The sequence below is a fragment of the Corvus moneduloides genome, chromosome 8 (assembly GCF_009650955.1).
Source record: "Corvus moneduloides isolate bCorMon1 chromosome 8, bCorMon1.pri, whole genome shotgun sequence".
Classification (NCBI taxonomy): Eukaryota; Metazoa; Chordata; class Aves; order Passeriformes; family Corvidae; genus Corvus; species Corvus moneduloides.
The window spans coordinates 26,801,841-26,909,919 of NC_045483.1; the positions used below are offsets into that span (position 1 = coordinate 26,801,841).

At 43.1% G+C, this 108,079-nt stretch overlaps 4 protein-coding genes across 4 annotated transcripts; 2 read left to right on the forward strand and 2 right to left on the reverse strand.

The window, feature by feature from the left end:
* The first annotated feature begins 740 nt into the window (after positions 1-740).
* CDHR1 (cadherin related family member 1) lies at positions 741-46,305 on the forward strand. The gene is given in 19 exon segments (XM_032115637.1): positions 741-1,060; positions 1,344-1,346; positions 1,844-1,939; positions 10,091-10,236; positions 11,069-11,119; positions 11,938-12,027; positions 12,520-12,606; positions 14,295-14,411; positions 15,998-16,141; positions 18,467-18,545; positions 21,388-21,488; positions 23,218-23,421; positions 26,440-26,592; positions 30,726-30,890; positions 32,976-33,043; positions 35,544-35,772; positions 36,690-36,944; positions 43,532-43,891; positions 43,893-46,305. Coding segments are annotated over 19 exon segments (2,631 nt in total). The 5' UTR covers positions 741-969; the 3' UTR covers positions 44,085-46,305.
* A 1,363-nt stretch (positions 46,306-47,668) lies between these two features.
* LRIT2 (leucine rich repeat, Ig-like and transmembrane domains 2) lies at positions 47,669-52,663 on the reverse strand. The gene is made up of 3 exons (XM_032116955.1): positions 52,413-52,663; positions 51,241-52,022; positions 47,669-49,808 (listed from the first exon to the last, which is right to left on the reverse strand). Exons 1-3 carry the CDS (start codon positions 52,520-52,522, stop codon positions 49,000-49,002), a joined length of 1,701 nt encoding a protein of 566 aa, XP_031972846.1. The 5' UTR covers positions 52,523-52,663; the 3' UTR covers positions 47,669-48,999.
* A 5,101-nt stretch (positions 52,664-57,764) lies between these two features.
* Positions 57,765-70,640, reverse strand: LRIT1 (leucine rich repeat, Ig-like and transmembrane domains 1). The gene is made up of 4 exons (XM_032116813.1): positions 70,116-70,640; positions 67,152-67,618; positions 63,517-63,822; positions 57,765-61,171 (listed from the first exon to the last, which is right to left on the reverse strand). The coding sequence occupies exons 1-4, from the start codon at positions 70,235-70,237 to the stop codon at positions 60,186-60,188; spliced, it is 1,881 nt and encodes a 626-aa protein (XP_031972704.1). The 5' UTR covers positions 70,238-70,640; the 3' UTR covers positions 57,765-60,185.
* Positions 70,641-80,287: 9,647 nt separating this feature from the next.
* RGR (retinal G protein coupled receptor) lies at positions 80,288-94,767 on the forward strand. The gene is made up of 7 exons (XM_032116765.1): positions 80,288-80,500; positions 83,310-83,466; positions 84,185-84,306; positions 90,332-90,485; positions 91,048-91,165; positions 92,609-92,722; positions 93,629-94,767. Exons 1-7 carry the CDS (start codon positions 80,422-80,424, stop codon positions 93,770-93,772), a joined length of 888 nt encoding a protein of 295 aa, XP_031972656.1. The 5' UTR covers positions 80,288-80,421; the 3' UTR covers positions 93,773-94,767.
* The last annotated feature ends 13,312 nt before the right edge of the window (positions 94,768-108,079 follow it).

The following is a 108,079-nucleotide window of genomic DNA, read 5'->3' on the forward strand; positions in this document are numbered from 1 at the left end:
GCAGGTCAGGTTTAAACAGCTCAGCTCCAACGTAGACATCTCCGCGCTTGGCAGCCAAGTACTGCAGAATCACAGAATTGTCTGAGCTGGAAGGGACCACAAGGGTCATTGAGTCACATTTTGTCACTGATGGAGCTCCTTTCAAGCAGGTTTATCTGTGAACTTCCTCCCAGAGTGCCTGATTTTCAACCATATCGTGTATTGCATGATGTATATTTTAAGTTAGTGGAAACACCTTCTAAATGTCAAAACAAGCAATTAAAAAAAGCCACTCTGTTAACTTTTTCGATGTGTTGATGGTTAAACACACTTTTTAGTATGTTGAAAATTGCCTGCTGAAAGTAAAAGATGCTTTCAGCAATTCATGCAGTTTAAGAATTAAATGATCAGGCCAACTCATAAAAAGAACACTTTCACTTGTGCATTTTTAACATGCAATGTTGTGTATTTTTTTGCTATCATAAGTGTTTTCTTCGAAATGGTAACACTCATTTCTATTGTTTTTGCTAATATTAGATTTTCTTCTGTTGTAGTTTCTTGAGATTACCAAAGCTAAAATAAAAATAAACTTCCTTTAGCTCTCATAAACAGAGAACTGGCTTAGAGAATTAAAGATAGAGTTCAGAAAGAAAACAAATTTCTACTTTACCTTCTCCCTGACTTGTGAGTTTGGACAGCAGAAATACAGTACCAACAGCAAAACATGAGAGTTACACTGATTCCTCCAAATCTTGTCTCAGAGATGAGTCCCACAGCTCCCTGCAAAGTAATTGGTCTAATTAGGTGGTAGGAAGGAGCTTCTTTAAATTCCTCAGAAATTAAGACGTGTCATCCGCTTAACATCTTAGCATCTGTTACTGCCTCTTCCACATTTCTCTGCTACATCAGTCTGAAGGGCACTTTCCTGCACATTTGAGAGAGATTAAAAAAAAAAAAAAATAAAACCAACAAAAGCCAAGCCCTTAAAACATGGAAGAAGTTGGCTCTTTCTTCAGTGGGATGAAGCATGTAAGGCATTTCACCCCCTCCTTATTTCTCAGTTTGGTGCATGTTTGCCTGGGTGAGTACAATAATCACTTTGTTAAGTAAAAATATAGGAGAGTACAAGCATAACCTTGAATCCTGTAGTTATCCTTACTGATGTGGTAATGTTGTTCTGAAATATTTTCCTTGGCAACTGGTCCTTGTGTAAGTGTTATCCTCTGTGTTTAGGTACTTGCAGTTTTGCTTCAAGTGGGCTATTTTGAACCTCTAACAGTCAGTCAGTAGAATGACAACTAATTTGTTGTTTCTTGTTTTGTTTTTGTTTTTGTTTTTTTTTTAACTTTGCTGTTGTCTGGCAGCAAGTAAGTAACTATTTAATTATGGCTAATTGCTCATATAGTAGGCATAATTTTACAGCGGGATGTGCTTAGAACACTGGGTAAGAATACTGGGTAAGGTACTGACGCACTGGGCAAGTTTCAGACCTGTATGTGTAGAGTAGGGGAGAGGTGTTCCATCACTGTGAGCTGAAAAGGTTAATTTTTCAGTGAAGCTGTCTGGAACTGGTTGAGATTTTTTAGGGAGATCTTGCTACTTGTTTTGTTTCTGTTGGTTTGGAGGTTTTTTATATACTCTCTCTATTTCCTGCAGTGTGAATACTGGCACAGTGGCAAGTAATTTTATTAAAAATATCCATATAGATACAGTTCTGAGGGTCCATTGCAGCAACTGGGTGTGTTATGTACTCATAGTATTCCCAAAACAGCTCCTGTTTACTGAGAGTCAGGTAACTGAGCCAGCCAAATAACTGCCACCTACAAAATGCTTTTGTTTGGCTTCTGTTTTGTTTTAATTGCAGTTCAGGCAAATTATGCCCCCTATTTCTTTGATAATGGAGCCAGAAGCACAAACGGAAACATGGCACTTCTCAGCCTTTCGGAGGACACGCCTGTTGGTCAGTATTAAAATTTGTATGTTTAAACTGTGAAACTGAAGTTGCTTGCTCTTATGATTAACATATATATTTGCTTGTAGATTGTTGCTATATACTGTGATCTTACATGTTTTTCTCTCTAGCTTCTAATTGGCCTCAATTTAAAATGACATGTTTGAATTGTAGCTGCAATTTAAAACATCAATTCTAGCTCCCTTTATTTTTGGCCCACCAATCTATTCACAGCTTCAGAGCACAGACCTTTGGGGTCAGAAATAAATTCATGGTGAGAGGCTTCTTACCAATTCTGTAAATTCTTATGAGAAGAAAGCCTAGTTGCCAGTAATTCTATCAGCTTTGATAAAAGCAAGCTGTACATTGAAAAGTAAGAGGCATGATTTTCTTTGAACACATTTTTAATGTTTACGTTAAACTAGTAGAAAATGTTTTTCCACTTGCAGTGAAAATTGCTTTGTCTAAATAAGTGATGCTTTTTAAAAAGGTTTAGTTTTGTTTTATTGAAAATCCAAAAATTAATACAGTTTTCAGATCTCAGCACTCTGAGGCAGGTCTATTTATGCTTCTTTTAACTGTAGTCACACTAAGAAAAGTTAAATAAGAACAAAAGGTGATTTATAATCAATATTGTCTGTGGGGGAGAAATAATCTAACACCTAAACAATTATATAAAATATATATTAAGTGATGAACATCACCTTTTCTTTGAACTTGGCACTGAGATTTTATTTAGGATTTTCTTCTGTTCATCTGTAGCTTTCACAGGCTAAATCAGAAAAATATTTGATGCAAACTGGGTACTGAAGCACCCCTTTACTCATGCCTCATGCAGAGAGGAGCGATATGGCTGCACAGGGGGTGCACCCAAACACCCCCACCAGAGCTTAGACAGATGGAGAAGGCCAGGATGAGGGAGGGAGCAGAGGGCACAGCCTAACATTGCCACCCACGACTTCTTAAACCTGACCAAGGTCACTCTGCTCTGGGAAGCAGCTGCCTGGGTTTGCTCAAAATCTCCATTCCTGACCCAGTGGTGTTAATGTCATCCAAGACCCATGCTGGGCCTGCCAGAGGGCGGGGAGAGGAGTATTTGGAAGCAGCAAATTCTCCTTTACCTGCTCAGCATGAGAAGAGGAGGGGGAGAAGGCAGCACATAGTGTAGAAGTGACACATCTCGACAACAAAAGGAGTTTGCTTGTGATGCAGCAGGAATTTGCTATAAGTTTGGTCATGCTGAAGTGGAAACCTCAGTTTGAAGGCCAACAGTAATGTAGGAATGTAGTGGCACTTGCAAAAGCCAGTGGCAGACCTAGGAGCTGTAATTTTTGCTGTACTTCTCCCTGGATTCTCATGGAAACTACATTTAGTTCAGTCTTGGCAATCCCTACCGTTCTGCTGATTGCTGGAGTTAGATTAGCCAGTGGAATCACTTGTCCAAGTGTAGATAAGGCTTGTAATGCCAGACAGCCACAAAATGGGACCCCAACTCCGTTTGTTTGGGGTGGTGCTTGCCAACTCCACCAGTGACACCGCAGGCAGTACAACTCACTTGCCGTCCAACTCCCACTCCCTGGTGTGGTGCCAGCCCGCAGACATTTCCAGAGAACCAGCCTCTCCTTGCCACCACTGGGAGCCTCCAGGCACCTGCATGGGGATGAGGAGCTAAAGATGGCACAGAGCCACAACATGGGCAAAAACATCCTTCCTGTCAGGGCTGCAGCACCACATGGTCTCTCCTCATATGACAGCACACCCTGCAGCAGTGAAGTACAGCAGCAATTTCCACTGCATCTGATCTGGTGCTCCAGCAGCCAAAAAAAGGACAGTGTGCCTCAACAGCAAAATAGCAGTGTGAGGGATCAGAACCTGTGTTAGTGCTCTCCTAATTAGCCTGAGTAAGAATAATGAGACATATGTGATGGGCTTACATATGTGCTTTTGTAACATTAGCAACCAGACTAGGTACACAGAGGTCTCTGGAGAGTTTGTGCTTTGCTTGCAGCAGTGATAAAGCTCAGGCTGCTCTGTCTTGAGTGCTGCTGTGCCTCCTGCCTACTAGCTTCATCCAGAATGTGCTTACATGTGTTGAAATTGGCTGGCTTGTATTTCTAATTTGATGTGTAAGTGTGGTTTAAAAGACAAGAGAGAAGCAGCCTCTCTCTGAAAGCTCCAAAAGACCTGTAGAAACCCTTGGGAAAGAGAGAGAAGACCTTACTTTTGAGAAGTCCAAATGTGGTTGCTTTGTCACACAGCTTCCAGTGCTCCTTTGTGCTAATTCCCAGAACACCTTGACAAACAGCTGTAAGTACTGCAAGGTCCTGTCTTCTGAAAGCACTTTTTTAAGTTCCATTGGAACATGGTTGCTTGGGATTTGCTTAATGCAAGCTGCTGCTGCCCATGTCAGCACAGCCACTCCTCGGGGAGGCTTTGGCACAGACTCACAGAGAAGGGCACAAGCAGCGCTGACACTTCAGTGCTGGGTGTGCTTTCAGCTTTGTACAGGGCAAGAGGACCAGAGTTCCCATCAGACCACATCAAGAACTTTGTGCCAGAGCTCAGTGCTAAATGGCTGCCAGGCTGGCCCTTTTCTGTGGCCCCAGTGATGGGTGCTGCACTGCAGAGGAGGCTGTTGTTCTTCATCACTTGCTCTGATCTCCTCCAGAAGCAGGAGCAGGAATCTGGTCTCCTATGTCCATGTGCAGTCCCAAGCATCCACACTCCAGCAGTCGTCTCTCAGGTTGAGCAGGATGATCAGTGACAAAACAGGGGAACCAAAACTTCCATATGTTTGATTCTGGATGGCTTCACTCAGGCTTATGTGCTGCAAAAATGGGCAGGTTGCTATTAGGTCTTCCCTGTCCTTACATAAAATTTGGAGTCATGGGCAGGATGCTTTTCTTGGCAGCAGCTGGTGTTTGATCTGTGCAATGCCACGGACAGCAGCTTTAATAAACCTCCAGAAATTTTACAGTTTTTGGCCCTGCTGAGATTGCAAGTGGTTGGCAGAGTAGTATGTGTTAGTTATGTTCCCAGGCATCTGTAGGCAAGGGACATGCAACATTTGGGAACGCTGAAAGGAGGTGATGGATTCTCTGTGTGGCTGTAGAAAGAGAAATTGCAGTGCTGCAGCTGTGAGAACACATCAAATTCATTGCCATTCTCCTATCATCCTTAACTTGATCTTCTTTTCCCTTGACCAGTTTTGCTTATTTATGGATAGTTGTAACTTGTCTACCAAGTTGCATACATTGTACCATAAGTTACCATAAAACCAGCAAATACTTTTTCTGTGTGAATGCTTCAAAGTATCTGCAGATTCCCAGATGCTATTTATTGCTGCAGGGCATGAGACCCCTCAAGGTAAGAGGGGCCAGAACAGCAGCCCCTTTCAGTGCCAGATTTAAGAAGAATGGGTGAAGTTATAAACTGAAATAGCAGTTGGGGTTTGTGGTTTTGCAGGGCAGGTGGGTAATTAGCTCTTTGCATGTGTACATACAAAATGTGCATGTGCTCCTAATCAAGGTCTTAAGGCTGGAGTGGGGTGCTATTTCAGGTTGTTTGTTTCATCTTACCTCATAATCCCTATAAGCCTCATAGTGGGGACACAGTGGGGCTGGGAACAGCTGCAGAGCAGGGGATTGAAGCATACTTAGAAGGCCTAAGTTCATTACTCTTTCAAAGCCCAAATATCATCAGTGCTCTGGAGATCTCTGCATCTTGCATTTTTCTTTCTGGTTTTTCACTTGCCCCCAAATAGGCACTCCTCCCATTAAAAGTCAGTTTGCAGTGGCAATTCTTTGATCAAAGCTACAGCTGCCAGCTACCCACCTGGTGACTAACCCCATTCAGATCCCTCCATCCTTCAAGCTTCCCCTGTTCCTACACACTCCGGGTCTCATTTCTTCCCATCATTCACAGGTGACTGTGGAGAACCTTCTTGTCTCCTGTGGTACCCATCATTCTTGCCTTGTTTCTGTCACCCTGGTCCACCTCTAGGAAAGCTGGGAGCTATCAGAAGCTGTGTTAAACACAGCTTGCCTTCTGCACCCCTGCAGCAGTGCCAGCAGTGCACAGAACAAAGCTCCCTGCAAAGCCAAGCACTGCACAGAGATGCTTTGAGGACTCACAGGTGTCACAGCCTTCAATTAATTTTTAATTTAATTCTTTAATTCTTCTGACAGAAACTGCAGATACATCAGAAAATTGCACTCAGATGGCTTCTCCTTGGAGTTGGTTGCTGTGGGTGCTGCTGTCCAAGGGGTGATGGTCCAGGCCCCGTGCTGAGCACTTGCTGCCGTATCCCGCCTCTCCACAACAGGCACTGGCAGCTGCAGGGCTTGTTTCGGCTGCTGCTGTAGCAGCCATGGCTTTTGGGCTGCTGATCCTGCCATGCCTGTGTTTTGCCAGCCAGCTGGTGCACCAGGGAGCAGGGAGGGAGCAGGAGTCGCCTGGGCATGGTCTGGAAGGAGCAGTAGCCAACAGTGAATGGGAAAGGAGCTGGCTTTGGGGCAGTCATGGTATGTGATCCATGTCCCCCAGGAGCCTGAGCTCCCCTGTGCTTGGGGTGAGCTTGGAGTGAAAACAGCCATCTGTAGGCTTTGTGTTAACTGTCCATCTCCTTTTCTGCTTGGGAAATGGGCCCTTGGCTGAGACAGGTGGAGAGCAGGCACGTGACCCTGGGCAAGATAGCATTTGCTGTGACATTAGGAACAGAGGTGTCTCATCCTGGGAGCGTGGCCATGCATGGCTCTCTCAGCATCTTGTTAACGGATGCCAGCTGTTGGTGGCAAAGGGCAACGGCGGGACTGAGCATGAATCCAAAATGTGCTTGGCTTGTTTAAGTGACAGGGAAGGGATCTGATTGCTGAGTGTTGCACAGCAGAGAGGGAGAGCGTGTCTTCAATGAGAAAGCAAAACCAGCCCCAGAGCCCAGGGCAGAGACTGGCTGGGATTAAATTTGAGTCAAAAATGAAGTAAAATGGAGCAATGGCATCATGAGGCAGCCATCAGCCCAAGTGTCAGGAGCCAAGAGCAAATGATTTTTAAGATGGAATAGGAAAACAGAGTGAAAAAGCCTGGCATGGCTCCTGGGAGGAAGCCATAGCAGGAAGCAGCAAGAAGCTCCCTAGGACTCCCCTGTCCCAGCCTGCTTCGTCATCCCCTGGGTACTCAGAGTATCCAGGTCTTCTAACTATGGCATTTGCCATATCCTCAAGTAAAGACTCTTCTATTCCCATACTTTTATGACAGGGAGAGGCTGTTTACTTGGTATCCTCTGATAAGATTTTAGCTGTCTTTTTCATTTATTTCCTTTTCAGCAAGTAGAGGCAGCACACTGAGAACAGATTTTTAATTGGCATTAACACTGTGCTGAGAAGTGTTCCTGGGGGTGTTAATGATATGGAGAGTACTGTGCAGTGAAATTACAGTTTGGAAAAAATAAGGAATTATAATGATTTAGAAAATAAATTTTGATCCACAATCTAATTTAAAAGGCATGCAAATGTTCTGTATTATGAAAAATGAAGTATCAGCTTTAGCTAAAAAGCAAACAGTCCAGTGTAAAGATCAATGAAGTCTGTCATTACTTGCTCAGAAAGCTCAGTAATCTCAGCCTGTACCAATATCAATGTTTCTTCTCACATTTAGCAGCGAGAAAGTTCCGGTCTTCCTTATAAGAAAATTCTAAGAAAATGTAGGAAAGAAAACTGTGAGCTTGAAAAAACAAGCCCAGGTTCAAATGGGTTCACATAAACTTTGCCAGTCTGCTCTTCTCCAGCCCTGTGCCCCTGAGGAGTGGTTTGCATTTGTGTACTGCTGGTATTGGTATTTCAGGGCAGCCACAGCCACAGCAGAGACCTTGTGCCTGGTGGTTGCTCTCAGGCTCCAAGAGAGCCCAGATATGGTGTCCATCCTGTTTCTCCATGGCACATGAGCACCGCTCAGCAGCTGCTGCAGACATCCACACAAGCTAGAAACAGGCAGGACAGCCAGCAGTATGGCAAGTGCAAGGGACAGGAAAAGTTAGTAAGAAGGGCAGAAAAGCAACTGAGAAGTAGAAACAACTAATGACCAAAAAAAGCAGTATATTTATAACGATGTCAGTGAAATGCTGACAATTTACACCTTAAGTCTCCAATTGGACCCAGCTGTGATATTAAGACAAAGCTTTTGAAAAACAAGAATAAATGAGTCAGTGCTGGTGCTGCAGAACCCTCCACAGTTTTCAGATTTCTGTCTCTTATATGGATAGTTGTATCAGGAAGCAGGTGTCCTCTCAGGATACTATTTTATATCAGTCCTAGTTAATCCCTCTCCTTTCATTTCCTTGTACTTAGAGAGTTGTTACAGTGTCTCATCATACCCTCATTGTCTTTCCCTAATAATTTTTGGGGTCACAGTTATAGATATGTTGTTATTTTCCACTCTGTTTTGTGGGAAAAGTGCAATAAAAATGTGGAAAATGTTTTGTAGTTTTGTGAACTGTTTTGCAAGTCTTGATTATCTGTTGGCTGGCTGAACCAGCTCGTAACAAGGTCTCTTGTTTGTGCTCTTGTGGGTGCATTGGTTTTTGCAACGTGAACATTTTTCTGAACAAAGTTGCCCAAATATTGCCCTGGTAATTATCATAAGAGAGTTTACTCGTAAGTGAGCACAGATTCCACATGGTTTGGTATAATCTCTTGCTATGACAAGAAGACAGCCATGCTTTGCAAGTATCACCACTGATGGCTGGATGTCCCATGTCCATTAAGGCCCCTGAGCAGCTTCACAGTTGGCATGACACGGAAGAAGTAAATGAGGTCCAAAAGGTTGCCCTGCAAAACTGAGGAAACCTTCGATAAGCTGACCTGTCAACGGTGTGGGCAAAGCTCTAGAATTAAACACAAACTTATAGATCTGGTCAGTGATCTCTGCTACTGAAGAGAGGAGATGAGAAAAACATTATCACTTTTGAGTACTGAATTAAAAATCTCTCAAACTCGGGGCCAGAGTAGTTCAAAACTGAGCGTCTTAGTGTTCTTTCTTAACTATATGCTAACTTTCTTAGCAGGGATCCTTCCATCCTGTATTTGGGTTGCGTGCACAAGCAAAACTCACTAGTAACTAGTGAGTCACTTAGCTACAGTATTTTCAGTGCAGAAGGCTTTAGATGTAAAGCACAGTTTCTGTCCTTAACCTCTGCAGCTTGAATATCTCAGGTAACTTACCCAAGGCACAGCGGATTGGAAAGAAACAACCACAGTGGTTTATATTTCAGGCTCAGTTAACTGGTGTTTGTGAACTGCTTGAAGTTTTTTGGATTAAGGTATTGAAGCAGAATGACATGTAAGTTTAAAAAATAATACTAATAAACACTCTCACCATGCTTTGAAAATATGGGTGTTATAACTCCCCCAGGAATTATCATTTATAGTACACGAAGTCAGTTTACTGGAAAAACTGACACCAACTTCTCAATGTTTAAAAATAGAAATAACAGTCTTTCTCCAGCTTCTGAAGGAAATACATTGATGAATTTGAAAAATTTATTAATTGGTATGAGCATGAGTGGGTGTGTCAAGTAAGGAATTTAATGAGAGCGAGCTAATGAGTGGGAGTGAAGTAGGAAAGAAGATTTTGCATCGATTAATTCTGAAAGTGAGAAAGTATGAAAATGTCCTTGCACATCCTGAGTTCCAGAGCTTGGGTCCCATCCTGTGGGAGCTCTCCCTGAAGGGAGATTGCCAGATTCTCTGCCTGCTAGTTTGCAATTCTGTTGTTCCCACAAAGAAGAGGTCTGTGAGGGCCTTTTGGTACTGCTGAGATTGTCATGCAGTTGTACAACAGCATCACTTCTTGGCTGAGAGCTGGCCAGGAGCTAGTCACCTATGTAAACCCTTGGATATGAACAGTACTGACCTGGGTGCAGCTCCACTGCAAAGGGCCTGAAGTGACAGAAACCAGCACTGATAAACTCAATTTAAACAGTTGGCTAAAAATTTGCCATCAGGACTGTTGAACTATCTGCTTATCCTTATTCCCCAGTAAGTGGGTTTGATTGACAAAACCTTTTCCTGCTGCAGGGTAGCCAAGTTCCTAAGGAACAGACCAGTGAAATACTCACTGATTGAAGTAACCACAGGGAAATGGTGTTGAATATCAATTTTTCAGGTACCCATGTGTACACTCTGAATGGAACTGATCCAGAAGGAGATCCCGTAACATATGACCTGACCTATGAAGCTGGATCAAGACGCTACTTTTCTGTTGACAAGAATCTTGGAAATGTTACTCTGATCCAGGAGCTCGACAGAGAGGTACAATCAAATGGCACCACGCCAGGTGTTTGTGGAATTTATTCCAGTTTAATTTGATCTGAGGCTTTGAGGGACAATGCCAGTTTATTTGCTCCTGAAGCATGTAATATACTTTAGAACTCTAAGACATTATACTTCACTTGTCATGTTGAATTCCAGTTGACTCGTGCCACTAACATTGCTATCAAATTTTTCAGCTGCTGTCTATCCAGCTTTTTGCAAAAGATAAGTTTATTCTTTATTTCTATCTTTCCCACCCACACCCCATCAAGAGCTTAGGGGCAGCTACAGTCATCAAATCCTCAGACAGGGGACTCTCCTATCATTAGGAAGAAGCAGAGATATGTGTAAGCAGTGTTCCAGGACACTCCTCCAGTGCGTCACAGCCCTTTAGCCAATGTAACCATGTTGGTTAAAGATGCCTAAAGGCAGCCTTATTCTGGCAACACAGGCATTGAACCCTTCATATCTCCTCACAGAGAAGCTTACACAATATTTGGTAAACTCTTTAAAATTCTGTATACTGAGACAGAAGAATTTTGTATCAAAGTGCCACTTTAGGGAACATGTCTTGAAAAAGGTGACTGATTTTTATTAGCACTTTTAGAAGCAACAGGGATTACTAGAGCAACCATCTCCTGACAGTAGCCACAGAAGGTTCAAGGAGCCTGTGGCTGGAGCTTCTGAGGAGTCTTCCTGGCCTCTGCTGGGATTGCTTTGTGGTATTAGTTGTTGCTTTCATCTGCCTGCCTAGACATGTTTAAATCTGCAGCCCCTTTTCCAGTCAGGACAAACACCATCTCTCTAACAAAAGAATTTTCTTCATTTACAGAAGGAAGATGAGATTGAAGTTATTGTCAGTATTTCAGATGGCCTAAGTACAGTAAGTATTTAATTATGGTGTAGCTTGTCAAACTGTCTGTCCTCACATACCTACTCCTATTAAATTACCTTAAAGGGACCATCTCATTTGATCAGAAAACATAATCTCATTACTTCCTGTCCCAAGAGCCACTGAACTCACAGTTACTCAAGTCTCACTTCATCTCCTTGCTCAGCTATTTGAGGATAATTACAATGTAGTGTGAGCTGAAATAGTGACTTAGCAGCCTGCAGAATTACAGCAGCTTCCTATGAAGTTTCACTGCCAGCACAGTAGGATTCGTGCCTAAGATCTGGAGGCTTTTTGGAGAAATGTGTGACATTATAGGAACTAGTGCTGGGCACCCAAGAGCTGCCTGTCCCCCACCCCCACTGTTTCTCTAGCATGACGTTAAGAAGATCTTCTTAGGCTAATGTGGTGGGGGTTTTCTTGTCTGCTTCTAGATAAAGCTTTGTTCACATCTAATCATTAAGGACTTATCTGAGGCACTGAGCATCCAGTCCTACTTCCACAGATTTTCTTGGCATTTTCAATTTACAGACTGATGCTGTCACAGCCAGGATAGCAGTCTTCCAGTAGGAGGATATGGGCTTCCTCACTAGAGATACCACAAAAGTGGGACCCTCTTCTTATCCACAAGACTGGATAAATCTAGAGCTCTTCCTCATCTCAAACAAATTAATTGAGATTATTACAAGAAATGTTTGGGAGGTTCCCGCATCCTACCGGCACAACTGCCCTAGAAACCTCTGTAAACAGGAAATAATGGGATTCATAAATAATGGGACTCATAATATGTTCTTCATATTCTACTCCAGGTTTCTGAAAAAGTCAGGATCCTTGTCATGGATGCCAATGATGAGAGCCCAGAGTTCATCAATACACCTTACATAGTCGAAGTCCCAGAGGTTGGTGAAGTTCCTTTGCATACTAGAAATACACTTCTGTGGGATGTAAGGAGGGGCTAATATGTTTTCAATAAAATAAAAAATAAATAAATAAAAAGTTAGGCAGGATAAACTTGCATTTTTTTGGTTTAGGGTTTGGGTAGATATATAATATTCACTGCAAACTTGGGGAACAAGTCTGTAGGTACTTAAGGCGTGCTATTTTTGGGGTAAGTTCCAAGATGTGAGTTGTCGTGAGTTTTTAGAATTGACTACAGTGGGAATAGGATACACCCTGTCTCAGCTAAAATTTTCTGTTACTTTTATTTCACAAAGTGTTTCTTTCTTCTTGTTTTCCAGTTTTAACCTCTTCCCTCTTTCCTTTCTGTTCTTCAGTTCCGTCTTTCTACCATCACTCTCTTTTTCTGCCTCCCTGCATGCTCATTTTTCACTTCTTTTAACTCACCTGGTTTTCTGCTTCTTTGTGACTCTGGTAACTCTTTCTGGTCACAGAACACTCCCTCCAGCAGCAGTATCTTTAAGATTGAAGCAATAGATAAAGACACGGGTTCTGGAGGAAGCATCACCTACTTCTTGCAGGTAAGGTATTTTCTGTACCTTCACAAATTGTCTCTCACTAAATGAGACTTCACAAAGCAGATTTTAAAAAGATTTGGGGGGTTGAGACTGCTGCTAGTGCCTATAGGACCAATTTTTTACCATGCACAAGAAACTAAGTATTGGCTGAAGGGATGTTGTCTGATTGCAAGCAGCCAGGAGTGGTCCAGCAGGCAGGAACGGGAACTGGAGTTGCTACTGACACTCCTGTGATTGCCAGCAGGACCCCTCATGGCAGGGCTCTTACTGGCCCTTCCTTTGGAATGATGGGGAGAGCAAGGTTAGCTCATAATCTTGTATGCTTATGGGATTTCTAACGCATGAAATAGCTTTCTTTAGGAAGCAAAACACACTGGAAATCTATATGTGGTCTTTAGTGTAGCAGGCTGGTGCATAATTGATACCTGGATCACAGTATGAAATGAGAGGTACTAAATCTTCTCCCAGACAAAGCAGTGACTGCCTGGAACCAGCCTTTCAGTTGCTGCCCACTGGTGAAGAACTGAAAGGGCTCCAGATTTAAAGCTGAACTTCTGTATTACAGATCTTCTGTATGCCACAAGGGCAATTTTTTGCATTATGTCCTTCAAATTCCTTCTTCCTGCGGGCAGTTTCATCCAGATTATCTGCAGTTCCCCTTATTCAAGAGGAAGCATGAAAAAAAGCAAGCAAATTTGTTGCAATATTTAATTTTGGATACAAATATGGAGACAAGTTAGAAGATATTTACATAGCACTAAAGCTAATCCTGTTAAGAGCTTGGGCATACCATGAAAGAACACTTGAGTGCCTTGTTTAGCTTTGTTTTCACAAATTGTGATCCATGTGCAGGATTCAATTTTGCACAGGGCTTTTTCCAGAGGGCTGATAGTCTATGAACCAAGGGACAGAAATTTCAAAATTCTATGTCTAGTTTGTAATATATTTGTGTGGCAAAAAGGATATAAAGTATGTGTACTGGTTGAAAAAATCTTGCCATGTCTTTGGGCACAGTCTCTGAGAATTCTCAAGTTGCACAGAAAAAAACCTCTCCACAAGTCTGATGTAGGCAGGTGGTGATGTCTTCTGGAATGGCCAAGATTATCTGACAGTGGCCATTGTTTCTGGATACAGGAACATAGGTGTTTGTACAGATCTCTCCAGTTCAGAAAATGGAGGGAGGCATTTTTTAGGCCTCTTTTAAAATCAGATGTATTTTAGATTTTGTTTGTACGTTACAAAAATCACCAGACCACTACTGTGTTTGACAATAAGCTATACATGCAAATTTCCTGCTTTTTTTTAAACCAGTAAAACTTTGAAAAACTAAGGGGTAACACCTTTTCTTTTTTTCTTCCTTTTCACTTCATCTTTTTTTCTGTTAAGTCTCCCTATCTCTTTCCATGCAATTAACTGAGTTAACCAAAGTTTAAGTTTTCACAATGAAATATAAAAGATTAAAAATAACTACATTACAAGTTCATTACATTCTGCATAATGAGAGACTTGTGGTTGGTTCATGAATTGTTCATAAACACACAGAGGTGAAATTCATCAAATACATTATTCACCCAAACCGTATCATTATTCTAGTCTTCTCCCTTAGCAGATGAAATAAAAGATGAATTCCTATGGCAATCTTATTTCCATACCTGTAATCTCTGGCTGTTTCTTCTTTTCTTTTCTTCTAGAACATCCATGCTAATAAGTTTACAATAGACCGTCACAGTGGTGTCCTGCGCATCAAAACAGGGGTCACCCTGGACTATGAGAAATCAAGAACACATTTTGTTGTCGTCGTAGCCAAGGTAAAAGCCTTTTATGTGACACTAGAGGAGGTGGGGTGTTGTGTTTGAGTGGGACCAATTAGTTCAAATACAAGTGCTGCTGAAACATGAAGGCAGCAGAGTAACTCCTGCTGTAACATCTGGAGGCATGGGGGGCAACATGGAAAAGTGAGGGAGGAAAGGTAGCTGGTGTCTGCTGCTGAGCAACATCTGCTCAGCAGATTTGGAGGATTTGGAATGGGGTTTCTTACATTTTGTTCATGTCAGCTGTGTCATGAGACTCACCTAGAAGTGAAGGGTTGGTGTATCCAGGCCTGGCTTCAAGAAGCATCAGCCTGTGAGCTCAGGGCTCCTCATGGTGCCCAGGGCACAGCCCTACCCCCACAAGGAAAAACCCCTGGCAGGCAGACGGGCCACAGTCATTACCCACAGTAAGGCACAGGGCACAGCTAGACCCAGCACAGCACAAGTGATGGATTTCTTTTCTGGAAATATCTGTGGATGTTTCTTTCTTTCACTTCTCTGCTGCCTCATGGCAGTAGCTTATGTAAATCCTGCAAATATTGCTGCACATCCCTTCTTGCCTGACGTTCCCAGCAGTGCTGTGCCTGTGACTTGGCTGAGGATTCATAACAGGCATTAAAAGTTTAGAGATTCTGAAGTCTCTCACAATCCTGTGGGGACCTGTCACTCAGACGGACTCACGTGGGTGGAAAGAGGGCAATTTTGCTGTAACTTATGGGGACTTCGAGTTTCTCATATTTTTTGCAAAATGTACTGACCTTTTCATGTATTTTTTAGCCAAGGTTCATTTGAGAAGTAACAAAATTTGGCTTAAATTCTGTCTTTGGGGCAGTAAGGAAGAAAAAAAATAAGTGTATCTTTTCAAAAAAATTGGCATTTTTAGAATTGGTACTGCAGGCGTGTTGAACAATTCACACTCTTACACACCAGCATGACTGCTGACCTACAGCTGGTGCTCTGAGACTGAGCGTGTCTGAAATAGCGAGTCATCTTCCTACTTGGCTCTGCTGTATCAGTCATGCAGAGCTGGTTGTAGCCAAGTCCCCAGACTGTTTACACACACAGTGTGACTGTCTCGCAGGTTTTGGCTGCACAGCTCCTCTGTGCTTGCGCTTTATCACATAGGAGTTCCCAGGAGACTATGAGCATGTACACTGTTTATTTCCCCCTAGAGATGCACTACCATGCTGCTGGGCACTGTCTTGTGTTCATGACAAGACTATATGTGGCATGAAAAGGTCGCTAACATTTTGCATCAGTTTCTAGTGTTCTTTTTTCCCAAAAAAAACCCCTTGAATTCCCTGTCCCCTCTCTAAAGATCATTTATGGCTGCATATATTGGCTCAATCACTTTTAATATAAGAAATTACTTATGAGGCACTGCAAGCTGTCTTCCTAATCAGAGAGAGAGCAGGAAAAATGGAAAAGAGAAGGGAATAGGGCAGCACAGATTAATCGGTGTGTTGAGAGAGAGAAAGAATTCCTGGAATTGTGCTTCTGAAGGCTCATGAGGTCCATGCAATGCCTAAGCTGATTGGCAGGCATGCTTCAGCAGAGGCATCTGACGATGACTTCTTTTTTAGGATGGTGGTGGGAAGCTCAGGGGAGACAACAAAGTGTTTTCAGCCACAACAACAGTTACTATCAATGTGGAGGATGTTCAGGACACTCCTCCTATGTTCATCGGGACTCCCTACTATGGATATGTCTATGAGGACACGCTCGCAGTAAGTTCTGGTTTTCATCTATGGGAGAACAAGTGCAGCCTTTCCCCTCTCAGTCAGGGTGGTCCGAAGGTTTCTAGCACAGGCTTTACTGGAAATGGGACCTAAACTCTGATTTGACTCCTAGGTGAAATGAGCTGACCAAATCTCAGACTTGTTCTTACTTATGTCCACTGTGAATTTGCCATAGAAGGCCTCCTGTTGTTTTCATTAAAATCAAAAAGGATTCTGCCCATTTACATTGGTCTAAGCCCAGACAGTGCCTAAGAGCTCTTCTGTAGCTCAGACTTCCAGAGGCACTTGGCTGAAGGCTTAAGCAGGCTGCCAGTCACCTCACCCGAACACGTTATGGTAGAAGCCTTCATGTGTTTGTCTGCTGAGTGGTCTCACAGTGCTTCTATTTTCTAGCTCTGGTCAGTCTGGTACCAACAGTTGGTTGTACAAGGTGTGGATAGAATTTATGCCCAAATACTTCAGACTCTCTGTGTTGTCCCATGGACATCACCTGGGGACAAACAACCCTGACATCCCCAAAATGCAGGACGCTTTCTGCTAAGTGATGGCCGGTTAGGCAGAATGGGCCAGGAAGACCTCCTAGGCCTAAACACCAACCACATTATCAGTCAAGCAGGGACATGGTTAGGAGAACTGGTTATTTTCAGCCACATATTGTTGAAGCTGCAAACTAGTAAGTTTTCTCTGTATCTAGGCAGTGACATGATTGTGTATGGATCAGCTTTCGCCCTGATATATAAGATTTAATTAAAATTTTCTTCATATATTGGACAAGAAATGGTATCTACCCATGAAATTACCCAACATTAGGCTATTGATCAGTTTAGCAGTGTGATTGCACTCTGTTCATCTGACCTTCCCTTGAGTTTCAGGAAAGATTGCGTCTTACCTTTCTGTCCAGAAATGTACACTGCAGTCTGTGCATGAGTATGTACTGCAGTTCACTGCAGAGGCTGTTACATTTCAGCAGGGCAGAGAAATAATGCTCATGTACTTTGCAGGTGTTTCGAATGAATGATATTACGTATATTGATTTATTCTGCATCGTTACATATAGATCTTGAAATAACTATCAGGTGCACACAGGAGTTAGTGTTTACTATGGAAATGAGAATCAATAAATGTTAATTACATCCAGCTTGAGCTCATAACTTACACCATTATGATATAATGATGGAAGCACGAATCAGTCCTTCCCAGTGTGGGTTGTGCCATTAGAATGAACTCCACAGAGAAAGAGGCAATAGCTGATTTTAGTGGTGTTTGAGAATTTGGTGTTAATTTTGTAAACTTGCTTCTTTTCTCCTTGGTGGAGTTGTCAGGATTTACAAGTACTCTGTCACCTTCAAAGGGGCTGCACTGCGTTTTGCCCAGTAGGCAGATTTTATTGCTGCTTCCAGCATAAACGATAATAAATACAGTTCTGTATTTTCTGTTGCTCTAACAGACCCTTGCTCTTGTTTGAAAAATTCACTCAAGGGTTGTCATGAAAATGTTCCTTGTTGCCATTTGTGATTCACTGACAGTTACTTCAGTGTTCCCTGGTTTTGCAGCCCCAAACAGTAACATTTTAGTTCAGAGGCCTGAATTGCACAGCTCACTGCCACTTGAGTGAGCATTTTAATGTGACACTCATCATCCCTCTGAGCTGATAGGAGCAGTCACATGAGCAAATGGTCCCCAGTACACGAATTCTGTACGTATGGCCCACAGCCACGTAACTTGTGCAGAAAGACAAACAGCGAAGGTTTAAGGGCAGCTAAATCACCACCATTTTCATCACAATTTTATGCCCTAAATGTTCTGTGGGCCAAGTTGCTTTGTGATCTCTGTTTGCTTCTACTGCCTGTCTGAATTTCATTAGGAAGGACCAGAGTGACCCAACGACTCCTTGGCAGCTGCCTGTGTCTCAGCACACTGTGTGGCCATGGGGCACAGAAGCCTACACAGAAGCAACCAGAGGGAATCTTGGTACTGCCCCAAACTAAACCTTGGGTTTCAGATTGGCTGCTCCAAATCCTCTGTCCATATCTGTGGCTCCAGGCAGGTGTCCTTTGCTACAACTTCCAACTATTCCTGCAACCAGTCAGCCCCCAGGGCTGAGGCACCCTTGGCCATGCAGGTCTGCAGCTATTTCACACCCAGAGCAGTGGGCACCAGCCCTTTTTGTGTTCCCCATACAGCACAAGCACAAGTACCCACTCTGCCCCCAGCACTTCACTGCAGAAAGACTTACAGGAGTTCAGTTTATTAATGTGCAATTTCACTGCTCTGATCTCAGCACACACACTGTGATTTCCCATTTCTCCCCAGGGCTCTGAGGTCCTTACTGTTGTTGCTCTTGATGGAGACAGAGGAAAGCCTAACAGTATTCATTACTGCATCGTGAATGGTGAGTAGGCTTGTCTTATATGAAATTTGAAGGGCACTCAAAACTAGATCTGGCATTAAATTAGAATAGAATATGCTAGAGTTTAATAAACCTGAGGCAAAACCTCAGGAATCTCAGGAAATAATGCCAGGTACCTCAAACAACTTCAGGGCCCTGTCTACCAGAGAATAGCCAAGATTCAATGCAGTGAGTTTTAGTATCTTCTTCACAGAACTGCGCTTGGAGCTGTTAGTGCTGCTGATTTGTTAGGCATCAGTAGCCTGCTTGTCATTTCAGAAAACATGAAGGGAGACGCATTCACTCTTCTGAGCATCTCTAGCACTTAATCTGGGAGGTGAGATAATTCATTGGGAGACCCAGACATGGCATTTGGAGGGATATTTTTATTAATACAGTGGTTAAAGTGGCTAAACAGTCAAACCTCTGATTTCTTGGAAGAAATTATATTTACCAGTGAAGAGACACTGGCTGTACACTGAAGTGGAAGAAAACAGATGTTATCAGAAGATTAATGCTTTCCGTCAGCTATTCTGAGAGTGTCTGTTGCACGTCTTTTAACAGCATAAATGTGGAACTTAGCTGAATTGATGATTCATTAGGTGGTGAAGACAACAACTTAGAGCAACTAAACTCCAGGCTACAACTTAGGTTTTATGGTTTTTATACTCTCTTCCTCCAAAACAAGGCTTCCTAACTGGGCACCCCAGCTCACAGGTGTGAAAGCTCCCAAAACTTCCTAAGAGAAATCTGAGGTGTAGCTGCAGAGCTATGGAGTAAGTGCTTCATTGTGTTACATGATCTAAACAGCCAGAACAGAGAGATACTCACAGCTGAGTTTTTGTGTTGGTGTAGGATGAGATCCATGCTGAGCTTCCTTCTTAATGTGAGGGAACAGACAGGTAAAAGAAAGGTAGAAATATTGAGGAAAAAAGGGTTGCAGAAGACAAGAGATAGAAAATGAGAAGAGGTAAAAAGAAAGGTGTAAAATGAGCAGCAAAAGCAAGTAAGTGGGATAAAAATATGCTAAACAAGGGAGAAATTAAGTAAGGAGAATAAGTGAAGACAAAAGAACCACGGAAAATGTCAAAGGGAAGTAAGATTAATGAGGTAAGATATTGGATTTCCAAAGAAAATAGAGAAGGACCAAAAGGGCTCTCTGGGATAAAAAAAGGGTATGTTTTAGGAAAGACTGGGAAAGGAAGATGGAAGGGGATGACAGGTAAGTAGAACAAAATATGGCTTAATGGGGAGTAGGCCTTTCTCATGCACATTAACAAAGGGTTTTGTTTGTGTGAAATGGAAAAGACAGGGAAGGAATATGCTTCTAATGCACAGAAAGTTGAAAAACAGAGAACAAAAGATTGCAACAGGTTTCTGCCCCTGCACCTCAGACACTGGCATTAATTTTGACAAGCCATTATTCCAATAACTGCAGGCTGGGATTTCAAAGGACAAGAAAACACTTAACAGCAAATAGGAAATTGTTCTTAATAAGCATTTCTTATCCAGGGAGTGTAGGATAATAATAGGAAATGCTCCAATCCTCTGAGTGTGCTGTATGGAGGAACACATGTACTGCTACACATACTCCAGGTTACCAATTTACCTAGGATAACTAGACAATAACATGAAGTATAGTGGTTTGCAAACACTGTTGACTTAAACTTCTTCTCAGGCAGAACATACCTTGCAGGCCAATGTATCTTAATAATTGGGTATTGTGAGTCAATATCTGTTCAATGTTGTGTCTAGAGTGCTTTAATGAAGTTGCAGTTATTGTGGGTATTAGCAAAAGAGGATATTTAAAAATCAGTATTGGAAATGAGTTTGAGAAAAAGAAAAACAACTGGGCTTTCAGGTCATCATCCTTTATTTCTGAAGGCTTGATCTCCTACATTTAAAAGGATTTCCTCTCTTTTCCTTTCAATGGTAGACTCTGCCACGAAGCACAGGTTGTAGCCAATACTGTACATGAGGCAGCGTGCAGGGCTGCCCTTCCTGGGTACCAGCCTGCCCTTTGGTGTGATGTGAGATGGTTCCTGACATCCTGGTGAGATGCTGCTGCCTCTCTGCAAGCTGCCATTTGCTTCAGCACAAATTTGCCAATCTCAAGCAACTGCTGCCTGGAACTGGTATTCTTTCCAGACCAGTGGAAGTTGGGTGGTGGTAGCAAAGTCAGCCTGCAGCCCTGTCCTGCCTGTGTCAGACTCCGCCTCAGTGCAGAAACCTTGGGGTTTACCCCAGATACTCCAAAAAACCCTTTTTGTTCAGGACAACCTTACAACAGGCAAAAAGCTTTTTTTAACAACTGAATGTTTAAGACCAGAAGACGCTTCTCTAGAGAAGTGACTATGTTTCTTTGAGGCAGATTGTCAGACTTCTCACCTTAGCTGATACTAGTGAGAGAAATGTTCTTGTTTCTCAGAGACCTAATTATGCATTTGCTAATTACAATTACAAATGTCTATTTTTGTCTAAACCAGCATATAAAGAAGACAGCATAATAAAAATTAATACCAAATTTACATGCCTGGATGCTGAGGCTTTAGGGGAGCCTGACCAGGATCGGAAGAGGAAAATGGTGATAGTTGCCCATAAGGGCAGAACTCCACTGAGGTGTTCCTAGGGGAGGAAACCCTTTTTGGCCCTCATCTGTGTTTTCATCTCACTGTGACCAGCCACAGAAATGCTTCATTTTTGAAGAGTGGCTTCAGATCTACTGATAGATATGGATACACATATGGGCAAGGACGTGCTTAATGAAGCGTATCGTTGATTTGCTCATGCTTGTTCAGAGAAAGAAAGTGTGGCATGTAACCAGAGCATCTTGGTTTTATTGCAGGAAGTGAAGGTTCCTTTGAAATCAGCAACACAACTGGAGCCATTTCTGTGATAAAGAGCCCAAATCAGCTCAAGAAAGAAGTGTATGAACTAAAAGTTAAGGTAGGTACTGTGGCCACTTTAAGATTATTGGTCTAAAATGCCATGAATAGGCATGATTGTCTAAAATTGTTCAATTTATAGCTGATTTTACCTGTTTCAGAAACTACCTCCTATATTTGAGCAGAGTATCAGATAGTATAAATCAGAACTAATTGCTTTTGTTGGGATGTTGGGGTATTGTTGTTGGGATATTTAGTATCTCAAATTACTTCTTTCAAATGAGATCATCTTGTCCTAATTTCATCTCTGAGACTAGAGAATCAATAGATACCTGTTCTCTATGTTTCCAGATTTTATTGCTAGGCTGGGAATGAATGTCTTGAAACCTCCATGTTATGAGATAGGTAACAGTCAATCTATGATTAGTAATAGGACTGGGACAGATCATGCAGTGGCATATCAGCATCCACTCCTGAGGCACTGATCAGCCATGTACAAATACATGCTTACACCTTGATGAGCTAACACCTCGATGAGCCAGTACTCATATGACAGGCTGCATTATTTCAAGCAGTTTATAAAGAAAAAGTTTTTTAAAATGTAGAATTAAATTCTGAAGACGGTATCAGTTTTCTTCAGCATATTGGAAATGCATATTATTGTTGTGGTAAGGACAATACCAGCTAAAGGCAGCTTTGAGGAATTGCACACTGCCAGAACCAGTGTGTAGCATCCCCAAGGGCACTTGCTCCTCCTGGGCTCAAGCAGTGTGCTGTACCTGGGAGAACATGGAGCTCTCATGGGCTGAGTTAAACTCAGGCACCATTTCTCCCTCTATCAGCTCTGCTTCACTGCAGTCTGCTACCGCTCCCCAGATGCAGAATGGGTTAAAGCCTTGCAAGTTTTCCTGATCTCCTCACTATGTATGTGGTGACCCAGAGCTCATGCAGGCTGAAAAATGTGCTAGAGGCACCAAAAGGGTGTTATATTACCCAGCGTACGTAGTGACAGGCACCTCAGTTGCCAGACTAGCATCTTCAGAGAAAGTGCCTTTGGTTTTGAGCCCTTTGAGCAAAAAGGCATGTTAGATATAGCTGTTGTTACCAGCCAGTTTCTGTCCTGGCAGAGGAAATGTCTTAGGTTCAATCCAGTGAATCAGGCTGCATGTTGCAGTTGTTGAAATCCAGACAGATCTGTTCTTTCGGTTCAGAAAAATACCAGCTAGGTTTGCCTGTCTGTCTAAACTATATCCACTTTAAATTAAGCTTATCTAAACATCACAGCAGAACTGTGAATCAGAGACTAAATCTCAAAAAAAAAATGTACCTTTTCGAATATTTACCTAAATGCCACAAGTACATTTTTTCTCACAGTATTCAAGGCTGCAGTCCTTGCAGCAATGAGACAATGAACTGCTTGTGGTACCACAGCAAATTTAAACATTGTCTTCCTTTTCTGTTCTATCAACACTTTAGGCAAGCAATTACCTTGCCTCTATTGGATTATTTGTTTTTAGAGAACTGTTTTCACCTAGAGTGAGTAACTAGGATCACAAAATTAGAAGGAGAATCAACTGGGGTTTTGTTGGGACTGGTTTATTACCATAATTTTCTAATCATCATAAACTTCGGTGTGAAATGGACTGAGGTTTTAGGGAAATATAAGTCTGTGAATCTTCCTACAAGTTAGTGGGTTAGAGTGCTTTTTAAGTGTGGAATAATACCTGAACACAAATTCGAAGAAAGAGAAAACACCCTCATCATTCTTTTCTTCCTCCTGCCTGCTGCAGGCATCGGAAATCAGCCAGGAAGGTGACACCTCCGACCATGTATTTGCCATGGTGGTCATACGGGTGGTGGACCTCAACAACCATCCACCAACATTCTATGGAGAAAATGGTCCCCAGAACAGGTTTGAACTGACCATGTACGAGCATCCCCCGGAGGGTGAAATCTTAAGAGGATTGAAGATTACAGTCAATGATTCAGATCAGGTAAATGGAAACTATGAGGACTTTCAGTATTCCTGTCCTATTTTCCCAAAGACTAGAAAGAGCTGTCCAATGGGGAAATGTCCTTTTAGAAACTCACCTGTTTCACCTGCATTCCCTAAAAGCCTAGGGCAGACAAAGTAGTTGCAGGGTCCAATACCACAGAGAGCCTGGACCCAGGAGTACAGTTAGTCTGTCATATACTGTTATGTCAATGGGAAGGGTGGTCCTAAACCTGCAGCCCAGTTCTTTTGGCAACTGAAGTTGAACAGTCCTTATGAAATTCCCTAACTAAAGGTTGTGTTCATTTGTTACCAGTGTATTGTCCAAGAACATACTCCCTTTGAAGATTTTCTTGGAGATTCCAAGCCCTGTAGTAATTTCAGGTGCAATTGCTGTCTGTATCTTCTTCTGGCCCTTATGTTACAGTCAGGGTCTGCAGTGCATGCTTTGATAAGTCATTCCCACTGGAGTGATATTTTTAGGAAGCCTTAAAAATTATGCCAGAGCCAAACTAAGTCTAACCAGATAAAGGAAAAGGAAAGAAGACTCCATCCATCTCAGCCTGCTGTCTAACTGACCTGTGATGCCTGTAGGTACTATGGCAATGGTTGCTATAGGGACCCCTAAGCTAAATACTGTATGAATGACATCCATCTGAGTTAGCCTCAGGTTAGGTAGTGACAAGAAAAAAACTTAATGCATCTGAGAATTGTATTACTATTGGAAAGAGCTCTCTTCAGTAACTGTGCTCAGTATTGTGCTGGTTTCATGGTATTGTACTTTATCAAACCCACTGGCTTCTTCCCCCTCCCTCCTGCTGCTCTGCAGCAAGCAGATAAATGACTGCTTTCAAAGCAGTGCTACGTCTATCCTGCTATTGTCACAGGGGATGGTGCTGCAGAAGGGGAGAAACAAAACCCATCTCTTCCCTTTAGAGACAAAATATATATCTAGGCTGACAAAATATTCAGGCTGCAAGTTAGGCTATAAAATAAGCAGAAAACACTGATAAATACACTGTATAGATTTCTCAAGAAGCTTTCTAGTACAGTGTAAGGCATCACTCTAGGGGGGATGGGTTGCTTTTCTTTTAAGGCAAAGAATGCAATGTTTTCCCTTCCATGCAAGATGACTATGTAGAGAAGAAAATTAAACATGTCTCTGTCACAGCTACTAGAGACTCTTTCTTCTGGGGGAGTAGATGATACAAGTGAGGAGGAGGAAGCTGTGGTGAAGGTCTGGTTTAGGCCTACAGTTCGACGGAAATGCCATGCTTACTTGCAAGAAAATTATACAGAAACTTCTTCCCCAGACCTTTTTGACAGGGCTTAGGGCTCAGTGCTGCTGTTCCTCCAGCCATTCCTGTGTCCCATGGCTGTCTGCTTGGAGACAGGTTCAATGGGCATCACTGGCAGCAATCACTCAGCTGTTGGAGGGAGGCAGTTCTCTCTCTATCCCATGCCACCCTTCTAGTCATGTACAGTCCCATGTGCAGAGGACTTTATATTGTCAGATTGTCCACTCTTCCCATCAGCACTATTTTCCACAGTCCAGCAGCTCTGGCTTTGTGTGTTTGGCTTTACTATCCAGCAAAAGAGAGCCTGTTATCATCTCTGTGGCTGGGGGGTGGGTTCATGTGACCAGACAACACAGACCACTGAGTTTGGATCCAAGGTCATTCTGTTTTCCTTAAGGGACTACTGCTGTAAACTTTTTCTCTTGACATGAGCTAGGGCTGCTCAAGAACTGCTCATAACAAGCTCTCCAGGGATACAGCTGAAAGTAAAGTTGTCCTGTTTGAAAGTTATTATTAGAAATTCATCATCTCAAGATTCATGCTACAGGGAGAATGTGGCACCAGGCAGGCAGTGAATCTGGCTTTTTGTCACAGTGTAAACATGACACTGAGAAATTAGTGAACCCAGAGAGTTTGGTGAGGTAGGCTCAGCTCATTTTCACATCTTCCCTGTAAGGCAGAAATATGAGAATCCCCCTTTCATCTTTTCTCTCACATGCTCTAGTTTGGTTTAAAATAATTAGCCTTGGCCAGTTGGCTCTGGCTCACTCTTCCCCACCTGCACACAAGTGGTGGTAACCTTTTAGATACTGCTGCTTCCCATGTACTCTCTGGCTAGAAGGTTTATCTGTGTAATTGGGATTTGCCTTCTCACTTCACCTGGAGCTGTCAAGTGTGTGTCGGATTTTATTCTCCACAAGTGGAGCTCCTCTCTTTCCACAAGTGCATCAACTTCCAAAAGATTTAGTATTTGCATCTCTGGGCTGGTTTAATCTAGTCAGTGCAAAATGTGGAGTACCACCTCTGTTTGGAAATTGCATATCTTTGCAATTCTGCATCTTCATCATGCAGAATGCACGAAGAACAACTTACACAGCATTTGAGTTCTTAGAACACAAGCTGGACACTGGAAGTGTTCGAGGCCAGGCTGGATGGGGCTCTGAGCAACCTGGTCTAGCGGAAGGTGTCCCTGCCTGTGGCAGGGGGATTGAAATGTGGTGATCTTAAAGGTCCCTTCCAAGCAAACCATTCTGTGAGACGGGGTTTGTGAGTGTTGCATTGTCCTTACTCGAGCAGTTAAGTTGTCTTTCTTTGGTAGGAAGCAGGAAGAGGCAGGACTTCGCTGCCAATATGCACGTGGTGTCATCTCTGTCTAGTTCCCAGTGTGTGGCACGAAGCCCAAGGCTGCTTGCCACAAGATTCCTCTCTTAGCCAGGCCTGCTGCAGGGTTTTTCCATTATGACTGAAAGAATAACCAAGCTTGTCAATCTATTTCAAGAAAAGCTGTGTCTGTCTTGTGACTAGGGCTGGAGGGATTATACAGCTAAGCTTCTTAGCAGTCTCCTGTCCAGGGGATGGAGAGCAGAGGGCTCTCAGTAAGACTCATTCTCATTTTATATAGTTTGAAAAAACAGAGCAATCTAGGCTGTAAGATGGCTGAAAACAATTCATGAAAACCATTCACTGAAAACAATCAGTGCCATATCTGCTTTTATTCACAGGGAGCCAATGCTAAATTCAACCTCCGTCTTGTTGGACCTGGTGGCATCTTCCGAGTGGTTCCTCAAACTGTCCTGAATGAGGCTCAGGTTACAATAATAGTGGAAAATTCTGCTGCTATTGACTACGAAAGCTCCAAGGTGTTAACCTTCAAGGTACTTCTGCTTTCCAGGTTCTCTTTTTCAGTGTATTCACTATGTGTACGATGGCTTTTGTATCTGATCTGATTTAGCTTCTTAATCCACCTGGAGCTGCCTGATGCAGTATCAGTGACATGATATTCCATGTAAGGAAAACTCATTTCTGCCTCTGGTTCACCACCTTCAAAAAAGGTTTAATGGATGCATCAGTGGACTGATTTAGTCCAGTCAGTGCAAAATGTTGATTTTTATCTCCCTCTGGAAACTGTACATGTTGGTGGCTCTGAATCATCCTAGACTGAACCCTGAGGGTTATTTCTGCACTCACAATGATAAATTCACAGGACTAAATCCTAATTTCTCTGCAGCTAGAACTTTACCTGCTTAGTGCTAAGTAATTTCATTCATGATCATGCTTTTGAATGTTGGCAGCCTGAAGACCCCAGCTGACTGGAAGATAATTCCCCAAAATTGCTCACTGCCTTTGTCAGAGTCTATCTATCTATATGGCCATTTGCAGGCTGACCTGAGGCTCACCCATGCTCTAAGCCAGCCGTGCAAGAACCAGTTTCATCCAAAAGCTGGAATTTTGCATTATCACCTTCTCTGATGGATTCTTTGGCTCATCAACAAGATAATTAAGTAGTCTGGTTTTCTGTCAGCTGCCTCTGAACATGAGTGTAGATGTTTCAGTTCTGCAAAGAATTGCATAGACAATCTCTGTAATCGTTTTAAAAAAATTTGCCAAAACTGTCAAGCTAAGTATTAACATATGCTAGTTTTGTAATGTACAGAGAGTGGCAATTTTTGCACAGTCCAAAAGCCACAATTCCAGAGTTTTGTTCTCCCCCTTGCCAGATGGTTTGCTTTGTGTCTTTAGCAAGTTTCACTTCAGTATGTTTCAGGTCTCTTCTTGTAATGTTCCTAACACATTTTGAGCTTTATAGGTTATAGATGCTACAAAAATATGAGGCATCATTACTGTATTAAACTGGAAGATTCTGAAAGGGCCATAAAGTGCTACTGAAACTAATTCTAATAAGCGCACATTTATTCAGGTTAAACTACCAAAAGACCAGTAAAGGAGTTACACATCGGCTTCTCATGAATACCAATAGAAATCAAAGTAGTTAATGTGATTGCCATGAATACCAAAAGAATTAATTACCAGGAAAAAGGGTATATATTTTTATAGCTTAAGGAGTTATTCGCCTTTTTTTTTTCTTTTTGAAATTATTTCTACTGAAGAAAGACTTTCCAAAATTATTTCTACTGGAGACCATAAGACTTTGCTTTAAAAGTGCAGCCTTTGTCTGGATTCCAAATGGAGAAGGTGCAGCTGCATGATATGGTAGCAATATATGGCAGCAAATACTTTATAAAGACCTCATTGCTGGCTGCATTTCCCTGCAAAGTTCAAATTACTTCCTATCCAGTTTTAGTTGTCAGTATAGTCATTCTGGTTAGAATTTTGGACGAAATATATTTCTATTTAATGTGTATCTCACAGCAGTTTTGAGAGGTTATTTTCAGGTTTTTGGGGCTTTTTCTGTAAGCAATGATCCCTCTCCTCTAGTTTGTGTTTAAAGAGTAAAATGCCAAAGAGCAATTAAAGCTAATTTGACTGGCTGATGCACTGGAAAACTTTCTGAAGCAAAGGCTACTAGAGAAACCTATCTTCCATTTAGTGCTGGCTCTTAAATGTAGTTGGTAGTCAGGACTTCCTTCATTTTCAGCTGTCCACGAGCTCAAATGGGTTTCCCAAAGTATGGCAGCTATGGTAATTCACACATCTCCAGTGGCCAATTGAGAGATTGGCCAGATATTACTGTCCCACCTTGTTATGGGCTGCCATGCTTTGGGGGCAAACCTCCTGCCTCCATCTCCTTCGGCTCAGAGCACATCGTGCCCTGACAGGAGCCTGGACATGCTGCAGACGCTCACAGACTGGGACCAGGTGAGGCTGCAACTATCTTCAGTTGTCAAAATCTAACTCTACTTTAAAAATTTACCTACCACTTTTAAGATTACATGTCAGTTTGCTCTTCTGGCACTTAAGTATTAGTTGTTGATATGTAATCCTGTGAAGTAATAGTTTTATGATATTTTTTTTCTCTCTGCATAAAACAAAAATACAGGTCTGCATAAGACACTGCAGGCAAGTAAGCTGACGAAATTTCCTCCCTGAAGGAAGACATTGTCAGTAGATGTTGTTGACATAGCAGGACTATGGCTGCTAAAAGGAGAGGGAATAAAAAATGAGTGTAGAAAACAAAGTAAAAATACTAAGCTTTCATAAGATATACTAAGATGGGCTGATTGCAGCAGCAAAGGCAATTTAACTGCAAATGTTATAATTTAATTATAGCTCCATGTGTACAATCAGCACTAAGATTTTTACCTCTGTACTGCCTTAGGAGCTGAGATTTCTCATGAGGAGGTTTTTGCTGATGTCTGTATGGCTGTCCCTTCAAAAATTTCTTTTGCTGTAACACCACCTCAGACTCCCAAACACAAAAGTTAGCACAGCGATGTGGTGACCAGGCTCCCCTTTTAGAGCAGACGTGTCGTGCAGTAATTGCAAGCAATCCTTCGAGGTTCATTTCTTCTCTTTATTTGCAACCATTATAAACGTTTACACAGCCGGAGCAGCTCCAGGAGACAGCACTGAGATAGCCTTTTCCCTGTCTACTTGAACAGCTCCCCACCCTCCCCTTTCACCTCGAGGTGCTACAAATGTGCCCAAATCTGGCAGAGCAGAGGCTCGAGCACAGCCTGTGTCCCCCAGCCAGAGGGCAGTGCCACTGCTGATGAGCATCACCCCGCTGCCCCGCGGGACCTGCGGCACGGAACGAGGAGCTCCCACAGCCGCGGCACCAGGGCAGCAGGGCGTGCTGTGGCAGCCCTGCTTCTCCTTCCGAAGTTCACTTAGGCACTCCCCCTCTTTGGGGGAGCTCCTGGAACACGTCTCCTGCGAATTAAAACCCACAGCCTGATTTTTCAGCTGAGCCTCTTATATCTCAGTTCACGTCCTGCTCGCTAGTCTGTTAGTGATGTGTTGTCTTCCTAGAGCCCTCCTGCTTTGTGTTAACTAGGTTTCTGCCCAAGCATGAAAACCAAACATTATACCACTGTTAGCCATTTGGGCTCAGCCCCTACAGAGCCCAAGAATGATGTCTTAGTGCTGATCCTGTGTGATGCAGCCACCCGTGGAACAGACACCCAGGACAGACACTGTGAAGGTGCCACTGTCTCTCAGCACCCATCGCTGAAATTGGTCTCTCTTGCTCAGCCACACACCACCTGAGCTTGCTGCTCTACCAGCTGAGGCATCCTACTGATGCTCCCCAAATCCAATGGATTTTGCTCAGTAAGGAGCAAGTAGATACCATACTCAGTTTGCTCTATGGGATTGCCTGTCCTTTCAGATGAGCAGTTACAAGAATGTGTGATGTCAGAGAGCTCTGTTCTCATCAGAGACAGTGAGGCAATTCAAAAGCCCCCATGAGTATCTGATAAAGTCCTAATCAGCATGAGGCAATGAGGATAGAAGTCCCACGAAGTCAGTGGTAGGAGTCCTCACAATCTTTGGGAAATGGGATTCTGCTGTACATTCCTGATGCCTGACCATCCAGCATTTGGGGTGGGGTAATGCTGCTTAAAAACAACTGGTTCTCTCATCTTTTTACTGATGGTGTAAAAGTTTGGTGCACATTATTGCTCCTGGCTTCTTTCCTGATAAAGAACCTCCTCTACAAAAGATCACGATTAAATTTGTGTGGTTATTCCAAATAATTCAGTGCTTATGTTTCCCAAAGTTCTGGGAGCTGCCCAGGGATGATTGTTTGTAGGCTTCTATTATGGCTTTTGGATGTGTGTTGGTTAATTATGACTAGTCACATCTGTCACATGAAGTCTAATATGAATACACAGGTCTGAAGGCCTCTTCCCACAGCTTGATTGCCCATCACAACAAGCACGCACAAACAAGCCAAGGCCGCATGCTGACCTGGCTCTTCATCTCCCTGGTTCTGAGCTGCCTGGTCCAACCAGGCTAAAATGCACCAATGTGCCATGGGTGGTGGAGGAAGCTCCTTTAAGAAAACTAATAGCTGCTTTGTAGTGATCTCCTGTTTTTCTGTTCTTAGCTTCTTGCAATAGAGGTGAACACACCAGAGAAATTCAGCTCAACGGCTGACGTAGTGATTCACTTGCTGGATACCAATGACAATGTCCCGAAGTTCTCCTCAGACTACTACATTGCCAGGATCCCAGAGAACTCCCCAGGGGGCTCAAATGTAGTTGCTGTTACAGTAAGTTTCATTCACCTCTTAAGAAATGTTCTTTTTGCTGGGTGTCTGTGGAAACAGTTCAAGTACCTTAAAAATAGTGGACGGGGGCAAGTAGCAAATCTTCCTCTGCCATTTGACTTCCGGACCAAACTCCAATTCCTTTCCAGAATTAACAGCAAAAAAAAATCACTTGGGGGAAAAAAAAAAGTTTTAGACTTGTTAAAAATATAATTTAAATATTATTTAGAACAACAAGGGCCATCTGCTTTTAAGACAAATCACATGGCCTTTGAGTATTAAGAAAGCCCCAGCCAAATCAGTGTCCAGCGGGAAGATTCAGTTATAGCTAAGTGGAATTGGATTTACTGGATTTGCTTGCTTAAGTAGGAGTGAAAAGAAAACAAGACGGCTGCTTAGTCTCCTCCTCTTGGGAGGAACCTGGCTGCTAAAGGCATAATTAAAGAGTCAGTGAAGGCCAGGATATAAAATTAAAATGCTTAGGGCTGGGAAAAAGAAATCCCTATGTATATATCTTCTCACAGTGGGACAAGTATCCCTATAGATTTTCCAGTATCTCGCATTTTCATAGAAAGACACTCAAGGTATTAGATGGGCCCTGAGTGCTGGAGGGGCATTTCCAGCTGTCTCCCTCTAATGCAACTGCTGGGACTGGAAACAGCCCTCATGTCACAAAGCCAAGAAAGCTCCTGGCTACCTGGGGCTCAGTGGGTGATGCAAGTCACCTTGCAGAGGCCCCACAGGTAAGGATGATGGAGGCAGGTTGCCAGAGATCTCCAGCACAAGCTGGCAACAAGTAAGAAAGAAAATTAAATAATCAGAATAATAAAGTGCTGAAGGCAAATTTTAGCGATGGAAGAATCAAAGAAGTGAAGCATAAAAAATAGAGGAAAGGTTATTACATGAAACTACTAGGAAAGCTATTAGAGGCTCTTAAACATTAGTATATTTGAGGTAATAGAAATTTAAAAATTCTAGGAGGTGAACAGCATAAAAAAAAGAGATTCAAAAAATGTTTGCAGAAGCAACAAGACTTCTGAGCCAAAGTGCACAGGACCGTGTAGCTGAGGAGCCCATGTAAAATTTAGTCATGTGCTGTCAACTCAGTACTTGACCCAGATTCACAACTATATGTGAGAAACTAAGATGTTTCAAGTACTCAGAATGGCAATTCTGGAGGAAGTCCCAGGTATGCAAATGTTTTAAGTAAAGTTAGACAGTAGTAAAGTAGGCTGTGGTCAAAATCATGGGGTGAGAGAATCTGACAAGCTCATGCCAAAGAACAAAACAACACCTATCAGTAGGGCTGCAGGTGTGTTATGTTAATCATGCAGTAATCAAAAACATTGTTCCAGTTCTCAAATATTTAAACAGGAAGATGAATGAATCAACCAGTGCCACCATGAATTTTGATAGCCAGATGTAACAGTATAACACTCCTCAGAGCTATCAGAGAAGCAGGAGCTTATGGAAATAACTGCTACCAAATCAATAGCTTTCCTAATCCGTAGCTAAGAAAGGAAGCCAACAAGAGTATGAAACAAAGATATCATCTGGTGTAGTATTTGCATTATTAAAAGTCACACAGGCACAAGAGTGATTAAAATATAAACAAAGCTGAAATACAACGTATAGATTGAAACATTTGTTATTTATTACTTTAAATTGAATCAATTAAACAAGCAGAAGCTTAAAAATACTCTATATAAAGTAAATAATTTTGTCTAGGGAATATTCATTAATGTTTAACTGATAATTAGGAAGGTTTGAGAGCTGGCAGTGTTTTCATGTCATTGAGATTATCTCCATCTCTATCAAAGGAGCATGAGGTAACTGTGGATGGATGGGGCCATCTAGCGTCACTCTCCCTGCCAGAGCCTCCGGGCAGGGACAGCATGCCTGGGGCTGGAAGTGACACTTCCTGCTGATAGGCTGTGCACTTTGTAGGTTCATATTTGCTCATGCAGTTTCCCACTAAAAATGTGACAGCAAAGGGAGTGAAAAGCATTTGGGCCTGTTGTTAAAAGAAAAATGAAACCTTTCTTTTTGCATTTTAGGAAAGTAAAACTCCTTTTTTCTTTTCTTAAGGCTACAGATCCAGATTCAGGGCTTTGGGGAGAAATCAAGTACTCTATCTATGGAACAGGAGCAGATCTGTAAGTAACAAGTAAATAAATAAAACTACATTACCTCTAAGCAGAGCTCTACAAGAATTTCAAAAGAAAGCTGGCAGGGTCACTCTTGATCTGCTCATTTCCAAGAGCATTCATGCCATGTTCTTTGTGAGTTCTGTGAACAGTAAAGCTAGTGTCATCATTAAACATCTGCTTCATGAACCCAAGGAATTCTACCCACAAACCCCCAAAGAGATATAAGGCAGCTGAAGTATCAATACACAGGATTTGTTCAATCAACATTTGAAAAGCACTTGTTAGAGAAAGAGAGGCTTTGGTCTAGTTGTGAAAAGCCAGTTCTATAGAAAAAGAATCTCTTGTTCTTTCCCCTTCCCTTTCCACATGGCTGTACAAATAGCTCTTGTCAAAATAAATCAAGGAAGACAAGATATTCAAGGATATAAACTTCAGCTTTGGAGGTCAGCTGCGTTGGGTGTTAAAAGCCTTTCATATATTTAAACATCATAGTCCTGCATCAGGAAAGAAGGGAATCCGATGCTTACTTGATTTGGTAATAATCCCTCCCTCCCTTTCCCTCTCTTTGGGGACAGTGCTGGGGGTAGAACATCTTGAAACACTGGTTCCTTCACACCATGTGCATCCCAGCTCCCAAACATGGCTGGGATCAGTGACACGGCTGCCACAGATATTCCTGCTGAAACCTGCAGCTGCTGGATGTGGCAGGGCTGCAGGGCAGAACGCTGGAAATGAATGAGTTTTTCGGGCACTCATCCCCAGAATCTGTTTTTCTCTGTACATTATCCACCTGGAGCTAAAGCTGAACTCTTCTTGTTAAGGTGAAAGCCGTTTAGGAGGCACAATCAAAGTCCAAAATCCAAGATGTTAAGGGTGAACCTCTTCTGTAGCCAGAAGGACACACATATTTCCACTATGGATTATTTTGAGCTCTTCACTAAGTCTTTAAGCTAGCTGCTAACTGCACGGAGAGAAGCAAGCAAAGGTCATGTCATGCAGGCAGACCTCTTAGGTTTAGAATGTAGCAGCTGGTGGAAAGAAACTTGAGAAGGTTGTTGACAAAGGATTTAGGGGAAAAAAAATGTAAGCACAACTTTATTCTGATTGGTATTATGGGGATGCTCAGACTCACTGTTCTTACACTGTTGAATGAAAAAATTATGATGTGAACCTTTTCCTTCTTAAGTATTTTTGTTTGTTTTCCTCGTGCCAGAATGGCATAGCTCTGCAAGGCTGGATTGATTTTCTAGCCCTGGCACCTCCAGATCTGCTGAACACGCAGTTCAATGCAGATAGGAGAACTTCAATTAGAGGCACAATGATTCTGTCTTGCATATTACATCAGTGGGTGTGCAGTTGCATGGGCAGAAAGATGAGTTATACTGGAGTAAGAGAAATAGTGTTAACAGTTGAAGATGAAACCAATACGATGGTAATCCTCCTTTGGTAATCCAAGCTGCCAGTGGGAGCGCTTCTATTTTTCCATGAAAATGGGAATGATGAGAGTGCTGTTTGCATGGTTAGGCTGGGCTGTGTGTTGAGGGGACACTTAGCACGGGCACTGTCTCCTACACAGCTATTTCCACCTCCACATCTTGGATTTCATCAAAACTTTGTATTTAACAGGCTTATGAGAACAATTGAAGATTCTGGATTGCTAAATGCCTCTTTTATAATCACTCTCAATTGCATTCACAGTTGGAACACAGACAATATTTTGCTACCCTGTACATTGATCAAAGGGTATATAAAAACTTTCATCTGTTAAATGCTCCACTGCTTGGAGCCTACACCAGCAGTCCATTTTAAAGACGCTGTGTTGGTATCTTCTCTATAAATCCAGACTTTGAGCTGACACTTTTGACAGTGTCTCTGTAATTACAAATGTGTAAAATTGAACTTGCAACAGATAAATCTGAACACCCACTCTATCCCAGTGTCAGTCTATGAAAAAATGATTATTTTTGGAGAAGATAATTTGCCCTGTAGTTTGGGAGGTTTGAGAGCAGATTTTTTCCTACCCATTCTGAGAAGTGAAGAGCCTAAATATGATACATATCACACTTCTTTTAGCTATTTAGGTGATATTAATCAATCTTAATTTATGCAGGACATAATCTATTACACTGTACTTTTAAACTGAAAAAAAAGTAAAAATAGGTTCAATGTTTTTCCTTTTCATGCAAGGAAATCACTCTGGGCGAAGGCCATCCCACTGAGCATTTACTGAGGACAAAGACTTTTAATGGAAAATGCAGCTAAAATGGCTAAGGCACAAGAGAGAGAAAACTATGAGACACTAATAGTTCTCTGGTTTTCAAGCCTAAAGGAACTAGACAAAAACTAGGTAGAGTGAAGGATTTGGAAACAGCCAGAGAGGAATTAGGTGGAGAGTACCAGTGTCTGGGCACAGGATTTCAGTGTTCACAGCCTGGAGCAAAGGTGGGCTCTAAACATACATTAAGTGACCGAAAAACCCAAAAGTCTTATCATGCTTCTTTTCCAGGTTCCTAATCCACCCATCAACAGGTATAATTTACACCCAGCCCTGGGCGGTACTAGATGCTGAAGTGAACTCAAAGTATAATTTCTATGTGAAAGCAGAGGACACAGACGGGAAATACAGCTTGGCTGAAGTGTTTATCACCGTGCTGGATGTCAATGACCACTCTCCAGAGTTCAATGAAAACATCCAGGAAAAGACGATGATCATTGGGTCACCAGTGAAGATAGAGGTGAGAGATGGCACCGTGTGTCACAAAGCAGGGGCACTGTGGGTCACAAAGCAGAGTGCTTTGGAAAAGCCCTGGCTCTGCTGTTTACTCTCAGGGGTCATGATGAATGTCTGAAAGATGCCTTTTCCTGCAGCGTTATTTTGCACATCCATTTGGATGTACCAAATGGATTAAAGTGTGAATTATAGTATTTACTGACTGCTGAGAAGGAGAAATAAATTCTATAGACAGAATATAAAGACCTGTTACAATATTTGAATGATCAGCTGATGGATGATCCTGGATTATACAGTGATCACAAGAAGCCCAAATAAGTGAATGAAAGTACAGGGTTTTGGACACTTAACCTTCTTGACACCCCTTTGTGTTCAATCACACAACTTAGTTCCCTTCATTTTGTAGAACTGTATTCATTGAGCCAGTGTGGAACAGGAGGTGAAAAAATGCAGTAACAATTCCCAGGCAAACGAGCAGAACATCCTATGTTACACGCATTTGAATGCATATCATGAAGTCTGATCACACAGCACCTAATGTTAGTAGAATTAATACCACAGCACAAAAATTGAAGCAGCAATAGTTTATGGCATGGAGCTAATCCCATTGTTCTTTATCACTTCACATTTGTCCCCCACTCTGTGTGAGAAGCTCCCCAGCTGAGGACCATTTGCATTCTACAGATAGGTTACAGTTCAGTTTTTCCTCTGATTTTATTTCATTTCAAATAGAAATCACTTATAAAGAAAGAAGCCTAGTCCTGCTGTTTTTCACTAAAAAATGTAGCATCGCTTCCAAGATCAAATGAAAGCAGCCCAGTCATGGCACAGATACTATCACAAGTGAACACTCAGAAGGTTTCTGTCCTCAGGCAAAGATATAAACAGTAACACCTTTGTTTTTTACACTTCCTCTGCCAGGCTATAGACCAAGATGCAGAAGAACCCAACAACATTGTGGATTATTCCATCATGCAAGCAGATCCAGCCAACGTGTTTGACATAGACCAAAGCACTGGGGAAATCAAGCTGAAATCCTATATCCGTTCTCTGGACATCATCCACAACATCACAAAAAACAAAGACTGCATATGGTCATTGGTGGTCCAGGCCAAAGACCGAGGCTCCCCGTCCTTCAGTACCACGGCAGTTCTGAAGATTGATATCACAGAAGAGGTAAGCAAGTGTTTTAGAAAAATCCTTATGGGAGACAATCCCTGAGAGGCACAAAGGAGTAGACATTGCTTGCTCCATTTCCGAGACTTTCTCGCCAGCTCTGTTTTGTAGAGTGTTTCTAGAGCCTTGTGGTGAAGTTGGATTCTACAGCCACAAATGTGAAAGATAGTTTGATCAGAAATATTGCAAAGATAGAAAGGTAGGCGCATAATGTAATTGGGAGATGAGTTTTTTGTTAGAGATTGTTAGACATGAATTAAGGTCTATAGACTTCTGAGAGTAAAGGTAAATCCCAACTGCTAAATTTCTGCTTTTTTATTTTCATCCAGGAGAAGGAAAAAAATATTTTTCCCTTACTAAAAATGGTGGAAAGTAGCTGGGGTCAGAGTGAAATAAATCAGATAAATCAACCTAAGTGACATAAGAAAAGTGAGAAAAAACTTTACAGAAATGCTTTAAAGTACATAGAACTTTGGATGTGAGTTTAATAATTGCAGTATTATTAGCAGATGAAACAAGAAGACTATAAAAGAGTCTTGCACAACACATAAAAGGTTGAGATTTTCCTTAGTCCAGCTTTTACATCAGCTGAAGAACAAGCAGCGATTTATGGTGCGCAGCGCATGCTTGCATGATTCTTATTTATTGTAACTGCCTTGCCATGCCTTTAAGTAGGTACCAGCAGGGAGGAAATGGACTTTAAAGTAGATGAGAAACACATCATTAGCCTGACAGTCTCTGGACCACACACATACTGGGCAAAGATGTAAATCTCATCCTACAGACAGCAGCTGGCCTTCTCTTTGTTTGGTCACAATGCTCCCACTGCTCTTTTGTTTGTTATAATCTTTCTCTGTTTTCTCCGTTCCCTCTTATTCCACTGATACTCCTTATGAGGCATATTCGTATGATAGTTTTTGTACACAGTTCAGAGCCTGCTGGACTGCCAGGGCACTTGGGTCCGCCCTAGCAGGGCAGTGCCTGGCATGGGGCTGCCTGTGGGGGCCAGCCAGCCATGTGGGCGTGGGCTGGGCTTGCTGCTGCAAGGCTCTGACATGTGGAATGGGGGACTTTGCATGCTGGGTGTCTGTGGTAAGTGTAGAGATTTAGCCATTCTTACAGATACAAAGGAAATTAACTGCTTAACACTTGGATTTCTCATGGAAACAAAGTTTTGGTGGGTTTTACACAAAAAACAAGAATTGCTGCCTGCAGCCAACAGTGGGAGTACTTGCCCTTCCTGCCTTGCTTCCATGCTTCTCAGAGGCTGCACGTTTCAGGAGTGTGTGGCACTGGGTGGACGCAGGCACTGTCCTCAGGCACTGTCCCTGCTGGTGGCTGCCAGCCTTTCCTTCCCTCCCAGGTGAGCTGGAAACCTCTCTGTCAGCGTGTGGGGCTGATGGGTGTGAGTGGCAGAGGGTGCCCCACACCTCCTCTGCTGGGGGACAACATGTCCCTGAACCAGCTGATGAAGGACAAGTGGAAGGAAAACAAAAGTAGCTGATACTTTGGGATAAGGAGTTTCCTGAATTTCCTTCTAGTTCTTGAAGCAATAGCAGTACCTGGTGAAAGATGGTGTCTTGTAGGAAGTCACCTGTCTGCCTCCTTTTCTCCCCCTCCAGGGGTACCTATTTGGCACAAAGTGAGGGAGAGCCCTCCTCATAAAGTGTAAAGGGGAAGCAGAGAGGGCTGTGATGACACGGATTTATTTCCTTGCACACAGATTTTTCCTTCTTCCTCTTCTTGATGCCAAGTCCCAACAGAGAGTCTGAGATAGCAGAAGAGTAGGTCTCTTCAGCAAGATCTGGGCTACTAATCTGGTGTCACATCCTCTGTAACCTTTTGTACATCTCCATTACTTCTTCCATTGCTTGCAACAATTTGGGTTGGTTAGGTTGGGGTTTTTTATCCCATAGCACCACATCTTTTTTGCAGAAACAGATTTTAGTTTGCATGTATGTGAGATGCAGTGCCAGTGTCCAAAACCCTTGGTCACTCCCTGTGTCCCAGGACAGCACAGTCACTGCTAACACTTTGTGAATATCCCTACCTCTTCATGTAGGGATATTGCATACACACACCTTCTCTCTTTCTCTGAGGCTGCTACAAATGTGCATTTCATCCCTCTGTGCTCCAGCTGTACAAAGGCTCTTATTTCGCTGTTTGGTGGACATTCATGTATTACTGATTTTGATAAGGAGGATATTTTTGAATGCATCCTCTAGAGGTTTCCTGCAGTGTTAATCACAGTAAGTAATTAAACAGGCATATTTTCTGATTAAGGTTTACCATTGCAATTAGCACAAGTCTGTGCTCTTCAAGATGGATGGCTTGTGGCTAAGTTCAGCAGTATTGCACATCAAAAGGGCCTTCTTCTCTTGGAATAATACAGTGCTAAAAAAATCCAAAGGCCTTTTAATTTAACCGAGTCGGATTTTATGGAAATTGGTATTGAGGGGCATCTGTTAATATCCTATCCTTTCACAATAAATAAAACATATCTTTTCACAGAATAAAAAACATATGCTGGAAAAGCCAGTCTTTTCCATCCATATGTCTCACTCAGAAATCTATTCCTGCTGCCTGAGATTTTCAGAGAAGGCTGATTCCCACTTCTGACCCTGAAGGTTGGCCTGATGGGGGCATCCCTCGGCCTCTTGATGACTCCATTGAGGTTCTGCAAATGTAAAGGGGGGGGTTATTTACACCTCTTCATGGACTGAGGCTTAGGTCCATATTTAGACAGCATAATCTGTAGTTCTTGATAGCTTTGGCCACTCATTTAGACTTCTAAATATAGCTGGTGAGTCTCAGTTTTAGATTCTCCTAACTGAAAGGTTCAACAAAAACCTTTGAAGTAACATGGAGATCTTCTCCTCTCTCGTACTAACTGCAACCATGGGAACTGTTGTTGATGGTACTGAACAGCCCTTGCCACATTTGCAGAGCAGTAAGCCTCTTCTTTCCACAGTTCCATGGACTTAAAAAAAAGATGGGTTTGATTTGAGAACTCTTGCCTCGTGCTGGTGCCTGTATTGCAAAGTGATGCAAACACAGCCTTCATGTACAGTGATAGCACTGAGCTTTGGAACAAGCACTCCAGGGGCAGCTTGTGTTCTACCTCGGATCAGGAGTCACTTCTGCAGCAAATCTCCTCATCACCCCCACATACACATGTGGGATGGCCTGTGCCTCACATAGCTCCAAGCACACAAGGTGGACTTCTTTCAGAAGAAAATGTGTTTGGGGAGCACACCTGGTGTGCCTGCGCACTAACAGGCAGTCCCTCCCTGCAACCAGGCTAGAACAAAACCCCAGGGACACTGAATGTGGGGAAGTGGGCTCTTCAGAACCAGCTGGTTTATTTTACAGATGCACTTCCTCAAGTCCACGTAGCCCAAGTTGTCTGTGACACAACCATTGAATCATTTAAGATCGAGTCCAACTGTTAACCCAGCACTGCCAAGTCCATTACAAAACCATGTCCCTTAAGTGCCACATCTACAAATAATCTGCAATAGCTTGGGCTCTTAACAGGTTTGCCTAGGTAAACCTTAACAGGTTTACTTAGACTCCTAAATATAGCTGGTGAGCCTTAGCTGCTCTTGTGGTTGAACAGCTCAACCACATTCCTGTTGGGTCCAGCTTCTGGGTATTTGGCCCACGTGCTCTGCTCACTGCAGCCCATGCATTAGGAATGGCTCTTGAGAAGCTGCCAGAGCAAAAAAAAAAACAAAAAACAGCAGAGCATTATCTTCTGTGAGCAGTGGTATTTTAACTCCTTTGATGGCTGTTAAGAAAGAGAATGTTTCTTCCAGGTCCTGGCCTACAGAGATAGAACAGCTCTCATCATGTATCTGCTTTTATTTTATGTTTACCAGAAAAACCAGTACTCTTCAAAATGCAGCATGCCTTTTAGGAAAAAACAACAGCTTCAGCAATTGCAAAGTGGCACTATTTGTTGAGGCGCCTCTGTGGCACTGCTGGTAATCAACACAAGGACTTGAAGATGTTTTAAATGTGCACTTCCCTTAAGTCCCTCTGCAGCCTGGCTAAGATGATGACATTCCTGGCTTGTATTGCAAGTTATTCCTCCTATTTATCCTGTCAGTGTCATGGCCATGACAAACAGAAACTCCCGCTGTGTGCTTACCAAATGCCTGATGTTTTTATGCAGAACAGTTGCTGTCCAAGGCTAGTTCCAGGTAAAGCTTTGTATAGTAGAGGTCAAGTAACTAGAATAGAGGCTGAACCAGCTGTTAATGGGTTTAGTTTTGGTATTAATCATCTCTTCAGCATTGAAATCTCTGAACAGATGCCAGACTTGCTGAGACCATGGGATTGAACAAAGCCAAATGCCAAAACTCTCCATACAATTTTCATCTGTTCTTACCTCTGCAGCCATAGCACACGGATAACATGTACTTCTGTCTAATCTCATTTCTTCAAGGTTTTCAAATACCTAGTCAAATACTCCTCAGCCATCAGTGCCTTCCTATAAAATAGATTTTGACAAAACTCGTAGCAGGTGGACTCAGGTCATGTACTACTTAGCAGGGTTTATCTGACACTTAATTCATCTGACTTTCACATGAAGTTAAGTAAGCCAGGTTAGAATTTCTATCATCTGATGGGATTTAAGTACAAAAAAATCCATGTAATGCAGAACAGCAAAGCTGATGTGGATCTAAGCTCCACCAGCATTATGGGCTGCTTTGCTTTTGGTTTCTAGTTCAGGTCCACTCCTAATTAAATACTGGAAGAACTCTCTGCACAGCAAAATTATGAAAATTCATCCCTACCTGCCCGATGACAAGGTCTGTGAGTTTCACTAACATTTCTTTGCCCCTTTCTTGTTAGCAATGGGACACATTCAGGGTAGGAGAAGAGTGGGCTTGATAATGTGTTTGAGATAGGTTGTGAAAACACAGAAATGAAGACAAGGAGGTGTTTATTAGTTAATTTACATGCCCCAAGTTTATGGATGTGACATTAATGACAAGAGGTACTCTAAAGCACACTCAGGGATACTTTCAGTCATCTTCCTCCAGAGACTGGGGAGGGCAAAGAGATGGGTGTCCTAGTTTAGAGTCATACAGGGAAATCCATCTGATCTACAAGTCAGAGGTTCAAGTTCAAGCTAGTCACAAGGCTCTCCTTATACACACTGTCTTTGATATCTATTTTAACATATGGTGACTACTGCTCCAGAGGTGTCCTTTTCTCCACATTGACCAAAAGCTTGGAGCTTAGACCTCTCACTAAAACACAGATCACCTGTTACTAGACATGCAAAGTTTGGGTGAGGATTCCCCCATGGAGCACAGTGGGTAGCCCTGTCTTTCTGCAGCCACACGTCACTTTATGACCAACCCTCAGTAAACAAACCTGCATGTGAATGTGCCATTTCTGAAGGATCTCCTGGCCTTGCATAGCACTACTGTCTCTTCAGATACCACCTGTATTCACAATGAACTTCTCTTGGAAATGTAGTCCAAGGATGGACTACCACGCCCTGAATAAGGGTGATCTATGTGCCATGCCTCTACCCTTTATTCCCCAATCAGCCAGGTGCTTATATGTGCTTCCTAACTTCCTTTTACTGTTTCTGGATTCAGTTCAACATCATTGCAGCTGCCTCCTCTCCTGTGCCTAGTTCAACACGTAGCTCCCTTTATTTTATAGGCTCTCTATCCTGTACACATTTCAGCCTAGTTCCCCAGCTGTACTTATAACAGATACTGGCCTCTTTCAAATATAACCACGTGAGGGTTGACCATTTCTCTTATTTTTGATATTTCCAGATCAAGTCCAGGGTAAAATCCTATATTTTAGGCCTCAAGAAGCGTCCATGGACAATATATGGAATATGCATGAGTGGCGTCCTTTCCACCATTTCTGTTACAATGGTGATCTCCACCATCATGTACTGGAAAAGTGTGAAAAGATCCAAGCTCCATCCGCAGGGCAAAATCCGCAAAATTATACGGGGACCTCCAAGACGCACAGTGTGCTAAGCTGGGAAGTGAACTGGCCATTCATTTGTCCTTAATATGCCATATGTAGCTTATGTCATTGCTGATTTCTTTTCTTTCTACAAACAAAGCTCTTTAGCTCCACTTATCTCCCCTACCTCAAAGAGTTTTGTTATGTCTGTAAAAGAGTACTGGAAAACAGAATGCAGCACGTATCTGCTAACTACTCATTTGTACACTGACATTTTATAAACAGAAGTTTTCCCCTAATCCTTTTCAATGCCATGCTCAGTAATTGAGCCAATTATTTTCTTGCTCCATTCTTGCAAGTTAAACACTATGGTGACATGCAGGAATCTGTCCTAATTTGGTGGCAATACTTCTGTAAGCTTTTGTGTTCAAGTCATCTACCTCACAGTACTATAATATTTGCCCAGTCTCCAGCCCCATCTAAATTCTCCACCCCTGCACTGGCTCTGTGACTCTCATATTTTTTTAGAGACAACTTCCATCCATCAGTTCTGCTTGTAACATATTTTGGACAAATGAAATTTCTGGGTCACTGTCTGTCCCTTAGAGTAAGTCATGTGTTTTCTTTGTACTCCTTTACAGACTCTTCACAAAGGGCCTATGGCCGCCTTTTTGATGCAAACTAAAGATAACCCCATGAAAGCCTTAGGAGTGCTAGCTGGTGTCATGGGCATAATGGTGCTGATAACTATCATGATCTCTACTGCCATGTTCTGGCGCAACAAGCGGTCCAACAAAGTCATGCCAGTGAGAAGGATCATAAAAAAGAGGCAGATGCCGCCATCCCGGACAGTCAGGATGGAGTGGCTGAAGTTCAAGAGGCCCAGCAATGCTGCAGAGAAGTTTGTCATTGAAGAGGAGGTCAAGAGCCTACACAATGAGAACAGCAACAACAACATCCAGGTTGTCCCCGTGCCACCGGCATCCCCCCTGCCCCCGCCACCCCCCCGCCCTGGCTCCCAGGAGCGATGCCCCAGGGTGGCGGGTGCCAACTGTGTCTGGCTCCCTCACTCCCAAGCATGTAATCAAGCCACAGAAGAACAAATGTCACGGCAGCACCCACAATGCCCTCGTGTCAGAGCTCAAAATGAGATTTGAGAAGAGAAATGCAGCTTTTGGGGAGCCCCACATCTAGGTGCTCTCTACAGCCCCCAGAGACTGCAGACTGTGGCTAGGCATGGATGTTTTTACGTGCTGTCTCTTTCCCATGTGTGTCAGCACCCCGTGAACCAGAGCAGCTTCTCGCTGTGATAGCCACCCCTCACCCTCTGCAAGTACCACGTGCTGCAGAGTCACCCCACCTGCAGAAGCGCTGCAGTCCGGGTCCAGTCGCGACTGCATTTCCTTCAGCCGTGCAGCTGTGCCTGACCACAGTGCTGAGTGCGCCAGCCACAGTCTCCCCAAGTGAACAGGGCTCCAAGTTGCCCCTGGTTTGGAGGTGTCTACCCAGAGTTTGGGTTTTCAAACAAGATGCTCTGCAGCCAAGGCCCTGGGGGATGCTGCTTCTGACGTGGTCTGGCAGGTGGGTTTGAGGTGTCCGAAAATCCATCACTTTAAACCCCAGGCCCACTTTTGAAGACATTGGCCTGGCTGTGGCAGTAGCACTGACTCGAGGTGCAGGTCTCCTACAGCAGTGACACTCTCCTGTCCCCAGAGCACAGTGTGCTTTGCAGCAGCTGGCGGAGCGATGTGCTCGTGGCCTGAGTACCTTCATTCCCAAAAGGTAAGCGGGCAGGCTTGGAGAAGTTCTTCATTTTCCTGCAGCTTATGCTGGGTTTTGCCAGAGCACATCGACATGATGCTGTGCTTTGCTTCTGCCCTGGACTGGCCTGCTGAGGAGGGACAGGAGGGACACTTCAGCCTTCCCTGGACCAGCGGGGGCAAGATTTGAGCACAGAAGTTCAATAGCAGCGCTCACTCAGCACTGCCTCCTTCTGACACGGCGCCCCAAAAAAGCGGGAGCCCAGCAGGAGAAGGACATGAATAAAAACACAGGGAAGACAAGGTAAAACTGAGAGGCAAATGATAACTGGAACGTAGAGACAAGTGCTAGAAAGTTGCATATGTTGGTCAGGGAAGTGTCTGGAAAGATCATGTGGTGTTGTACACTGCTAGCAGAAGGTGTCAAGGAATATATTCCATCACCTCTCCTGGCTTGTTTCAGGAACTGGTGTGTGCAAAAGGAGGTTTCCATAAAATATTCTGTTTTTCCTTATCAGTATTTTTGAGTGAATTACGCAACAGTTAATGGGACGGGATTGGGAGGGCAGCTGACAGGTTTTTTTCCTGTTACGTGACAGTAAAAAGGCACCGAGAGCAGAGCACTTTTTTCACTGGATCTATCCCACAGATTCCCCCTCATGTTTGTTTCTGAGGGGATGTTTTTCAGCTGGGCCTGGCTGTTTGCCATCCCCTGGGGAGAAGGCAGCACCGAACACGCTGGCTGGGGAGCAGCACCCTCTCTCTGAGCCCCGGCCCTGCAGAGAAGCTGTGCTGTCGTGGTACCAGGAACATCAAGATGAGGAGCAAACCTGACAGGACACACCGTGTTGATTCAAGGGGTTCATGAGACCTCTCCAGCTGTCATTTCAGTTGAACAGCAGACCTGGCCCTCAGGATCTCCTCTCCAGTAGCTGAAATAATTCCCTTTTTTGCACCAGGACTTCATCAGTTTAGGGGATAGCTGGTTGAACAAGAAATTACCCACTTACAAGGAAAATCTTGTCTTTTTTAACTTCAGTTCAATCTGCCTAGAAGCCAGAGGGCTCATGGCTCATGTCACCCGTGAGCTGAGCCAGCAGCTGTAGCCAAGAGGTGCAGCAGAGTCCCAGCTGGGGGCCGTGGTAGCAGCACTGCTCCCAGAGCCTCTCCTGTCACACCTCTCTTTTTCTCCACTGTTCTCTTGCTTATCCTTCCCCCTGAGGCACTGTGGTGGGAGGCCCAGCTTCTCACCTGTCCAATCACCTCATCTTTGTCCCGTGGCCATAAGTTGGCCGGAGGGAGGGGACATGCAGCCCCTGATCCCACTCCTGCTGCCCTGTGCAAGGACCCACCTTCTGCTGGCAGAGTGTCCGCAGGTTCTGCAATGTTCCCCAAAGATTCATTCCCTGTACCACTGTCTTCCCAGTGTTGTGTTATTGCTGGTATTCAGTTTTCATTCTCTAATGAGGAAAGCCTATAAAGACCATTCAATTAAGTGAGATTTAACAGGAATTACAAGCTTATAGTTTTAGAGATTATATTTAAAAGGCAATAAAGATGTTTTATTACTATGTTGTGAGACTCTTTCCCAGTTACTCTGTATTTCAACTTCAAGGAGTTTTTTTAATAAATAAATTTTTTAAAAATCTGCAAAAGGTGCTTCTGTGCATGGTGTGCTTCTGCTGGCAACGATGCCTTGTCATTGCCTGTTACGTGACCAGACAGGCACAGGCAGCCTGGCGGCTTTATAGGATGACCAAATGGACCCTTCTGCAGGCTGCAGGTCAGCAGAGGGGCTGTGTGGATTTTGGACACCACCAGGCTGGAAGGAGAGGAGGTGAGAAGCGGGATGCCATTGGCACAGGCCATGGGCAGGGTCACAGAGAGCCTCTGGCCAAGCTCCCGTCATGCAGCCCACTGCAGCACAGCCCCGGGGGCAGGAAGGAGCAGGTTCAGTCTGATGCCAGTGTCCAGAGTCCGCGATTTGTTATGAACTACCTCCACGTGGTCCTCCAGGGGATGTTTTGTCTTTCCCTGGCTGTTTCCTCACAGTGATTCAGCAGCTCTCTCTGGTCTCTACAGTGTGCTGTTGTCCCTCCCTATTGACTAGGGTGGAAGAAGGTCAGTCATTACTGATGGTGCTTTGTTTTTTCCGCCCCCTCACCCACGGCCCCACACTGGTCTTCAAGCAGCATCAGCTCTTGCTTCACTGTTCACACTGCTTAACTGTGTCTGTGGGTGGCTTTCCCAGGACAAGGTTTTCCTGCTTGGCCAGCTGCTTCTGCCCCTTCCTCACCACTCTAGACCGCCGTGACCTGTGCTGTAGCTACCCGGCCCCCTCCATCCCTGCAGCCAAACCCCGGAGCTCCTTGGAATCCAGGTGTCCTGGGGTGACGTTATGAAGCCGCTTTATTCCTTACCCGTCCGCTCCGTGCCCAAGGCCGCTGTGCCTTTAAGCTGGGCCCGGGGCCGGGCGGAGCCAGGGCCGGGTGCGGGGCCTTTGAACGGCTCAGCCCAGCGGCTCGGGGGCTCCGGGGCTCGGCACGGAGTGCCCGGGAGCGCTGTGCTGCTTTTCTGGGATTCCTTTGTGTTCCAGCCAGCTGGGAAAAGGTTCTGTTGGTTTTCTTCTTGTTCTTTTTTCCCTTTCCTTCCCCTTGCCTCACTGCCTCCCTTCCCTCCTCGCCGGTCCGGGGAGCCTGCAGGGGCGGCCCCAGCGGGCCCGCGGGATGGCCCCGGCTGGTCCGAGCCCGCGTGTCTGTTCCCTCTCTGGGAATTTCCTGTATTTTGTGGGGGTTTTTTATCCTGTTCTACTCTGTTTTGTTCGTGTGTTAATAAACAGTTTGGTTTCTTTTTCCCACTTTCACTCCTTGTGACCCATTTGTCTCATTGATGGAGAAAAAGGGGAGGAACACTCAGTCCGGAGTGTTTCCTCCTGAAGTTTTGTCTCAAAAACCGAGACACCAGGTTTCTTTGCAATTTGTAAGTGTAAAAGGCCAGAGATAAAGCAGAGGACCTCTGTGTATTCTGAAAATCTGTCATGTTTATTGCTTTGACACTAAAAGACTGACAAGACTAGGAAGTCCTGTAAAGTATTAACAGCAAGAGTCAGCAGTGACAAAACAAAGCTCTGTTCAAAAGCTGGGCAGTACGGTACAGCAGAAGGAGGCGCTGGGGGAGGAATCATAGCCCCTGAGGAGAGACAGCATGGAAAACACACACCAAAACCCAAAATACAATTAGAAAGCCAAGCTACTACAGCATGAAGCTCACAATAGGCTCTATCTCTGCTTACAGCTGGGGTGTCTACTCTAGATTTTTCTTTTAAAAACAAGAGCTGTGGATCTATGGGCCACATGCTTTGGTTGTGCTGGAAAGCATGAGGTCAAAAAAAGAAAAATAGTAAGTCACATGTCCTCAGACCCCTGAGAATCACAGCACTGAGCTGCTCCACAAGCAGGAGGCAGTCACTTTTACATGTGTCTTTGGGCTTTTTTGCCTCTGGCAAAGAGGAGAGCTTTGGTTTCAAAGCAGCAGGATGGGCAGGCACTTGTCTGCTTTTAGGGAATGTGCCTGGCTTGCATCTTCAGCTCCCAACCGCCTGCTCCACTGTGTTCTCTGCCTCTGCCCACTTGTCCCACCAGACTGCTTCAAGCACTTGCGCTTTTCCTGTTTGTGGTACAACCAAAGCCGTCAATCTCTTAGGGCTGCGTAAACCTTATGGAGGAGTAAGAAAAAAAAAAAAAAAAAGAAAGAAAATGCAAAACAAACAAAAAAACCCACCCCAACACCTCTGGTCAAAATAATTTTTTCTCCAAGTAAAATAAAATCTCTCCATCATGTTGACCCAATCCTCCCCACCACTTGTTGTTGCTGGGCTGTGACCACAGCCGTGCCCAGCTCCCCTGTCCGTTCCCTGGAGCTGGCACACAGAGAAGCTGGCACCTGGCAGAGCTGCACACACACATAAACAGCTAAAGACACACCTGTGTGGGTGAGGGGACACCTCTGGCCTTTGGCCACAAGCATTAGTATTGGTTCGGGGGTTGTTTTTTTGTCAGTGCTGGTTTGCTTGGTGTGTCAGTGTGCGTTGCTCCACGACAGTCCTGCGGGGGAAGCCCGGGGCTACGGAGGCGCAGCTCCACACCTGTGGCCGGACAGCCCGGGCACCTCCATTCCCAGGGCTCCCCAAGCCTGCCGCAAATACTGGCGGTGCGCCCGCCGTGCCCCGAGCCCTCGCAGCCCAGAGCCGCCCAGGCGCGGCCCTTCGACAACAGCACCACCCGCTGCGACCCGAGCGGGCGTATGGAAGGTGCCGCGGCGGCCGCGCCCTCAGGGCGGGCAGGGCCGGGCTAGTAGAGGTCGGCGCTGTTCCTGTGGGGCGGCCGCGCCTTGTCGGGCTCCTCGCGGGCCGGAGGCCGTCGTGCGCCGCGGCCGCCGTCGGGGCGGCAGAGCCCGTCCTCGCTGCCGGCGGGCAGGCTGTCCAGCGTGCTCTCCTTGCTGCCCGCGGCCTGCGCCGAGCCCCCGCGGCGGCGGCGCGGGCAGGCGCTGGGGCAGCGGGCTAGGCAGCCGGGCAGCGCCTCGGCCGTGCAGGCGTACATGCCGGCCGGCACGGCCAGCACCATGGCGCACACGATGACCACGATGTGGATGAGCTTCTCTCGCTGCTCCATCTGGCTGACGTCGCTGCCCGTGACGAAGACGACGCACTGGCCCTTGCGGGGAGCCTGGTTGCGCACGGCCACGCACACCTCGTACTTGGTGGCGGGCAGCAGGTCGGTCACCGAGTAGGTGTTGACCCCGGGCCCGATGTAGATGGTGTCCTTCTGGGCGGCGTCGTAGCGGCCCACCAGGAGGGTGTACCAGGTCTCCCCCGGCTCCGCCGCCGCCGCCGCCGCGAACCACTCCAGGGTGATGCCGTAGACCGTCTGCTTGGCGATGCGCACTTCCACGTGAGCACCCGGCTCCGCGGGGGCCATGGGCGCCCAGCCGCGGGGGGTGGTGGACGCCCACGGGGCCACCACGCGGAGGTTGATGGCCACCGAGGCGTTGCCCAGGAAGTTTGCGGCGGTGCAGGTGTAGTTGCCGGCGTCTGCTGGCCGTGCGGCCGGGATCAGCAGCTCCGAGCGCAAGGTGTCCTCGCTGATGGGCTCCATGGTCACTGCGGGCAGAGGTGAGGGGGTCAGCAGGGGGCCACCGTGCCCTGGGGCAGCCCCAAGGCCGGTGTGGGATGGGGCCCCCTCAGGACCCGCCCTGCCCAGGGAGAAAGGAAGAGGGGCACAGGAATGTGCCAGACCCCACTGAGATGGCAGCGAAGTGTTGGCTTGTTGGCTGTCTGAAAGGCAAGAAACGCATTGGGACACCCAAGCATGGGAGACATGGAGTGTGTCTGACCTGTGTCCCAGTACAAGCAGCTGGGGAAGCTGCTGTGGGCAGAGGCCGAGCTGCCCATCTGCCCATCAGCATTCTTAGGTCAGGGCAAACCAGGAGAGGCATTGAGGAGATACAGCTACATTTTGGGCACACGTTCCATCCTCTGTTAGGATTAAAAATGTCAGTCTCAAGAGGCTCTGCCCAACATAGGTGTATGAAGACAGGAAGTGTTGGGCTGGAAGTGAAACACAGTTTTAAGAACAGTATGAAACCCGGTCATCTACCCAAACAGAGGTGTGTGGCTGTGGTTGAGAAAAACTTGTATGTAATTAATCAGCATGTGCCTGTAGAAAGACACACAAGTGCTGCTACAGCGCTGCAACTGAAGCAAATATCAGCCCAGGATTAAGGGCTAATGCTATCCTAGTTAGCTTATTAGGAACACACAGAACCTGTGTGCTGGCTGCCTGTATGCCTTATTACCTTACCTGATGAAAATAGCAACTTGTCCTATTGAAGGCTCTTAGTAAAAATAAATGTGAGGGAGAACAGATTGGGAGGAAGAGGAAAAGGTGTCATATTACAACGCCTTTGCTAAAGTATATAAATAAGCGAGACTTCAGGAAAACAACCACCTCAGTTTCAGTTGGTAGAACATGAGTGGACACACAGGAAACAGGTCTGCACAGTTTTGTGTTTTGGGTGGTATTTCTTGAGGGAATACATGGGAATAGTATAGGAACATACAAGTCTGTGTTTATGTGTGTGGGCTCATACAAACCCACTTTAATGCAAATATAATTATACAGAGTGTTTCATATATATATGTAGAATATATACTACATATACATGCATATTTAGATAACTATGTATTTATTAAATATGTACAACTAATACAGGATTCGTAGCTCCTACATCATGTGTCATGAGGAAAGAGCTGCTACTTAAAATCCACAAGTAACATAATTGGGTAAAAATGAGGCCACGCTCCTTTCATCTTTGACTGATATCCTGCATGAAGCAGCTCTTCTTACGCTGGTCAGATGTGCTTAGATGCACAGGATGATTAAGATCACTTGGATTATTGCAACCACAATAACTGGTACTCTAAAGGGGCTGGGTTGCTGTGGTGACTGTGATGGCCTGCAGACCTACATAAGTAGAATAGCACAGCATAAATTTTTAATTTAAAAAAAAAGAAGAAAAAAAGCTTTGCTTACCATTAAATGCCCTTAAAAGTTTGAGTGCATAGGTCCACCAGACAGCTGGGGAAGGGCTGGCTCGCACAAAGCAGGTCAGGGTGATGTTTAACCCTGCTGGGACTGTCAGGTTGGTATCAAGGGCTGAGGTCAGAGGCTTTGTGCAGCTGTTAAGCTCCACTTCATGAAAAAACTTCCCTGACCTGAATTTCGGGCCTGAGCAAGTTAAATAGGAATTCATCAGAATAATAGGTGGGCCCACAGACTTGATAAACTGGACAAATCCCCGCAGGCGACAGTCACAAATCCAGGGGTTGTCATGGAGGGCCAGGACGGCATTGGAAATAGCTTCTAGCAGCCCCTCTGTCCTCTGGCTTCTCTGGTAGACGGGCCAGTTGTAGAAGACATCCCTGGATATGATGGTAAGCTGATTTGAAGATAGATCTAAGTAGGTCAGGTTGGGCAGATAGCGGAGTGCGTGTTCGGGAAGGACGTCCAGCCGGTTGTGCTTCAGATCCAGGATTTTCAGAGTCGGGGTGTCTTGAAATGCTGTCCATGGCACCGAACTTAATTTGTTCCCTTGCAAGCGCAGCTCCTTCAGAGCTGGCAGATATTCCAGGCTCTTGATGTGCATCACTGTGATGTTGTTAAAATTGAGCCAGAGATACTCCAAGGCACTAACGTTCTCAAAAGACCCCCGAGGCAATTCTGTTAGGTGAGAATTCTCTATTCTAATTCTCCGGATGTCCTGAGGGATGTTTGCAGGGATCTGCCTGAGCAGTGCAGACATGCAGAGCAAACTCCTAGGGAGGAAACCAGAAAATTTTCCAGGTCACACACCACATTTGAGGCCAATAAACCAGTTCCCCATGCAGGTCTACAGGCACTTGAATAATTATAAGGTATTGTATATAGGGCATGCATAAGCCGTCCGTCCATCCTTCCCTGGGGTTTACACCAATTTTTCCATAAAGAATGCAATTAAGTCATAAAAATGGCTATGTGTGTAACTACATATGTCAGGGAAATAAGAGAAATCTCATTCTATGGTCAAGATAGTACAATTCAAGTATTAGAGGTGGCACTCCATGCATCAGTCTGCTTGGTTTTGGTGCTCACAGCATCCGCAAGCTCCTGTTGGGGCTGTCTGAGCCTCTTCACTGGTGCTACAACAGGGGTAACAGTGTTCTTACCTTCCAAAGCTGTCCTGAGAACAAGAACATCCTGTGATGCAAGATGAAACAGATGGGTTTATCTTGTGGAAGGCCAGAAGAAGAAGAAAAATATGACAGATAGGGTCCATATTCTCCTTTAAGAAAGCACTGTGCGGGGGTTTGCACCAAACACACCAACAGCCTCTAAGAAGCAAATCCTATTAGCTATAATCTTCCTTGACGCAGAAATAAATCCTGCTGGGGACCCAGCCCTAAGGAAGACATGTACTGGGGCTCTCAGTCTGTGTCCAAGTGCTAAAAATCACCCCCAGGACCACTCTTGGCGTTTATCCTCCAGCTGAGGGGATTGTGACAGACATATTTATTTGGTTGGGAATATGAAGATGGAGCCGAAACCACTTCTTTTGCCAAGCCCTTGCAAGTAATTAACCAGGCCAAGTTGGTTTTTTTTTTCCTTTTTAATTACAAGGGATCTGTCTCTATCTCCTGTATTTTAATGGCATTTATCAAGGCAGAAAGCCACAGTAAGGGCCAGATTTCACAGCTGTAATTTGCCATCGTGCCTAATGGCACAATCCATCCTCCTCCCAAATCCTGCCCGCAGCACTGTGCAGGGTGTGTTCTGCTCGTGGTGAGCACAAAACCTGCTCTCCAGTCTAGGATGTTACGGCATGGAAGCATAATTATGATGCCTTTTTCCTCTGAAATGAGCTCAGTTCTTACACATTGGTAGTGAAAATGGCACCATAGCTGTGGCCAGTCCATGGGTTTCTCTGAGAAGAGTATCTCGGAAGCCAACCTCGTCCGTATAAATATAAAATTTCAGTGCTATTCTCTGGCTTCCCTCATAAGACACGTGCCAGCTGCCTTTCAGTCCTCTTGAAAATTTAAGCTGTTCTGAGAAGGGGTTTTGGGTAACCAAATTTACTGATCTCTTTTAATCCAAAATAGCAGGTTTCAGCTATGCTTTCCAAGGAGTTTTGTGTTCTCCTGGGGCCATCTAGTGTGGATGGGCTTCACTACAGCCTGCACGGGAGCATGCCTGGGAAAAGGGCTGCACCTCACTGCCCGTGTGTGTGACACTGGGTCACAAAGCAAGATTAGCCTGAACCTACTTAACCTCCAACCTATGGGACCAGGATAGAAAAATATTTATAGTGTGGGGGCTTAGAGCTATATGTGGCTCTCAGGGTTGTGCTGCTGTCAGCCTGCAGAAGACATAGGCTAGATTCTGCAGTGTTTAAATTGACAGGAGCTTTTATTTCATGGCAGATCAGCGAAATGAACTGGTAGGGAAGCTTCTGGGGACTGGTACAGTGCTCTGTTTCTGTCCCCCATGTACAGGGAGCAGACCACAAGGACTGGGCCTGTGGGGATGCTGTTGCTGGCAGTGCCTCACATCTAACCAGAGGCATACGGGATTTTTATGGTTTGGGTTTTTTAACTGAAATATTCCTTATTTGTCCATGGTGCAATATTTGATTTTTCAACAACTGCCCTACATTTAAACGTGTCAGTGAGCCGGGAGTGAAGGAAAGGCTGCTGCTGGTCTGTAGCACAGCAGATGCAGCGGCTGTAAATCCCCCAGTAGGAGGGTGGTGGCTGCTGAGGAGTTTCTTGGTGAAGCTGCTGCTCTTGCACTACAGCTCCTGTCACCTGGGACACTCACTCCTGCACTTTCCACGTAACCAAAGCAGTAGAGGGGACACCCATTAGCAGGGCTGGCTGGCTAAACTGAGGGTGTTGCAGGAGCAACAGTGGCAGCTGCCATGGGAGGGTGAGTCCTTCCCTGTCATCCATCAGCCACTGAAGCACTCAGGGCCCCCCCCCACTCCCACCCAGCAAATGCCACAGACCAGTGCCTTCTTCTGTGGTTTGCCATGAAAATATTCCCTAATAAAACAATTTTTTTATTATTTTATTATAATAATTTAATATTTTTACAGTTTACAATAATAATATAATTTTACAATGGCAAGATAATATAAAATAAAATAATATAAAACAAAATAATAAGTAACATAGTTCAGTATAATATATACTAGTATAAGTTAATAATAATACAATGAAGTAAATAATACAAAATAATTTTACTATAATAAAGGTATGTAATTTTACCCATTACGATAGGCAATAACAGTAACAAACCATTTATGGTGTAGTTAGTTAGAAAATTCCTGGGTGACAGGAGCAAATGCTGGAGTTTGCCCATGCTTGAGCTGCAGGGCCTGGGAGAAGAAAGTTTTCAGCAGAGGCAGAAGAAAATCAGTGCCTTGGTGTGTTTGGCTTTAGAGGTGATGGGACACCTCCTCGTGATGGGGGCTGAAGTCCCCCCAGATCGTTGGCTTGTTCAGTCATGCTGGACCAGTGGGATGGATCCACAAGGGATGGAGACACCCATCAATGCCTGGGATTTGAGGCAGATGGGATCGCAAACTGCACCCATGGCACCAGGGAGGCCCTGGGTTGGGATGCTTTGGCTGTCCCAGTGGCACCAGAAGGCGCAGCAGAAGGGATTCACCACCTTTAAGGTCCAAAACCTCCTTTGCTTGAAAGGAAGGGGGCCTTCTTTGCCGCCTTCACACCCCTCCTCCATGGCCCACAGGAAGGGTCTTAAAATAGATGGCAGCTGAGTCACATGTTCAAAAAATCTTTCATGAAAAGTGAAGTGTTATTTATTTACAGGTTTATGTGCAGAGTAAAAACTACTGGAGTTTCCCTCCATATACATCTTCAGGCACAGAATAGGTGCACAATGCCTCATGTCCTTTAAATAATTGATTTGCTTAGCATAAAAAATAATAAAAAAGAATTGCAGTTGTATTCTCACATGAGAATTCCTGCCAATCCCACCTATCTTCTATAGAGCTGGAAAACAGCCTTCAAAGAGTGATGTTAGTCAGTACCATGAGCCAATGCTTTGGCTGTTTTACAGCTGATACTTACTTGCTGCTTGAGAGGGCATTTATCTAAATATATCCAAACTCCAAGTGTACTCAGAAGGTTCAGTATTAACCTGAGAGTTCAGTGGTGAATTACTTATCAAAGTCGGAAGAATTAGGGTAGAGAGAAGGGGGAGGAGAAGGGAGGAGGCGGAAGTAAGGGAAATAAATCCCCCAGTGTTTGCCACAGGCATTATGCTTATGTTCCCTACTGGAGTGGGATTTTGCTGCCTTTTTAATTCAGCCTAGTTTCTGCCTGCTTGTAAATTTAATGGTCACTATTGTGACAGCAGATGTCCCCTCAGTTCAGCTGCTCTTTAACATCATGTGGCATCCTGGCTGAAGCCAAAATGCAGAACAAGCTGTCTGAAACTCAAGCTGTCGAAATAAATCTCCACAGAGACAGTGTCTGCTAGTCTATGGGAAGTGCAGTTTCAGAGACTGCACTGATTGCCAAAGCACATGCCAAGAGATCACCCACTGTGTGCTCCCAGCTACGGCCAGAGTCAAACTCCATCTTGAAATGACATTTCTTCTTGTAAGAAATCAAGTCTGGGCTGATGCTTTTCAATTAGTCCCTTGGCCATGGCTTTCAGTGTTAGGAATCACTGCTGGGCAGGTGTCATAGGTTAGCAAGCATAGTCCCGGAAGGGACGTCCTTGCTAAGGGGTGCTTACAGTTTCCTCTGGGAACTGATAGAACCTATCAGCTGGCCAGTTTGAATATGGACAATTCTCTAAGCCACTTAAAGTTGTGATCACCTCTGTGATCCACATTTAAGAATAGGCAAACTCCCCCCCCAAGCTCTCTCTCGTTTCCGGCGCTGGGACAGGTGGCTGCGGGCCCCGTGTGGGGGCCAGCGGGCCCGGCCAGGCCCTGCTTGGGCCAGGCCAGGCCAGGCCACGGCCATCCTGAAGCCATGGACCTGTTCCAGCCATGGAACCCCCCCCCCCCCACTGCCTTGCCGTGGGCAGCCGGAGCGGCTCGGCTCTCCCCCCTCTCCACTGCGATAAGAAAAATTCAACATTCCAGCTGCAAAGCTGCAAGGCCAAGGTGAGATTAACCCTTTTTATTGCTGTGAAGAGCTGAAAACCTGAGGGAAGAGAGAGAGGAGATGCTTAAAGCTGAAATTCTGTTGTGAAGCTATGATATATCAGAGTATCCTGCTGTAATTTCATGAAGAGCTGGGGGGTGGAGTGTTCAGCTCGTGAGCAAAAGCACCTGCGCTGAGATAGGCAGATGCTGATGCAGCTGTAATTTCATGAGAAGTTTGGACAGGGAGAGATGAACCAGATGAGGACTTTTGCTCCAAACGGGAAAGGAGAAAACCTCAGTCCCTAGAGATGCTCCCTGAGATAGTCCTAACGATGAAGATGATGAAGACCCTTTGCTCCCAGGGAAGGAGAAGGGCCTCTGTTTTTGTTTCTGAACGGCTCGACCTTAAAATTGTACCCCAAAAAACTTCAAGAGTGGACCCTCGAAAGCAGTTGCGGGAAAAGCTGCAAGTCGGGGGAAGGGACTCACACGCAGGCAGAGAGACTCCTCTTCCTAAATGGACTGAACAATATTTGGAAGTGGGCGGCTGTCTCGTTGTGATACTGTTTTCATAGCATGAGCAAGAAGAGACTTCTCTTTCTAAATGGACTGAACAAGGTTATTATGGAAGTGGTAAACAGACTGAACATCTTAAGGGTTGTCTTTTCACATTGTCAGTGGGAGAAGGGAGGAAGGTGGGGGGAGGAGGAGAGTTCTGAAGGTGGTATAATTTTTTTTCCTTCTTCTTTTAGGTCTGTTAATAAACTTCTTTATATTCTTTCAAGTTTGGTGCCTGTTTTGCATTTCTCCTAATTCTTATCTCACAGCAGATAAACAGTAATGAGTATTTTGGACCAAACCACTACAGCAGGACATAAGTGTTGAAGGCTGCAGTTGGATGTTTCAGAAAGTGCATGTATCAAAGTGTTTAAAAATGAGTTGATGGTTTAGTGGGTGTGGTGATATCAGTCCAAGCTTGTTAAAAGGGAGTGCAATAGCAGATGTTGGCTTTGGTTCTTACAGCACATCTTGAGAATTGACTTTAACCAAGAAAGGAATTGTTGGCAGGGATAAATATTCTCCTTACCCTGCTAGGTGCCTAACAGCCCTGCCATGACAAGAAAACAGAAAATCCAGTGAGATATTTATCTTTACATGTCTGATACCACTGAAAATCTGACCCAGAGCTTTGAAGTCACATCAGCTTCCTTAATGGTTTGAAATTTCACTCACAGTTTAGCAAGTACACCAGATGAGACAGAGCTTGTACAGGTTTGTACCTATTGCCTACCCTGTATGAACCACCATTTCACAGAGAAAGACTTTTCTTGAACAGCAGCAGCTGATAAACTGCGATGCCTCATCTATGAGACAGTGAGAGCGGACACAGGAATAAGAAAAGAAGAATCACGTTTATTCTATTTGGGATTACCATTCAAAGTACAAAAAATACCCAGTAGAGTCTGTAAAATTGAACCCATTCACAGTGGATGTCCCAGGATGATCCCTCCATCCTTCCCTCCTCACAAGCAAAGAGTGCCAGTGCTGGCCCAGCTGGTGCCTTTTCCACAGCCAACTCACAGACCGAGGGTCTCAGCGGGTGAGAGCTGCTCCTCACCAGCGCTGGGTGCAGCAAATCACCCAGCTCATGTCTCCAGTCAGCTGAAAAGTGACTATTTCTGGTTCCCAGTCAGCTCCTGCAAGACATGACTTACAGGAAAGTCCTCGAGCAGTAGGTGCCCTCCGTTCACCACAGGAAAACATCAGGACAGCCTTGGTTCTTAGGGGCTTATCCATCCAGGGCCATGGCAGGCTGAGTTCTGCACAGCCCAGTGTTCCTGCTGCACATGTAGGCAGGACCCAGGCTTACATACAGCAATCCTTGCAACTCAGCACAAAAACTGCTACGGGAAGGACAGTTTTTTCCTGACTCTAGTAATCAGGCTGGGACAAATGAACTTTATAAATAAGGAACAGATGTATTATGTACCACATGTTTCATGAGTTAATTTGTTACATTAAAATACATAATTTTACAAAACTTTATTTGTAAACCTAAAAATCTACACAGTCCAGTGATAGCAGTAGCATGAATTATGGGGATAATTCAGGGATTGACAAATTCTCCCAATACAAGAGAATTTCCTTATCATTAATGTAAGGAATACAGGGAGTGCTTTCAGAAGCTATTGTGATGTACCCCCTGTTGCTGGTATTTATGTTGAGATCAGATGACTTGCTTTTTCCATCAGGCCAAGTAATCTGACATAACTGAAACCCTGCTGTACAAGGAAGACTTGCAGAACCCATACAGAGCTCCATTCCAACCAGTGAATTTTCTTAACCTATACTGTACATACACATCCAGAATGTGAGTGGAAGTCTTTCCAATAAATTTACAAACACACATTTCAGAACAATTCAGCAAGCTTTATCCGTTACCATTTCAACTTGGCTGGATCTTTCCCATTCAACATTTGGCAGAATATATATAATTTTCTTCATTAATAATGTTTATTACAAAGAGAAAAATGTTATTTACTACTACATGAGGACTTGAGTGGAAAATTACACGTCTGGGAATTACTTTGTGATAAGCACTCAGATCCAAATTCCAGTGAAGCTGCAGAACTTAAATGACATTTAGATTAATATTAGACAGGTTTTTTCCAGGGTGCTTGAACTTGTAAAATGTTTGAAACCCAAAAGTCTGTACTGAGCCACTGCCACCACTGAGACCATAATCAGGAATGGCTGATGTGTGCATGGCCAGTGGTCAGACACCACTTTCTGCTGCTCTGCACAGAGCAACTCCTTTCTGTGACCAAGTCACAAGTGCCTGGCTGATGGTGTGGGTCTTCACCATCAGTTTTGCCAGGAGCACAGGCAGCAATGACAGGGCTGGTTTGGGAGATTTTTACAAAACTGTAATGTAGGTTGTCCAGTATGGTTACAAAGCATTACACCACCACACACCATGTGCAAAGTAGGCTATTGTATGATTTTTATCTAGCACAGCTAGTATAAAACATACTCTACGAACTACAGTACAAAATGCCAGCTAGGACTGATATTTAAAGACCTTTGCTCTTGTTCAATACTATTTTAAGAATAGAGTTTAGGACCAAAATGCAATCAGAAAATGTTCTCTATTATGCATTCTTAGGAGCGGATTGGGTTTTGGTTCTTGATTTCTATCTCCTTTGCACATTTCTCTGAATTCAGAGCATAGAGTTGTGATTATGTTGGACGTATTAGAAAGGGTTTCTGCACATCTGTATTTAGTGATTTATTAAGCATCAAGCTGCACATTTCATGCAAACCTGGGGGATGTAAAAGGTGAGACTCTCAATATTCACCTTCTCAGATATTTGTATCAAAATTACTAAACCCTCCCATTTGTCAACCAAAAAAACCATAAAAAGAGCTGAGAATAATGTACTTTGCATATTTCAGAGCAGGTCCTAAACAACACCAAGCAGAGCACACTCAGAAATGCTGCTTAATGTCCTCACACACAGTGTGCACACTTCATTTTACAGGAAAAAAAAAAAAAAAAAAAAAGAAGTGGTCCAGGAGAATGAGGCCATTATCACAGAAGCTTTGACTGGGTACAAAGCAGCAAACCCCAAGTGGTGTGAGCAACATGTTTCTGTAAAGCTTGGGCACCATCTACCCTCTTGCATCCTGTTCCAGAACAAGTCAGAGACAGAAGCATGGACGGGGTGGCCTGCAGTGCTGGAGCAGAGTCACAGAGCCACAGATACAGCCACGTGTTTTCCACTGGGTGAGCTGGCAGTCAGCCTCGGTACTGTCAGCAGAAGTATTCATTAGGCTGTCCCTCAGTCTTTGGTATGGCTTCCGAGTCCACGCTGGAGCGGGCAGACAGCAGCCTGTTCGACTCGTCGGGGGTGTGCCTGGTCAAGTATTCTCCTTCCACGCCTTTTGCCTTGGCCCCAGGAGACAGGCTTTCAAAGGTGACGTAGGATTCCTGAATTTCCTTGGGTTTTCGCACAAAGCATTTTTTGCAGCGCCGTTTCAGTGCTCCACAGCAGACCACCAGTGTCAGAGGAACAGCAATGACACAGGCCACGCTGATGACAACCACATTGATGAGCTTCTGCGTCCCTCCCGCACTGAAAACTTCATCTGTGGAAAATATGATGCACTGCTCCTTCCTGGGGATCAGCCCTTTCACACAGACACACACGATGTATTTGGTCTTTGGAAGCAGCCCATAGACAGTGACCTTGGTCTTCCCTGGCTCCACGTTGATCCGCCGCATGTCCCTCTCTCCAAAGACAGCATAAAGGACACTGAACACCGTGGTGTTCTTTGCCATAGGTGCCTTCCAGGCCAGGGTGATGCCCTGGTCGGTGTCCCCTATCACCCTGACAGACCTCACCATCCTCTCTGGCTCCTGCTGGCCCATGGTGGGGCTCACCAGCAGATTCTGGGGATTGCTGTCTTGTGCCATGTCCGGGAGGAGAAGCCCGTCTCCAGTGCCCGCTCCAGCCCCCAGGGTGGGCACAGTGGAGGTGGTGATGATGTACCTTGCCACCAGTTCGTCATTGTAGGCAGCTGCCTGCATCCCACTCGCCTTCCCATTCCACGTGCCTTTGCCGTTAGAGGTAGGGTCATCCGTGCTTTCTGAGTCTGTGATGATGAGTGAGATGAACGCCTCTGTTGCCCCCAGGAAATTCTTTGCTTTACAGATGTACTCTCCAGAGTCAAGGTAAGAGACTACAGGCAGGCCCAGGATAGACCAGCTCATCCCATCACTGGAAATCTCTTGGTGAACTGCAAGGCAGGAGAAATGTTAAATAAATAGGCAATAATAAATGGAATTAATACCATGTTTGTAAAATATTAAGACTCCGTCACCAAATATCTGCTCAATAAAGTATATGATAAAGAGTCATCATTTCTGCTTGCCACCAAGAACATTACAAAATCAAAGTGAATCTAAGAAAAGGACAGTAACACTATAATTAGATTATGTCAGGATTTAAACTGCTTCCAAATGAACGTGAAATATTTGATACTATTTCCTCCAAATGGATATACAGCTTGAAAATAAAACAGGAAAGGATCTTCCATTAAAAATAAAAGCTTGAAAATTCTTACGTAGGTACAATACTTAAAAGAGTGGAAGGAGCAGGCAGTAACATGATCTATTGGAGCATTAGATGCAGACCTTGGAGGCAAAGAAAATACAAACAGTGGAGATTTTATTGTAATAAACACACATGGACTGACCAAGAGTATATGGAAAAATAGTTGGAAGATAATATCCTTGTCTACTGCTTAATTATTGCAGGTGTTTATCTTTACACAGGTGTGATCACTTACCACCAAATGATATGTACACAGCTGAGTGTTGATTTGCTCACTTGATTCACTTGGAGGCTAAAACTAGGGGGCTTTTTGTCTTTTTCTATTGGTGCAGAGAAAAAAAAACAGAAGAGTTGGGATCTTGTGGAAGGGTAAAGCACCCTCTTCATTATTTAACCAACCTCCTTAGGGTGGGCATACAGTGTCCCAGCCCTTTCCCACTGAAAGGTAAACCAGAGAGATATCTGAAAGGCAAAGGTAAGAGGATGCAGACTTCTCCCAAGCCCTCCTGGGGTCAGGATCCAGCCTTGGCTACCGGGACCCCTTCCAGTGGCAGCGAAATCAAGGTAGCAGAAGTTACTTTTGCAGTTTAAGTATTTACTGAATGTGTATATTAAAAAACATAAATCCATGGGTCTACCTATGGCAATTACCTGCACATACAGATTGTGGGCTATTTCTCACTCCTTTCTGTTCAGAACACCAGCATTTCAAATAGTCACATTATAGCATTGGCACAGAAGCTGCCATTGTTGAGAAATAACCTATCTTTTCAGCCAACTTTTTTCTGAAAGGTGCTAGCATCTGATTTAATGGGGCACAAAATACATCATTCTCAGTTGTAGCTCAAAGTAAACTCAACATAGGCTTTCAGGAAATCATCCCTTGTTGTATGTTTTGTGGTGGCTCTTTCAAGTGTATGAGGGATGTTTGCAGCATGGTGGGTGCACGTTATCATTATGAGGAGCAGCTCTGCTACATCCTGCACATCGTGTACAACAGAGCAGTAACTTGTCCAGGTCTCAAAAAATTACATTTATTCCAAATGGTTCTACTGCTGTGAAAGAAAATTGCTCTCTTCCCTCTTCTGTGCACTGACGAGCCCTGTAACCCTTTGAAGATCAGACTCCATACTTGGCAATTTATCTGCTGAGTTTAGATCCTCTATGAAAGTCAGGGCAGGACTAGGATGCAGGAGTATTCAGGGCAGGTTGGAAGTAAGAAGGTTCAGATCCTGACTGAAAACTTGTAGGACAAAAAGCTAAGGACAACTGTCTTCAGTAGAGCAAAGGTTTCTTCCCTAAATTCCCCACACATTAAAGGACCAACATTGCAATTATAGCTCCAAACATTCTTGTGAATGGAAATGAAAACATGATCAGTCACAAAACCAGTGTCTGTTTGAAAGCTTCCCCCACAGGAGGGTTTAGCTCAGAAGAGGTGCTGAGACCAGGTGGTCAGGGTTTCTTCCACAGAGCATTTTCCCCAGGAGACCTTGTCAGTCTGTCAGAAGGGGATGATTCCTTGGGGACATTCCCACTGAAGTGTTGTATCCTTCAGCAGTTTAGTGGCTTTTTGGTCTTAATATCAGTCGTGTTGTATGTTTGCAACCTTTTCTTGCTTCTACAGCAGATCAACTCCCAGGTGAATTCACATCAGACATCTCTCTGCCAGACATGTTTGCTAATTGATTAGCAATAGAATAGATTAATAGAATATAGAATAATTTAGTGGGAAGCCTTCTCAGTGACTGAATAACTAACTGGAAACAGCTTATTGCTACAGTTGGAAATATTTCATTTCTTTAGTTCCAACAGATTTGCAGAAAATCCCTTGACTTATCTCACCACCACAACTGCTATGAAACAAAGCAAAACCAACTTCTTACACATGATAATATACATTTATCTGATAATATTTAGATCAGCATGTAAGTAGTTTTATAGTCTATAGAAAATCACAATGCGAGAGTGGATTACACCTGCTACAGGTCTGCCTCACTCATTCCACGTGTGCAGAACCAAACCCACCTGTGCCGTTCAGCTGAGCCCCATCAGCTCTCCTCCAGCTGAGCTCGGGGATGGGCACGCCCGTGGTCCCGCACCGCAGCAGCACCGTGCTGCCCAGGATGGTCTTCACCTTGGCTACAGACGTGTGCACAACGGGGCTCTGACACTTCCTCAGCTCCACCTGGCTGAAGAAGACTCCTGCGAGGCTCCGGGGGGTGAAGCATTTCAGCCTGGGCTCAATGAAGGCTATGTTAGGAGACTGGAAATTTAGGAAATGGACCATTTCATACAGACTGCAGTCACACACCCAAGGATTGTCTTGCAAGCCTGTCAAAAAGAAATCGGGGCACTAAGTCACTCCAACAGCACCTTTTGTTTCTGTTTTTCAGCAAGACAAAGTGTGATAGGCTCCCAGTCTGCTCTGCAAGAGCTGCCTGTACAGGAATATGTGGGGTGGGGGTGTTCTCCCCCCACTGCTGTTGGCTGAGCCTGATGGATCCCACAGTTGCCAAAATGGAATAAATATAGCTTGCTAAAGTATCTCAAAATCTGGATCTGAAATAATATTCTTTCAAGTTCAAAGCAGGATTATTAATGTCATGAAAACATTGTGATTCGTGCATACAAAGAACCAAAACAAGTTGTTATTATAAACACATTTAGTTCCAGGATGAAAAAAACAAGTACTCATGGGAGAAGGGGTGTGGATTCTTTTGGCATGAGGAGACTATAAACTCCCTTTCTTAGACATGCCAGAAAATTATTCTCACTGGACATTCTTAAAATATTAGCCAGATTGTCATGCCACTTTCACACCTGCAATAGCTGTAGCTGATTTTACTTGCCTGCCATAGTTCTCTTCCAGCCCTGTTATTCTAAGTTATTTTCATTGTTTTGGTAATCAATTGTTTTTCCTGAAATGCTAATTTATGCTGGATAAAATGAAAGAACTGTTTTAAGAATTAAACTGAAGAGTATGCCTGTTATGGTATATAAAAAGACATAGACCATAACTATATTAAGGCTATACACACAGAACAAGGTATATTGAAAAACACACTCCTGTTTAAGAGTCTTGGAATGTTTCTCTTCTTCTTTATTCTACTCTCCCAGTTTGCACCTATTGAATTCCAATTCTGAAAAAATTAGACATTATTAAAAATAGATCTGTGAAGATAGTACTGAAAAAGCAAACTTGGAACTAGAGTAATGCATACCCATGAACAGAAGTTGCTGTATTCTGATTAAATCTGTGTCATCCTACTTACAAGTGTTCGCATCCAGCTGTGCTGTGGACAGGTTGTGGTCTCTAATGATTTTAGCTAGCAGAACTGGCACTAGGGATATTAATGCCATCTAACCCCAGGCACACATTTGAAGCCTAAGCCAGGAGCATGGCTCCCAGGCCTCCTGCCTGCCACAGGAGTGAGCTCTGCTCCCTCCAAGGGGGCTTTGCCTGCTCTGTTCCATGCACAGCCCAAGGACGTGCCTTGGGGCTGGCACCTGCCTGAAAGTGAAGAGTACTAATATTCCCTCAAACTGTTTTAAAGATGCTGCTGAAAAATTTCTTCTGAGTGCATTCCATATCTTCTTCCCTGGGCTTAGAAGAGGATCTGAAAATGATGAGTCTTGGCAGGAGGTCAATTCTTATCAATTAATATGTTAAAGTGAAGGGGACTAAGTAAATAATGAACGTTCAGCTTGGCTTTGTTGTTTTATGGCATTTTTGCTAGCAGCTCACTTCTAGTTCATGCACTAGATAACCAATGATCCCAGATTCCTGGCAGGTGCCCCAGCTCCAGCTGAAGCTGCAGCACCCACAAAGCCCCAGTGAGGCTTTTGCTGCCCTGCACAGCACAGTTCTGTGGGCTCACATGGGCAGTTCTCACATGGAAAAGCTTGCACCCTCGGCACAGACTATTAGCCAGCAACTCAGCAGAGAATTACTTCTTCTTGAAGGAGTTTGCAAGCAGGGGCTCTGAAGAGGAGTCACAGTGATGCATTGCAGACAAAGGAATGGATTGGGCTGACTCTTTTTATTTTTCATGATTTTTTTATGCCTCCATGAGAAACAGTCATGAGCAGAGTGAAGCAGAAACACGCAGCTGTGTTTCCCAACTTGCTCCTTTGAGAGACATGCATTTTATCTACCTGGTTCCTATGGGTGTCCACAGGATAGGACCTAGAAGCTGTTGTGTCTATACATTACTGAGTTAATTTTAGCATTATACTCGTATGCCTACATGAATTTTTTAGGATCCTGACACAATCAACCTGTGCACAGCTGGATACTACTCAGTTTGGCCACGTGCATCAAGGCATGATCTGTTCTTCTTGATAAAATGGTCTCCTAATCTATATTGGATGGAATAACGTTTTTACATGTAACTTGACTCTAAAAATAAAAAGGGAAAAGTAAGATCTAGGCAGTCTTGCCACGAATGAAATGGGCAATCCCAAACTGCCAGTTTTGGCTTAAAGAACTTGTTACTATGTCTGGCAAAATGGGATAATGAAACACCTGCTCCTTTCTCTCCTGATGCTAGTGAAACCTTCAGCAACATCTGCTAAGGACACTAAAAGCTTTGTAGGTGGCATTTTGTATCTTTTTAAAGTCTTCTTTCTCTTTCCACTGCAATCTGGTTTTAAAAACATTACCTCCCTAAATTTTTCAAGGGAACAAAGAGCAGCAGGTACTTGCCAGAGTGAGAGGAAACTTGCAGTGCCTCTGCTGAGATTATCAGCAGGTGGCTGAACTCGCACCCTTGGCTGCAGAGGCCGTACATGGAGATGCCCACACCTCAGTGACCAAACACAGTCAGTGGGGCTGGGTCAGCACATGGCAAGTGAAGATGGCAGATAGCAACAACTCTGAGCCATCATCAGCCTGCCATGGATTTGAACAGTGAACAATGGCTAAAAGACCGTGTAGTAACCCCCTGAACTAGGAAATGTGCTCAAAACCTCACCTGGGCATCCTACAGCTGAGAGTCATCTGTGAAATATTCCCTGACACAAAAATGGATAATTGCCCCAAAGCCATACCTCTGAGGAGCCTACAACTGCCACAAAAAAGGGTATTCTTGGAGCTTCATAGCTGCCCTTCAAGGCAGCACTATCTTGGTGGGTTTGGGTAGACTAGGGTTTAATTCTGTGTGAACAGTTAAACAAGGCTGTGGGAAGAGAGAAACTGGCAGCTCTGACCCAGATTTTATGCTCAGCTATGGCATTATTCCTCTTTAATTCGGGCATAATAAATTATCCATCCTTTTATTTAGTTCTGCTTAAAATGGGTCAATTCCATACACTGTTATTAGAAAAGAGCACACAAATGATGAAGAGCTGTAAACATATTTGTATTTCTATCCAAAATGGTGGTGGCAATAACTAAAAAAGCCTTGACCAAGAGTCACCCATTTTGTGCTACAAAGATTCAAGAAATGATCGAATTTTTGGCATAATAAGCTGGGTGTGATGAGCCTGAGGTGAGATTGTTAATATGCAAATAAATTTACACACATTATTTGGGGTATTAAATTGTATACATATAATAGCAGTGTACTTGCTGTGGTAACCACAGTGGGTGAAAATGCTGCAATAAGATGAGGAACTCTTGACATTTGTGCCCCCTGAAAATTGGCAGGCACTTCTCTTACCTAGGATGATCTTGGAGTTATCATTGGGGAAGTAGGGAACAGCCTGGAGGTTGGCCCAGGTGGCAATGAGAGCCTGAGGAAGAGTCATCAGCTTGTTGCTAGACAGATCCAGGTATGTGATATTCTTGACATAACGAGCAGCATCTGGAGGGATTGAGGTGAGTTCGTTATTGTGTAAATCCAGAAGCCTCAGCTGTGGCATGCCAGCCAGGCTTTCCCAGGGGAATGATACTAAGTTGTTCCCATCCAGCCTCAGCTCCTGCAGACGACGAAGGCCCTTGAAGGGGATGCCACTGAGGCTGGCCAAGGAGTTATAGGGCATCCAGAGGTACTCGAGGTTGTGAAGCAGGTGGAAAGCCTCTCCTGGCACCCTGCGGATGGCTGTCTTTTCTATCCGAAGCTTGGTTGTATCGACAGGGATGTTCACAGGAGGGAGGGTCATCTCTGGATCATTACACAGCACTGTCCTGGTGGGGAAGGACACAGATAAGCAAAGATGTGATTTTCTTTTATTTTGAAAAGGTTTTGAAACCTTATTTTAATGCAAGATTTTGATCTGCCTTTCTTTTTTCCCAAGACTTACTGTCATTTCTTACTTGCTGCTGAACATCATCACCATAAATACATAAACCTGCAGTAATTCTGTACCTTCTGACTGCAGAGATCACAGTGTTTTGCCTCTCCTGGAGTGGTGTGTCTGAATCTGGTGTTCCTGTTGGTTTTTGCTTTCAGTTTTTTAGAGTCCTTATGATAGGCAGCAGTGACAACATTCATGCACGACAGAGGATTCTAGTGCAAGTTAAACAAAGGGATCCATAAATTGAACTATAAAAGCCATACAAAAAGAAGCCTTACTGACATGAGGGAGAGCAAGAAGTTACACAGATTAAATATGACATGGGAACTCTGGTTTGAGAAATGAGGATAAGAAAGCCAGCTAACAACTCGTTGGAAATACTCTGGAGTAAGCTTTGCTTTACTATGGAAGGTGTGTAGAGATGGTAGCAGTCACTGCACCACAGGCACACATAGTCATGAGAGTGAAAGCACGGAAAATTAACTCTTTGGAAAATGCTATACTGAAAGCAAGGCAGATTTATGTGTTTTAATCATTTCTCCCTATTTCTAATCTCTAGAGGTCAAAACATGAAAAGCCTTTGCTGTGTTTTTGCAGCCTCCATACAAGAAATTGTGACTTGGGATCGTAGAGAGCCATGAGAAATGAAGGGAGACAAAACAGATCTCTCTGACTGAATTTTAATTTGCCTATCAGCAAGTAGGGGAAGGCAAGTTCTTAACAAAAGACCAAGCCACCTGCAAAAGGTGTCAGGTTAGATAGGCGTGTTCTGCTCCACATGCTGAACAAGACACCACAAGAAATGTAATGTGATCAGTCAAGTAACATTTTCTTATCACACTGCCTCTATAAACGGAATATTAAAAAGCTGTCAAAACCAGATTGGTTTTGGCAGAAAGCAATTATTCCTCCACTATCAACCAAAACATACAACATTGCTGAACTGCTCAGGCAGACTTCCCAGATTTAAATGCTATTTGAGCCTACAGTTAAATTGTTAATTTATAATCAAAAACCAGTACATTACTCTCACCAAACACTTTCATTGTGGCATTAAATCTTGCCCACCCTCTGCTGAAAGTTGAGATTTTGAGGAAGATAAAAATCTCTCAAATAAGGAAAATCCAGAAATCCTCTTTCAATAAAACTATTTTTTTTTTTGTGTAGTCATGTCACAAAATGTTTACTAACAGAAACATCATGGCAGTAAAGCAGAATGCTTCTCATAGCGTCCCTAAGCTCTGTCAGTGAGCACTAAACAATCTATGGGATAATCTCCTTCTAGTGAGAAATATGAATCATAATGCAGAAAAAAGGTGGCATTATGCTCCTTAAGGGACTAATGGATATTTGCTTTATTATGTATCTTACTGAAATGCACAACAGCTTTTTCCAGTCACTGAGAGGAAATTCCCCTGGGAACCGTGACATTTATGGAGCAATAATTGGCTCTCATGCTATTGCACTCCCTTTTAAGAATTGCAGGCTACTTGTGTCTCTAGCATGCTTCTTCTTACTGGGAAAGTTTCTAGTATTAAATCTATAGCACCATAAAAGAGATAAGAAAGTAGAGATATTTCATGGGGTTCCAAAATATTTCATTTCAGTAATGAAAAAATATTTCAGTCTAGGAAAGTTTATTACAAAGGATTTTGCAAATACTGTATCTATCACAAAACCTCCTCTGCTGTGAACCACACCTTATGAAAATACAGCCTCTATTTTCTTTTAAGTCAGATACTTTGTGATTACCCCTTCAGAAGGACTCTTTTATAACAGTCCTCCAGAGGCATGTATGTACAATGGTTTTGCATTCAAAGATGGATGTCCTTCTGGTCTTCTCTTGTAATGGAAAGTTTCCAATCTGAGAATGAACTTTTTTTTTTTTTTTTGTTTTTGTTACTGTCTGGTTTTTTAGTTCATTCTTGTCTAAAGTCTATTGCTATGCCTAAAATCTCCAGCTGAAGGGGTTTTTAAGTAAATTGCTGGGTTTGGTACCACAATGTTAATTAAATCTAATCACACTTTAGCAACAAACCAGCAGAGCAGAATAAATAAAACCTTTTAGAACCAGAACTTTCAGCATAAAGGGTAAAAAAAAAAAAAAAATGTTGTTTAAATTTTATTCTTTTTTTGCCGTTACATCAGCAATAATTATGTCACTTCTGTTCTCACAGAGGAGATGGCCGAACACTTTCTCTGAAATCAGCTTACTGTGTTTTCAGAAGCTAATCCTCTGCAAATATAGCTAGAGCGCAGAGCAACTGGAAAAATAATGGCCACAAAGTCCAGACACAATATTTTCTCTGCGAGCATCCTTCCAGAGGAGCAGAAACACCCCCCGACCCCGCTGCGAGAGCGGCGGCCCCGCGGAGCGCCCGGCGTACCTGGCTTTGGTGCCCTCGCCGAGGCTGTGGAAGGAGCAGCTGCACTGCGAGGGGCAGGAGCCGCCCGCCCGGGGCAGCCCCGCCAGCGCCGAGCAGCACAGCAGAGCCACCGCCACCCACATGGCGACCTGGGCATGGAGCACACCTGGCTCTAGGCAGCGTGGAGGGCTTCGCCTATTGTTTTATCCATCGGCCGGTCACATCTTGTTAACTCCCTTTGTTTTCAGCCACACTCTGATCTTCCAGCCCGCGCTGAGTCCATCAGATAAAACGGGATAGACAGGGATTAAGGATGGGGACTTGAGTTATTTTCATGAAGGTGCTTATTGCTTCCTGGAACCATACTAACAGCATTTCTTCCTTCAGCAGCCCCTTCAAAACACCCTCCTCAGGCAGTCTGTGGCTCTCGTGCAAGAAAAAAACAAATGTATTTTGGGGGGACCTACATCAAAGGCAAGATAACTGTTATCTGACCAGGAATTAGCAATAATTTACTTCCTCACAGAGGTATTGGGAAGATTTAAAACAGTTATTTGTGCTAATGGAATGCAACCCTTCTGTCTAAGAATACTAAAATATATATAGTGATACTATTAAAAGGCTGTATTTTCTTTTAAAAACTCCTAGTTTGATAAAGCAATTATTGAACTGTTGGCAACAAGCCTGATATTGATAAACAGTTAATAACCCAGTAAATATGTACATATTTCAGCTTATGCCAGGGCTAGCACACACCTGCAGGACTGACCACTGTGCTCTGACTCGCTGGCACAGCAAAGCTCAGATAAGGGACCCTTTTGGGGAGTGCCACCTGATGCAGGACTGTGTGGCAGCTTCAAGAATGCTAAGAAAAGCTCAGCTCTGTCTTAAGGTCAGCCGATGACTCATCTCACTTTTCCAACATTCCTCCCTGTTGCAGACCTGTTGGTTCTGCTTTTCCTTTTGAAATATATAATCAGGAGTTACCACTCAGAAGTGCAGCAGTAACACACCTATCTACAAACAAACTACCTGAAGGTTAATGACTATGCTACATCAGTGTTGTTCTAACAAAGATTGCTCGCCAGGATTTCTGAGCTCTTCTCATGCACAATTCATCCTGTGTTCAGAATGAGATTACGCTGGCAATTTTTCAATAATTCTGGGTAAGGAACTTTCAAAGTTTCACAGTAATCTAGATGTGGTTTTGGGGCTAACTATTAAACAGACATTTTATGGTGCCATGGTTTCACATGAGCTTGTTTCACAAGTTACTCTGATAATTAATTAAGGCTTGCAGAAATCATTTATTGAGAGGATGACCCAAAGGATTACTTTTTCCCCTGCTAGTTTCACATTCTACATTTACTGTTGTTCAAAGAGAAATACAAGTATCTCATTATTTATTTCTGAAGAGATGAGAACATGATGCAGTGCTGCTCATTAAATATCCATAGTTGTTCTCTCATTGACTTCCATTAGGTCCCATTTCTACCTTTAACGATTTCTCAGTTCCCTTAATGATCTCCAAGCTAAGACCAAGCTTATTGGTTTTTTTAGTGTACTCATTGGTCAACTTGCCTTGCTGCCCAGAGTCTGCCTCAGTTCAATACTCACAACATTGACTGAAACATCTGAAGTTAAATTCTACTTGAGAAGGCAATGCAACATAATTAACCTCTTGCATCTATATTTTTTTCAATGCATCTGATTAAAGTAGTTTTCCTCCATTGGAGCTCTTGGATAATAAACTTGTAGAAAGCAGAACTGTATTGTAAGGTTTGCTTTTGTGAACCTCAATTTTGCCTCACTAATGAAACATCTAAGTTACAACTAAATGCCAGGAGCAGTAGAAGTAAACTTAATTTGTAAAAATCAACAGCAATCAATAAAGCATGCCTTAGCAGCAGCAGCTAATGCTCTGCACTTTGTCAAGAAAGCTGCTATTTACTTAACATGACAGAGTCACTTCTGAACGAGAAAGAGAAAGACCAGAGTTAGGCTGAGAGATTAAAAAGCCAGATAAATAAAAGAGGTAACATTAACAGGTTTCACAACTTGGAGTGTATTCACAAGTATGTCTTTAAAAGGAGGAGAAGGGAGGGAAAAGGACCAGTCAACTAATAACTCAGTTATGTTTTATCAGCACTTACATGTTGGAGTTTCCCCTCCCTGTTGACTGTATTATCTTACAATCTGTCATCGATACATCACCACCAAATGATGCAAATGATGGGTTAAGTGTCAAGCCACAGATACAGCCATGTTAAGCTTGATCTGAGCAGTCAAGAGAGTGGGACTGCCCTCATCCTGAGGAAACTCGACAAAAGGTTCATCAGGAGGCGTGGAAACCAGCTCAGGTAGGCTTTGGCCATAAGGAACTGGAGGAGAAAGAAGTGGAGGAGGAAGGCCTTGGTGCACAGGGAGCAGGTGTATTCCCCTGGTTCACAGGCTTCATAGACCATAGAATCACACAATGGTTTGATTTGGTTTGGAAGGGACCTTAAAGATAATGAGGTTCCAAACTTGCTGTAGTGGGCAAGGACAACTTCCACTAGAACCAGTTGCTCCAAGCCCCATCCAACCTGGCCTTGAACACTTCCAGGGATGGGGCATCCACACCTTCTGTGGCCGTTCTGTTCCAGTGCTTCACTGCTTCAGAAACAGTAAAGAATTTCTTCCTAGTATATAATCTAAACCTGTCCTCTGCCAGTTTAAAGTGGTTCCTTCCCTCTTGTCCTGTCACTACATGCCCTTGTGCAAAAAGTCTCTCCAGGCTTTTTGTCAGCTCCCTTTAGGTACTGGAAGGCTGCTCCAAGGCCTCCCAGAACCTTCTGTTCTCCAGGCTGAACACCAATTTTCTCATCTTGTCTTCATAGGAGAAGTGCTCCAGCCTCTGATCATCTTTATGACCCTGCTCTGGACTTGTTTCAGCAGGTCCAGGTGCTTCTTTTGTTGGGATTCCCTGAACTGGATGCAGTACTCAAGGTGAAGTCTCAGAATGGAGCAAGCAGAAGAGAACAGAGAGAATTAGTGGAAAAAAAAAGGAAATGAAATGAGATCCTTAAAACTGTAAGGGTAGATGTTTGTGCCAGTACCTGCACTTCAAGGAGTGCATGAGGCAGCATTGATGAGTGGGCTGCAAGAAAATGCTTCTTTTGCTTATATCCATGCTTCCTCCTTAATTCAGGGAGATGGAAGAAATAAAACTGGAAGCAAAATCTGGTTACTGTGTTCAACAGACTATGAATTCACTTCTACACAAAATTCTGGTTTGTCCTGAAGCACTGTTTGCAGTACCACAGCTTTCTAGATTTTCATGGTATTTTTAAGGCTTAAGTGTATTACCTCCTCCCAACTACTGAACAGTTACTCACTCATTATGCTATTTAATGTAAAATGAGCGCTCATTAGATAATTTCCTTGTAAGTGCAGGTGATATTTATTTGAGACTTTAAAATTAATACTACCTTTTGCAGTGCAGAGTAAAAACATTTTTTTTTCATGACAGACAATTCCATTCCATAATGAAACTAGTGGGAGTTAGGCTCTTCACTTACATTCTGCACTCCAAATCATAAAAATTGTGCTCCGTGCTGTTTACTTAGGAAGGGAAGTAAACAGTTTCTTCTCTGCACCAAACTAAAAATATCAGTTGTAGGAAAAAACATACAAAGAAGCATTCAGCAAGTGTCATTCATCTGAAGTGTAAGAATTTGTTTTGCATTCCCTGAGAAGAGCCAGATCTCCTGTTTATATTTTTGGTGTAAGTAAATGCAAAGCAAATGGGGTCAAAGTCTACTGTCAGCAAAGTTCAGCACATGGCAATCGTTCTTATCTTTCTTAGGTGGGGTTATAATTCAGAGAAAAAATTTTGCTTTGTATTTAGTAAGATTAAGTTAATTATTTGACATTAGTTTCCATTTTTTTCCCTATATAGATATTTTGAAGCCAGAAATCACACAGAATCAGAAGATTCTCCTCATGAGCTCTAGAGCGAAACCTGAGTGACAAACGCAGCATGCTCCACTAAGTCACTCATTTTTAATATGGCAATTGGACAGAATTTATTTTTACTTCTTTTCTCCATATACTTAGAAAAATATGCCATAAAGCAAATCAAACAGCATATATTAGCATAAATGAAAGCCATAAAATACCTTATTATCATGATTTTGTATGAAAGATTTTATTAGCAGGCAACACAGACCAGACACTAAATCGTTTTCATTAGGTAAACGCATCTCCAAGAAGCTTCTGGCAGGGCACATGTTGTAAAGTGGAAAAACCTTCCCACTGATGCAAGTCGAGAGCACGTTAATGCGTTACGTCATTCTAAATTGGATCTTGCACTTAATGCTGATGAAGGCAGCTCCTCCAGACCTGTAGGACCGAAGTCATTAACAGGCCTCTGGACATGCTGAAGAGATAAAACAAACCCACACAGCTTTTGGCATGCAACATTACAAGTGGTAATTCTTTTGTGCATATTTACCTTGGTTGTCACAGCCGGTGCAGAAGAGCAGACATGAGGGCAGACCTCTGGCCCACGGGGGAGATAAACTCACACACCTCCCTCATGAATGCCACACTTGACCCACTTCTGTCCACGCAGCAGCAGCCGCCCCACAAGGCCCCACTGTGGTCAGCAGTGCCCAGTGAGGCAAAGCCTGGCAGAGGATGGAAGGGTGTAAACCAACCCACCTGGTGTCTCCCTGTCTGCTCCCTCTGGGCTCAGGCACCGAGAGAAGCCTTGTCTTCACAAATGTGAAATGCTGGGCATCCATGACACTGCTGCAGAACCTACAGGTCCCATGGCACAAGGAGCCCCTCAGCAAACAGTAAGGTAAGCTGGACACTAACTGATTATCAAGGAGTTACCAAACATACACCTAGAATAGCATACATTCTGTCCAGCAGCATCATTCTCACTGAAAAAAAGTACTATTCTTCTCTGAGATGCCTCGGCCAAATACAAGTCCACTATAGTCCAGTTTACTGACTGGACATACCATGGTCATATCTGACATATTTTAAATGAGTGAAGCTTTCTTAGGTTTATATTCCTGGCCACATATCTCTATTGTACTTTCATTGCCTAAAATTCAGTACAACAGTTCCTTCAGTTCAACGAAATCAGCTAACTTTGGGCTTAGCATCCTTAGCATGACAGGAGTCACGCAGCAATATTGCTGACTGCAACCACCTTTTCTGATTTGGACCTTAATAGTACTAGTCTAAGCCCTGCGGAATCACCTCTGCTTAGGAAACAGTGGCTGTTTTATTTTGCTTCTTCAGGCATGCAAGAACTTCCAGCATTGTTTATCTGGCTCCTGAGTGCAGATGGAGCACAGTGTTTTACACAGCAACCCTCTGCCCCCTTGCCAGTCTGACAATCACCAGCTTTCCTACTCTGACTTACCTGAATACAGCCCCGAGATTTTGCAGGCTGAGTACATACCCTTGTGGCAGTTCTAGTAAATTTCCTGGAAGCTGCAAGTCTTACAGGGACCACGAGAAAAGGAAAGCTTTTACCTTGTGTATTTTTATTCTCTTAAGGTTATTCTTCTCTGCCCATTCCATCCTGTAGCAGTAAAGAAAGCATAGCTTAGACTAGATAATTAACACATTTGGGTTTTATATGAGAAAAAATTTAGATGTGATTAATCCCTCTAAAAGTGAACACAGATCTTACACTGAAGTTGAGGAAAGCTATGCAGAATTCCAGCTTAGGTTATGTTTGTGAGGGAAATATCAGCAGGACATCTGGGGAAACCCTGGCACCCAGACACTGGTAGAAGACTGCTAAGATGAACAAGATATACAATACCACAGTGACAGGAAAAAAGACATGCTTATGTCATATGTGCTCTAGAAGTTCATTTACATACATGGTCAGTAGCATAGACTCATTGAGGAATGGTTCAGACAGAATCACATTGCTTGAAAATCAAGCTGATTTTTACAAAAGCACTAATAAACAGGAGAGCTGGTGTGCAAATCCTTTCTTAATACAAAGAAACATAAACCCTGCTTGAAAGCAGAGGGTTTCTTGATAACTGGGTACTGGTCTTTGAACTGCAATCCCTGGAGGAGTGGTTCTTCTGCGGTGGAAAGGTCTCAACCCCAAGGGGGAACTACACTAACATTGTTAGGTATACCCTGCATTCTATAGGACTGCCTTCTCCTCCAAAGTCCTGAAATATGTCACTATTCAGCAGAGAGAGATAGAATATTTCATTATACTGTGAATATGTATAGGACCCTAAAACTAGTAGGCTGACTGAAAGCAAAACACATTTATAGGTGTCTAAAATGCATTTTGAGGGACGGGTAACAGATATGGGCAACAATTATATATATTTGATAACAATCATGATTGGTACATCCAGCAAAGACTTAGAAGCCTAGGATGCAATAAATGTTCTAGTAACTTCATTAATTTTCTAGCCTGGGTGGATATACATGTATTTATCAAATCTGTATTCAATTTACAGTGAATTAAGCTACCTGTCTCTAGAGAGGTAACTCAAACAGTAGAGGCAATGCTCCTCAGCTCTACAGCAAGTTCTCACTCTCTAAAGACTGAGGTGCAGCAGTGGGCAGGAAAGCCACTCCCAGTGCTGCTGGGTCCCAGGCCCTGCATCCTCATGGAGCCAATCACAGGGCTAATATGTGACATTTGGGGAGCACGTGATGGAGCTGTGTCCTTTTTTTGAAGAGCCTTTCACACAGCATTGCTCTGCCTCTGCCGTTGCCCCTTCTGGCTTTCTCACTTCCCACTGAGTTTACAGCTCCTTCATTTTCGCTCAGCATGGCCAAGGAGCTTTCCTGGCTATTATCCCTGACCTTGAAGCTCTGTACTTGCAAGTAAGCCCTTTCCTCTACCTTCCTCTGCACAGACAGCACCTCCCACCCCTGGTCCCCATCCTGCTCTGGGTTCCTTGTACCCTCCCCACGACACCTGGGGCTGCCACCCTTGCTCCAGAAAAGCAGAGGCACTGGCTCCTGCCTGCCCCCAGCTTCCTTGGCCCTGCCCAGGCCTTCACCACTACATCTTCTCCAACAGCTCTGAGGCAGCTGCCGAGAAAATCAGATTGAGCAGAATGTTACACTGCCAGAGTGTTGAGAAGAAGGGTTTTTATGTGGGCTGCGGGCATTTCCTAAGGGCTGATGCCTGTCCACACACTGGTGTGATGATTTTTTCCATGCATCATCCCTCCTATGGCCAACATGAGGCACCTATTTACAATCTGGGTCACAGTCCCTATCACTCCTACAAAACTGAAACAAATTCACACAACTGCAACTGGAAGGTCTCCAGACAATATGCTTTCTGTTTCCTTTCCTTGGCAAGAAGCCTTTCCCATGAGGACCAAGATTACCACTCATTTCTGTGCTACCAAACTGCAGTTCTGGGTGGCTGCATTCCCAGCCTGCTTCTGCTGAAATGTTGCAGTTTTTCATTTAAAGGCATATTTCAACATTAAAAGTCAAATTTGGCTAAACCTGAATCAGAAGAAAGGATTAGGATGGCAGAGGAATAATAATACATCAATTTAGCAAAGTTCTTGCTGTGAATATAAATACTGCATCAGTAATCAGCATTGACTGCTTGAAGAAAATTCAGAGTGCATGAGCACTCTGTTATCTTTGCACTGCACCTTTTCTTGTTGTGCTTGTACCAATGCATATTTTACAAAGATTAATATGCTCTCACCAAATCCATACAGTTCTATGAAACCCATAGGGACATCTGGCAAGAACTGATCACATCTTTTTTCTGCATATTCCTTGCAAACAGATTAGTAACCAGTGAAATATTCTTAAGTGAGAGGGTAAAAGAAAATGGATGTGTTATTGATGCAGAAAGGAAATCAGTGGAATTCAAATTATGAAGTTACAACATAACATCAGGTTGAGCAAAAGACCTTTCCCCCTGAATTTGGAAAGAGCAAGTAGCTGTAGAAAGAGTGCATAAAGTAGAAAGGGATCACTAAAAACTTCATTGCTAAGGAGTTAGTGAATGTCTTTGGCAAACCTGTTATCATTTGCATGTTTTCCCTGACTTCACAGGAATACACGATGTGAGGTTATGTCTTACATAAAAAGGACAGAAAGGAAATGAATGCAGCTTTGTTTTACCAACTGGAAAAAGAACTATCATCAGAAGATTCTATCAAAGTCAATAATTTATTCCTTATTTGCACCTCCTCTTTGCTTGAAGAAAACCATTTATAACCTGAACTTACAACTGAAGTTATACCTTGTATCATTCCATACTATCTCAACGTACCATTAGAAAGTCAGCTTCACACAGCATCAGCAAAGGCATTAAGAGACCGATGCATATAGTTTCTGGTGACATGGATTTCACTTCAGTCAGATGCTGAACCACCCCTGGAAAGTTTGCCTATGACTGACTTGTGTAATTAGACTCTGCACTGACACATTAAATGAGATTTAGACATGAAAATTGTTAAGATACTTGAAGAAAAGCAGTCAACAAGTTAATAATAATCATTCTAATAAAGGTCTGTTAAATTCAAGGGGGCTGGAGGGTAGTAGCCTACTTTCATGGAAGAAATAGTTTTGGAATGAGCAAAGTCTGCCTCACAGACTTTAATACATGCCACAAAAACTACCAGCAGTGTAACACATTTGGGAGATTTGCTTGGGAGTGAAGTACAGTGGCAGGAAACCAAGAGTACCTGACAGCCCTCAGGAGGGCAGTTCAAACATCTGTGTCCTTTATCCCCAGTCTAGAAGAGCTGTGCAGCTTTATGTTGACAAGCATTACAATGATCCATCCATTTTCAGAACTATCACACTAGAAAGATTTACAGCACATTTAAAAAATCTAGCACTAATTTTTTGCAAGAACATACAATGGATCACTATTAAAACACGGGTTTGGATCACTCATTTGCCCTGCTAGGAGGCAGGACTGTCACCTTCTTTGTCATCAAGACATGTAGGTGAGTGAGAGGCAAACATAACAATGGATTTATGTGGTGCAATGTAATTGTACTCTGCTTAAACCACACATCTGTATAGCCTAACATATATCATGCCCTCCTGAATTCTACTTCAAAATCCAAGAGCATATCCATCAAGACAATTACCTACATCAAAAAGAGCTGTAAATTGAATACCAGAGATCAAAAAACACAGCAAGATGGTTTCACAACAGCCTTGAAGCTCTAATCAGTTCTCCTGGGCATCACAACCTGTAAAGTACAGATTTCAGGAAAACTGCAAAAACCCACCACTATTTCAACCAACAGCACTGACCACAAATGCACCTTCACCATGTAGTGAGGAGACCTGAACAAGCTCTGATGGCATCTGGAGCAAATTCACACTGCCTGAAACCTCAATCAGCTGGGAGCCAGGTCAGCACAGTGTGGGGCCTGAGATGGGGAAGCTAATATCCCCTGTGCTTCAGCTCCCTTTTTGCTCCCATTTTGCAGTAGGATTATCAGGATGAAGAAAGTTATGGATCAAGGAGGCAACGATCATGCTAGTGGCACCTTGTTAAGTCAATGAGCTGGAGGCTGGACAGGCTGCACACTGCACATACTCCAGAGCCACTGTACACCCAGACTCCAGTCCCCAAACATCTCCAAAAGGACAGTAAGGTGATTCCTGTGAGTGCTCACCACTGAGCAACTCACTCACATCCCTGTATGTTTAGGGCCCCAAATCAGTAATTTGTGTTTGCCTTTAAACAGGCTGTGCCAGTGTGCACATTAATTTAAGCCTCAGTTACAAAGAAGAAATATGTTAATATAGAGAACAGTCATTGCCAGAAAAATACGCTGGCCAGTTTCTAAAAACATGTGTGAGGGGAAGATCCACAAGCTGCAGAAATTATTGGTTCATACTTTTCCTCTAATTATCAACTCAATGAGTGCCCCTTTGTTTTTCAGGTCACTCCCCAATTGCATGTTTCCTTTGTCCCACAACCTTTAATTCTTTTCCAGTGTTGCAAAATTAACTGGACAGGTTTCTTAATCTTGTGTCTACAAAGAACTTGTTGTAATTGCAATGAATGCTTTCATTTTGCTGGTGTCTGAAATACGATTTGCAGGGGAAGGGGGAGTGTGGGTTGATGCTATTCCCATCATTAATAACATTCCTGCAGGGATTGTAGTGGCAGGAGAAAAAACCCCAAAGCTTTTATATAATAACAGCATGTGTTTGCACGTGAGCTGCTCCTTTAAGAAGCCTTGGGCTACTGAAAGTAGAGGGATCCAGAGAAAAGGCAGCCCTACAGCTATAACAGAGGGCAGAGGTTAAATCTTTTGGCATATTTATCATAAAAATGGTCACTGCACACTCTCTCCCTGAAGGCTTCACTGAAATAGAAGTGTTTGCCATTGGCACTGCCCTGCTGGTAGAAGGTAAGTTCGGTGTGGGACCTTGGCAGCAATAAGATTTTTTCCTCCTATTATTTTTGGTGAGAGGGGGAAAGGAAAATTGAAGTAGACAGCAGCATTTGTGGTATGCTGACCCTGGTTACTGTGGCTACATCACCTGTACTTCTGGTGAGTAAATCAGTGAGCTGCAAGCTCTATGCATAGCTGTGGCAGTGAAGTACTTGCTACTCAGCTCTCTTTTCAAGAATTTGGGATGTAAGTTTTTGGGGGATTTTTTGACTTTTAAAGGCAATTTTATCTTCCTCTGGGGAAAGAAGTTGAAATGACTGATAATCTCTCAATAAAATTGTACTGCTGGTTTTGTGGGTTGTGATGGCTGTCTTATAATCGAACATGATAGCTCCAAAAAAACCTATAAACTGTTAGCATACATCCAGACTACATTAGTAGCACTTCAATTAATGGCTGCTGGGTAAAAGGTAACAAATCATATCAATTTAATTTAGCCACTGTGATCTTTTCTTGTGATATGCCACTTGTTGTGAGACTGCAACAAAACTGTGAATTTTTATCTACCTGGCAGCTAGGAAAGGCTTATAGCTGGGATTATGCTGGTGTCAGTCCCAGGGCCTGGAATCCCATCCTGCATAGTGCTGCTCAGAGGGGGATGTGGGAATCATGGGGCCCAACAGCAGAGGAGGAGAAGCTGTAAGCACCATCAGAATGAGCTCATTAGCTCACCCCATGAACATGGACCAAGGGTGCTCACCTTCCCCTTGCAGCCAGGCTCATATCTGGCCGCAAAGGAAAGCTGGAAATGCTGTCAGACACTCTTCCTTGGAAGAGAAAGAAAAAAGCTTCTATTTCTTGCCCAGGGGCAGGCTGCTGCCTAAAGAGAGTCCAGGGCTAAGCCTGGCCGGCAGTCCCTGAGCCATGTGCACAGCCTGGCATGGCCTGGCAGGTTCTGCACTCCAAATCCTGAGGGGTGGGAAGCAGCAGGAGGACAGGGACAGCACTGGGTGCTGGCAGGACCTGCTCGTGGCACCACAGCCCTGCCAGCCCTGACCTGCGCCGGGGTCTGCAGCCTGCTGGGGACCTGCAGCTGTGGAAGTTCAAGCAAAGCACTCCCTGGTAACCTTCAGTTTAAACTAGCTATAGTCTAATACATTTATGTTTTACTAAACACAAGTATTTTCCATTGGGTTTTAGGCAGTATGTGCCCAGTAGATTGGCAATAAAACTTTATTATTGTCATTTGGGTTAGAAGACCAAGCTAAATAATCAAGGATTAATTCACTTTCTGAAACATTCTGAGACAAAGGCAATAGGACCTCTCCTTTTTTTATGGCAGCGTCTAAGTGCAGTTTGCAAAAAAAGGTTGCGGTGAAGAGCTACATTCACTTTATTAAGTGGACACATTTGCTGATCTAAAAACAAAAATTCAAAGCTTTTTTTTTAATTTAGTAAGTTCTCTATTTGTACACTCATGCTGACCTTCAAGATAGCAGAATCTGATAAAGCCTGAGGCTTCCAAAACCAGGGAAAAGATAGAAAAAAAAAAAAGCTGATATAGTAATAACTCTCAGCTCTACTCTAAATATGCTCAGAACATATCTCTCCTAAAGGCTTCTCTGCATTTGGGAAAGCTGACAGCAGTTTTACCCTGTGGGTGGGAGGTAATCTGACAGGGAGGAAATAAAAACAGCCGATCTCAAATGGCTCCAAACTTTTCTCCTGGAAATATTTTGTTACATGTTGTGTAATGATAGACACACATCAGCTGTTACTATGGTTATGCCATCAGCCATTAATGCAATTAAGGTAGAAGCAGGATTTTTGACTAGAAAAAAATCATCCATCTTATGTAACTGCAGAATTAAGACAAGAAGCATAAGTAACTACACTACTTTACAGAATTAGGGGATATGGATTTTTTCTGTGCTACATCATTTCTTTTTCCAAGAAGAACACAAAGAAAAAGACATAGTGCCTCTCATCTAACTGAAACTTAGAGACTGGATGTTGAGTCAGAGCCTCATCAGAGCTAAAATAATTCAGGTCACCTTGAAAAGGGCATTAAAGGACAAAGCCTGAGTTTAAACCAGTGAAGGATGGATTTCAGGGTGGCACAGCTCTGTGCTGGCTGAATAGCTTGGGTTGCTTGGATCCCTCTCTGAGTACCAACATAAACTTATTTTTTTTAAATCTATCAGTGACTGCTTTTCATAATTAGATTATTCCTTTTCATGTATAGTCTATTGACATGGGGCAGTAATGAGATTGAGCTGGTGTGATTCAAGCACTGTGTAGACTTCCCTGAGACAGAAGCCCAAAGGGAGGCAGGCTGACTGAAACATAGCTGAGGGATTTCTGTGCTTAAACAAAAAAGAATGTTTTAATTTATATTAAATACAAACCATTTCTCTATCAAAGTCAGGCCTGGATATGTGTACACCAGCAGCACGTGCAGGCTCTCAGCTCTCCTGAAACTGCCTCCTCTACATCTCCCTTGCTCTGAACCCTGAACCATGTGTCCCTGCATGGAGCCTGACAATCCAGTTTCTCTTGTTATAACAAAAGGCAGAATTACAAATATGATCAAACCAGTTCTGCCCCACATGACTGATGAAGTCTGAAGCACTGGCTTGAGCTGTCACCTACAACTTCTCTTCTGAAAGCCTTTGTAACTTGCGTGCAGACTGACCACTACAGATCTATTCCCTGAGCATAAGATTCCACTTTAATTACTGTTCTCTCATCAAAGAAAACAGCAGCGTCATTGTAGATATTTTCCATGTCCAGTTGAATCACACCAAACAATTCTGTCTTTCAGCCCTGCTTGGTTTCTGTCTCAATGGCTTGACAATTATTTCTTTCCGAAAAATCAAAGAGCTCCGAACTCCCAGCAATCTTCTGGTTCTCAGCATTGCCCTGGCCGACTGCGGCATCTGCATCAATGCCTTCATCGCTGCCTTTTCCAGCTTCCTCAGGTATGGCAGAAGGGTTTTCCTGAAGCATGCTCAGGAAAACCACATGAAAATTAACAGCTTAAGTTCTAAGAGGTCTAACTAATTAAATATCGCTCTTCCTACCGTAACACGTAGCCAACCTTCTCATTCCTTCAATCTGAAACAGCAAAACAAAACTCTATGTGGTTCTACCAGGCAAGTAGAAAAGCAGATTTTACTGCATATAATTATTGACAGATTATAAGACTGACTAGAGAAGACATTTAACCAGACAGCTTTACCAGTTATAGAAGCTACTTGAGTATCAAAATATCACTTCACTAAACCTCTAGATTGACCCCAAATTTGTCTGCAAGTCTGTATCTATTTGTTGTGTTGCACTGACTTGCACAAATTGACAAATTGGCTCCTCACAAAGAGGGCAAATCTTGAAGACCTAGATAATTGGATGAAACGTACATTTCAAATTTAAAAACCCCAACTTTTCAATACACAGATGCAGGGTTATATTTTCTTCTCAGTATTAAGAATACAAATAGCTGTTGTACTGTAAGAGACACCACAGCAAGAAAAATGCTGGCAAATGCCTAAAAGCAAGCACAGTAACATCTTTCACAGTGTTTCTCAGACAGATAGCATAAGCACAGGCTATCGTTTTACCCTCTCTGTTAATGCAATTTCCAAACATGTCTTCACCTTTCTCTGTCGTTTTCTTAATATATTCCTTGTTTGTTGACAGATACTGGCCCTATGGCTCCGATGGCTGTCAAATCCATGGATTCCATGGCTTCCTGACAGCACTGGCCAGCATTAGCTCCAGCGCTGCCGTCGCCTGGGACCGATACCATCACTACTGTACAAGTAAGGGCTTCAATTTACCTCACAACCTTACCCACATCCTGCAAAAAGCTGGCTTAGATTTCTGAGAATCAAAGCAAGCACACAGTTATTATTTGTGTATCTTATATATAAGTTTGTTTATCTTACACACTAGATAGAGCAAATATAAAAAGTTTCTCCAAAGGACCTCTTCCCATACAGGAGGCAATCATCAACCACCTGCAGGAGACACTTCCTCATCATCATCGCATCCAGTTTGTGACCCTCTTGCCATGCTTTCTCTTAACCCATTGGTAATCTTTAAAACAAAATCCCCCCAAAAAATCCAACTCCTCATATTGAAGAAAAATCTATTCATCTTGGGCTTTCATCCAACACCCTGCTGTGCACCAAACAGATCATCATGTCCATGCAGAGTTTACTAATTATAGAGAAATTTGGTGTAAGCAGAGAGCTGCCTCTGCAGAGATGGTGACTGGAACAGAGCCCATGCAGAGGCATGATCGGGCAGACAGAGCTCAGCAGCCCCTTTGTGCAACACACAGGTATTTTGGGGTGCAAGAGACATCTATACCCACACAGCCTTTCAGGCACAGCCTACATGTGATTTTAGCAGCAAATGGCAAAACACACCCAAACCACACAGGGAATATAGTCAGTCTGATGATCCTGCTGAGGGTGGAAAGGCTGCCAACATTTTTGTTCTGCAATTTTTACAGGAATTCAGCTCAGGAAAAGATATGTATTTTTTCATGTCTAGACAAAGGCCCCAAATAATGCAGGCTGTGAGCGAAATCCATACTAACACCCCTTGGACACTGAAATGCATTTGGAGCTGGGAGAGGAGCATCTGTATTTTACAAGAGAGCCTGAAAATAAGCATGTCTGGGAAAGACATTTTACTCTCTGCCACATTGGCTTTAATGCTTTTGTGTCATGCACTCCTCCAGTCAAGAGCATACAGTACATTAAGAGCACAGGCAGAAGAACCCTAAGGGCACGAGCTTCTTTACTTTGCTCCAATTGTTACAAACTGATAGCCAAACATGGCTCCTATAGTGAACATTTTGAACAACAAAACAAAACCAGAAACCCAGAAGATGCTCATGCCCTGTGGTTATTCCAGTAAAACCAGCCCCTGCTAGTTCAATTCTTCACATGCTGATTGCAAAAAAGATTAAGTCATATTTCATAGATATGCCATACCAAGCCTACAGGCTATACTGTGTTCTCAATCCATACATTAAACTCCTGTTGACACTGGTGAGAGTTGCATGCCTGTACAGAAGGTACAAAATAGCTTTACCTAAAAATCAAAGCTATCAGCCTTTTATCTTCATTCCCCAGGATCTGGTACTCCTTCCAGACTCAATTACATCATCCTCAGGCTTTTTTGTTATGTCCAAACTGTTTCCCAAAAACAACTTTGTTGTGGCATTCCTCAGCTTGGCACTTGATTATCCACTATCCATATTTCTGGGAAGAAAGAGCTGATGAGAATGTGAGAGATTACTATGATGATAGGATAACTTGGGACTTTACAACCATTCTGTATGCTAATAACACAAATTTGCTCACTAACATTCTGAAAATTGACCAGGTTTTTAGATTTGGAAGTCAGCACAACCCTAAGTGACAAAGCACTACCTTTAAAGTGTATTGGTAACTAGACAAGTCACCCACCAGAAATCAGGTTGACATTGCTTGGCATATGGAAGAAAATAGTATTATCACCCCATATGACAGAGAAGGTCAAGATATTTTATTCTCCCCTCCCTTGTTTTTTTTTAACGTCCAGGCAACCATACTGGGCAACTCTCTTTTCATCCCCTAAGTGTGGTTCTGGGGTTTATGAGATGCTACTTTCACAGCAAAGAGGAGAGAACTACAGAAATAACCTAAAACTATGCAATGAGAGTAGAAAAAGCAGGGGATTCCGAAGGGTATCAATGTCAATCTCTAGCAAGATGGGAAAAAAAGCTCTTAAAATTTGATCATTGGGGGCAAAGGAGAAAACAGAAGTAGTTTTATGTAAGTGCCTGATGGTGAAGAAGAAAAGCACAAATTCTGAGGAAGCTGCCTCTCAGCAGCCAAGTATTCAGGAGAGAAGGTGACAGTTCAAATCAAGGTAGACATTGTCAGTTCTCCCTCTCTGACCATTCGTGGTGCCATCAGAAGCTTGTGAAGAGGAGAAGGATCCTGGTCAGTTCATAAGTACAGCATACAGTTACAGAATTAAAAGGAAAGAAAAAAATACCAAAGATTTTTAACTTGCATTTAAGAATTATGAGGAAACAGTAAATCTAAAGTGATTTATATCAGTACTTCTCTCAATATTTTAAAAGAGAAGACAAACAAAACTAGCAGGGATTTCACAGCAGCACTCAATTTCAAAAAGTAGAGTTATAGTGACTTTTATCTAATCCTTAACAACCAAGGTAACCTGGGTTGCTCCAATTGAAGCTGTCAGCTCTGTCAAATTAGGAGTAAATCCTAGACTCCTGTCACACTGCAGCCACCCTGCCACATTCCCTTCATCTAGCTTTGCACCTGTATCAGTTTTCCCTGACAAGATGTCAATGTTTGTACAGATCTTGCATTTTTCTCTGAAGCAGGAGGCAATCACCAAGACAGTTCTAAGATCATGGAGAACCACAGGAAAAAAAAATCCCTTAATTAAGTTATTTTAAAGAGCTTTTTATAATTATATGCACAAAAGTAGCTGTTACACATTACAGCTTTCTTATTCCTACAAAAAATGAATACTTGTGAGCACCAGTGACTGGTGCTTTTTGCACTGCAGATGAAGTAGGTACTAACACCTATTTTACTTATGACTGATATATATTCTTGATTAGCAGATTTTCAGATATTTCTGTCTTTGACAAACTTAGCTAATTTTAAATGATGCATGTCATAAAGTTTGGTATAAACCATACTGTCCTGGAACATATTGTAACTTAATATTATACAGTTATAATAACTTAACCATTTGCAAGAATGAGGAAAAGGGACTTTTTCCCCCTCCATCATAGAAAATCCTGTTGACCTTTTACTTGAGACACTGCTTTTGAACAGCAGACTGAAATCTAGCTGAAAGTTAGCCACAGTGTCAGAGATGTATTTTTCACTTTGCAAAAATCAGCTAAATGTTTGAATAAATCATAAATCTTACAAAAAAAAAAAAAAAAAAAAAAGAATGTTTCCACAAACTAAACATGGAGATATAGTTTATGATTATATCACTAAAAACTGGCCATCATGATCAAAAGGATTAAGGTTCCCTGCTCTATATAGCACTTCCTAAAAGTTCAGCTTTTGGCATTACAATTTTAGTAATCTTTGAATGATGGGGGAGCACTCTTTCTGTTCCGAAGCAATTAGAGAAATCATTTTAAATTCCCTGTATTAATATTTCACTGTGTGGAAAAGACAGGCTTCCTTTTTGCTTTTGAAAGAGAGAAAACCAGAGCACAAGAGCGATTAGACTTAAAAGGACCAAACTGCCAGCACTGGGCCCTAATTAGGAATTATATCTGTAAGCATATGCTGAACTCCCTATATATGATTTAATTGAATTAGGACCTACACGGCTATTACATTAAATTTTATCAGGCCAAGAGAAGGCATTTAAGGTAAAGCAATGGCCTACTGTGCACAAAAACCACTGAACTGCTCTCAACTTGAGCTCTTGCTCTTGGCTTTCTCAGGGGAGGACATTTTTGCCACGTGAACACAGCAGGATTCTTTCACTGTTCTTGTACTGAAAGCGTTTTTTCTGAGTAAAACCAAAATACTCTCAAGCTTGTGTAATTTTACATTCACACATTTTTAGCTACTTCTGATGTGTGTGTAAATATTTTCTGGAGGGTCAACCAGCAGCTGATTTCACCAGGTCTACTTCACCATTAATCTCATTTTGCAAAAGGTCAAAGCCAAAAGGAAAAATTTAATTTTGTTAGTTCTGATTCTCTCCTCTTTGAGCATCGAAAGTAGGCCCCTTAAGTGTGAGAGGAGAGAAAAGATGAGCTCAGCCCCAGAAACGAGCTTTCCAAAGGCAGGCTGTTGAGACATGCCTGGTGCCAGCCTCCATTACAGCATAGTTCTTTTATTCTGCATCTATAAGAAAATTATGATCCCTAACTCCCATGGAAAAGTAACTAAAATAAACTTTTCCTCACAGTTTTTCACAGAAAAGGCACAAACACTAAAGCAAGAAGGTGCTTAGGCTACATTGCTTCTTTGGACTGGGAGTTTAATAATAATTACAAATTACTAAAAAGTTGCACTTGTATTTCTAGTCTCCTAAATCAAAAGCTATTATTTTATTTTCATCTATGTAATTCTAGAGTCATATTATGCCAGTACTACAAAGCAATATTTAAGCCTTTGCAGCCAAAGTATATCTTCTATGTAGTAATCATACAAAAGACAGATATTAGTCCTTATTAATAATTCTTCATTAGTACTTATTCCAAAATAATGTTTTAAATTACTAAAAAAGTAAAATGTTTTTTGCAACTACCAAATATAAAACCTAGACTATTTCATACAAAGGATTTTAATTCTCCTTTGTATTTAAATTGCAATGTGTACAACTGTCTTTTCCCATTATTAATTTTGAACACCTGCACCAAACGAATTTTCCAAGTTGATTTTTAATGCAATTCAAACTTTAATTTTTTTCCCCTGAAGAACCTCTGGAAGATAAGAAAAAGGAGAGGGATGGAATCAGAACTCCTGTAAAAGGGCAGTTTCACTAACATCCTTTATTTTCCTTTCTTAAAATATACAAGAACAGTACAACACAAAATAGCTACTGTAGAGTTTGTGGTTCCTCCTGGAGCTGCTCCTTTATGGGGATCTCCAGCCTACGAGGCCCCCACATGTCCTTCACCCACGAGTCAGCCACGTCTGACCCCATGGCAAGGACTCACCTCATGCACCTCATCCCCCGTCCTTCACCTCTGAGGGAAAGTTCAGAATTGGCCTGAATCTTCCTGCCTCCTGTCATGATGCTGCTGTCTAAGGGCAGACAAAAAGATTGCTTCCCAGCCTCAGTGAAAATTGCATCACTACTTGTCCGTAATGGGAGATTTGATTAGAAAGGAGTGCTGAGGAAAGTCACTGTTCTCCTTGCTGGTGCTGCTGGCGTCATGGGCTGCTCAGCACAGCCAGGATGACAGATGTGGGTCTGTAACAAAATTATCCAGACCTTTTTACATGCAAGCAGCGAGACTAGCACAACATCCTGCAGCAGCAAGGAATCCTGCCTGCCTTCTCCATGAATAAATACTTCCTGTGTCTTCTGAAGTTTCCAATCTTTCATTTCATTTCATTCCTATGGTATTTGATGGAACTGGATGAGATGGGCACAAGGGAACACTTTATTATAAAATTAGAAAAAAAATTACTAATGCTGAGCTTCACATTTCCTAGGATAAGTGATGATCTTAGGGGGAAAATTACTTGTCCAGCAGTAGTTTTAGAACAAGCTCTGTTGTCAGGTTGTATATATATACACACACATGTATATTGATGACCAGTAATTTTAGAAAAGGGTGTATTAGATATCCCCACATGCCCTGCACTCCTGGCCAGGCAGGAAGGAAGTAGGCAGGGGCTGGGGAGTGTGTGCAGAGTCACGTTTCTGATCTGACCCACACTCTGCAATGGGACTCTGTTTCTTCAAACGCTATTTATTGCATCACCCTGTTCATTCTACTCTCTGCCTCATCTGTGTCCTTAAACACATTCCCAAAACACAAGAATATAATGTTCATAACAGCAGCTGTATCTCCAGCGTGGTGCAAAACCGAGCAGCAATACAGCGTTTGTCCAAGTAAAACACACAAAAGGGAAGTACAGTTTGCTGTTTCCTAAAAGCTTCCTTCGTATTTTATGCAAGACTGATTCCTCCAGACTCGGGTCAGCTTCAGGATACAAAACACAGACACTTGCTTGTTTCTGCCTGAGGCCCAAGGGCCTGACAGCTGTTTCCAGTGGTTTTGTTCGGGACATGGAGAGCCTCTTTTCTCTTCCACAGGGAGCAGGCTGCAGTGGAGCACGGCTGCCTCCATGATGGTGTTTGCATGGCTGTTTGCTGCCTTCTGGTCCATAATGCCCTTACTGGGGTGGGGAGAATACAACTACGAACCCCTCCGAACCTGCTGCACCCTGGACTACAGCAAAGGGGACAGGTGAGGGCCAGGGCCAGCTCCCACAGGAGCAGAGTGGAGGCTGTCATCCCCTAGGATGGTCTTGGTGGCACACAAAACCCCCAGCTGTGCCCACCACTGTTGCTGGGGGAGATGTCCCTGCCCAGCAGCTGGGACAAGCCAGGCATCACCCAAGGCTGCCTGGACTTGCATGGTGGCATGTGGAACAGCTAAAGTCAGCTTCCTCTGTGGGAAAGGAGGGTGCTCAGCTTTCTGAAACTCCCTCACGCATCTATACGCTGCATCTTTTCTGGGTTTAGGGCTTGAAACTCTTTCAGAATGCTTTTGGCTTTATGCAGTCCAGCACAGATGTCCACGTAGGGGTGTTTGAGTTTAGAATACAAACAGCTGTTGTGATTTTCGACACAATCCATCCCGCACACAACAGCATGGCTTAACTGGCCATCAGCAAATGCTGCACATTGACAAAACTGGTTTTACCAATTTAAAAATACAGTTTGGTATATACTTACAGCAAGTTTACAGGGATGCACTCAAGAGAAATTAACACCCTCTTTTTTCTTTCCCTCCTCACCTTTTCCAGAAACTATGTCACATTCCTTTTTGCTCTGTCCACTTTCAATTTCATGATCCCAGGCTTCATCATGATGACGGCTTATCAGTCCATACACCAAAAGTTCAGGAAAACTGGGCACTTTAAGGTAAGAAAGCTCCCTCAGCCCCTGCAATCGCCTGCATCCAGTAGAGACAAAGTCCTTAAAAAAACCCAATTTCTTTCACAAAGACTTTGACTCAGCTCCTTCTGTGCTAACCCCCCAGTGCTACTTAAGTAGGAGGGTAGAGCAACACAGGATGAGGCCATTCAGAAAGTTCATGGAAACACCATCCTTGGAAATGTCAGCATTTTACCAGATGGCCACATCTGCCCTGACCTAGTGCTGATTCCCCATCAAAGAGGGAGTTGGACCAGTCATCCTGAAGATTCCCTTCCATCAACACTGGTCCAACTCTCCTCAAAAAACAAACACAGAGCTTACAGAATATTTGCCAATAGCATATCAATATTTATCCAGAGAAATTTATCTCTGGAAGGATTGCTAGTTCCTGCTTTGCTACAGGTCTTTGGTTTATGGTTGAGGAAGTCAGACAGAACTGCAGCTCTGCAAGGAAACACGCAGGCACCCCATGGGGGAGAAGGGCCTTCCCGTACACACTGTGTTTACACTTGGCTGAGGAAATTCAGAAATCTTTATGAGCTGGAAACAAAGGAATGGTTCTGGTGTGGCAGGTTTATGGGAATGTAATGTGGTGATTATATGAGTTGTTTGCTGAGGTGCAGGCCATACAGTCTGGGGCACTACACATGGCTGGTGGTCACAGCCTGACCCATGCACTCAGTAAAGACAGTCAGTTCTCAAGAGAAATGTTATATCGACAGAGACAGCCAGGCAGACTTGTTTGTAGCTGACTGGAATAAATACATGTGCCCTCTATATATTTATTGAACAAATCTTAGTGTTCATTATTATGTTTATTACTTTTTTCCAGAGAGTTTAAATGCACTAGAATGTGATTTCTTCCTCATGATATTCTGTAGCTGTGCAGACAAGTTACAATACAGAAAATTTAAGGATAAAATTATCACTTCCTTAGTCATTAATATTTGTAAGATACTTGGGAACAGCTGGCCATGAACACCATGGATAGGGCCCTAGCATGAAGGACAGAGGAATCTTACTACCACAACACAGCTACTGCATGCATCTGTTGCACCACCATAGCAGTGGCTTCACACAGTTTGTCTGCAAGACCATCTAAGAAGTCAGCAAAATATCATTCCTTTTAATCTGCTTTTCGATTTTCACATTGCTCTCTCCTCTCAGCAGCAATTACTGGCCACGACTTCTATATCTAGCACACACTGATTTGTCTGATATACCCTAAGGTGTTTTGCCACCTCTGCCACTCCCCACCCATGCCCAGGATCAAGGCCTTGGTGCTGCTGCACTGTGCTATCCCATATCCTGTTGGCTGATCCTCTCCTGCTGCTGAACACAAACCACGGTCTCACAGGACCTCTCCCACCCATTTGTTGTAGCGTGTGATTGTGAAACAAAAAGAAACCTATTGCTCTTGTTTTTCAGTTTAATACTGGTTTACCATTGAAGACGCTGGTCATTTGCTGGGGTCCCTATTGCCTCCTGTGCTCCTATGCAGCAGTGGAAAATGTGATGTTCATTCCACCAAAATACCGCATGGTACGTCGGTGCCACCTCAGAACCCAAACGATGGCATTCTCCTTACTCTCCTCTCTCTGTCTCTATGAACAATGCCAGTTTACTGATAACTGGGTTTACCTGTAAAAACATATGTAAGAAGTAGTCCTTTTCCTCAAAGCGTTCTGTTCATCTACCATTTTTTAGTGAAAACAGGTAAGCACAGTGATATAACAGGCATTGCATTACTGCTTTGATCAAGCAAAAATGTAGGAAGTCGGGGTATTTTTCTTCAGCACTTAGTCAGGGGTCTGTAGCCTGTACTGTTCTATGCCATGTAGGAGCTTTTTGTGGCACCAGCTCAGAATTTACAGTTATAAAGAAACTGTTTGTCTCATTCATATTTCTAATACTTCTCTCTCCTCAAGGAAGCTGTAATTAATCACTCCTAAGGTTATGCTGCCTCATTTTTCCCCTTTCTTTTATGAGTCTTGGCTCCAAAACCACTATTGGGACTCAGTAATATCCCATCAAACCTTTCAGCTTTCATTCAGTGCCCCAAAATCAGCCCAGTTTCAGGTCACCAAATGCATTACTGTAATCAGTATCCACATTAAATGTGTTAGCAACATCAGCCTCTTCATCCATCGGTCCAAAGGTGTCCATGGCACACCTTCCACTCCTCCTAAGTGTTTGTATTCACTCTCAACTGAACTATCCCTGTTTCAGGCAATGCCAACCAAAATTCTTCCTCCTGGAGACTATAATTTCCTGAGTAGGACTTGCAACCAGCCAAACTGCTTTAACTTCTCCTCTCTCTGGGAGTAGCAAGCTAATGCCATTGGAAACAGGCTTTTTTTTGGTAAAGGGAAACTGAACATAGGCTGAAATCAGCCCATTGGCTTCTTGGTGTGTTTTCCTAGTAATAAATATTGTGTCTCATGACAGATTCCTGCCCTTATTGCCAAGACTGTGCCAACAGTGGATGCCTTTGTATATGCCCTGGGAAATGAGAACTACAGAGGAGGAATATGGCAGTTCCTCACAGGACAGAAGATGGAGAAAGCAGAGGTTGATAACAAAACTAAATAATCCATTATGGCATTAAACAAAATTACTGTGAGTACATCACTGAAAGCAAAATTCAAGAGAAAACTGAGTGCATTCTCTGATATGTATGTGCAAAGGTGGTTCCACATTGGAAAGGCTGTGCATTGGCTACACACAATGAAGGATGGAAAGAAAGCCCTCCAGATAACTGTCCAAACCATCATGAGCTGCTTGTCAAACAAGCTGCCTTAAATCCATGTTGATTGTCATCAGTCTCATTTTATATGTCACTGCGAATAAAATATGTGCTGGAAAGCATTTATTTTCTCCTCATAAAAGCTATCATAAAGCTCAGCAAATTAACTGAAGTAGGATATTCATTTATCCAGTGAGGCCTCATCAGATCAATCTGTGCAGGTTGTCCATATGGTAATGTCTGGATTACTAAAAGATTAAACCAGTAGCCAGTATTAACCACGTCTGTATAAATAGCTTGTTCATCTGAACAACTCATTTTCAATGCACCCAGAACAGGAGTTTCCAAATTTCTATCATGAATCTGACATCCTAGTTCCATAAAAACATTTTAGTGAGCATATTTCCCCAGTAAGGAATATTAGCTTGGCTCCCATTCAAATGAATCACTGGGTGACATTCAGCTTTGTCACACACTAAACTACAGCAGATTTTGCAGCTGCTGCCTAGCAGGACAATCAAAAGCTTATAGTCCATCATAAACATTCATCTTTTTGTTGAACATTGAGCGAGAACTAAAGGGAGGTATGAATCAGATTCTGTTCAAAAAATGTCATAAGAATAAAAATTAACTTCACATCTTCCGTTAAATTCCCCTATGGTCTACGTAAGTGAAAGCAATCACTGAATCAGTTGTGATTAAAGAGTCTGAGCAATTAAAAAGTCACTTTCATAATTATCAGAATTCATATGTATTTTAAACTACCAGAAATGTCCGTTTTAAACACTTGTATTTGCTCATGTTGCTCATATTGCTCATGGAATGAAAAACTGTCAGTTGATGTCGTCTGGTATTACAAGATGCGTCTCAGAATTGCCCATTTGTAAAAAAATACGTGCACAACACAGATTAGGAGAGATAGTGTGTACAAAAAAAGCAAACCTAATTGATACTTACAGGGGTCATATGGTTCATTTCCAAGCATTGACAGTGAAAGGGTTTTTGAAACTAACCAAGGAAAAAATTGATCCATCCTTTTGATGCCTTCCAACATACTTAAAGGGAAACCAGTTGTTTATGGGTTACAGAAGGGTAGATGGTACAATCCTGAAAGCTAAACAGTCGGTGGGTAGAAGGGACATTCCTCTCATGTCTAGAGATAGGGAATAAATGTCATTTTGTCAGCAGTCAACCAGCAGGATCCCATTCAGAGATGTGCTTTGGGACTTTGTGAGGCTCAATCTGGTCACAAACTACCTGACAGAGCACTGAATAATGCCATGACAAAATTATGCAGAATAATGACATCTAAAGCTGGCAGCTAAGACTTACATCTTAGGTACACATAATATAAAGTGAGCAGATGACAAAATGTTTGCACTGATAAGTGCAAAAGAATGTGTCTGGGCACAAAATTACCTTTAACTATGTATCGACAGTGACAGGCTCTGAATGTGCAATTATCTGTTTCTCAGGGAAGAGGCCTGAGTAGGTCTTGCAATCACCAGCTGACTTGTCAGCGGGGTCACACTGACAAATCCCAGCAGAATGCTAAAAAACACTAAAAAAGGAATTGGTAACAAAAGAGGACACACAGTCACACCATTTGAAAAGCAGTAATTCAGACTTAGTGAATAGGGTGCATAGTTTGGGTCATTCCAACTCAGAGAGGATAAACTAGAAAAGCGCCACAGAGATGATCAAAAACAGGCAGAAGCTTGAATGCAGGAGGGAGGAAATGAAGGAGAGTGTTGGCTCAGAAGAGGTGGCTGGTGAGGAGAACAGAGAACCAGGGATTATTGAACCAGGGATTCAGGGGATGAGAGACAGAATGATTGTTTGCTGCTCCCAGTAGCACAAGAACAATGGGACATACAGCAAAATTAATTTGAGATGTGAATTGTCTGAAGTTCATAGCTTGAGGAATGTTCATCACATCTGCCTACTGAAACACATTATGACTTACACAAAAAGACTGTAATAATGTAATAAATAACAGCTAAAGACATCTGGTTAGGGACTGAGTCCCCTTGGCTTAAAGGAAACATGCAGCAGAAGCCTCAGGCTTTGGCTCTTAGACCATTTGCAGACTGATGTTTGACTTGCTCTTACTACAAACTTTCTAATGTGGGAGTAGAAAGCAGCAGAGCTGTTTCTTCATTCTGTTGAACAGCTACAAATCTACATGTGCCTCTGCTTAGGTTTATGCATTCTTTTTCATATTGATTACTGAAAACTAGTGATGGGTAAAGCTGAATATCATGACTTAGAGAGCATAATGTTGGTAAATTGTATTCAAGCCTTGAGACGAATGGGGCCTCTGTCCCGAGCAGCAACCAAAGCTGTCCTCTACAGCCCCACTGAAGAAATGCAAGGTAACAAGGTCACTGAAAACTTTCAGACCTAGGGATGGTGCAAAACTTACAGATGGACTGTGAAGAACACAGGACATGTTCATATAGCCCAGCATAGTACTATAAGCTTGGGAATAAGCAGATGCAGTACAGTGCACTACAGTGAGATGAGAACAGCCTGTCCCACCCAAGAGAGAGACACCTCACCACAGATGGTTTCCTGTGCACTGTTGCTCCCATCTGGTCAGAAATCCCACCTGGTTTCACTGTGCACCTCCAAACCTAAAGATGTACATAAAATCTGAATCCTTTCTCCTGTCATTTATCTCCACCCTAAATATTTTCAACAAATGCTTCTCATCCAGTCAGGCCCGTAGCTGTCCCAGCCTGAGGGCTCCTTCATACAAGTTACAAAAGCTCCTTACTGAGTGGAGAGAGAGAAACAAAGCATTTGAACAAACTGTTCAAATTTTAGTTCATAGCTTTGGTTGCTGACTTTCTGCCAAAGAGTGGAGGAACTGAGGCTGCTCGTGGCTCTTTAATTGGATCGTGGATTCTCTCACTCTCGCCACAAAAAAAAAAAAAAAAAGAAAGAAAGAAAGACATGCAATTAAACATGAGAGTTTTCAGGGACTGGTCACCAAGATCTAGCAGTACCTGATACCTGGTCACTCTTCCAGCTATGACTAGTTCTCACCACGGATTATCCACATTAAGAAGTGGCTGATGACCACTAACAAGGGCCTAAACAAGTGTGCTGTGCTTCAGGAAAATGTCTGAAAGCAAACTGAAGTGCATCAAGAAGCCCAACACGTCCAGTTAATTATACAGCTTATCCTTAGCATAGTCAGCCTTCACCACAATGTGCTGGCCCAGTTCCCTGTGGTGCTGTTGGTTGTCCGGGTCTTGCCAATGGGTATCTGTTACCATCCTGATAACACCTGTCACAACAAGGTGTTATCTTGAGTAGTTTACACTGAAGCATACAAAATCCCATAATGTTTTTGCACTCTGGAGAATCCCAGATGGCTAGAAACAGGATTTACATTACCCTAACCAAAGTACAGGCCAGGGGGTTATCCAGGGGTGTAAGACACTCCTATACACGTAGTATTCCACCTGTTCTCTAAAGCAAACTGTGTAAGAACAAAAAAATGGAGACTCAGCTTATGCCAGTACGGCCAATAGGAACACCAGTGATTAATACCTGTCCTGTCACTAAAGATGAGAGTGACTACAACAACAGCATGCCCACTGTTAAAAATAATTAAATGACACCTCAGGTTACATCACATTAGCCACTGCAGCTCTTTGTTGGGAAGGTTTTGAAGAGAACCAAAACAGAAGAGGAAGGTGTGGCTCTCCTCAGGGTTCAATTACTTGATTCAGCATCCAACCACTCTTAACACCCAGTGATCTGCAGTATTATATCCGATATCACTTAACCACCCTACTATCCTTCTTACAGGCAAACAAATTCTGCTCATTTGTGTTTTGACACACTGATGAAAAACAGACTTTCAAAGAAAAATCAGAAGGCAATTTTTCCTCCTTATCTCTAGATACAAAGCATAATTTCTTCAGGTTTTCTTTCAGCAGACATAAATGCCTCACACCTTACATAGCATCTCTTGCAGTTCTATTTTCAAGGTTATTAAACACCCACAACTCCAAACGAAGTTACTGTGTCCTCAAGAACACTGGAAAATCCAGATCTTGCTGACTCAGCTTTCCTACACTGCCCACACTTAGAAACACCCCACAGTTCAGTAAAAGGGAGTCAGGTTTTTCTGCAGTGCACGTTCTTCATGTGCTTCACACACACTCTGATGTGTTTTTCCCAGAACTCCAGTACAGCTGATGGGAGCATTACACAACAATTCAGCAACAGGGTCAGAGGAGGAATCTGCACTTTCCCAGTCTATCATCACGCCTCTTTGAATTGCATTACTGTAAAACAGTGCAGTGAGCTGGTTTTGTCATCACAGAGGAAAAAATGGACTGCCAATTTCTTAAAGATGAGCCCGAGTGCTAATGATTGGTTTGGTTCAACAAGGTAGGATACAAATACAAAAAGTGTAACGTAAGATCCTTATAATATGATGAATGGCAAGTGTTAGTCACAAGTACTCATCCTTCCTGTTATGTCTCACTTAAATTTCTGTTCATGTTTCACCTGTGAGGATCACAGAGTAGAGGCTCACACCTCAGCCTATGACGGTGAGAGTTTGCCCATTGGAGCTAAACTGCAAAACTATTTGGTACCATCTGCCTTTTCATACATGTCCACACTCAAGATTGTTCATCAGAGGATTACAGTCAATGGTCTATAGGAGCTACCCTGGCCAGGCTAGCACAGTAAACACTCAGAAGCCTTTTTGTTGTGAAAAGAGGCATTCCACTTGCCTCAGAGAAAAAGGGAGGATGGACCTGGTGCATTAATATTACGTAAAATAATAAGAATTTTCAAATGGTGAACACACATGCCTACACATCTATATTAGGTGTTGTTTGGAAGTTTACTAATTTAATCTTTTGTGTATATCATTAAAAGACAAAAGGACCCAATAACAGCACTGCGAAGCACAAAAATGCTTCTCAATGAGATGCAAGTCTGAATGATTATTAATACAATTGAAATTGTACATGTAAGATTTAAGAATTGGGTTTTTAGCACTCTGAGACCCTTGGATTTCCACAGACTGTAATTTCTTCCAGTGTTAGCCATGTATGAAATTTTCTAAAGAAGGTTTTGTTTGGAACAGAGCATCAGACCACAAAACTGTCAGAAGAGGAGAGGTAGTGCTGTGGAAATGGGCTGTGCTGGGTACCAGTTTTCCTTGTTTCAGAAGAAGCAGGAGACAAGCACAGGGCTCCTTGTTTAGGGATAGCACCCCTTAACAGTGCCAGAGAGGTGACACAAAGGGAGCTGCAGAGAGCTGCTACCTCCCTTGAGACTCTGACCCATAGAAGTGGTCAAGACAATTAATATTTTGCACCTAAATGTCAATTTAATGTTGAGAAGTATTTCAGATGCAAATTCAATTACCTGTTTTAAAGGAATCTAATTTTAATTAACCCAGGTCTCAAATTAATGCAAATTAATTAAACACTGTTTAGAAATATGTTTCAGAAGACAATACCTAGTTCAGTAGGTTTCTAATGGTAGAAAATGTGCTTTCTTTACTAACAATTTTTTCTTGGGAATTGGAAAAATAATTGTGCCACTACAAAGCAAGAGCTAATATTTTTCACAGTGCTATCAAAAGTCAAGTTTTAAAAATAATTGTTTCTAATTATTGTAGTACAAGAATGTGACTCTAGGAAGACAAACATCTGCATCCTACAAGCATATATATCTTATTTTTAAAGAAAGGACTGAAATGGTGACAGCAATAGTTAACTTACATATAGGCTAGGTTGGATGGGGTTCTGAATAACCTGGTCTAGTTAAAGGTGTCATTGCTTAAGGCAGAGGGCTTGGAACTAGATGACCTTTAAGATCCCTTCCAAACCAAATCAAGCCATTTTATGATTCTGTGATATAAAAACAGCAAAGATTATTATGTAAGTGGAAGCAGAGAAAAAACTTGCAAGTGCTACAGCAAGAGTGCTAAATTTTCAATGTGCTTTAGTTCTTGACAGTGAAAACAAAGCATATTTTGACAGGCGACAGTTGAAGGCTATAATTGCTGGAGAAGCCACTCTTTTAATTTTCGTGGTGAACAATAAGAAAACATATTTTTTTCTTGGTGTTCATTGATTCGTGTCCACTTCCCCAAGATTTCTTCCACTTAACTACACCATGAGGTGCTACAGCAACATTCTTGATTTCTCTATCAATAAGCTGACCCACCATTCAAAGATAAGCAGTTTTCCAAGCAAATTATATCACATTGTATGAGAGACCATTGTGCTGAAATCAATTGTAGAAACAACAGCTTAAGGATGCTATTAAGTACAGATGGGGCAGGGAAAATGCCATCAAACAAATAGAAGGAAAGCAAACCCAGTGCAGTGGTGGCAATGTTTGTCAGCTCTTTCACTACTGAACCTGAGTCAGTTCAAACTTTGAAGCTGATCAGCACTCTGCAGTTATGCTTCTGTCTCAGCAGGTCATTGAGTGGCAGCAAGTCCTAGATATCACACGGAATGGTGCCTCTGATATATGGATTAAATGCTGCATTTCCCAGAGGACTTTCAAGTCTTTCCTTTACTGGGAAAGTTTCAACTTTCTTGAAATAGATAACAAACAAAAAATCTTAATGGACACAGGACAGTGGGCTGATTTACTGTTAGCCCTTTATCTACAAAGAATCTACATACTGAGATACTTGGCATCAGTGTGTGATATATCAGCTCCAGGAGGATGGTCTCCAAGCCTGAGTTTGGTACATAAGCTCTCCCCAGAAGTGGAATCCACACAGAAAGTAAGGAAAAACACCTTAAACAGACTATAAATCTGAAAAGAGGGGGGGATTTTTGTTTCATATACTTTGTCAGCACATTGAGTCACTTCACTGCAGCCTGTTTTCAGCAAGGATTCAAAACCTGGGACTAGGCAACTCAGCATCATTGAATCATTTAAGCCAGAAAAGACCTTCCTAGAATCACATGCTTGTACTACCAATTAGGAATAATTATTTTTAATTAATGGCTGGACCTGGTTTTGCCAACTGAATGAGAACAATTTGGAAATTACTTGACTTGACTAGATGTAAAGAAATTTAGATCATGATATTTGTTTCCAGGACAAAATGCAAAGACTCATGTGTTCCTAGTGAAAACTTGAGTTTCTCCAGCATACTTGTAAAGTAAAATACAGCTAATTATACCTTTTATGGAATTACCACATAACATGTTCTATGAACTGAATACTAGGCTACTGGCAGATCTTGAAATGCAGATCATAGACAGATACCTGGGGACATTTTTAAACCAGAGACTTTTTCTTGATTGACTTTTTGGTTTTGCTTCTCTATGTTATAGTCTCCTGTTTAGGTGACATAAAACCACGTGGGGTAGTAACTAAGAGATAGATGGGTACATGAGCCTTCAGGGTAAGTGGTTGTAACCTGCAAAAATGTATTTTGGTAAGATCAAGTGTTTGAGATCCAAGAATGGCAGTTGCTTATATTTACATGATAGAAGACTTCGCTTTGAAAAACAGAGCTCAGAAAAGGATTTAGGGGTCATTATAGATAATCGCCTCAATGTAAGCTGTCTGGGCAATGCTGTTGCAAAAAGGACTAATGAGATTCGTGAATATGGGTGGGGGAGAATAATATGAAGCAGAAATAATGAAGGATTTCAGCATCATTTGGCAGCATTGCCAAGACCCTTAGTACGTTACAGAATCCTGTCCTAGTGTCTGCATTTTAAGAGGATTTGAAGTCATTGGACAGAGTTCAAGTGAGTGTCACAAATGAATTCTCTGGCTTTAAAAAAAACCCTGTGCCTTCTGATGGGATGGGTAAGAAGCTCAGCATATTCAGCTCACTGAGAGAAAGCACAGACATACCTTCATCACACTGTGTAGGTAATTGCTCTTGAGGAAGACATACATGAGGAGCTTTCCAATCTGACTGACAAAGACTCAATGAATAAAAGTCAAAGTCAGAAAAATTCAACCTTGAAATAAGAGGAAATTTCCCAGCACTTAAGTAAGACAACAAAAGACAGAAACAGCTTATCAGGGGAACTAGTGAAACCACCATCACTTGCAACCTTTTAGACAAAGACAGATACCTCTGAAGATACACGTTTGGCCTAGTTTCAGCCCAGGTTGTCATTCCTGGCTCAGTAAGCTCTGACTCCTTAGTTCCCCTATGCACAGTTTATTTCCTCAGTCCTTGGTGAAACAGGACTGCCTACACTGTAATCAACGTCCTTGCAATGCTTCCATGAAGGATCAAATGATGCTACAGGGGTTATGACAGGCAAGGATGCAGGGTTAGCATCGTGGAGACACACTGACCTCATGGTCAGGGAGAAGGGGTAACCTTATGTCCTGTTGTGACATAGACAATCAGGTAAGGTTTTGATAGCAGATGTTTGAGAGATCATAATCCATTCCTAAGGATGCAAACCAAGTGTAAAATCTTCTTGGGTAGCAGCAAAGAGTGATCAACCCTTGTGAAGCTACGAATGCTTTCCCATTAAGGCCAAAACTATTTTGAAACGTTCCACTGCTTTCTCCAAACTCATCCACAGAGCACTTGGAAAGTGGAGCACATCAGAGATATGGTCAGATCTCATCCCAGTGTGCTTGCTGAAGGGAGTCATGCTAGCCAACCTCAGTGGTCTAAAAATTTAGAAGGCACCAGGTGCTTATTCAGAGGCAGGATCCTCCAGGGGAAACTGCACACTGGAGGGCATTGCAGGGAGACAGATACACCTGCTGTGGGATAGACAGGTGGGGAGAGCAGAGTATCAGCACCTCTGACACAATTACATAAAGATGGCATTTGGAATCAAATGTATATAGCAGCCATACTTATAAATACAACACATGAAGCAGCAATGAGTTTCAACCTGAAGCATCAGTGAAAAAAAATGGATCTTGACTCCAGTGGAAACCCATTCAGCAGCTGAAATTAGAAACATTAATCCCATGGCATTGCCCATAATTAAAGGCTCCATCTACCACCAAACAGCTGTGTAACTACTGCTGGCTGAACCTCAGTGCTTTGAAATAGGATTAGGAGGAAATTAAAAGAGAAGCAAGCATTGCAAGCCTCAGTAAGACAAGAAATACCTTCGTGTGTCTTTTATTACATGGACCAAATGATAAAATTGGTGTCCTTTTGCAATTACTTTTTCTCAGAATTCATTACCAGAAAAAATGAGAGTTTTACAAACAAAACTAAGGAATTCTGGACTAGAGGCATGTCAGAATCCTATCACCCAACAGTCTATGCTTACATTGAGCATTTATTAACTTCTTTTCACTATGACATTTCCGAGGCCTGAGCTTGCCACTTGTTCTGGTTTTGGCTGGGTTAGAATTAATTTTCTTCATAGCAGCTGGTATACAGCAATGTTTTGGATTCAGTGTTTATAACACAGGGATGTTTTCCTTATGGCTGATCAGCACTTACACTGCTTACACTGATTAAAGAGCCAAGGCCTTTTCTGCTCCTCACCCCACCCCACCAGTGAGGAGGCTGGGGATGAACAAGGAGTTGGGAGAGGACACAACCAGGACAGCTGGCACCAGCTGACCTAAGGGATATTCCAGACCGAATCACATCATGCTCAATATATGAAGCTGGGAGAAGAAGGAAGAGGGGGACATTCAGAGCAATGGCATTTTTCTTCCCAAGTAACTGTTACATGTGAGGAAGCTCGGCTCTCCTGGGGATGGCTGAACACCTGCCTGCCCATGGGATGTGGGGAATGAATTCCTTGTTTTGCTCTGCTTACAGACATGGCTTTTGTTTTACCTATTAAACTGTCTTTATCTCCACCCACGATTCTCTCACTTTTCCAGTTCCTCCCCATCCCACTGCAGGGGGAGTGAGTGAGCAGCTGTGTGGGGCTTAGTTGCCAGCTGGGGTTAAACCAGGACACCACTGAAATCTACTCCACCGATTTACACCACAAGAGAACACAATGTCTCAGACAAAGATTTACAAATAATTATGCAAAGGGATGGTGTTCTGTCCTTGGGTGTCTTCAAATGGTGCCTGTTGTTTTTCTGGCTGAAAACTATTTGTAAATATAGACAAATGACAGGATAGCAACAAGAAAATGTCATCCTGTGAGAAAGGTGCCATATGGTACACAAATCCCATTAAGAGGGTTTAATTGTTATTTAAAAGCCTGCAGACAAGCAGGAATAAAAGGGAGCCCAGTTCAGATATTCTCTGGATGCCAATTTTGCTTAGGTTTCGGTTGCAGTCAGAATGCAAGATCCGTCCCTCCTCCTGCTGGTAGCCATTAAATATGACTGGAAGAATGCAGAATAACCCCCAGTAAGCCAGTGCTGTGCATGATATCTCACCAAGTCACCAGGCTCCTGCAGTGCCTGGGTGCTAGCAGCCAGTCCTTTCTCAGTTGCATGGTAATTTAACTCAGAGAAGCTGGTTCATCTATAACACAGTGATGGGAATTCTATGGTTTACAATTTTTTGTGTCTCTTTTCAGAAGTAGCCCACCCTCCTGCCAGAGCCATAAGGCCATGCCTGCAAACAACATTACTTGGCACTAGTCTATTTCTTCTTTTTTCTTTATTCCAGGTGATGGAAAAAAAAATTAACTGGGAGATCTTTTCAGGCAAGATGGCTATACTGTGACCAAGGGGCAGTACTGGAGCTGCAGAGCTGCAATCTGCACTGGTTCCTCACATCCCAGGCTGGGCTTTCTTGTCACTCTCATGGAGGAAAAAAATACAGATGGGGAGCTGGCTAACTACCGCCTCCAGCAATCAAAAATAATGGCAAAGAGCTGGCTTGCCAAACTTCAGGCAGTGGAAAAAGCTGACCTCTGAAAATGTATTCTGACTGTTCCATCAAGGGTATAACTGAAGTGTCTGGTTTGATTTTATTAAATTGGTGTATGGAAATAGTACATCATTTAGAATCATAGGCTTTGGTTAAAGCTATGATTGCAAGGTTTTAAGCAGGTCAGAGGCCCAATTTAAAAAATTAAGTCCACAAAATTTAATCCCTCTGTACTTTTTTGCTTCAATGTGACTCTTGTTAACTCCCTAAAATTAGATTTTAATCTCAGATTGGCACCCCATTCTCTGCCACTCAAGTAACACAAGCAGTGAGAAGATTATGGCCACTTATGTAGTATCTATTTTCCTATAATCCTTTTAGCACCATAAATGCTAAATATAGCATCCAGTTTAAATTAACTTTAACCTCAAGTTGACTCCAGTTAACCATGCAGGAACAGTCAGTTTAAAAAAAGCAGAAACAAACCGTGCCCCAAAGAAAGCTTGAAAGAGGTAGAAATATACCCACACTTTAAAAAAAAAAGTAAGCTGTTCAGTGCATATTAGCAGATGACCACAAGAGGGGTGAATTATCAACAGCTTTTTGAAAACGTGGGACTTGTGAGCCATTAGTCTGCCACACGAGTATGTTGGTCACAGTACTCACCCCTACAAACAGCCATCCCTAAAAGCACAACAAGAAATTGGGGCTGCTCCTGCAGCTCCTTTATCCCGGCTATAGTTACAAATCATTAACACTGAACATGGAGGCATTTCTGTGAATCAAATCACACTAGTTTTTCCAAGACTACCCTTTGTAGGCATCATGAGACCTTCACAAGGAAAACTGATACATCCCCTGATGAGGGGAGGACCACCATTGTAAGTCAGTAGCGAGAAGAGCTCAAACAGGCTCAAAACCTACAACAAGAATGACTTCAGTAAAACAACTGCAGAGAACCCTGCCTCTTGCTTGGCAATTGCTGCAGGAAGAAATAAGTCCTCAGAACCAAAGCAGGGGCTTCAGGAGGTCTCCCACACTCAGAGAGGGATATCCCTGAGGGGTCCCAGGGAGTGGGTCCCAGCTCCTGCTGACCACAGCCAGCTTTACAGCTGCCAGGGCCAGATCACTCCATGCATTTTACCGTGGACATTTGTAGGTTACATACTTACTCGTTAGCCTGTATGTTCTATTTCTGCCTCTGCAACAGCACTTATTCTGACCAGCTCTGTTTTTTCACCAGCTAGTTTGCCTGAGGAGCATAAGAGCAAATGAATCCCAATAACCAAATCATCCTGAAGTAAACAACCTTGAGGTGCAACACCATTAAATTTACAGGTTCCTCTCAAAACTTAATACTGATTTCATAAGGCTGCAAGTTTCTCCACTTCTCACTTTTGCCCTTTTCAAACACCACATAGGCACAAGGGAAGCCCACCCTCAGCAAGCCTGGCATTTTTTTCATACTCCAGAGACAGAATGACTGCCAAACTCTACCCTGGCATGGGAAACGTCAAAGAGATGTAAATTTAAAAATATTCTGATTGTGTCTGCCTGTCCATTTTGCTTCAGCTTGTTAGGAACAATTAAACAGATGCCTAATGCTGAGCTGTAAAATGAGTACCCAGGAACTCTTCCCAGAGTTTTCCTCCTTCACTTGGAGGACTGCCACATACACAGATTGTGACATTCTCAAATGTTCATTATTGAGACACACTCATCTGTTAAATACAGACTAGAATGAGAGGATAGGCAGAGTTGGTTAAAGGAGAAATAATGAATCAGGAAATGTTCGTGTGTACTGTCACAGCCACTACCAAAACATGTGGTGAGCTTCTGTTTAAAAAGCTATGAAATCCCAGCAAAATAAACAAACACATTGATAAAATAGAACTGGGGTTCTACATCAAAAGAATCAAACTGGCTGCAGGCAGGAACTCCAGAGCCCATGGTACCCTCATGCTGCTCAGAGTGTTTTTCCTTAAGAAGCATCAAATTTCTTTTGTTTTCTGGAAAAGTTGTATAGTTAAAGAGTAAACAAAACTCTTTCAACTACCCCTGGCTACAGAACCAAGGAGCAATACCATAGCACCCAATATAGAACATATCTGGAGGAAATATAAATTCCAGGTATTTATTTTGAGCCTCCTGAGGCTAGACTGAGCACCTCATGGACCACAGCAGGAGTATCACTGCCTGAGGAGCACTTGGTGTCACTGAGACATGAGGGGAGAAGCAGCACCACAGAGAGCAGGGGGGATACAGAGGTGAAAAACAACGACACAGTGGTAGAATCACATATGTAGAGCAGAAATTTATTCAGTTTCGCTGTATCACATTTGCAAACCTATTCAGCTCTTGACTTCAGCAATTTCTTTCACTCGGGACCAAACTCCCTACAGTAGGTGATGGACAAACAGCCCAAGCAGGTTACACAAGAAGTTACCTGGCTTTCATACACTTGGCCCTTTGGAATAAAATCTTTCTGATAACTTTCATTCTGCAGAATTCTTAAAACTTGCTCACCGGTACTTTTGAAGTGATTAGCAAGTTCAGCAATTACCTAAGCTCTCATTTCCTCATGAAATGAGGTGGATGAAACAGGTTAGTTAAATCTTCTTAGGCTCTGCAATGGTACTATGGGACATAGTTATAGTCTGAAATAACAATCAATCCAGATGAGGAGGCTGTAAAGGTTTTACTCTCCTCTTTATTCTTAAAAACAAATAAAAACCAAGACCTCATCATAACATAAGAAAGCCCAATCTTTGAAATTGGAAGAGATTAATGTTATTATGCAAGTGGGGCCATGGCCTGCAACAGTGAAGAGTTGGCATATCTTAGACACATATCCCAGGTTAGGACAACAATACATGCACTCCGTGTGTGACAGTGACAGTCACAGCAATCACTTGCTGCAGCAGCTGAGCCAGAGGGGTGCTGTGGTGACCAAAGCACAGCGGTGACACCAGTGATGTCCTCAGGCTGTGCAGTGTAACACTGCTCAGGGCTGGCTCTGTACTGTGCTTCCCTGGTACTGCAGCCTCTGAGGAAAACTCAGTAGTAGTTTATCCTAGTTCACTGCCTGCACTAGCATTGGTGGGGGACATAGGAATAACAACACTGATCACAACTAGTGTGCAAATTAAAACTCTTCTTCCTCACTCATCAAATTCTCTTCATTCATACCTGTGTTACCATGACCAGAGTACACTGAAATGGCAAAGTCCCACCAGAGGGGCAAAATAAGTGGCCCTATGCCAAGTAACCCCTTCCAATGCCCACAGCCAGCAAAGATGCACAACTGGTGCACACCTGAGATTGCCTAATGACATTTCCCATCACTGCAGCAGTT

Excerpts from the sequence above, each read along its gene's own strand:
- LRIT2 (XM_032116955.1), bottom strand. The coding sequence starts at position 52,522 with ATGGACCCTATCTGTCATATTTTTCTTCTTCTTCTGGCCTTCCACAAG. Across the intron at positions 52,023-52,412 it reads TCTCAGGACAGCTTTGGAAG|GAGTTTGCTCTGCATGTCTG; the intron begins GTAAGAACACTG and ends TTTCCTCCCTAG. Across the intron at positions 49,809-51,240 it reads ACTTTTAAGGGCATTTAATG|TGACCATGGAGCCCATCAGC; the intron begins GTAAGCAAAGCT and ends CTCTGCCCGCAG.
- LRIT1 (XM_032116813.1), bottom strand. The coding sequence starts at position 70,237 with ATGTGGGTGGCGGTGGCTCTGCTGTGCTGCTCGGCGCTGGCGGGGCTG. Across the intron at positions 63,823-67,151 it reads TAACTCCAAGATCATCCTAG|GCTTGCAAGACAATCCTTGG; the intron begins GTAAGAGAAGTG and ends TCTTTTTGACAG. Across the intron at positions 61,172-63,516 it reads GGCTCAGCTGAACGGCACAG|TTCACCAAGAGATTTCCAGT; the intron begins GTGGGTTTGGTT and ends CCTGCCTTGCAG.
- RGR (XM_032116765.1), top strand. The coding sequence starts at position 80,422 with ATGGTCACTGCACACTCTCTCCCTGAAGGCTTCACTGAAATAGAAGTG. Across the intron at positions 83,467-84,184 it reads GCCTTTTCCAGCTTCCTCAG|ATACTGGCCCTATGGCTCCG; the intron begins GTATGGCAGAAG and ends GTTTGTTGACAG. Across the intron at positions 91,166-92,608 it reads GGAAAACTGGGCACTTTAAG|TTTAATACTGGTTTACCATT; the intron begins GTAAGAAAGCTC and ends CTTGTTTTTCAG.